Below are 104,564 nucleotides of genomic sequence, written 5' to 3' on the forward strand. Positions count from 1 at the left end.
ATCAGCCATGATGGAATAATGGAGCTGACTCGATGGGTTGAATGGCCTAATTCTGCTCCTATGTCTTATGGTTTAAAGGAATGACTTGCAAACTCCACATACAAGGCACTAGAGATTATTGCTGACTCAGGTTATTGGAGCTGTTTGGCTCAGCATCAGGGACTAAAGAAGACAAAGTTTATTGTAAAACACAGCAAGCTAGGCAGCATCTATAGGGAGAAGTGCTGTCGACGTTTCGGGCCGAGACCCTTCCTCAGGACTAACCAAAAGGAAAGATAGTAAGACATCTTTTACGGCTTACTATCTTTCCTTTCGGTTAGTCCTGACGAAGGGTCTCGGCCCGAAACGTCAACAGCGCTTCACCCTATAGATGCTGCCTAGCCTGCTGTGTTCTACCAGCATTTTGTGTGTGTTGTTGTTTGAATTTCCAGTATCTGCAGATTTCCTTGTGTTTGAAAGTTTATTGTAGTTGCTTTTGCCTTTCACTGGACAGAGCTTCCTACTAGAAAATGGGCCTTGAGGAAGGATTGATGTAATAAGAACAATGAAACATGTATTGGTCCATTGATAAATGGGAAATTTTTTGATATTGGATGACTGTGTATAATGCACTATATTAAATATAAAGCACTTCTCTTGATTTCCATTACCATAGCATTTCCTCGAAGAACAAACCAATATCACACAAGCATGCAACCTAGCAATACAGAAGATTTTTATTTAGCAGTCATGTAGAGAAGGCTGATTTTTTCCAGTCACTGTCAGGTCAGGTCAGATCAATATTTGGAAAATATTTCTGAATACTGACCTACCCATTTTGCTGAATCTCTGAACCAGGCCACTTGCATTGTAACAGGAAACAGCACCTTCTGGAGGTGGGGGAAGAAAGTGCTGAAAGAAAAAGAGACTTGGCAAAGTAACTTGAAATATCATAAATGAAAGAGGGGGAGAAAGAGATGAGAGTGATATCAAGCTGGTATGGTGCATTCCTCCTGAATGAAAAGGAAGTGAAATTGTGCTTTAATAATTAAATTAAAATAGAACATTCTAGAAGGACTCAACAATCAAAGTAATACTGTGAAAATAAAAGGAGTTAACATTTCAGATCATTCTTGGATTTCACTTCAGTTGCAAAGGAAACTGAAGCACAGCCTTCAACTTTTTCTGCTTTATTGGAGCACACACATATTATCTCCTTTTTATCTCTGCATGTTAAGATGAACATAGTTTATCTCCCTGTTTGCTCTGTGAACACTCCAAGACGTTCAGTGCCAACCTGTCACATTTTGACATATCTGCAGACAACAGGGCTAATTGGCTAAAATCTTCTTTGGATCTTTGATAACGTCTTTTTTTTCCTCCCCACCAGGAATGTGAGGCACCTTTGGAATTGCCACACTGCAAACCAAATACTTGTGAACAAATCAGCTAGGGTGTCGGGGCTGGGTAGAGATTAATGGTCACTTTTGATCTGATGAGCACTTCCAACATAGTTTTGTGCAACATCTGCATTGAACGGTAAACCAGTGGCTGTGATTTCAACAGGGTAATAATTTAAATGAATAATGGCTTAGATTGTGGCATAGAGAGTGCAAATGAACACAATTAATTTCTAAATGTCTTTTGAAGTCGAAAAGTAGATTAGAGATGGCATTAACAAAAAGCACATTCCGAATGATAACATCCAGTAATGAAAAGAGCGGAGCTAAACTACACAGGATGTGGGTGTAGGATTTCTGGCAACACCTTGCCACAGGATAACATGACAGACAAGCTAAAACAAAACTATTTGTCTGACTTTGCCACACAAGCTGAAACAATCAGTTATGTCACCAGGCATGCACCCGTGTTTCATGCATTCGGCATACAGTTCTCATACAATGCAGTGATGCAGCCAGTCAGGATGGTCTCAGTCGTGCCCCTGTAGAAACTTCTTAGAACTTGAGGGGGCCAGACCAAACTTCTTCAACCATCTGAAGTGAAAGAGCTGCTGTTGTGCCTTTTCACCACACAGCCAGTATGTAGAAACCACATGAGATCCTCCGTGATGTGTATGCTAGGAACTTAAAGCTGTTCACCCTATCAACCCCAAATCCATGGACATCTATAGGGGCTAGCCTGTCTCCATTCCTCCTGTAGTCCACAACAATTTCCTTTGATTTGCAACATTGAGGGGAAGGTTGTTTTCTTGACACCACTGTGTCAGGGTGATGACTTCCTCTCTGTAGGATGCTTCATTATTATTTGAGATTAGGCCAATCAGCATAGTGTTGTCAGCAAATTTAATTAGTAGATTGGAGCTGTGGGTGGCGACACAGTCATGGTTATACAAAGAGTAAAGGAGGAGGCTTAGTACACAGCGCTGAGGGCACTTGTGTTGAGGGTCAGAGGGGCAGAGGCGAGGGAGCCCACTCTTACCACTTGCCGGCGATCTGACAGAAAGTCCAGGATCCAGCTACACAAGACAGGGTGAAGGCCGAGGTCTCTGAGATTCTTGTTGAGCCTGGATGGAATAGTGGTGAATGCTGAGATTGTTGTAATCTAAGAACAGCAGTCTCGCATTTTTTTCCATCTTCTCCAATTGTGTAAGGATGGTGTGTAGAGCTCTGGCTATTGCGTCATCTGTCGATCGGTTGTGCCAGTAGGCGAACTGTAGGGGATCCAGTGTGGGTGGTAGCATGCTGCAGATGTAGTCCTTGACCAGCCTCTCAAACCATTTGCTTATTATTGAGACACCAGTCATGTTACCTTGGTCTTTTTAGGTACAGGGACAATGGTGGATGTTTTGAAGCAGGCGGGCACTCTACACGTTCTCTCCATGACCTCTCCATGATTTCATTTTCCAGTTGCCCCAGTTTGCAGCTCAGAGATACTGACAGATTAATTGGCTCATATATAAATTATCCCTTAATGGAAAAAGGATCAAGAGGAGTTGATGGGTGAGAGAAAATAAGGTGCAGCGGTACAACAAAATGAGAAAAGGTGCAGTGCAACCAATGGGATTTCTCCTCTGAGTACCAACATGAACCTGATGGGTTGAAGGTTTCCCTCTATGTTTTATATGTGTATCTTGCCTTCCTTAAATACATTTGTATTATTCTCTTCAAGCCCTTCCTGAGGTAGTGACTTCTACATTCTCATTGAGTCATACAGAACAAAAATGGGCTCTTCAGCTCAACATATCAGCTGTCTGTGGCAATGAATTCCACAGTTTCACCCCCATTGGGCTAGAGAAATTCCTCCTCATCTCTGTCCATAGGGATGTCCTTCTATTCTGAAGCCATGCCCTCTGACACGGTAGTGTAGTGATTAGCACAGTGCTTTACAATACTAGTGACCCAGGTTCAATTCCCACAGCTGCCTCTAAGGAGATTGTACATTCCTCCTCTTTACCGTCTGAGTTTCCTCCAGGTGCTGCGGTTTTCTCCCACAATTCAAAGATGTACCAGTCAGTAAGTTAATTAGTCATTGTGATTGTCCTGTGATTAGGCTAGGGTTGCTGGACGGTGCGGGTCGAAGGGCCTTTTCTGCACGGTATCTAAGTAAATAATATCAATGTCAATCTTTTTACCCATTTATACTATTTGCCCATATTAGGAGTGCCTCTTAAACTTAGAAATTGTATCTGACTCTGCCACTTCCTCTGGTAGAAGGTTCTAGATATCAACCACTCTGTGTAAAAAACTTATTCCTCAATCACCTTTTGAATTCCATCCTCTCATCCTCAAAGCCAAATGATCAAAGGGAAACCTATTTTCTCTCATTTTTGATATTCCTACCATGGGAAAAACATTTTGACTATCTACCCTATTTATGTTTCTCATAACAATATATGCTTCTATCAGGTCGCTTTTCAACTTCCTCGGTTTCTTTTGAACTTCTCGCTGGATTTGTTAGTGACTACCGGACAGTTTCAGACACCAACATATTTTTAGTCAGTAATTTCCTGCCTGCATTACAAGGGATGCAGTCGACCAAGGAAAAAGCCTGTTCAAAGCCAACAATGGGGACTGGCCTCTGTTGGATTTCTTCCAACTACCACCACTTCTCCCACACCACCATTCAGACATATATAATGCATTCAGACTGGTATGGGCATGTGCTGAAAGCATGTTGGTGGTACCGAGACTCTACAACCAGGTTCTACAGTGGGATCAGGAATTGGGTAGCATCATTCAACTGCAGTGAGGCTGAGAATTTTCTGGGATAATGTCAACATATGTGCATTTGGTTAGAGTGGAGGTTGGTTGAGGCCAAAGAGAGAAACTATTCACAAATTGTCAAGAAATTTAAAGTACCTCATTTGCATTTGCTGATGCAGAGCTTGGTTTGAATTTCCTTCTGGCAAAGCCATCAATGTGCTGAAGTTGTCAACCATTTACACACAGAAAAACTTAATGTGAACTGCGCTGTGCTAAATGGAGATGCGCAATGGTATTGCTTTACATCCTTGGTCAATTAGTATTCCCTCTTCGACAGAAGTCAGCAAATCTGTTTTCCCCCTATTAGCCAGTCAGGATAGTAATAAAATCCAGCTTTCCTAGTCTGCTCAATGTAAAGTACAACCACAGATGTTTCCTTACCAGATGTTTTATCAGAAGTACATTAATGAATTTTTTAAAAGAAGTAGTTCCATTAATTTATAGTAACTTTATGATCTAAGATGGTTTAAGAAGAAACATACTGAATTTAAGGGAAAAGTACTGTACTGAAGTACATTTACCTCATACAAATGGATTATGTCAGTTTGCTTTAATGCAGCAGTTCTTTTTTATTGTAATATAGCTTCAATATTCCACTATATAGTACAAAGTTTATGTCCTTGACAAACACCATCAGGTTCTATCAGGGTCATGGTGAGTGTGTAACACCTTTCGCATAGGGGTGACTTGACTGCCATCTTCCATTAAATTTAGATACACAAGTAGATGATGTAGGTTACTCATTGAGAACAGGCCATAAGGATAAATATGAAACTTGATTTAGCAAAACTGTGTGTACCTGCCCCACTGGGTACATGGCAATGGAACCTAAATCTTGTACTGAGTATCTTAGTCATCAATGTGTATCTCCCCTGGGCCCCCATCACTATTCCAAAACCCGTCAACATCTCCCACCCATAGCCATTAATCACCCTGTTATATCCATTACCCACCCAAGTTCCCACTCTCTACCACACCAAGCTAATGTACTGATATTCCACCTCCAATTTCTCATTTGTTTTTTCTAATGTGAATGCCTTCCATTAATGTCTTCTCCAAGCCTTCCCTTCCTCCAGCCTAACAGAGTCTACAAAGAAGTGGTGTATATTTACATTTACGTACATTGATTATTTACATTCTTGCATAAAGATGAAAGGATCAGTTTTCTGCATGGGTGCAGCCTGTGATTCTAGAACAACCACATTCAAGATTATCCCTGTCATCAAGGTACACACTCTCCCATTGACTAATGTAATTAGGTGGCTGTTTCAAAACATAATTCCCTTTTTTTAAAAAATGCTCCAAAAGTGTAATCAAAAGTGGTAAGAATGGGCAGTCTTGCTTTCCAGGATTGGTTGTGGGAAACAATATTCCAGAAAGAGAATGTAATAGTGCAAAACAGTTGGAGAATGGGACATCGCCCATTGCCTACACTTACCTTTTATCTATGCATTTCCTTGATAGCAACTTCAAGCACCATTAGCAGAAAGATGGAAGAAATCTCCTCAGCACGCCCAGTCCCACTGTGATAGAACTTTAGATGTGGGGCAGTGTTAAAAAACAGTAAATCTACGTAAAACTGACTAAGGAAGAATGGACAAACAAGAGAAAATCTGCAGATCCAAGGAACACACACAAAACGCTGGAGGAACGCAGCATGCCAGGCAGCCATCTATGGAAAAGAGTAGTCAACATTTTGGGCCAAAACCCTTTAGCAGGACTCAAGGAAGTATGGAGATATAAACATATAATCAATTTACTTTAACTTCCACTGCATAAAAATGCTAATCTTGGCATTAACGTCTGAAAGAGAATTTGTGTTAATTTCTCAAGGACAAAGCTTACCACCTTCTGATTAGTGGATAAAGAAATCTTTTTGAGGCTTACTGTCAAGAAGTTCTGAAGATCAGTGCACGATCATCAGAGGTGAGATAGGCTAGGCATTTGCATTCATCTTTAATTAAGCTAAACAATCAATTATTTTCATAAATAAATTATCTCAACAGAAATTGAATGGCAGTGGTAGGAAAGTGCCATAGAACAATGATATCTTAATTAAATAACTATATTGTCACATAGGTACATCCCTGGCATCTATTATCATACCAGGGACGTCACTTCTTGATAGTATTGTGTGAATTACTGCTTCGTGGATATTAGGAAACATATCAGGAAATTATTGACCAAGACAGATAAAATGGAGCCATTCCAGTCTCTTCCTAAAATCTGAATATACTATTGAGGCTAGTATATTCTCCCCATGACACGACACAATTTGTCCAGACTGCTCTTCCTAGCAACAGATACGTAGCAACCAGTCTATACTCTCCATGATCTGTGAGACAGACACAGCAGGCTACATCTGATTTCCCAGATGACAAAGTGAGTTTAGTCTGCTTTGTATGGAGCTTGTGAGATGGGCACACTCTCCTAGAAGTCTGGGATACAGACACAAAGACTTATCTGCTATCCACACTGATACAACAAGCTTTGTCTTCCGTCACTAGAATATCTGATGTGGACAATGGGGGTTGAGGCAGAAATATTCAGAGCTCTTGTCAGATTTGAAATTCCTCTGGTAATAGCTGCAAGTTCCAGTTAAACCAGGTGTTGTGGCTGGGCCGACTCCCAAAGATTTATTTCTGTATTTTTAGGCCCCTATGTGATCTGACTGTATTACAGACATCCCTGCTGGTGAGTGGTGCCTTGCACCAAAGGTTGAGCCAACTCCTATTTGCAGATGACTCTCCATAAGGTAGGCTTGGACTAGGATCTGCTTTGAGCTTGGATATTTTGTTGCTGACAATGTCATTTACCGGGGGAGTCCCTCTCTACCAAACAAAGTCTGTACATGAAGCACCTCCTCAATAAGGCAATACCCATCTAAGTTCAAAGCAAGTTTATTGTCAAGGTAGATATATGTCACCATATACAACCCTGAAATTCATTTTCGTACAGGCATACTCAATAAATCTAATAACGATTTTAGAATCAATGAAATACTGCACCAACAGGGTAGACAACCAGTGTGCAAAATACAACAAACTGTGCAAATACAAAAAAGAAAATAATAATAATAATAATAATAATAATAATAATAATAATAATAATAATAATAATAATAATAATAATAATAATAATAAATAAACAATAAATATCCAGAACATGAGATGAAGAGTACTTGAAGGTGAGTCCATAGTTTGTGGGAACTGGCCAGTGATGAGGCAAGTGATGTTATTCCTTCTGGTTTATGAGCCTGATGGTAGAGGGGTATTCTGTTCCTGAACCACCTTCTTGATGGCAGCAACCAGAAGAGATCATGACCTAGGTGGTGGAGGTCCCTGATGATGGATGCTGCTTTCCTGCGACAATGCTCCAAGTAGATGTGCTTAATGGTCAGGAAGACTACTGGTGACGGACTATGCCTTAGCCACTACTTTTTGAAGGATTTCCTGTCCATGGGCATTGACGTCATGCCAAATCTTTGCATCCGTCTTTGATTCGTTTAGTCTGGAATAGCCACTTCACCCATGAGATGGTTTTCTGGGGGTCATACCTGGCCCTCTTGTAGCTTTCTTAATTGTCAGACTTGAATGCTTGATCTGGCCCTAAGCAGACTGTGGATCTCATGGTTCATACCCAGCCTTCTGTTTGGGAAGACTCTGAATGATTTTGTAGGGACACACTCATCTATGTCTATTTTTATAAAGATCCCCACCATCTGGGCCATGCTATTTTCTCAGCTACCATTGGGCAGGAGGTACAGAAGCGTGAAGTCCCATACCACCAGGTGTAAGAACAGCTACTTCCCTTCAGCCATTTGGTTCTTAAACCAACTTACACATTCTTAATGACTATCTAATTATAGAAACACTATGGCCACTTTGCACTACAATGGACTTGGCTTTTTTTGTATTCTAATTGTGTTCTCTTGGAAATAACTTATGTTTGTTTTTTTCTGTTGTTACGAAGGATGAACAACTCTGATGGGCAGAAGGGTGCAGAGTTGCCCATGCCCCCCCCCCCTTTTGCAGAATCGCAAATCGCGACTATTTCGATGCTGTTATCAAGGAAGTAAGAGAGATAAAGGGAATCTGCCAGGGCAGTTGTTATTGATAACAGCTCATGAAAGTTAATGAGAGAGAGCCACACAGCTAAGAGTACCCAGGGTGGATCGTCTCCTAGTGACAAAAGAAGAGATTTACTGCTATTGTCTTTTGGAGAAGGATTGTTTACTTGGTACTGTTCTATTCATTGGAACCCCTCAGGGGACAACCAGAGTGGGCTGGTTTGATGGGTTACATCATCCCAACCTGATTGACACCTGAGACCCCGTGAGTGGGGATAAAAGTGAGGTCTGGGGTAACACCCCTCAGATGCACCAGGAGAAACGTTAGTGAGCATCAGAACCCCCACGAGACAGGGTGGGAGACCGGAGACCGAACGAAGGGTCGGTAAATTTTAACTCACAGTGTTTTGTAGCGAGACCGGTGGAGGCTTGTATGTGTGTCCACCCTTGCCTGGGTGACGAGTCCACCACGGAAGAACGGTCTAGCAAAAGGACGGAGGGGTCATACGTGAATGGCCACAACAACAATGCATCGACGGATCAAAATCGTAAAGGAAGGGTGGCAAGATAATAGCTGTTACTGTTCACACGTTTTCTTTCTCTCGTCTCTCTCTCTCCAACAATTGCAACACATCGACCGACAACTACCGCAGCCTGCATGAACTGAACTGAACTTTATATTCCCATCTGACAATTCATTATCCCCTAGACAACGATAGAGCTTGTTTCATTACTGATTATTATTATACCCGCACTTTTAGGTTTAGTATTGCTAATGTATATTCTCTGTATATTCGCATTGATATTATTTTGTATATTTTTGTTAATAAATATTGTTGAAAATAGTATCACCAGACTCCAACGGACACTTCTATCTTTGCTGGTAAGACACCCAGTAACGGGGTTCGTAACACCCAGTAACGGGGTTCGTAACTAAGTGATGCTGCTCTCAGTATTGCACCTGCAGATACCTGTTCTCAGATCTGGAATCAGGTTTTTTTTATCACTAATATATATTGTGAAATTTCTTGTTTTGTGGAGGTAGTGCACTGCAAGGTATAAAAATTACTATAAGTTACAAAAATAAATTGAGTAAAAGATGAATAATAAGGTAGTATTCACGGGCCATTCCAAAATCTGATGGAAGAGGTGAAAATGTTGTTCTTAAACCATTGAGTGTGGATCTTCTGGTTCCTGTGCATCCTCTCTGATGGTAATAATGAGAAGAGGGCATGGTGAGGGTCCTTAAAAATGAAATCCACCTTTTTGAGACACTACGCCTTGAAGGTGCCCTCAGTGGTAGGGAGGCTTGTGCTGTTGATGAACTGAGTCTACAACACTCCGCACCTCTTGCAATCCTGTGCATTGGAGCCTCCATACCAGGCAGTGATGCAACCAGTGAGAAAGCACTCCACTCTACGTCTGTAGCAATTTGCAAGAGTGTGATGTTTTTGCGACACAGACAGACATACTTTATTGATCCCGAGGGAAATTGAGTTTCGTTACAGTCGCACCAACCAAGAATAGTGTAGAAATATAGCAATATAAAACCATAAATAATTAAATAATGATAAATTAATCATTGCAAGTGGAAATAAGTCCAGGACCAGCCTTTTGGCTCAGGGTGTCTGACACTTAGAGGGAGGAGTTGTAAAGTTTGATGGCCACAGGTAGGAATGACTTCCTATGACACTCAGTGTTGCATCTCGGTGGAATGAGTCTCTGGCTGAATGTACTTCTGTGCCTAACCAGTACATTATGGAGTGGATGGGAGTCGTTGTCCAAGATGGCATGCAACTTGGACAGCATCCTCTTTTCAGATACCAGCGTCAGAGAGTCCAGTTCCAACCCCACAACATCGCAGGCCTTATGAATGAGTTTGTTGATTCTGTTGGTGTCTGGTACCCTCAGCCTGCTGCCCCAGCACACAACAGCAAACATGATAGCACTGGCCACCACAGACTTGTAGAACGTCCTCAGCATCGTCCGGCAGATGTTAAAGGACCTCAGTCTCCTCAGGAAGTAGAGATGGCTCTGACCCTTCTTGTAGACAGCCTCAGTGTTCCTTGACCAGTCCAGTTTATTGTCACCACTCAACTAGCTGATCTGTCTAGACATACATCTGTACATCCTGTACATCTTTTCATCACCATTTTAGATTCCACAAAACAACAATGGTGTCATCTGTGAATTTATAGATGGCATTTGAACTGTGCCTAGCCACACAGTCATGAGTGCAGAGGGAGTACAGCAGTGGGCTAAGCATGCATCCTTAACACGTCTGTGTTGATTGTCAGAAGTGAGATGTTATTACTAATCGGCACTGACTGTGGTCTCCCGATTTAAAAAAAAAGAGGATCCAGTTGCAGAGGCCCAGCTTTTGAAGCATGTTGATTAATAGTGTTGAACAGGATGCTGAATTAGAGAGACACACACAACCTGCTGGAGGAACTCAGCAGGCCAGGCAGCATCTATGGAAAAAAGCACAACTGATGTTCAGGCCGAAACCCTTCGGCAGGACTAAATTAGAGATGATGATGATATTGAATGCCAAGATGTAATCCATATTGCCTTGTCTTGTGCACTTGGCAATAAACATTGACATTGACCTTACAGTGGCCCACTAAGCTACCCATTTCAAGTTTTTGCAATGCCGGAGGAACCAGAGTACCTGGAGAAAGCCTATGCAGTCACAGGGGAAATCTGAAAACTCCTCACAGACAGCACCAGGAATTATGATCAAATCCAGGCCGATGGAGCTATCAGATCCAGGGTGATGGTACTATCAGATCCCAGCTCCAATAGCTGTGCCACTGCGCCACCCTAGTTGCATTGAGTAAGAAGAAATAGCTTAGCATTGTTTAAGAAACAATTAAATATTGCAGAGAGAAAATTTGAGAGAGAAGCTGAATAAATCAACTGAAATGACCCTAATGGCTTTCCTCACTTTGTGTGAAGAAATGATAATGCTGTTTTGTCATTCCAGTAATATTCACATATCTCAATCTGAATAAGGCACAGAATCAGCTCTGAGCTTCGACTGGTATCACTGTTATGCAGCATTCTTTTCATTGCCTAACACATCTTGAACAATTAATTTTCATTTCAGACTTCAAAGTCATTTGTGACCAGCCTGTTTTGAGAGGCTGCTTCGAAGACAGAAAAATGTCTTCAATATTCTCATCAGTAAAAACATACACATCCAGTTACCCTTCTCTAGATCTCTTAAATGCCTTAATAAGTTGGCAAAGTGCTTACACTTGAACTTAATAAACTAGGATTTTAATCAAGTTTTAAGATACTGTCCTCTTGCCTGAAGTATTTTTTCATCATTCTTGTACATGTATTTGTTTTTCTCCACAGATTTACAAACATCGAATGGGGCAGGACAATGATATTTATAAATCCTAGCTGTTTGATATTTCTAAAAACATCTTTTCTCATGAAAGCCTCTGAATAACTCTATTAAAATCATTTCCTGTTACAGATCACAGAAAACAACAAAAACTTCACCAGTCTGCATTTGGCATTCAACTGATCCCAGTCCAGCCTTTCAGGAGCTGCTCATCAGCATGGGAGTTCATACTGATTTATTAAAGTGTGTTATCAGGCTCAGCTCATAGTGTATTCCACATGAGCACCAACCCCCATCATCTAACTTAGTTTATTCCACAATGTGCTAACAGGTATTTCTGGTACAATGTAAAATTATATTCCTGCTAAGAGCAACTCATTTGTCTGAGAGTATTATAACTGATAGTTAGAGCACCCGGACTGGGAGCTTGGAACACTAGCTTCTTTGTTTTGCTATAATAACCGCACAGATAAAATCTTTCTCGAAGTTTGCCAAGCTTTTCCTTCTTAAATAACAGGTACTGTAATTTCATCTGATTGCCTTGATGTAAAAAACTGTGTTCAGTGCAGATCAAGTAAAACTGATCGGAGGTAGGCAGCAACTATTTTGTCAAATACATATTGTGTAACTGCACTGGAGGGCAGCAGTCCAGCAGAGGGAGACTGACTATTACATAAAGCAGAGCCGGTGACTGGGACAAGCACAAACCGTGATATACTTTATTGTCACCAAACAATTAATACTAGAGCGTACAATCATCACAGTGATATTTGTTTCTACGCTTCGCCGTCCCTTAAGTACATGCTTCACTGAGAAGTCCATCGCAACAGTAAAACTGTATTAATCCAATTTGTGCAGGATCTATTTCCTGATTCAAATTTGTCTTGAAGGCTACAGGATCTAGTCTGCACTTCCCTGGGTTTAGGGTCCGGGTTTTTGAGTCTAATTTGCACACCTAAGTTCAGTACGTAGATTCTGACGTTCCAGCTTGGACTAACTCCTCTTTGCGCTCGCTGGCCGCAGAGTCCGGTCTCTGACCCGGGGCAGACCTGCTTCGCCCTCGGCGCATGCGCACGACCGGAGAGGCCTTCGAAGCTCCGGTGATGGCGGTCTGCGCAGACGCCGGTGTGTTACTCAAGAGTTCTTTCCTTTTCATCGTGATACCGAAGGCGACCACTGATGGTAGGGGAGGGTTGCGTCCATTAATCTTCCTTCACAGTTCCAGTTGCCTAGTCGCTTAAGAACACGCCCTCCTGTCACTGCCTGTGAAATCTGCAGATGCTGGAAATTCAAGCAACACACACAAAATGCTGGTGGAACACAACATCTGTAGGAAGAAGTACAGTCGACGTTTCGGGCCGGGACCCTTCGTCAGGTCAAAGGTCTCTTGACTTGAAAAGTTGTGCCAGCTCTCCCTCCACAATGGCAATCTGCAGTGCTACAGGTTTCCTGACGAAGGGTCCCGGCCCGAAACATCGACTGCACTTCTTCCTATAGATGCTGCCTGGCCTGCTGTGTTCTACCAGCATTTTGTGTGTACGGTACCGCCTATGTTCCCGTGAAGGTGAACAGTTTGTGTGTCGCTCAGGACAGTGGCGCCTTCGGAATGGGAGAAGCAATGACAGCTGAATTACTGGTTGAGCTCAATGTTCTTGCCTATGATCTCAACGGGTTGGGTGTATAGGAAGCTTATTTTATACACTTGATGGGACAAAGAAAAGGCTTTTAAGGTTTTATGAGCGACCATTTATATGTGGCAGGGAGATACTTTGAATGCTGGACCTCTGGAGTGGAAACATAAAAATTACTGGAAATTTGTAGCACTTAAAGTTGCCATTGTGGAGGGAGAGTTGACATAATATTTTCAAGTCAAGAGATCTTTGACGTGATGAATGGTCATTGGTCTTTTTCTTGTTAAGTTTAATGGTGCTTGGCAAATCAATGTTAGTTGCATTTCCACCACCTACTGAGGCAGAGCAAAGAGATAGAGAATGGTCATTGACCTGACAGTATATGTATGTGGAATAGATTAAAAATCCTGCAAAAAACAAATAATATATATTAAAGTAGTGAGATAGTATTCATGGATTCAATATCCATTTAGGAATGATATGGCAGAGGGGAAGAAGCTGATCCTGAATCGCTGAGTGTGTGTCTTCAGGCTTCTGTACCTCCTACCTGATGGTGACAACGAGAAAAGGGTGTGGCCTGGGCATAAAATGAAGTGTAAAGACTCTCCACAGCTGGTCTGTTCCTGCAAGTTACATTAATGAGATCAGCTTATTTTTTTTAAAAAAACAGCATTGACCTGAAATTACTTGCTTCTATTTTGCTGAACTCTGGGACAGGGAATCAAATTTCATTTAATTTTGCAGTTTGACTGAATGGAGGAGAATGAAGTCATATGAGTGAGTACTGGCCCAGAGCTATCAGATGTTAACCCTTTCATTTCTTGGATCATTCTCATAAACCTCTTCTGGACCCACTCCAATACTTGCACATTTTTTATTGGATATAGGGCTCAAAACTACTCTCAATACTCTATAAGTCATTGAGCAGATCGCATTTGAAGTCTCAGCATTACATCCTTGCTTTTATATTCTGGTCCTCTTAAAATGAATGCTAACATTGCATTTGCCTTCCTTAATACTTACTTAACCTGCAAGTTAACCTTTAGGAAATCCCCCTGTGCAGGATTCCCTAAAGGGTCCCAAGACCCTTTGCAGCTCTTGATTTTTGGATTTGTGCCCCAATTAGAAAATAATCTACACTTCCATTCCTTCTTCCAAAATGTATGACCATTCACTTCCCTACACTTTACTTCATCTGCTATTTCTTGCCCCTTCTAGCTTAAGCAGACTACCTGCTTACTCAACACTGCCTGGCCCTCCACTTGTCTTTGTATAATCCACAAACTTGGTGACAAAGCCATGAATTTCATCAACAATATCATTAAAATGTAATGTGAAAAGGAAACCACACTGACTTTGGCCTATTTTATCATGTCCTGAAATCTCATACTTAATAATGGACTTGCCAATCAATGAAGTCATGTTAACTCCCTATAATTTCCTGACTTTTGGCTCCCTCCCTTAAAGATTGGAGTGACAATTATGAGTTCCAGTCCCCTGGAACCATTCCAAACTCTAGAAATTCACTACTAATGCCTCTACAGTTTCTTTCGCTACCTCTTTCAGGACACTAGGGTGTAATCCATCTGATCCAGTGACTCATCTACCTTAAGAACTTGCATCTTCCCAAGCTTGTTTTCTTGGTGATGGCACCTGCATTCAGTTCTGCCCTTAAATGCTCTTTAATTAACATATATTGAATTTCTTCAAATAAATCTTTTAGATCTCCATTTTTATTATCTCAGTTCCATAATTTCAAAGTCTATATGATTAAAGTTATGCTTTCATGCATTAAGGTAATATTTTGAGACCTTGTGAATAAAACAGAATCTTATATTGGACCTTTAGAGATAGAAATCTTTAAAAATAAATAGTTTAATTATCTCATTATGTAGATCTTCAAACCATGACTTAATAATTTTCTGGTCATTGTGCTCACCACAGGCTTAAATGGTACCAAAGAAGGGTTATCAGCTCAATAGCAATGTGATGTAATTTCAGATGTTTCAAGTAGATTATTATTCTGAAGGAGATAATGGTTAAGTGAGATAAAAACAGAACAAATTAGTGAAATAAAATCAATCACAAGAAAAGCCCTACCCACCATTGAGCACATCCACAAGGAATGTGCTGTCACAAGAAGGTAGCACCCATCATCAAATACCTCAGGCCAAGCTTGCTTCTTATTGCTACCATTGGAAAGGAGGTGCAAGTCCCACACTACCAGATTCAGGAACAATTATTACCCTTCAACTATCAGGCTCTTCAGAATCTCAATCAGGTTTATTATCACCAGCATGTGTTGTGAAATTTGTTAACTTAGCAGCAGTAGTTCAATGCAATACATGATAATATAAAAAGTACATAAATAACCAAGCAAATCAATTACAGTGAGTGTGTGTGTATACATATATATATATTGACACATGCTCACTGTAATTGATATATGTTTATTGAATAGATTAAAAAAGTGCAAAACTGGAAATTATATATTTAAAAAAAGAAAAAAGTGAGGTAGTGTTCTTGGGTTCAATGTCCATTTAGGAATCGTACGGCAGAGAGGAAGAAGCTGTTCCTGAATCGCTGAGTGTGTGCCTTCAGGCTTCTGTTCCTCCTTCCTGACAGTATCAATGAGAACAGGGCACACCCTGGGTGATGGGGATCCTTAGTATGGATGTCGCCTTTCTGGGGCTCTTGAACCAGAGTGATTCACTTCACTCACCTCAATATTGATTCCACAACCCACAGACTCATTTTCAAGGACTCTATAATTCATGTTCTCAATATTATTACTTACATTTTTATTGTTATTATTTGTATATCTCTTTGTATTTGCACAGTTTGTCATCTTTTGCACATTGGTTGTCTGATTTTCTTTGTATCTTGTTCTTCATTGATTCTATTTTATTCCTTTATATCTACTGTGAATACCTGGAAGAAAATGAATCTCAGGAAGATAAATACTTTGGTAGTAAATTAACTTTGATATTCTGGAAAAACCTGACTGGTCAGGCAGAAATGGTGGAAGGAGAATCAGGGGAATGTTTCAGTTTGCAGTGTTAGAACTGGGAATACGTGAAGACATTAACATGTTAGGGGCTGCAAGGAGGATGGGGAAGTGATGACTTTCCAAAATTTTCTGGTTTTATATCAGATTTCCAACATTTGCTTTTTTTGTTTGGATTTTCAGGTAGTCTAAAGAGCCAGCACAAAGCTAAACTGACCGCTGTGGGCCAGTTGAATTGTAAGTTGCTTGCACTTTGGCTTTGAAATCTGGAAGATTTCTATGCATAACCACTTATGAGCTTTGACTGTGTTGGACCATGGAATAAGGAAGAAAATGTGTATTAAATGGTAACTTTTGCATAACTGGATAGAGTAACATTACTTTGGGTGGTATGTAGAGTTTAATTTTCATTATGATAGTGCTGCAAAATAATTATCATTGTGTTACTTTTCCAAGCAATAGAATGGGATTTGTTGGGAGTGTTTTTCATTAACTATTGCCGTATATTTAAGTGAGCATTAAAAATTCAATGACTCATTTCACTCCAAATTTAAAGCCTACTTAAATGCCCCTATCTGTTGTCGATTCATCTCCCTGTACATTTTGTCTAATGTTGTTACAAATTCACATGGTAATTATAATGCGTGGGTTGGTTCCAAGTTTAAAGCTGTTTAAATTTAGACAAAAGCTTAGTCATACTTGAAAAAATACTTGTATGATTTGTTTTAGAACCATTTTCCATCTTTCTGCAAGCTATAACCTGAAAGCTAGGTACCATGCAGCTGGTTCTAGTGTTTAATTTTCTTTTTCCCTGATCTTTTGTTTTAATATTTTGATGCTGTGTGAATGCTGTTATCTGATATCAAACTTATTTAGAGAATTTTATTAAATATAGTTCAAAGTTACAACCATCCAATTATAACATACCTCACAGGATTCATCCTTGATTTATCCAGTTTATTTCTGGATTTCTCTGTCCTCTCAAATAGAGTTTCCGGTGATTTCTATACCAAGCCTATTAATTCCTACAATTATCTAGTGAATAATTCATTTCCTTAATTTGTTCAGATGATGCCACATTTTATACATTATATTCTTTTCCTCAGCTGGGGATTCTCCTGTGCATGATTCAACCTATTTCCCAAGCTCCGAGCTCCTGCCCATCAATTGCTTGTTCTCATATTTCACTTTCAACAGATTGCATTCCACCATTTTTAACATGACCCCAACACCAAAACCTCCGTCTCCTAAAGAGACAGTTTTTCCTGATTGACTCTTCTATTTCACCAATGCATCTTCCAGCAAAATGTTATATTTTATAGCTTTATATATTGTGTCTTTCTCTGACTTCATGAGACAAAATGGAGATCGCTTTGCCAAACCCGTGTCTTCTAATGTGAACATTGGTTCACTATCTCAATTTCACCAAATGCTCAGTGACTTCTTTGTATTAAGCCCTTGACTGTTCCAATGAAATTTTTCTGTACTTAATATATCAGTTTTTGTGGGCAACATATCTGAGAAAGCTTCTGATATGTTAATTTAGGCAGTTACTTGCAAAATGAGGCTTGGTTTTAAGCTGGAAAAGAGTTCAAGGAGCTTCAGGAAAGTTGCAAGCCTTCGACCTTAATGATTATATATAGAAAAACAAAATCTGCTCGTATTACAGTTACTGTATGAACTTCAAGTGAGAGACAAAAAGCTGCTTGTAAAAGTAGATGCAAAGACCAAAGCCCAACTAGATGAATGGAAAGCCAAAAAGAAAAGCACCGATGGAGATACAAAAATAGAGGATTTGTTGGATGGTGTTGGGAATGCAGAAACCAAGAGGAGAAATCAGATCATAAAGGGAGCAGTAGAAGGATTAATAAGAGAATACTGCAGTGAACCAAATGCATCTTCCCAAGATCAAGATACACAATCTAGAAAGAAGAAAGAGATGACATAAATGCTATGAAAATACAAGAGGATAAATGAGACCTAATTTCTTGAGAAATTAGGAAATTCGGAGATACTCACAAGCAACTAGAAGAAAAAGGAAGGCGAGAAAGAGAAAGGTATGAAAGAGAGTGTGAGTGGGATCAAGACAGTGATAGGGATCAAGGATAAGGAAAGAGAGTGAGTCCGAGAAAGGGATTGAGAGCTGGATAATGAGAGAGAAAGAAGCTAGGACCAGGAGTGAAGCGAGGATCGAAGTAGATCCAGAAAGAAAAGGAGAAGAAAGGTGTCCAGAGCCGTCAGAACCTCTTCCTGCAGTCTCAGAGTCAACTCTTAGAACCACAGTGGAGGCCCCAGCACCAGGCAATTGTTTTCACAGCTACAACTCTCACCTGTCAAAGGTAAATACCTTTAAACAACTCACAGAGTTTATAAGCTGGAAAACTACCCAACCTTGGATCAGAACTGAAGAAGCCTCTCGGATGAGTGATGAAACATCTTATAGACAACTCAGCAAGTCCAGTTGCCTTGCTTTACTACTGCTTGATATACAATGACCTGGATGACTGAGAACCTTCATAGACATACCACAGATTAATAAGAGACAGTATGTCAACTCTGGCCCAAATGGTAGCACTTGTTCTTTTCATACAGAAGGTTTTTGAATCAAATCCCATTCTAGGCACTTGAGCACAACAGCCTAAGCTGGCAGTTCAATGTGTCACTATGCATCTGCTGCATATTTAGGACAAACAGCTACAACTATGTCTTATCCTCTAGTGCATATAAAAGGTTCTGAGGCATTATTTTAAAGAACATTGATTTAATCCCAGTTCCCCAGACATTTCTATCCATAAACATTGCAAACTCAAATAGAAATGGGAGCCTGGACTGTACACATTAGCAGCTGTGTTCCTGAGATTTTTTAAAAAATGCATACACAACAAAATATCTTCATTTAGTTGTTATTGAGGTAATGAGAAAGCACCGTATAAATAATGCAGGTGGGTCTTTCTCTTGCATTCTAGAGCTTTTACTCTTTATAATCTAGTTCATTAGAGGGAGCTCTAACATGCCTAATGTAAGTAAGATTTGTAAAGCATACTGTAATGAGAGGCAGCCCCCATGCTCTCAGATATGTTAGTAACAATCTTTAAATATTACCAATTTTTAAATATTATTGTAAATACAAGGTTGGTGAAGTTACTGATTGTTACCTTTAAGTAATCTTTTTAATTTAGGAAATTGTTTGAAAGCACTTTAACCTGTAAAGACATTTTACAGAGGCAGAAATGAACACCAAGGCAAAGAACATAGTGATGCAGCTAGTAGAGTAACTGCTTCTCAGCTCCAGTTATCCAGGTTCACTCCGGACCTCCGATGCTATCTCTGCTTTCTCCCTGTAATCACATGGAATTACTTCGGGTGCTAGAGTTTTCACAAACATCCTAAAGTTATGCAGGTTGTTAATTGGCCACTGTAGTGTATGGGTGAACAGTAAAATCTGGGATGAGTAGATAGAAATGTAGAGAGAATAGTATGAATGTTGTTTGTGTAGGATTGGTGTAGATGAGTACTTGATGATCAGTGTGGACTCAGTGGACTGAAGTTCCTGTTTCTGCCTTGTGTAATTCTATAGTAAACTATTAGAAAGAGTTTTAAAGTGGGAAGTAAAGAGACAGAGAGGTACAGATCTCGTGAATTCAGTGGAAAGGAGTAGAAGACAGGAGGACCACCGAAGATCAGAGGAATGAAGATCTGGCACATGGGACTGAGACTAAAGAAAGCTACAAAGTAAGGGAGGGACAGGCCTTGAAGGGAATTACATAAGAAGGTGATCATTTTAAATTACAAACTGAGTAAATAAGCAGGAATGGCATCACATGGTGGAAGTAGTTTCTGATATAAAGAAGATTTGGGGTTAGAAGTCAGGAATAATGGGCTGTGATGAGCCTACTTCAACCTGTCAATGGGCAGACAAGGGATTGCATCAGTGGTGAGGATTTGTATTCTGGCCTCTTACTTCAAAATGTTATTGCTTATCTCTGTAATCTAGCCCCCAAGTGGGGTGACATCCCCTCCATAAGCCACCCAGCTTCTTTTATTCTTTCCCTCCCCTTCTTTATTATCTACCTCTCTGACAAAAATTTAGGTCACCTCCCTAATAAGTTTTTACATAGTTTAATGTCAAATTTTGTTTGATAGTGACACATGCAAAATTGTAAGTGACATTCCACCATGTCAAATAAGCTGTATAAGCATACTGTACACTCAGAGACTACTTCATTAGGTACACCTATTTGTTAATACAAGTATCTAATCAGACAGTCATGTGACAGCAATTCAATGCATAAAAGTATGCAGGCGTTGTCAAGACATTCATTTGTTGTTCAGACCAAACATCAGAATGGGGACAAAATATGATGTAAGTAACTTTGTCCATGGAATGATTGCTGGTGCTGGTCAGGGTGGATTGATTATCTCAAAAACTGCTGATCTCCTGGGCTTTTCATGCACAACAGAGTTTATAGTCTGAAAAACAAAAAAAACTTTCCAGTGAGCAGCAGTTCCATGAGCAAAAACACTTTGTTAATAAGAGATATTAGAGAAGGTGGCCAGACTGGTCCAAGCTGACAGGAGTGCGACAGTAACTCAAATAACCACATGTTACATAGTGGTATACAGAAGAGCCTCTCTCAATGTGAAGCACATGAAACCTTGAGTGGATGGGCTATAACAGCAGAAGACCATGCTGGGTTCCAATCCTGTACCTAATAAAGTGGCCACAGCATATAGTTATTGCTTGTAGCTAAGATAGAAGACAGTAGGTTCTCTTTTGGTAGTTGGAATTCATCCAAAACTGGATTTCAAACAGGCTTTGAGCACGGGAGCAGGAAAGAGGCAGTGAAGCTGGTGGAGAAATGATGCTGAATGTTGCCGGAATTTATATGGGTATTGATTCTTTCCTTACCCATGTTATTTCCATAAGGTTACACATAGATAAGAAAGGAGTGACCATATATGAATCCTGGAGAAACTTGATAAAACATTATAAAATACGCGAACACATTCATTGATTTTTAATTATTAATTTTCTCTTATGTAGAATAGCTGCCGTGTTCATGATGATTCAGGAATGTAGTGAGTCCTTGTACTCAGAAGTAGCTAAAAATTTTCCATTCATTAATAATGCATTGAACTAAAATTCCAAGTATAATTTTTTGAACTAAAGAGTAGGATGTTTTATCCTTGTTTCCTCTCTCTAACATTGCTGTATTGTGAACAGTTTTTCCATTGTCATATGATATTTATCATATTGTCAAAGGGCCAAAGTTGCCTCTACTTCCCGAGGAGACTGAAGTCTTTTGGAGTACGCAGGCCTCTCCTTCACACGTTCTACCAGTCTGTTGACGCCAGCACAGTCTTTTATGTGCTGGGGCAATGGCATCAACACGGGTGATGCTAATGAGCTCATAAACTGATTAGAAAGGCTGGCTCTGTTATAGGAGTCAAACTGGACACACTGGAGGCTGTGTTAAAACAAAAGACCCTACGGAAAATCCTGGCAACTCTGGACGATATTTCTCACCCTCTGTTTGCCATCTTGGCTGAACAGAAGAATACTTTTAGTAATATACTAAGACAACTTCGCTGCTCCAAAGAGCGCTATATGAGGTCATTCCTACCCTTGGTCATTAGGCTCTATAATGAATCAACCTATAGCTGGGAAGTGATGACCCCCCCCCCCCACCTCCTGATAGACTGTTTGAAGTAACTTTTATTCTTTCTTATTTTTCTTCTAATATTTGTAAATCTGTGCACTTGTAATGCTACTGTGACACTGAAATTTCCTTTGGGTTCAATAAAGCAACTATCTATTTCCACACACTCACCACCCTCTTGTATTTCTCAAAGAGTGGTGGCATTTATACTTCACCTCGTAATATTTTGAAACAGGTAACATCACAAGCTTAACTGCATTTAATGACTCACAATGAAGAAGCCACTTTTCACATTAAAAAAAAGAATTACACTTTTTTACTGATTAATGAAACTCTTCAAATTGTCTTAATAGAATTGACTCAGCACTTAAGGAACCACATCCTGCCAACCTTTGTCCACCATGAGTTATTTGCAAAGTGCTCAGGGGTCCTACAATTGTTTTAACAATTTGTGTTCCTTTCTGTTTCCTTTTGATGCACTGTCCTCATTTTCCTTAAACCACTCTTAAAGTTGGCCTAAGATACTGGAAGTTTTACAGTGAGTTGCAGTGTATGCTGTATTTGGTGTATGTAAGAAAAGCAGTTTGTGGTAAAGGAGGGCGATATAGTGATTGGTCGTTCTCCACAAACTATGAATAGTTTTCTCAGAGCTTGCCAGAAATGCGCCCCTCACCGTGAGGTTTGAGATGCAAGCGTCATACTCGCAGTTAGTGCTGCTATTCCATGGAGATGAATTGCAGTCTTGACACATTATGCAAAAAGGGAACAATTGTAACAATGGAGTTTCAGTTTTATTGCTCAAAGTTTCATATTTTTCCCTTCCTGTCTATGTTCTCAACTCTTTACCTAATATTTCTTTTGTCATCATTCACTCAAAGGTAATATACTTGGTACATCATTTTGCTCTCACATATTTCTGTTTTCAGCAATCTGTACCATGAAAATGAGGATGGGGAAAAATTTCTACCTGTGCCTGTTTTTGGGCCAATCATTCTTTTTTAGTTCTCTTTGGTCCTTTCATTTGTCAATGTTTCGTACATCTGATGGAAAAGAAGTCAGGAGATTAGGAGTGCTGCATTTATTTTGTGCGTTCACATAATAAATTCCCCAACCCAATGTTTCTTAATGTATGCAATAAATGTAAGAAATAAAAATATAAGAAATAACCAGATGTCATACAATCATATATTGAATTTATACCTATATAAATAATAATGTCTACCTATTTGATATTTGACAGCAAAATGAATAACCTGAAGGAAGTGACCAATAGAACTCACCAGATTGAGAAACTTATTTCAGGAAACAATATCCAAGACATCAAATACCTTTTGAATGAGTTTGAGGGTATTTCAGTCACCCCTAAAATTCTACAGGAGACTGATCTTGTGAAAGCTGTATATCGAGTTCTAAAGACTTGCCCAGATGCTGGTGTCAGGGGGAAGGCACGGAGCCTGCTCTCTGCATGGAAGAAGTTATACAAAAGCTCTACTTTCCAGGAAAAATGTCAGGAAGACAAAGCTGGTATGGAGAAGATGGAGCTGTCAAATGAAATTTGTCAAGAAAAAGTAAAATTTGAACGTGAGATTAATCAAACTGATTTTGCAGAGGTTACCACTACACAACTAACAGAAGATACTCAAATAACCACAGGAGCTGATGTCATCCACAAACTCCTCACAGATGAAAAAGCACACAACGAAAAGGAATTTTCAGTAGGAAGTTCCAAGGGGTTGGACCTGGATTCAGCTGCTAAAAAAGCATCTGAATTAAATACTGAAACTGTCCGGTCCAAGTGTGTAGAACTACTTTTCCAAGCTTTAACTGGCTCTGAGACAGTTGATGAGACAAGGATTGAAGTGTGGCAGAGAATTGCCAAAGAAATTGAGCAATCCATATATGCTATTCATCTTAAAAATATTAAGAAGTACAAAACTTGTGTTCGAAGTAAGATTTCAAATTTAAAGAACCCTAAGAATCCCCATTTAAGACAGAAAATACTGTTGGGACAAATAACTCCACAAACGTTTGCTGAGATGTCAGTAATGGACATGGCAAGTGAGGAGTTGAAACATCTAAGAACATTGTACACCACCTCTGGGCTTAAGGACCATCAGCTACCTCATAATCCGGAAGGTATCACGACAAACAAAATCAGATGTAAACGTTGTGAAAAATTTAACTGCACAGTGACAGCAATTACCAGAGGCACACTCTTTATTCCAGGTTGGGTGCGAAATGGAAATCCTGATGAACAGATGATGACTTTTGTCATTTGCAATGAATGTGGAGAAAAATGGTATAACAGTGGCTGGATTTCTGTTTAGATTTAATAAAGGAACACGTAGGTTTAATTCATTAGTTTTCTACATCACAAGGGGTGGCACAGCCGCATAGCAGTTAGTGTAATGCTATTACAGCACCAGCAATCCAGGTTCAATTCTGCTACTGTCTGTATGGAGTTTGTATACTCTCCCTATGACCACACGAGTTTCCTCTGAATGCTCTGGTTTCCTCCCACATCCCAAAGACGTACAAGTTAGGGTTAGTGAGTTGCATGCTATGTTGGTGCATGGGGACACTTGCGGGCTGCCATGAGCATATCTTCAGACTGTTGGTTGTTCGTGCTGAAGTCCCACACCACCAAGTTCAAGAACAACTCCCTCCCTTCAACCATTCTTAAGCCAACTAACACAAAGAGGGATGAATATCTTTAGCCAGAAGGTAGTGTATCTGTGGAATTCATTGCCACAGACAGCTGTGGAGGCCAAGTCATTAGGGTATATTTAAAGCGGAGGTTCATAGGTTCCTAATTAGTAAGTGTGTCAAAGGTTACAGGGAAGGTAGGAGCTGGTTGAGAAGGATGATAAATCAGTCATGATGAACTGGTAGACCGGACTGAATGGGCCAAGTGGCCTAAGTCTGCTCCTATGTCTTTTGGTCTTATGGATAAAACACAGTTCTATGGAAACACCTGCCATTTACATTTAGATGATTGGTTCACTATTGAAAAATGATTGAACCATAGTTGAGAACATCTGTTGTCTAGGTGTCACTGTCAAGTGAGCACTGTTGTGCTCTTAATCCTGACACCCTTGTTAAGCGTTACAATGACAACCATCAGTTTCAATAACCATAACTACATGATTGCCATCCCTTCTTGACTATCAGCCTAGCTTGCTAAAGACTGTCGCAGAAAAGGGTGACACAGGATGAGGAATACAGTACTTCATAATTAATATTTGTCTACCTGGGATTCTTCGCTGCATGGCACTGCTCTCTTTCAGGGTAACAACTTATGGCAGGCTGCCTGGCATTCCCTCACTCCTGCACTCCATTGGATATTGGAGATACCACTAACTTGCCAAACACCAGCAAACTGGCATGGAATATAGGTCATTTATGTCCCACGAGCATTTAATGTAGAGATAAGAGTACCAAATCCATTATCCTGCCCTTCAGCTGGCTCTTAGGAGGTCATATGAGTCAACAAATGAGGCAGATTTGACATCCAGGGCAAGCAAAGTACAAAGAAAGGGTAGATTCATTGTATATGATTGGCAGGCACTGCAATAAGTAACTGGTGCACAGATGTGGTACTTCTTTATTCTACATTTTCAGGTTATCCAGGACTTCTCGTTTGTGCACTCATATAATGACTGGCATGCATTCTGAAGTTAAAAAGAATTGCCTCATTGACACATTATTAGAATATCTGGTAATTTCCTGGATGGCCTCTTTATTACTATAAAAACATAAGAAATAGAAGCACTGAATGGTCATTAATACACCAAAAACTGCTCTGGCAATCATTAAGTTCCTGGCTGATCTTTTACCTCAAGCAACACTTTGTAGCACAAGCCTCATTTCCTTTATCCCATTAATATCTAAACATTCATTGATTTCTGTCTTTAATATATCAGGAAATAATCCTCCATTACTCTTTTGGATAAAGAATTACTAAGATTTGTTACTTCTGAATAAAGAAATTTATCTTGATCTCTGTTCTAAATGCCAATACTTTCTTTTGAGTTTGTGATCCCTGGTTCTAGACACCCCATCTCAAGAAACATCCTTGTCAATGTATTTATTTATTGAGGCTCAACACAGTATAGGCCCTTCCAGTCTTTTGAGCCAGGCTGCCCACCGATTTAATCCTGGCCTAATCACTGGGCGATTTACAATGACCAATTAATCTACCAACCAGAATATCTTTGGACTGTGGGAGGAAACCAGAGCACCTGGAGGAAAACTGCATGGTCATGGGGAGAATGTACAAACTCCTTACAGTCAGGGTGGGAATGGAACCCAGGTCTCCTGTATTGTAATGTGTGTGCTAACCACTACACTACTGAGCAATGAAAATTATTAATAAGGGATTGGGGAGGTGCGAAGAAGAAAGGTAAGCTCTCCCTTTTTAGTGATGAGAGGTACATGATGCTTTCTGCAGTAAGTGTTGGCTCAGTCTCCTGAGCTTCATTGTGTGGCTATCCTGACCATTTGTGGCAGCAGTGCACATAATGCCGTATTTGTGATTAGTAGAGAATAATCTGCCAGTATTTTTACCTTTTGTGATACAATCAAAAGTGAATACATAATGTTTATTGGCAATCAGGAAGAGAAACCTTTGGACATGTTTTCTATCATCAGAAGTTGTTAATTGTTATAAAAATTCTGAAGGAGAAGGGGAGATTGTTCATCAGGCTGGCACTGTCATCATAAAGACCACTATTTATGTCAGCCTTCTGAAAAGGTTCTTGGATATATTTTGCAGAACTGGGGGTTAAAATGTTGGAAAATGATCGATCTCCTGCTTATTAGAGAACGTGAAAGATTGTAGTACATTAAACAAAAAGCTCATTGCTAAAAAGAATAGCAAGCCTAAGGTTGGGTGGGTTTTAGAATTTGCAGAGGATGAAACTTCCTTTGCAGCTGTACTAAACTGTAGAAGTTGTAGCAAGGCAGGGGTTAAAATAATGTCCAAGCAAGGCAGGTTTACAGATATTGTGCAGCCAGCTGGGGCAAGAAAGATCTTTTGAAAAGAAGTCTTTGAAGGTCAGAGTTTCCCTTTCCATAACATGGCTCTGGAGCCATTTGGCATAAGAATACAAATGAAGGCTTTGAGGGTGACACTTACTTTACTAATTCTGAAGTTGGGCTTTAACATGTAGATTCTATTGGCTGAAGTTGGGCTTTAACATGTAGATTCTATTGGCTGAAGTTGGGCTTTAACGTGTAGATTCTATTGGCTGAAGTTGGGCTTTAACGTGTAGATTCTATTGGCTGAAGTTGGGCTTTAACGTGTAGATTCTATTGGCTGTTAGTACTGGTATTTTCATATTGTGATTGATGATTGATCATGCAAATATGGAGTTTGAACAACACAAGTTTAGCAAATGGTCAGCAATTGTGGAACAGATTGGGCCAAATCGCCGAATTCTGCTCCTTAATCTTTTGGTCTTATGTCGGTATCTCTATCCAACTAGTCAATTCTGTATAAAAGTAGCATTTCTCTGTTCAAACTTCAGAACTGTGGATGACAGGGGCCATGCTATTGACCTTGTGCACAAATAAAACAAGTGTTATTGATGAACAAGTGTGAGGTTTCAGAGTCTAGTTCATTGGTGACAACAATACAAATACTTTAATTAGGACTACAGCAATTCACAAGGGAAAATTTTGCCAGTGGCGCCCTTATAATGAAAGTGACATTACAGGAGCAAGAAAAAAATTGACAATAAAAGATAAAAACAGAATATTAGAATAGATGTTGAAATGGATTGTATAGGGTGAGAAAGATGAATGATAAGCTGAAAAAAAGAGTGTGGAAAGTAAGGGTTTTGATTTATGGAGCACTGCCTCAAGATATGGGGAAAAGGTGCTATTTCATTATAGATTTTGCATGAACCAGACTGGGAGCAGTTTTGTGGTAAGTTAAGAAGCTCAGGTAGTGTAGAGGGCTTTAAACCAATAAAGGAGTCTGGGAGGATATATGGAAAGAGTGAATTTAAAAGCAGAGATGTTAATTCTTTAGAGAAAGGCAGAAAAAACAGGGAAGCAGGAAAGCTGAGAAAACAAAGTCCATAAGGCATTCAGGTCTAGACTTAACAGAGAAAGATAGAAATGCATGACACATTTACAATCAAAATAGCTGTATCTATTTCCATTTTTAAACTAATAGCCAGTATGGAAATGTGATTGCAAACTGATCAGTGTTAGGGAGTTAGATGCTTCATAATATTCAAATTTAAGAAACAGGCAGCATGGAAATTGTAAAGTACAACACATTTTAAGTGGTTTTAATTCTTTAGGATCTGCTAGAATTTATAATGAATTTTTGTAGATTGAAAGATAACAATATTAGTCCCACTAAAGATCGAGGGGGGAAAAAGAATCAGGAACTATTGACTGGTTTGTCCATCAAGAACCAAAGAATGCTATTTTTAAAACAGTTGGTTACATTGGAGAACCACTGTACTAGGAATCTGAAAAACAGTTTAAAAAGCAGCACACAAAAGCCTCCCCAATATCAAGTCTCAGAGACTGGGATAATATATTAACTGTAATGATTATTAAATAGACAAAACTGTATTTTAGGACCTGCAGTTTGGAATGAGTACAACAAATTCTTAAAATTGCACCTCAACTATTTGAGGTAGGTACTCTAAATGTGTGGAAGTTAGTGTATTAATGTTTATTGATAATATAAAGTAGGGTGTAAACCTACTCTGAAACAACATCAAACAAGCTGCAAAAACCTGTAAGTAGCTTAAGTGAGAAGGAAAAACATGATAGATGAAATAATGTATAAAGAAATGTGTGGATACCCACTTTATTAGGAAAAATTACAAAGCAAGTTTTTTTTATTGTATGATAGAATTTATTTCCTAAATATTTGCATGAAGCCAATAATCACAATGAGGGTTGAGTAGTAAAACACTTCAGATGATGTACTAATCCTTAAAATTGCTATTTGATTTCCCAAAGATTTAATTCCCTCACATTTCCTGTTTCATAATTTGTCATTTAATATATTACTTTCTCCTGTTTTTAAATGGCATTCAAAAATATACTAATATGAACATTGGACCTGGGACCTATTATGTTCAGATGATTGCAAATAGTTCTTCTAAATTACAGTATTCAGGGGTAAACAAGTAGTTACCATGACAAATAAGGTCAGCTTGGTTTTGTAAATTGCTTATCACAGAGTCATAGAACTCTACAGCACAGGAGCAGATCCTCCAGCCTATCTACTCCATGCCAGCCTTGTCCTCAGTCTAGACCCATCTAACTGTACCTGAACTGTAGTACTTCCTAATTCTCTCATACATGTATCTATCCAAACTTCTCAAATGTTACAATTGAACTCATATTTAGCTTGTGTGCTGGGAACTCATTCCACCCTCACACCACCCTCTGAGTAAATAAGTTACTCCTTAGATTCCCCTTAAATATTTCACTTTCACACTAAACCTATGACCTCTAGTTCTAGTTCACCTACCCTCAACAGAAAAACTTGCGTGCCTTCATCCTGTCTGTATCCCTCATAATTCTGTATTCCTCGATATCATTTTCCCCCATTCTTCCACATTCCAGTGGATACAGTCCTAACCTGTTCAACCTTTTCCTATAACTCAGGTCCTCGAATCCCAGCAACATCCTTGTAAATATTTTCTGCACTCTCTCAGTCTTATTGATATCTTTCTTTTAGTTAGGTGACCAGAACAGCATGCAATAGCTCAAATTCGGCCTCACCAAAGTTTTATACACTTCAACATAACATCCTATTTCCTGTACTCAGTGCCTTGATTTATGAAGGCCAATGTGCCAAAATCTTTACAACCCTGTCTTCCTTTGATGCCTCTTTCAAGGAAATATGGATCTGTATTCCTGGCTCCTTTTGTTCTACCACGCACCTTAGTGTCCTCAGAATGTCTTGTAAAGGAAGTTGAGGGCAATTTAAACCAGAATGTTATATTGTGCCTTCCAATAATCAGTTCAAAACTGAAATTCATGCTGCAAATCATTTATATTTCTAAAATAAACAAACTGCACATATGTGGATAATATCCTTTAACTTCTGGATGATAAAGATAGTCAAAATTTAGGTACCCATGAAGCAAATTTGACTAGGACTGTGTTAGAATAAAAAGCATCAAGACTAGTCGGGTTAAATGTCTATGCCACACTAGGATGTCTTGCTCTGAAATCAGGATTAGAGTGAGAATGATATTCATCAATCTACTTGAATGGAGCATAAGGTGGAACCAGCTGAAAATAGGTTCAGCTAAAATAATGGGATGGGCATTTAAGTACAGATATCAGGGCTGTAGCTAACATTGGAGTAACGTGATGGCCTCCGTCAGAGTTGACTATGGTTATTGTGTCCTAGTTGTCTAAATATATAAGCCTGGGCAGTATGGTATGAAGAGCAAGCTATTGCCGATGTAGCAAGCTCCCCCTCACCATGAGTCTGTTGAACCCAAAGGAGCAGCAGAGACCGATACAGTTTAGCTACTAGCTGCATCGCAGGAGTTACCAGTCAGCACTGAACATAATGTAGGACTGCCTTAGGGACTCCAGCTCCAGATTTTTCCCTTGGGGTGTACTCCCAAAACCTTCCACATGAGTGGGGATAGCCACAAGGCAGTGGAGGTTTACTTTTCTTTCTAGATGAACTGCTAACCACGGCTGATGAGCCCCCTCTGCCCAAAATGACTGGTTTTAAGGCACCAGTAAACCACCTTTGCCCCTTCTCCTGTCAGTAGAAACGGTTCTGCCAGGCTTAGTAGCTAAGCCACGTGTAAAGGCCAGGAGCTGGACTTGGTTGTCAGAGGCTATTTGAGGCACACCTTCATTCGGAGCATTTAATAGTTAGTAGTAGCTTGTCCCCATTACCATCCCCAGTTATAACAACCTTAAGGAACCAACACTGGAGTGTCAGCCAATTAGAATGGTAAACAGTAGTACACCCTTTTATTTTTGACTTAATCTCAACTTCCATCAGCAGGTTTCCCCAGAGACCCTCACAAATCTGCCCTGCCTAATCCTGAATTAACCAGTACAGAAGCAGCAAGAAGCTGAAGGACAAGGCTAGTCATCTGGCTTCACGGTAGAAGCCAGAGACTGGTAGTAAGTTTGCCAAACCATTATTCTGCCTGTTACTCTGACTGGAGGTTTGACTCGTGGTGTGTCACAAAGGATTAGTGCTGGGTCTTCTGTTGTTTGTCACCCATATCAATCTATATCAAACTGGATTAGCAAATCTGTGGACAAGACTATCAAAGCTTGCAGTGGTATCTGGACCAGCTGGGAAAATCGGTTGAAAAATGGCAGATGGAATTTAATACAGACAAGTGTGAGGTGTTGCACTTTGGAAGGAAAAACTTACGCTGTGAACAGTAGGGCACTGAAGAATGTGGTAGAATAGAGAGATCTGAGAATAGATCCATAATTCCTTGAAAGTGACATCAGAAGTAGGTATTGTTGTAAAGAGATTGTTTAGCACATTAGTCTTCATAAATCAAAGTATCAAGTACAGGAGTTGGTATGGTGAAGTCGTATAAGATGTTGGTGAGGCCTAATTTGGAGTGTTGTGTGCAGTTTTGGCCAGTACCTACATGAAAGATTGAAAGAGTGCAGAAATAATTTACAAGGATGTTGCCAGGACTTGAGGACCTGAGTTATAAGGAAAGGTTGAATAGGTTAGGACTTAATTTCCTGGAGTCTAGGAGGATAAGGGTGATAGAGGTGTACAAAATTATGGGGATAGGCTGGCAGGCATTTTCCACTGAGGTTGGGAGAGACTAGAACTAAAGGTCATTGGTTAGGGGGGGAAAGTGAAATATTTAAAGGGAATCTACATGGGAACTTCTTCACTAAAGTTGGTGAGAATATGGAGCAAGCTGCCAGTGGAACTGGTGGATGCGGACTCAATTTCAACAAGAAAAGTTTGGGAAGTACATGGATGGGAAGGATATAGAGGAGTGCAAGTGCAGGTCAATGGGACTAGGCAGAATAGTTTGGCATAGACTAGATAGTTTGAATGGCCTGTTTCTGTGCTGTAGTGCTCTATGACTCTACAAAGGAAACAAGAATGTTTGGCAGAGCAAGCTACGCAGATGGTTTTATTTATCAGATAGAAACTTCTATAAGTAAATCTTTTTCCTACAGGTTCATAACAGTTCCCTTCATGTGATACCAAATAAATATTGTTCTTGCATGGACCATCGGCATTCATGAATGCATCCTCATTTGAATCCAAAACCTAACTCAGCCCTTTATCAAAACAAATATCAATGCACTCTCTATTACTAGTTAATTCTTGTTCCAGAAAAAGCCACTGTGATCAACTGTTGCCTTGCTACATACCCTCAGTTAAAACATGCATTGTATTTGCTCCTCCTCCACATTGTGATCAATGTATTTGAAACCTTATGATTTTACTGTCTAAATCCAATTCGTCTGCAACAGATCAAGTTCAAGGTTTCCATTAGTCAATCGAGATACACAGATACAGTTATGCAGATACACAGGGGATTTTTGAGGAGGATAAGAGTTTTGGTGGTTGATGTACCTGTTTCTTGTTTGTTCTTTTTTGTACACGGAGGGGACATTTGGGTTTGATGACTGTGCTGCATCTCATTTCTTACCTGGTTTCATGGCTGTCCAGAATAGAAGAATTTCAGATTTGTATACTTCGATAATAAATGAACCTTTTAACTTAAATGAAAGGTTGATGTGTGCTGACATTGAATGTTTACATGTAGTTTCTGCACTCTCTAAATTCCTGGGCATGCCACTGAAGGAGGACAAGGAGCTTTAAAAAGCCGGAAGTTTTTCGACGGGAGTTGTTGATTGGAGTATTGCACAGATTCAGCAGAAGTGTTCCCGTGCAGGTCAGGGGAAACATAACTTTAAAAACATAGTCTTTTTAAAAAAGGGGTATCGCCTAGCGGGGCGGTTGTTGCCTGAGTAGTGTGAGTCAGAGTAGTAAGGCTTTGACTCATCAGGGCTTTGGCGAGTACAGGCGGAAGCAAGGTAAGTAGATAAGTTCATTCCTTATTTCTTATTGCTTTTTCTTATTTTACTCTTGTGAGAATAGGGGTACGTCTACAGAGCCAAATATTCTGTTCTGGATGTCGGATGCGGGATTTCCAGGAGACTTCCAGCCTTCCTGATGGCCACAGCTACACCAGGTGCATTGAGATGCAGCTCCTTCGAGACCGTGTTAGGGGACTGGAGCTGCAGCTCAATGACCTTCAGCTTGTTAGGGAAAATGAAGCAGTTATAGACTGGAGCTACATGGAGGTGATCATCCCAAAGCGACAGCAGATAGATAAATGGGTGACTCTGAGGAGAGAGGAAGGAAGAACATCAGATAGTGGAGAACACCCCTGTGGCCATCCCCGTCAATGAGTACTCCATTTTGAGTACTGCAGGGGAGGGACAACCTACCTTGGGGAAGCAACAGCAGCCATGCCTCTAGCACTGAGTCTGGCCCTGTGGCTCAGAAGGGTAAAGAACTGGAGAGGATGGCAGCAGTAATAGGGAACTCTATAGGGGGACAGATAGGCGATTTTGTGGATGTGAAAAGGAAACACAGATGGTAGTTTGCCTCCCAGGTGTAGGGTCAGCAATGTTTCTGAACACATCCACAATATCCTGAACAGCCAGAAGTCGTGGTACATATTGGTAGCAACGACATAGGTAGAAAAAAGGATGAGGTCCTGGGAAAAAAGAATAGAGGGAGTTAGGAAGGAAGCTGAGAAGCAGGACCTCATGGATAGTAATCAGTGGGGATAGGGATAGAACGAGGTGGCAGATAAATGCGTGGCTGAACAATTGGAGCAGGGATTCAGATTTCTTTGTAATTGTGACCTGTACAAAAGGGACAGGTTGCTCTTGAATCCGAGGCGGGTAATATTCTTGCAGGCAGGTTTACAAGAGCTGTTGGGAGTGGTTTAAACTAATATGGCAGGGGGTTGGGAACCAGTATGATAGAGCTGAGGATGAGCCAGCTGGTTGACAAGCAGATGATGGATGTAACATGAATGTAAGGAAAAACAAGCCAATGATTGGGTACCAGTGCAGACAGAGCAAAGAGGTAGATTGTTCCACAGAGTCTAAATTCAGAAGGTCAAAAAATGGAAGACTGAAGGTGCTGTATTTAAATACATGTATCTTTTGGAATAAAGTGGATGAACTCGTGGCGTAGCTACTGATCAGTTGGCATAATGTCATGACTGAAAGAAGGCCATAGTTGGGTGCCTAACATCAAAGGATGTTCTTTGGATCAAAAGGACAGGCAGGAAGGCATAGGTGGTGGTGTGGCTCTGTTGGTAAGAGATGGAATTACATCTTTATAAAGAGGAGGTCAGAAAATGTTGAATCTTTGTGGCTGGAGTTAAGAAAGCCATTATGGGAATTACATATAGGCCTCCAAATAGCAGCCAGGATGTGGGGTTGAGATTGCAAGGGGAGCTGGAAAAGGCATGTAATAAGGGTAATGATACAATTGTAATGGGGGACTTCAATATGCGAGGGGATTGGGAAAATCAGGTTGGTGTCAGATCGCAAGAGAGGGACTTTGTTGTATACCTATGAGATGGGTTTTTAGAGCAGCTTGTGCTTCAGCCTACTTGAGGAAAGGCTATCTTAGATCAGGTGTTGTGTAATAGCCCAAATTTTATTAGGGAGCTTAATGTAAAAGAATTCTTTGGAGGCACTGATCATAATGATTGAATTCATACTGCAATTTGAGGGAGAAGCATAAGTCACATTTATCAGTATCACTATGAAATAAAGGGCATTACAGAGGCATGAGAGAGGAGTTTGTTGAGATAGATTGGAGGAGGATATTGGTGGGAGGACGGCAGAGCAGAGAGGGCTGAAGTTTCTGGGAATAGTTCACAAGGTGCAGGATAGATATGTCCCACAGAAGAAGATGTTCTCAAATGACAGGGGTAGCTAACCGTGGCTGACAAGGGAAGTTAAGAGCTGTGTAAATGCCAAGAAAAGGGCCATACAAGGTGGCAAAAGTGAGTGGGAAGTTGGACGATTGGGAAGCTTTTAAGATCCAACAAAAGGCAACTAAAAAGCTATCAGAAAGGAAAAGGTGAAATGTAAGGGCAAACTAGCCAATAATATTTTACTATGGTGGGGATATCCAGAACTAGAGCTACAGCCTCAAAATTGAACGGTGATCTTTTAGAACAGAGATAAGGAGGAATTTTTTAAGCCAGAGAGTAGTAAATCTGTGGAATCTTCCGCCACAGACAGCAGTGAAGGCCAAGTCCGTGGGTATATTTAAAGTGAAAGTTGATCGTTTCCTGATCAATCAGGGCCTCAAAGGATATGGCGAAAAGGCAGGTGTATGGGTTTGAGTGGGATCTGGGATCAGCCATGATGAAATGGCAGAACAGACTTGATGGGCTGAATGGCCTAATTCTCTTACTTTGTCTTATGGTCTAAAAGTTGTTCATTTGATTATGTTCATCAAGCGCAGTTTTTTTTCTCCTTTATTCTCAGTGCTTTTCTCCACGCTCAACACTACAGCTAATAATTGTACAAACTGGGGAAATCCAGATCTTGTAGATATAAGTGGTGCAGATAGAGTGAACTGCTAGGTTGACGCGCTGGGTTCAGCTGCACTGAATCAAACATCATTTCTCAGGCGAGCTTCTGTTACAGTCTTTGTTTACAGTAACATACCTTGATTCTGCCACCATAATAAGGATTCAGAATTTGGCCTTTAAGAGCTGGCTCTCAGACACCTCTCGGCTACAATCAAAAATTAAATATTAACAGCAGGAGTGAATATTATGCTATCTCTTAGACCACTTATTTTGTGACCTTTATATGCAGTAGTTTAACTCAAAGCATTGAGGAAAAAAGTGAGACAAAAACAGCCTAATGTTTTTACACAACCTACTGTAAAATATCTTCTTGATTTGCACAGCATAGTCTTAATCAGCACAACTTATCAGTTATAATAAACATAATTGCAGCTAATGTGGCATCCAGTGCTGCTGTAGGATATCCTTTGAGGTCACTTTATCAGGAATGTTTCCCTGTGGCCTTGATGTTTGGATGTGGTCAAATTATCATAATGGTAATTTCCATTTCTGTAGTAATTTCAAAATTGCTAAGTCCAAGGCACATCACAAATGTTATCAAACAAAGCTTGACACTAACAGACTAAGGAAGCATTGGGACAGATACCCCAAAAAATTTAAAAGTTGTAGGGATAAAGTCTTGGGAATGATTTAGAAACGGAATTCAAGGGTACCAATTTATGCCAGCGCAAAGCATTGCTGTAACTGATGGAAGAAGAACAGATGTCTTGACAGTCAGAGGGCTTAAAGAGATTACAGACACAGACAATATTGAGTCTGCATGACTTGAAAATGATAGGAACATTGTTGCTTTTCTGGATGCTGATTTGGACTGCGAGGACAAGTGCACATGAGTAAATCTAGTGCAAGTTAGGAAGGGCAGCTGCTTTCTCCAAGGTCTAACAGAAATACAAATCACAACAGGTGCCTGCTCTTACACCCTCAACTGAGGAGCTGCCATCCATACCTCTTTCAATACATAAAAATAACAGAGGAGAGCAGCGGGGAAAAATATTTGCTTGTTAAGCTTCAGATGATTCTTACAAAAGAAAAGAGCAAGGTATTATCAGAGTTGAATTTTTTTGACGGTCTCCCTTTTCTCTTTCTTTCCTGGTACACGATGATAAATGATGACTTCACAAGCACAGCCACCATGGTAGAGAAAGGGAATTGTAAATGAGCTCCAGCTTTTCTTCATTAACTCTGATATGTTCACAGTTGAACAGGGAGCTGAGGAAGAAACCTTGGTTTGTTTTCCTTTGAGCTGAAGAGGCTGAGGGGGAACTGATAGAAATGCACAAAATTATGAAGAGGATCGATAGTAAGAAACTTTAGCCCCTGAAGGAGGAGTCTAGGACCAGAGCCTATAGGTTTAAGGTGTGTAAAAGGTTTGAAGGGGTCCTTAGATGGACAGCTGCAGCTACGTGTTAATTATTCTCTGTTTTTCATGCAAATGGACACTCATTGAGCAGCATTCTGAATTTTTCCTCTAGTTTAACAACATCCTATCTTGTTTATTCCTCTTACCATGGTGGATCATCTCACAGTTCTCCACTCTCTATACCAGATTTTGTAAGCTCACTTATGCTTATCTTTGCAGACACTATGGCTTTTCAGCTTGCTTTTCTACCTATTCTTGTTGGAAAATTTGACAGCAATACATGTGGTTCTTTCAACTAATTTGAGTAAATGAGATTGGTGCAGTAGGAGAGCATAGTGGGCCAAAGAGCTTGTTCCACTGCTGTACGACTTTTGATTCCAAATCATTAATGAATATTGTAAATAGTTGAGGCTCCAGCCCTGATTATTGTGTTGTGACAGCCACTTATACCTTGCAAGCTTGTAACTGATCCGTTTATCTCAACTCCTTATTAGTTAGCAAATCCTCTGTCCTTGCCACTATATTATCCATTGCCCCATAAGTGCTTCTAATGAGAGGTATCTCTTAATTAGCACCCTGTTAAATGTCTTCTGGAAATTCAAATGCACTATATCAGGGGGTTCTCAACCTTTTTTATGAAATGGACCAATACCATTAAGCAAGGGGTCTGTGGACCCCAAATTGAGAACCCTTGCACTACATTGCCATACAGCACGAAACAGGCCCTTCAGCCCAACATGCTGAAGCCAAATATCCAAGTATCTATCCATATTATTCCCATTTATTAACACTTGGTTTTACATAGCTTACTATACCTTAGTGATTCAAGTGACCATGGTTCTATAGTTCCACTCCATCCACTCTACTAGTTACATCTTCAAAGAACTCTAGTGACCTTTGAATGGATGATTTCATGTTGACTATCTGATTGAATTATGATTGCATTGTCCATCTCCAACTTGTAAAGTATTACAATTTTGGTTACATATTAAGCTTTTATTATTATCAATTAATGCGCATAGATAGAAATATTAAACAGGAAAGCCTTAATCTAGAAATAAGTTGAGGCATCTTTTCAGAACAAAATGAATATTTGTTGTTTAGTGGACTCTCAGCAAATGCACGTGTCTGTTTGCTTGTGTTAATTTGTATAAAGTTATCTTGAGGATCACAACCACCATAGATCATTACTAAAATTAGCACTTCAGAAATCAGCAAATCATTGCAACATACCAGCAGATGAAAATTTCTTACCAATTAAGTTAGAGTTCCACTAATTAGTAGCTGCAACTATTTGACCAGTATGTTGGAACAAAAAATTAGGAAAATTTCAACTTGATTTTGTCAATTAATTCTTTTACCAGATTACCTTGTGGCCTAGCGCTGAGCAATGTGCCAAAGTGCACTTTTGTATTTGATGAGAAAAGTAACACTCATTTGAATGTTCTGTAGCTAGATGGTCATTCCATTTCTGAATTTATGCAGCTCTTTCTGAGTGAATGTGTTTGAGCTTTTCCTCATTGAAATTGTAGCACCATCAATCCGTCCCTGACTGTGCAACCAGAGCAAGCTTCCAATCCATCTCGTCTCATTTTCCTCTCCCTCCCTACTTCCAATTCCAACACCTTCTGCTTTCATTGTGGGTGTTCTTAATACAACCTCTTGCAAGTATCTTCTTGTTGGTTAATGGCTGCATCCTCATACCTGCAATAAGGCAAGAAAGGAGTCGGTTAAGCACTGACAAGTATTGATGACCGAAATGCTGACTCTTCTGCACCAAGTGCTAAGCTAGGTAGTATGAATGGTTTTCAAAATATTCGCTTGTGTTATATACACAAAATTGAAATTAAAATGGCACCATAAAAGCCCGAGGAACTGTTGTTATGTGGCTCTATTTCACAACCAGCAAACATGTTAACTCCTAATCAATTCCTGCTAAAGATACATGTATGTAGATAGAATTGGCTATGTTCTGATTAAATAGCACATAAGACCTGCCCGTTTGGGAAAAGTACTCCTGAGTAACCATTGGTTATGAAATCAATAACTGGTTATAGAAACAGAGTAAATACCACATGGAAGTGAGCCCTATGTCCCAAATCATCCATGCCAATCTAAGATGTTCCCATTTGCTCATGTTTGGCTTGTATTCCTCTAAACCTTTCCTATCCATCTGAATGTCTAGGTGTCTTAAATGTTATTACTGTTCCTGCTTCAGTAACAGGACCTCCAGGTTAAGCAATCTCTGGATTGCTGCCTGTGCCATGTGCCGGTAATGGTAAGAATAGAATGATTTGGCAGGTGAATGCATAGCTGAGGAACTGGTGCAGGGGGCAGGAGTTCAGATTTATGGATTATTAAATGTCTTCTTGGGAAGGTATGACCTCCACAAAAGGGAGGAATGTCTTGTAAATGACATCCTAATACTGTGTGTGTGTGATTCTGTTGCAGGGTTAAAAACAACTAACTTTCAGAAAACAAGCAGTGTCACACTGATAAAGTGCAATGTGATATATCATGATTAATAATTAGACAAGTTACTCATCCGCAATCAGTGCAGCTTGTGCAGGAAGTGAAGATTTGAATGAAAATGAGCTCCAGCAGGGTTGATCACTGGTTGAAAGCTACCCCCTCCCAGGTGAGCAACCACTGTCTGTAACAGCAGACTCCGCAGAGAGTGAACCCCATAAAGTGGCCAGGTCAGACAAGATCCCAGGCTGATTACTCAGGAGGTGAGCATACCAGCTCACTGACATCTTCACAGATAACTTCATCACTCACTCATCCAGGCTGCTGTTTTCACATGCTTCAAATCAGCCACTATCATCCTGGTACTAAAGAATTCTTTCTGTCTGAACTCCTCTGTAGCTGGCCCTGACACACCTAGAAAATATGTACACTTATGTCAGAATGCTGCTTCTGGATTTCAGTTCGGCATTCAACACTATTGCCCACAGACCTTAGTGAACAAACCTCTGCTCCTGCATCTAAATTCACCAGGAATATAGTCCTACCCTATTCAATCTTTCCTTATAACTCAGATTCTTAAATCGAGGCAATATTTTTGTAAATTTTCTCTGCATTATTTCAAGCTTATAAATATCTTGACTTTAAGTAGGTGACTAGATCTGCACGCAGTACTCCAAATTTGGCCTCACTGATATCTTATATAACTTCAACATGACATCCCAACTCCTGTACTCAATGATTTGATTTATGAAGTCCAATGTGCTTAAAGCCTAAAGCCCAGGGAATTTATCTACCCTAATTTGTCCCAAGGCAGCAAGCACCTCCCCTTCTGTAATCCAGATACAGTCCATGACATGACTACTCTTTTGCCTCAGTTCTTTTTTTTTGTAATTTATTTTTTATTGAAGTTCATCATCAAACAAACATTTCTATAGGTTGTGTCATCTCTTATGGATACATGCATAGATGGCCTCTCTGATTTTCAAGGGGACCGATTTTGTTCTTTGCTATCCTTTTTTTTCTTAATATAGCTTTAGAAGCCTTTGGGATTCTCTTTCACCTTCCCTGCCAGAGCAACTTCAGGTTCCCCTTTAGCCCTTCTGACTTCTCTCTAAGGTGTTCTCTTGCATTTCTTATATTTCTCAAGTACCTCATTTGATCCCAACTGCCTCTCCCTTGATATGTGCCACCTTATTGTTCTTTACCAGAACTTTAATATCCCTCAATAACCAAGCTTTCCTAAACCTATTAGCCTTGTCTTTTATTCTATCAAGACCATACAGATTCTGTACTCTCAATATTTCACCCTTGAAGGACTCCCACTTGCTGAAAAACAGCCTACCTGTATGTCAATGCACACCTGCCAGATCCTTTCTGATGCCATAAAAACTATCGTTACTCTACCTCAGGATCTCAAATTGAGGACAAGTCCTAGCCTTCTCCATCTTTATCTTGAAACTATTGAAATTGCAATCACTAGATTCTAAGTATTCCCCTATACAGTCTCCTGTCACCCGCCCTGTCTCATACCATAAGAGGAGATCCAGTATCGCACCTTCCCTACTTGGCAGCTCTAAATATCGATTAAGGAAACCTTCCTGAATGCATTTGACAAGCTCAATAATAATCTCTATCTATTCTCTATCTCTCTCCATCATAAAGTCCATAGGAGTACCACTCAAAATGTGGAAAGTACAATTCCTGCTATCTCTTCATAAATTCGATCCTCTAAATCTCTCTGATTATTGGGATGTCTATAATATAATCCCATTAATATGTTCATCCCTTCCTTATTCCTCATTTCCACCCATCTAACCTCAGTAGACGAGTCCTTCAGTCTGCCCTGTCTGAGCAATGCAGTGAAATTTTCCCTGATGAGTAATGCCACCTCTTCCCCCCACCCAATACCTCCCACTCTTATGTCTGAAAAACGGAACCCCAGAACACTGAGCTGCCACTCTTGCTTCCTGCAACAAAGGTCTCACTAGTGGCTGCAATGTCCTATTTCCACATGCTGATCCATGCCCATCTGCCTTCCAACAATTCTCCTTGCATTGAAATAGATGCATCTCAGAACATTGGCCCTACCAAGTTCAGCCTTTTAGTTTCCATCTGAGCTTGTAGTCCTAACATATTCTTTCCCCATAACCACTCCACTCTGGTTCCCAACTACCTGCGGCTTTAATTTAACCCTCCACCCCAATCAGCACTAACAAACCTCCCCACAAGGATATTAGTGCCACTCCAATTCAGGTGTAAACTGCAAACTGTCCTGTTTGTTCAGGGTCTACTTGCCCTGGAAGAGAGCCCAATGATCCAAAAATCTGAAGCCATGTGTTGAACTGCATGATCTTCCTGTATCTGGCCTCATTAGCAGATGGCACAGGTAATAATCCAGAGATTACATGAGATAACTTAGCAGCTAACTCCCTGAACTCACTTTGCAGGACCTCACCACCCTTCCTGCCCATGTCATTGGTACTGATGTGGATTGTATCCATTGGCTGTTCATCCCCCCTTCAAATGCTGTGGAATCAGTCTGAGACATATCTAACCCTCCCACTTGGGAGGCAACTTGCCATCCAGGGGACTCATTCTCATCTACAGAATGTCCTGTCTGTTCCCTTAACCAATGAGTCCACTATCACTAACCTCTTCAACCTCCCCACCCCACCTTTCCCTTAATAACTACAGAGCCAGAGACCTGACTGACGTGGTTTTTCTCTGCTAGGTCATTCCTCCCAAAACCATCTGAAGTGATATTATTGAGGGAACAACCACACGGCTATCCTGCACTGACTGTCTATTCCCTTTCCCTCTCCTGACAGTTACCCAGTTACCTATGTCCTGCAGCATAGGTGTAACTGCCTCCCTACTACCCTTGTCAATTAATTCCTCAATCTCACAACTGATTTGGGGCAGCTCCAGTTCCCTAATATATTTTTAAAGAGCTGTAGCCAGGTGCACTTCTTGCAGATATTTTCATCAGGAATGCTGGTGTACTCCCTGACTTCCTGCAACTTGTAAGTGGAGCATACCATTTCCCTAGCTGGCATTCCCAGTGCTGTAACTGAAATAGGAAAGAAAGAAAGAAAAGAAACTACCAAGACCTCACTCTAACCTCCACTGACTTCCTCTGCATCTTTTCACTAAAGCCTCAACTAACACTGACTGTTCATATAATGATTCTTCCTCATCTTCGTCTTTTTCTGACTCTTAATGGTGGTTGGCGGTTCAACTTAAAGGTGCATTACCACCACCAACTGGACTGGAGTGTGGAAATAAAACCCCCACTAGTTTTTTTTTAATCAAATAAAAACCAAAAGCCCTATGAGTTGTAAATAATGAAAGACAATAATGTGAATTAAATTTAAGTCGCTTCCATAACTTATTAAAGTTTTCAAATGAAAATTATCAACCCCCAAAGACAGTATTTACTTTCTTTCAACCTTATATGCTTCACATTGTAAAAGAATGTGGTCAACTGTTTCATAATGATGACAACAGCTACACACCCCTGAGTGATATCTTCCAACTAGATATAGGAATAATTAAGCTTAGCATGTCCAATTCTAAGTCGAGTCAATATAATTCCTTCCCTTCTTGTTTTAACCTGTTCTCCCATCAATCCAACAGTTTTATGTATTCTGTAAAGGGGACTCCCCTTATTCCCATTATTCTACAAGTCTTGCCATAATCCCCTAATTCTTAGCCCCAACAACCCCTTAGCTTCTGATTTGCTGAGTGGAAGATCTATATCCACAGTAGTACATCTAGCAGTTTTTTTTGGGGGGGGCAAGCAATCAACCTGCTCATTCCCTTAAACGCCTCTATATGCAGGGACCCATAAGAAGAAGACATGTAAACCAATACTTTGAATATGAAATAAGGGTTGAAAGAGCTTCCAGCAGTAAATCTGACCCACGACTAAAATGGTCTGTTTTAAGACTAGTCAAAACTGAAAAAAGAATCTGAGCAAATTACAACTTTGCATGGACAGATTTCCTCCACCCACTGCAAGCCCATAACAATGGCAACCAATTCTGTGTATATAATGATAGATTATTAATAAGACACTTTTATTTGTTAGCTGTAACTCAGGCACAAAAATAGCCACTCCAACATTCCCAGTTAAATTATTTTTTGGTCCATTAGTAAAACTGGTTGGCACATCACAATAATTTTCCTTAACATATTGATGTACTAACTGATTCTCAGGTATATCAGGATCCTAGGACTTCATTAAATCGTGCAACCTAAAATCAACTAAAGTCATTGGAAAAAAATAAATTGGGGTTACCGAAAAAGCTACAGTGGGATATATTGCATAATCCAGCAAACCCATATTCCTAGCATGGTAAGAAGCCAACCAGCCAACACTTAAAACACTCTTCTTGTGATGTTCCCAACAGACTTCAAACACACTTTTAACAGGGTGACCATTTCTCTGCCCCCTCATATTACTCCAGTATGTTAACATCAATTTCAACCTCCATATTTCGACCAGTAAAACCGAAACAGGAGATGACCTTTCTGCACCACAACCCCGTTTTAAAGTCTGCGTTTGTTTCACATCCAAACATTTTAAATTTGAAGATGAAGCTGATCCATAAGCCAGACAGCCATAATCAAGAACAGATCTAATTAAACAGATATAAATGGTCAACAGAGATTTTCATGTAGCACCCCAAGAATACCCACATAAATACCTGAGGATATTTAATGCCCCTTTACGTTTATAAATTATTTTACTGATATGCTACTTCCATGTCAGCTTATCATTCAGCCACATGCTGAGAAATCTTACCGCTGACACTTCTTCAAGAGTTTGACCACATGATTTCAAATCAAGTGCAGGTCTATTGATCCTCTTTGTAAAACACATAACTTGTTTTAGCTACTAAAAGCTTAAAACCCCACCTATATGCCCACTGTTCAACCTTATTAATTACTAATTGCATCCTATATACAGTTAAATTTAAATTTCTACCTCTGATCTATGAAGCTCCATCATCTGCAAAGAGTACCCACCCGTTATCTCAGAGAAAGTATCATTAATCATAAAATTAAATAATAAAGGGCTACAAATACTGCCTTGTGGGGTCGCATTCTCTATCTTATTGAAGCTCGAATACATCTTACCTACTCTTACCTGCATTGACCATCCAAATAAAAAAGCTCAGAGGAAAATTATATGGCCTTCCTCCCTCTCTTAATTTCCATAATTTAGTCAAAAGATCTTCCCTCCATAACGTATCATATGTTTTTTCAATATCAAAAATATTGCTATTACAAATTCTTTACTTGTGCTTTCCTAATATCATCTTCCAAACATAAAACTGAATCTAATGTTATTCTAGCCTTCTGAAATCTGCTCTGATAAAACGTTATATCATCTCTTTTTTCCAAAGTATAATTCAACCCCTCTGTTACATAAGTTCCATTAGTTTACACAAATGGGATGTTAATGATATTGGTCTGTAACTAGAAGAATCCAACACGGGTTCCCAGGTTTCAGAATAAGCACTACCCAGTTTCCATGAGAAGGAAAAATGGCCTAAACTCCAAATAGGATTCAAGAATTTGAATATTATCTCAGGAGAGTTGTCAGCCATATGTTTAAAGGTACAATTAATATATCATCCTTTCCTGGAGACGTCTAACCTGGACTATTAATAGTTTTCTGAAATTCACACAAAGAAAACTCTCCATCACTAATACTATCCTTGCTGCAGCTGACTTCCAGCAGATCAGGGTATTCACTTAGAGCCTCTTCACTGAAATTATCTTGATTATGAATTGCAGCAAATCACCAAGCCAGTAAGTCAACCTTCTCTATTTCAGAAACAATCGTATTACATTCTTTAATCAGTACTGGAATGTTATTAGCCCTATGAATCCCCTCTCCCCCCCCCCCCCATTTTCTTAATCATTCCCTAAACAAGTTTAATATCCCTTCCAATACTAGCACAATATGACCTCCAGTAAACCTTTTTCGCAACCTTCACCACTTTCCTTAACGTTGTCTATGCTCTTTAATACTTAATGAGGTCACTCGCAGAGTGATACTTCTTAACTTTCCTAAATGCCTTAATTCTTCCCATAATTGCCTCTGCATACTCCTCAGTCCACCATAGTATAGCCTTTCTCCTATTAATGCCCTTTTCAATGGGAATCACTTCCACTGCAGCCTGATGAATAACGTGACATTACCTTTCATTGCAGAAATCCACATCATTCTCATCATTCAGCACTGACAGACATTCATCATATAAAACCTTAAACTCCTTCCATCTTGTTTTACCAAAATTCCACCTCCTAAAAGTGGCCTCCTGTCTCCTATATAAATCCAAAGGTCAGGGATTCGTTGCCACTGTTTCCAAATTGCTTGCCCACTGAGAGATCTGACACCTGACCTGGTTCATTGCCTAGCACCAGAACTAGTATGGCCTCTCCTATAGTTGGCCTGTCTGCATATTGTGTCAGGAATCCTTTCTGGACACACCTAACAAATTCCAACCCATCTAGATCTTTTGTACCAAGAAGGTGCTGATCAATATTAGGAAAGTTGAAGTCACCTATAATAACAATCATGTTGTTTTTGCACATTTCTAAAATCTGCTTCCCAATCTGTTCCTTGGTATCTCTGTTGCTATAGGGTGGTAGGGGGTACGGTTCAACAGATTACTCCCAATAGAGTGATTTCCCCCTTCCTCTTTCTGACTTCCATCCACATTGACCCAGTAGGTGATCTCTTCATGACTTCTCCCTTTTTCCTTCTTTAAGGCCTCTTTCTGCTTTATTTATTTACCAAATGCCCATTTGTAACTGAATCGTGGTTACACGTCCAAATATATCTGACTCTGGCTTGGCATCCATGTATTTGCATGATTGTAATCCATGATTTTTTTTCTGTCTACTAAAGGCAAGTTATGTAAATATAAATTGTTTTTCAGCCAGTGAACATAGTACTGACAAGGAGTGACTGGCAATCTAATTTACCACTCAGTGCACAGGATTACTTGCTATCTCTATATTGTCACATTTACCATCTGATGGTGAATCACTAGTGCGTATTTGTGGACTCTGGTTGAAATGTTTGCTTTCCAAATTAGTATTCTTGTCAAGCCCATTGGTAACAAACAAAGATACCCCTGTAAAATGGCCAAATCTTAGCTTTCATTTCTGAAAAAGGTACTGCAGCTTAAAAGAAGCTTTGACGGGAACATGTTAAATTTTTAGATTATGTTTCTGGAACAAGTAATTCTAAAAATCTCACAATGTATGTTGTAGCTGGCATGATCTCTGCTGCCCAGTACAACTAACTAAACTATTTTAGAAGTTTATTTAGGTCAGGCCTGAATGCAGCATTGTCCTGTTTTAAGAATTTTAACACATACTGTCTGAAGAAGGAGCTTATGTATAATTATGCAAGCCATGTTTAACCTAGGTTGGAGTTTGCATCTCAGCCATTCCTCATTATTGGCCCCTTTACTCATCAGAATCAGGTTTATTATCACTGACACCTGTCGTGAGATATATTGTTTTGCAACAGAAATGCAGGGCAATACAAAAAAAATTACTATAAAAATTACAAAATGTAAGTAAGTAGTGCTAAAAGATACCAAAATAGTGAGGTACTGTTGATAAAAAAGGATCTAGTGCTTTCCTGGCATGTATTACAAATAAACTCTTCTCAAGCTTCCACTTGGGAGCAGGTATCGATTATAACCGATGTTTCAATGACAAACTCTGCAATCTTGTTCAAGGATATTGCCTGGGTACATTTAGTCCAGTAGTATTTATACCTCCATAGTCCGTCCCTCCTGATTGGTTAATTAGGTTTCTGCTCTCCCACCTTGTTTTTCAATCGAATTCCAGTTTTTACTTAGAGTGAAAACTTTGTCTTTGTTAAAATTCTGTTCCTCCAGTTTTATTTCAATGGCTTCCTTTACCAGGAAGCCCCAAAAGCCATTGGTGCAGCCCAGTAGCTTTGTGCAATTGAAGTCAATCCCAAGGCATTACAAATGCAGTGTTCTGCTACCGCCGATTTCTCCGGGTAATCCAAATGGATACATCTCCTGAGCACCTTGATGCAGGTTTCCACTATGTGTTCTATCTGCCCGATATAGGCTTCTCCGCATTACCCAGACAAATTGGCGGTAGCAGTACACTCCATTTTCAGTGGCCATAATTTTGACTTTGAAGACGCAAAACTATTGTGCCATGCCAATGGCTTTTGGGACAGCCTGGTGAAGGAAGCCATTGAAATAAAAGTAGAGGGAAAGAATTTTAAAGAAGATGAAGGTCTTGCTCTAAGTAAGAATTGGAATTCGATTGTAAACAAGGTGAGACAGTTGAAACCTGATTGAATGAGGACTAACGAATCAGGAGGGACAGACAGCAAAGGTAAGATATAAATACCACTGGACTAGACTTACCAAGGCATCATCCCTGAAGAAGATGGCAGAGTTCGTCATTGAAACATTGGTTATAATCAATACCTGTACTTGACTTGAAGCCTGAGAAAAATTTATTTGTAATGTTGATTGTTTCCTGGACTCTCAGGTACAGTATATGATAGCAGAGATGAAGAAGCTGTTCCTAAAACATTGAGTATGTATCTTCAGGCTCCTGTACCTGCATATAAGTTTCTCAATTGGTCAATGCATATATAGAACTGACAATTCCAAGAAGAATCCATCAGAGTAGTTTGGTGACTGCTGTCCTTGTGCGCAATCTTTTAAAGTTTGTTTGGGAAATGAATCCTAGTTGTTAGGGTCCGGCTGATCACCAACAACAGTTAAGGGAAGAGTCATGATCTTATCAAATGGTAGAGCAAGAGCCATATGACCCACCTCTGCTCATATTTCTTCTATCCTAATGTCTTCTAGCTCTGCCCTTCAATATCTTCCACCTTCTTTTCATTCCATTGGTCATATAAGTTTCAGATTACCGGTATCCTGCTGTGTGGACATCCCTTTCTAAAACTTTCTTTAATTCTATTTGTTTTTCTAGAAATCCTTCTCCAAACCTATTTTTTCATCCTTTAAAGACGTTACTTACAGTGCTAAGTACCGAATAATACAGAGATGTACAGAGATGTGTTTCTTCTTTTTGCTAATGTTAAAAACGATGATCTATGATATTGACCACCACAGTTTCAGTTACAATAAAGTCTTTGGGAAAAAAAATTACTCGCTGACAATTTCAGATGGGACTATAGTTAAATGAAAATTGTGCCAGCTGATGCACAGGATCATAAAAAACTGCAAAGGGTTGTAAACTCAGCCAGCTCCTTCATGGGTAGTAGAGTCCCCACCAACAAGGAGATCTTCTGAAATTGATGCCTTAAAATGGCACATCCATCATTGACGATCCCACCACCCAAGACATGACCTCTTTACTAGCATTGAGGAAGAGGTACAGGAGCCTGAAGACCACCTAACATTTTAAAAGCAGCTTCTTCCCCATCACCATCAGATTTCTGAATGGTTCATGAACACTACCTCACTAATTTGCTTTCTTTGTGCACTACCTATTTGTTTTTTATGTTTTCTATTATAACCTATGGTATTTTCTATGTATTGCACTATACTGCTGCTGCAAAACAATGTATTTCATGATGGATGTCAGTGATAATAATTCTGATTTGATACACCAGTGACCTTTTCCCTCGCTTCCTGAAATAACCTGGGGTATACCTTGTCTGGCTCTGGTGATTTATCTATTCTAACATTTTTCAGAAGTGCCAACATGGCTTCTTTCTTAACCTACAATAGCCTACTCTATGCTTACCTCACATTCATCAAGATTCCTCTTCTTATCCCATGGCTCCAGGCACATAGTTCCCCGGATATCCTTGAGTGGTCTTACACTCACTCTAGTCATCGTCCTGTTTTTCATGTATGTCTGGAACACCATGAGTTTTCCTTACTTATTTTGATATGAAAAACTTTGTTAATTTGGTGTAGCAAAGCTGCTGCTTAAACTGCAAACACTAATCATGAAGAAATGTGTGCTCATAGAAGTCACCAGCACTTGCATGCTGGAATTCTTGGTGTCTAATCTCAGCATAAAATCACATATGTATATGGTGCTGGACTGCTGTATGCAGACCTTTTGACAGAGTTCCCAATGAGAAAAACAGACATATCAGTCCTCCTTTGTGACCTGTCCCATCAAGGTGCTCTCCTTATAACTCTCAAGAGCCCTGTCTGATCTTGCTTCCTGAATGTTAAGTCCTTCAGCTTGACTATATCTTTCACCTCTCTCAACGACCACGGCTCTTTCTCTCTACCATCCATTCCCCATCTCAGTGGGACTAACATATCAAGAATCCCATGCAAGTGCTCCCTAAACAACCTCCACATTTCTTCCATGCATTTCCTTGAAAATATCTATTACCAATTTACACTCCCAAGTTCCTGCCTAATACCACTGTAATTAGCCCTCCCAATTAAATATTTTACCACATCTCCTCCTATCTTTGTCCATGGCTATGGTAAAGGCCAAGGAGTTGTGGTCATTATCTTTGAAATGCACAAAGACATCTATCACCTGACAAGGTTCATTGCTTAGTGCCTGATCTAGTTGGCCTGTCCACATACTGTGTCAGGACTCCTCTCTAGACATACCTAATTAATTCTGCACTATTTAAACCTTTTGCACGTAAGGAGGTAATAATACAATGTTAGAAAGGTTGAAGTTATTCATGACTACCCTTATTTTTGCACCTTTTCAAAATCTGCCTCCTGATATGCACCTTAGGGTCCCAGTAGCTATTGGGGGCCTATTGAATACTCCCATCAGTGATTGCTCTCTCCTGTTTCTGAATTTTACCCACATGGATTCACACACAACATCCTCTCTTTCTGCGGTTGTGACACTATTTCTGGTTAGCAATACCATTCCTCCACCACCTCATTCCCAATGATCCACAAATCTGAAACCATAGCCCCTGCACCAATTCTTCAGCCATGAGTTAATCTGCCACATCCTATTCCTATACTCACTGATTCATGGCACAGGCAGTAATCTAGTGGTTACTACCTTTGAGGTCCTATTGCTTACCTTTTCCTTCCAACTCCCTATATTTCCTCTTCAGGACCTCATTGCTTATCCTATTCATGTCATAGGTACCAATATGTATCATGACTTCTGGCTGCTGATCTCCTCAAGATTGCTGTGGACCCAATCCAAGACATTTCTGACTTAGTAGCTAGGAGACAACCTGACTGTCTCGCTCACCAAGGAATCCCCTATCACCACTGATCTCCTCTTCTCCCTCTTTACTTTCAGTGCCACAGAAACAGGCTCCATGTCAGGGACCTGACCATTGTGGAATTCCTCTGTTAGGTTGTATCCTCTGAAACTATCCAAAAATTATATACTTATTATTGAGGGCAACAACAACAGGAGTACCCTGCATTGACTGCCTGTTCCATTTCCCTTTCCTGACAGTCACCCAGTTACTTACATCCTGCAACTTAGGTGTAGTTGCCTCCACGTAACTCTTGTCTTTCATACAGCTCCAGTTCTATAACAAGCCCGTAAGGAGCTGCAGCCAAACACACTTCATACAGGTGTAATTATCAAGGACACCTGAGGTCTCCTTGACTTTTCACATCCTACACGAGGAGTATCCCACTGGCCTGACTCTCATTCCACTGTTCTACCTGTACAATGCAAAAAAGAGACTTCACCTGAAACCTCACTTTAGCCTCCACTCACCAAAACCTCCTGAACCAAAACTGAATCAATGATAACACAAAATAAAATAAAACCTTATCTGCCCTCTGAAGCTTTTCCCCTAAAGAGCTGTTCTCCACCCTTCATCCTTGGGCCACTTATTCTGTCTCTTCACACTGAAGCCTCTCGAGCTAAAGCCTCAGCTCTCCACTCCAACACTGGCCTCTCCAAAATGAGCTCAATAGGAGAAACATGGAAATGAAATTTATTGGTTTAATTAAACACAACCTTGAGACTTTTAGATTACTGTAAGACCCCAGTCAATTTACTGATGCTTTTTAGTGAAGGAAACTTGCCATCTCAGCCTGTCTGGACTTCATACTAATGACTGTTAACTGCCCTTAAATGTGCTAGAGAAAGTTACCCAGTTTAGGGATGGGCAGTAAATAAACTCCTTCAGCAAGGTTTGCATTCTAATCCTCAATACCCACTACAATTAATTGTAGTGGAGGAGACTTGGCGTTTCTGTGCTCCATCAATCTGATTAACAGTTTGACAACTTTCCGGAATTTCCAAAGAATTCCATTTTAAAACAGAAGTGTACACATCAGTAGAGGACAGATTGTTGTTGAATATACATCCACCCATATTCAGGTCATTAATATAGATTTAAACAACCAGTTGTTCTGCTATCTCCACGGTGCAGTTTGCTTCTGTCTGAAAAACAGACGCACTACTTTGCTCTTCTTTGTATAACTCAGCTAAATTTTCTTTGCATACTGCTATAGAACCTTTTATTCCAACAGCTTCAGTCTTGATGATGATCCCCTTTTCTAACACCTTATAAAATACCCCATCAACAGCATTTCTCTCATTGATCCATTCAATTCCCACTTTAAAAATATTTATTGAGCTGGTTAGACAATCTTTGTCTTCAAAGAAACCATGCTGGCCTTTTCTAAAAGTGTTTTTTCTAAAACCACGGCCACCCAGTTTTATTTTATTGAATCTGATAAAATTCCCAGTGTGAAAAGGCAGAATAAATAAAGGCACTATGAATTAAATTAAATTAAGGTTTTACCTATTTCAGTTCATGCTTGGTACATGGGTTTATTTGCTGATGAATCAGAATCAGGTTTATTATCATTGTCATATGTCATGAGATTTGGTGCTTTGTGGCAGAAGTACAGTGCAAAATATAAAAAGCTGAGTTACAATTTAAAAATAAACTACATAGTGCAAAAGGGAAATTGTGAAATCATTCACGGAATATCCATAAGCAATCTGATGGTGGAGGGGGAGAAGATGTTCTTAAAGCATCTAGTTTACCTCTCCCTGATGGTAGTAATAGGAAGAGAGCATGTCCTGAATAGTGATGCCACCTTCGTCAGGCACTGCCTTTTGAAGATGTGGGGATGCTAGTGTCCTTAATGGAGCTGCCTGAGTCTACAGCCTTCTGCAGCTCTTTTTGATTCTGGACATTGCAGCCTCTATAAGAAGGCAGTAATGCTTCAGCTAACTTAAAAAAAAAAATGCTAACTGCCTATTCCATCCACTGATTCATATACATGCCCCTCACTTGCACTGAGTCACTATCCATTTAAAGGGAGGAAGAGCAGACTCGTGTTTAAGCTTGGAGAAAATTAGAAGTTGGACGTTTGATACACCTTTTAAATTTGAACAAACCTGGCAACCTTTCATTCAATATTTTCATATGATTTAAATTTTCTTTTTAAATTTTTTTTAGGTAATCTGTTTTCTTCTTCTCCGTGACGTTTCAGATTTGACCAGAAGGTTTTTTCCCTTTTTTTAGGAATTATATCTTCAAATGGACTGCTCAGTCTTTTTTTTTGTTTTAGGTTAGTTTAATGGGTTTTTTCCTTCTCAACAATAGAAAATTTTAGTCTTTTTTTGTGAATTGTTAAGAGGAGTTGTGGTTCCTTTTATATATTAGCTCAATATTATACATGATTTTGACAGTGTATATTCTTTGTACTTTTATTGAAATATGTACTTGATACAACTTCCCTGATATGTATTTATTCTTATATTTCTTTTTAAATCAATAAAAGAAGATTGAAAATGAAAGAGCAGACTCATATTTTACTGTATTGAAGGAGACTGTTAGGTCCATTTCTGTGCTAAAGTGGAAGAGTTACACCCTTTATACCAATTCTTTCCTAATCTAAAAGAACTTCCTCTTTTAGATTTACATATATTTCTCTTATAAGAATGTACTTATACCAGAGTGGATATTTCAACAATGCCCTTTTTATAATTTTTCCATTATTATAGATAGAAAATAGAGAGACTCCAGAAGAACTTAGACAGATTAGGAGAATGGGCAAAGAAATTACAGATGGAATACGGTGTTGGAAAGTCATGCATTTTGGTGGAAGAAATGAAAGGGTTGACTATCTTCTAAATGGAGACAAAATACAAAAAACTGAGGTGCAAAGATTGCACAGATTGCAAAGATTGAGGTGCATAGGGAATCCCTATGTAGTTGGAAGGCAAATGTAATGTTACTTTTCATTTCAAGAAGACTAGAATATAAAGGCAAGGATGGAATGTTGAGACTTTATAAGCTACGTAAAAAACTGCGAAAGGAATCGGGACATTAGTGGCTGGGGCTGATTCAACCATTACAGAGGAAGATGTGGGAGATGCTGGGAGTGGGGCTGTCCTGGCTGAAGGCTACTGCTACTGAATTGCAGCAGCGAGAGAGGTAATGGCTGCCACCTGGTTCTGGCTGTCTGTGGTGAGTTGCGGAAATGTCGCTAACAGTGCTGATACCTATTCTTCCTGTTCAGACTGGGCTTGCCACTCTGAAAGCAATTGTTACATTGTAATTCTCCACCTTCTCCTTAGCCCATTTCCCTCCAGCCTATCACTTCCTAGCTCTTTACTTTAGCCCTCCCCCCACTTCTTATCCCCCCTTGACCATCCCATGTTACTTCACTCCTGATGAAGGGTTTTGGCCCGGAACGTTGTCACTACCTCCTCCCATAGATGCTGTCTGGCCTGCTGAGTTCTGCCAGCATTTTGTGTTTTTATTTATTTCCAGCATCTGCAGATTCACTCGTGTTGCCGTTGCATTGTGTGGGCCATTTCTGTCAAACATGACTGAATTGACTTCAACTTCTCCATCTGACCAGTGAACTTTTGTTTGGACTGGACTTGCTAATCTGTGAGTAGTTGTCACACATCGTGAGCCACATTGGCCAACCCGACGTCAATTTCTCTCCTACCTACCACATGAAATTCAGGGCTCAGATCAACTGTGCTCTCTCCATGGGGTCCATTTTGGTGGGTGAAAGTTACTGATAGAAGTGTGCGGTTATGCCCCAAGTATAGAGGGAGAGACACTGAAGCAGGTGAACATTTAACTGACTTTTAATAAGAATTGTGCAGAATTAAAGGGGGAAATGCTTGGCCAATAGGGTTGTTAGGGTTTTTGGCTGCAAGATATTGGCGATGAATTACCAATGGATTGCAAGCAGGCTTGGAATTTCTTTTTCATACATGCCACTAAACCAGCATGGCGATCTGTCATATACGGTGTTCCATCTGCTGCACAAGAAATCATGTTCGTGATTGGAATACTTTTATCCTCAATGTACATTTTGAGCTTGTTGTAGATTGATTCTCCTTTGATAGTTGTTCTTCACTTTTTTCATAAACATTTTCATTTTTGATGAACCAAACATATGCCATTAGCACCTGCCACGTTCTCTCGCACAGTTGACTCATCCAGTTGTACCCCAAATTCTGTTTTTTGTAGCTCTGTGCATAATTGATACTCAATATCTTCACTCATTTCATGATTACAATGAGCTACAAAGTTAGTACTCAAAGGAATTGATTTTAAAATACTGGTATACATTTTGAGAACAGTGGTGAACACTTCTGATGCAGCAGGCATTATTAATCTTTCACCAATTGGATGGGATTTTCCACACTTTGCCATCATTTTGGAAATGCCATAAGAAGTAATGAGACTACTATTAAGGTCATTTTTAGCTTTCTTGGTAAATCACTCGAGTGTAATGCTTATCAAATGCTTCTTTTATCTTCCGGAACTGAGTAATACCATAAGTAGCCTTTTCGGAGTGTCTTTTACGGAAGTGTTCCTGCAATCTTAATGGTTTCATGGCATCATTATACAGTACAGTATCTCAAATAAGACACATGGCATCGCTGATCTGATGGGAACGGAGTAAAACCATAGTCCAGGTATGCAACTTTGATTTGACACACTTTCTGTAATTTCTGTTTCTTAGCAGGATTAGAATTCAAGGCTTCACCGCCTTCAGACTCATAGGGATCATGCTGAATGTCTTTATCCACCATTAATGGGGCTAAATTAAAATAAAAAAATAACACAACCTGGGAACGCCTATCAGATGTTGACAATAGCAAGGATTTGACATGGTTGCTCAGGTCTCATGCTTCAAGTTAGGGTTCCACTTACCGCGCCCCTCCCAAAAAATATTGAACACCCCCCTTGACGACTTCTATTTCCCCTAATGCCCCCTTAGGACACATAACAACCGTCTTTGAGGGGACAAAACCGCCCCCATTGAATTACTGGAATATGTGGCCATTAAATGGCATTGTCTATGCCTTCAGGCATTGCATGAGGTTCTCTCGCCAGCATACCTGTTCAAGTCTTCAGATCCTTTTTGATTGCAAACATAGGGGTGAAAATCATCCCTCTTTTCTCATCAGTACAGTAAAATGTTCGCACCGGCCTGAGTACCTCCATCCGGAAGACTTGCAAGTGAGGCATCACTGAAGACAATGAGCCTCAGTGATCAATCTTTTCCAGACTGTTGAAACTTCAGGACTTTTTCAGGTTGAATTTTGTGCACTGTCTTGTTTGCCTCATGTAAAGTTTGTACTGTGGCATTTTTTGCGCTGGATGCCAAGTTTTAGGCATCAAACATGATGTCAGGTCTGCTCTGCCTCGCCACCCATAGAATCTGATTAATCTTTGACCTGAGTTGCTCAGTTTCAGCTTCACTGAGGGGTGCGTCCCGCTGTGTTGCATGTGAGAATTTCATATGGATTGTGTAAAGATTCCTTGTGGAGGAATTTTACTGTTCTGTCAACAGCAAGGTTGTTTATCCCTACAGAACAGAACTTGTCATGTTCCTCACGTCCAATCTGAAAGGCTGGCTTTAGCTGAGCGATAACTGTAATGGCAAAGTTTTATGAACCTTCCCATATGGAGCCCTCTACATGACACTCAAGTACTCCAATCACATGACATTCAGTCTTGCCATTGAAAAGCAGCTATATCCATTTGTGACATCGGTCCACCTGTTTTCAACATTATTTCCTTGACTATTTTTATATACCAGTAGAGTGATGCATTTTTTAGACCATACACACACTTTTTGAGTTTCCACAGTGTTCCTTCACTTTTGGCTTCAGGTGGGGATTGAATATGAATGTCACATGACAGCTCCATTCTCTGTAATAATGCAGATTTTATGTCCACATAATGGGGTTGCCAATGCTTTCGACATATCACTGCAGGAAGTAGTCGGAGAGACTCAGATGCACATGTTGGTGAGTTTTTTTGGAGTTTTTTTACATTCATTTCCTCAAAGCCTCTAGCCAGGCATGCTTTTTGTGTAATTCCTGTCAGGATTTCTTTTGGGGTGCACGTCCATCTTGTAGATACTGTCTTTTTGCCAATGTCTTGCACTTCGCCAAGCACTCCATTATTTCTCCAACTACTGATTTCATCCTGTTTTGCAGATTCCAACAACACTTACTTAGTTACTAAAGCATCTTCATCTTGACATTTCTCATCTAGTCCAGCCTGATCTACACTTGCTTCAATATGACGTCTGTCTACATGTGACATGTCGACTGACCCTGCAGTGCCTGCGATCATGGCTGGTTCTAGGTAATTCAAGCTGTACCAACTCCTGGTTCTCCCAGTGGCTTTGCCTGCTTGTCCTAAGAGTTCAGCATTGTATGAGATAGCAGTGCCTTGGTCTACAAATCTCGCAGTTTGTCCTATTTTAAGACTGCAACTTGTCTTTGCGCTTGTGATGATTTCCATTCAGGCAAGTCTGTTGAGTCCCCAGCCGCACTCTCTTCCGCACTGTCTGTGCCACTGTTGAGCAACTCTGTTGGGTCCTTGGCTGCACTCGCTTCAACCGTTTGTGCAAAGTGACAGTGTGCCAGGTAAAAATGATTTTCATATTGTGTATCATTCTCCATGGAGTTCTGATGGTCTTCAGTTTGTGCTTTATGTAGTTTGGAATGATGCATTCTCACATATGTACCTTCATGTCTCATGAATACCACAATTCCATCCTGACCAATAATAATCCAGGACCTTTCCATTCTGCGTAGTCTGCTCTTCTGTAATACATTTTGCCCCTGTCTCATATTTCTGATCTGCAGGGTGGACCAGTGCCCTCAGGGCTCTTCGAATTCTCTCTGAATGCTGTGCTTCAGTGAAAGTCTTCCTTGATGCATGCAGTGCTGAAATATGTTTCCCAACCCATTAACTCCTTTTAGTGCCCTCCAGAGCAGGTGGTCTGTCAACCAGTACAGAGGGAGGATTAGGATTCCTGCCAAACACCAATTAATATGCTCTATAAACCATGTATGTTGTGCATGATATTCTTCGCCATAAGGGCCCTGGTCCAGGGCTGTGTTCCAATCACAGCTATTGCTTTTCCTTACCTTCAGCATTGTTTCAGTAAGTGTTTGATTGTGTTGCTCCAGAAGTCTGTATGCCACTGCTGTCTTTGTTTCAATGTTTAAAGTTCTCTGCCATGTCTCTGAATTTATCATTATTAAATTCCCCACAATTATCACTGAATACTTTCTGAGGTGGGCCATGCATACTTTCGCAGGAATGGATGAAGTGTTTTACTATCTCTGAGGGTCTCCATGTATTTACAATGCTACCAGCACTGAAACATGTGAACTCATCAATGATGTGGAAATACAGTACCACTCTCCTTGCTCCAGTTCACGTACGTCTGTGGCTACTCGTTCACTGTATTCACTTGCCATTGTATTCAATCGCAGGCTTGGGTTTGAGCTTTCCAAACTTCTGACATGTTTCACAGCTGTCGATTATTTGCTTTAGAATGGAAAAATAATCTCCATCTTTGTTTCCTGAACTCCTGAGCAGTTTCTGAAGTCTATCAATCAAAGCATGTTCAAACTGTTCGTGAAGTTTGAGCAAAGCATTGTATTTCTCATCTGAAGTCATGTTTCATGTGACAGTTAGTTTTTCATTCTCACTTTGATTCCTTGCAATGTCGTTTCATAGAATGTCCAGAACTGGTGAGCTCAAGTGACACTGGCTGTTGAAATATCATTGCTTGACCATTCTCCATATCCAGTACTGTCCTGAAGAAGAAGAAGAAGAAGAAGAAGAAGAAGAAGAAGAAGAAGAAGAAGAAGAAGAAGAAGAAGAAGAAGAAGAGGAAGAGGAAGAGGAAGAAGAAGAAGAAGAAGAAGAAGAAGAAGAAGAAGAAGAAGAAGAAGAAGAAGAAGAAGAAGAAGAAGAAGAAGAAAGCCTTTAACTCCGGGACGCCATTGTGATGGTGTTTTCTTGTAGCAGGCTTTCTTGTTTTTACGAGGCCAAGTTGCTAGCTCGACACTCACCCCAGCACAGATGGAAAGCGTGCAAGGGAGCCTTCACTCCGAAGTCTGGTGCTGATGCCACGACGCCACCAGCCGGCTAGTACCACCCTTGTTTTAATGAAACGTTCACTGGTACCACCTCCATTTCAATGTAATGTTTTGTCTGCCCTATTTTTGCAGGAATTTTCATTCTTTTGGTAGAACGTATAATCTTTCCATCTCCAAACTTGAATGCTTTGTTACTAGGTGTGTCTGTGTTCACCAGTATCTGCGTCTCATTCTGCTTTATTTCACTTAGCTTTCAAGCCATTTTCTCCACACACTGAGCGTGTGCACGCTGAATCAATAACAGCAAATCCTAGAGACTCTATCATCAAAATCCTCAGGTGTCTCTGCAATATTGAGTGATTCCTTTGCAAAAATGTGATATGGCAGTTATCATCTGCAGTTTTGTTGTTTTCTTCAGTTAACCTAACTTGTTAGGTTCTGTGCAGACAGTTTCTTGCCCAGTGGTAAATACCACACATTTCAATCTGCCACACTTGTTTATTGGGTTTGTACCAGGTAGTGGTGCCCTTGTCTGGTTCGTCTGGGATCTTCGCTTTCTATACACTCATTTCTGCTCAGCGAAGTATGCCATTTCCTGACTCAAACTAATTCTGACTGTTGTCTTAGCAGCCTTTTCTCCAAAAATCCTCTTCAGTGCCAATTTCATAGATACAAATGTAAGTTCTGTACAATGCAGCTAATGCTAGCTGTCTGTCTTTTATACACCCAGTATCCAACAATTTAAATGCCAGTACTCTGCCAGGAAGTTCCATTTTGTATTAACGCATGTGACTACTTTTTGTTCAAAGTCAATAATGTAATCAACCATATTTTTAGAATGGTGTCTGTAAATTTTGTGAAAGTCTGAATATGCCTCATAAATCCGATTGTTTCCTTCCTTCGGAAAGGAAAAAACGGAATTCATAGGAGTTCTGTGGATGAGGGTGAGATTCCTGGATGGTATGTTGCCTCCCAGATGTCAGGGGCAGAAACATCTTGGATCGAGTCCACAGCATTCTTAAGTTGAATGGGGAGAAAGTTAAGAGTAATTTTGATTGGTACATGGATGGGAGTGTATGGAGGACTATGGTCCGGGTGCAGGTAGATGGAACTAGGCAAATTAATTGTTCACAATGGACTAGATGGGCCAAAGAGCCTGTTTCTGTGCTGTGGTGTGCTATCAATCTAGGGTATCAGTTTGAAACACCAACATTGTTTCACTATGCTTTTGTACTCTTACACATGTTTTATACCTTGATCAGTTGAAAGAAGAAACTGATCAGTTTCTTCAGCCATGGAAATCCCAGGATCCACACAGCATCGCTTTTACTCCCTTCAAAGTCAATATCAGTCATCACAGCAACTCAAGAAAAATAGAATAGTCATGGGATGGCAATGAAAATACCTATTGCAATATTTAATATATGATAGTACTATCGATGGTACTCAGAGAGTAATAACTTGTGTAATGCGCTGTAAGGATTCACTGCTAATGAGATGGCTTCTCTGTAATGTTCACTGCTGAGGTAATGGTTTCTCTGTAGCAGCAATGTTTGGGTTATGGCTGGAGATAACAGGACAGTGGTATGATTGTTAGCCAATCAGGATTTTGTTGCTCTGTCTTGTGAATCTGGAAGGAGATTTTTTGCGGGCTTTTGGAGGAGAGAAGACACAAATGGAGTGATTTGGTAGATCGCCGGACGGGGTGGACTTGAAGCGAGGGTCCAAAGGGCAGCGACGATCAGAGGAGGTCGATGGTGGCGATCCACTTATCAGTGAACTCCAACTTTGCGCAACAGACTGTTTAATAAGATTGGGCCCTTTTTTCTTTTTTTTCATTTCTTTACTAACTATATAGTCAAAATAAGAATTATAAAACTTAATCGTTTAATCGCATATTGTGTACTGTTTGTTTTTTCAGGATAATGATTTGTAACAGGACACATTGCGCAGCAACCACCCAAACAAGATTTCTTAAGTTTGGCCGGGCCAGGGGTTATCACCCCCTATATTAAGCTGCTAGCCAAAGCAAGAGTTACACTTGTTACAGATAAAATTAAAAAGGAGGAAGTCTTTGGACTGTGGGACAAACACAGAACATAGCTGAAGAAGAGTGAAGTCACCAAACATTCCCATGAGAAATAGAGCTTTGGGTAATTTAAACCATCCCCACACAGGCTGCCTTGAAGCTAATACTATGATTAAAGCACATTTTATAAATTCAACTTAGCCTTTTTTCTAGATCGGTGTCAAAGTTCAAAGTAAACTTATTGTTTAAGTACATATATGTCACCATATATAACCCTCAGATTCATTTTCTTCGGGGCATCAGGATAGCCGCTGGGAGGCTCTGCATAATGGTTACTTATGTTAAACATGGGCTTGTTGTATAGGACAGAAATGCCAGTAGTACATAGCTACTTCAGGCTCAATACGCTGAAAAAAGTTAAGAAATGCACAGCAGTTAAGTGAAATACAAACAGACAACAAAACTAATCTCCCAACAACATTGCAAACTTGCTTTAGTAGTAGAGTCCCATAAAGACCAGCATGGAAGCCACAAAGTCATCCGTTTTCTTGGGTGCTCAGTTACCCAGGAATTGGACTGCAGGAACTCATAGATAATAACTAGGCCAATTTAAATAGTTCTGTCAGATCTAATGAGGTGAATGAAAAAATGCAGACTGCCTTAAGAATTTCTTCACATTCAATACTCCGCACTGTCCTGGAACCGTATGTTCTACATTGTGATGTTCCTCAGCTGTGACTTGGGCATATTGAACCTTCAACTCCCATCTGAGGCATCAATCTGCAAGTTGTGTTTTACTTGTACCATGATCAAATAACTGGATTTATAGCTCATATCTGATGGTACCGTGGTATTTGAGGCAGTATTGTCTCAATTAGGATGGGGGTGATTAGATTATGATTCTGCTTAAAGACACAGTGATGAAGTTAATTGCTTCTAACATGTTATTAATTTCCTAGATATGCATGTTTCTGTATTTTGCAGTTTTGCAAGCAGTTTTGGGCTCCTTAGAAAGGATGTGCCTAAACAGAAGAGGGTTTAATGATTCCTGGATTGAACGGCTGATCATATGAAGAGTGTTTGATGGCTCTGGTCCTGTATTCACTGGAATTGAGAAGAATGAGGAGTGACCTAATTGAAACCTATTGAATGATGAAAGGCCTTGATAGAGTGGATGGTGAGGGGATGTTTCCTATAGTGGGGGTGTCTAAAACTCGAGGACACAGCTTCAGAATAGAGGGGCATCCTTTTAGAATGGAGATGAGCAGAAATTTCTTCAGGAGCCTAATTCAACTCCTGTATCTTGTGGTCTTATGATCTTCTAGGCACACTTGCCTAATGATCAACAATTGACATCATAAAATGGAAAATTTACAAAATGTAAAGAATAAATCAGAAAATGATGAAATAAACAGCAAATTAGTCAGTATCTGGAGAAAGAAGTTATGGATCATGATATTTTCTGTACGTGCCTTGCCGTGGGAACTCAGCATTTTTTACAGAGTTACAATTCCTCAGAAAGGAACTGGAGTGTCCTTGATTTGATTCTGACTTAAGTCCACAGGGATTTGTGGACCGATAGCATTGGTTAGGATGAAAGGAAATATGAGAACACAGACCAGTTCAAAGGTTCAATGTTTCAATTTAATCTCAGATAATGTATACAATATGCAGCCTAGAATCTTCACTCTCCGCAGACATCCGTGAAACAGAAGAAAAACCCCAAAGAATGAATGACAGAAAAATAACTTAAGAACCTCAAACCCCTCTCCCCCTCCCATGCATAAGCAGCAGCAAGCTGAATCTATGTATGTCACAGTCTAATCTGTTCATCTCTGCAATTTCATTTTGGAGCAGTGAGATGAAATATCATGGAGTTCAGCATCTATATAATGAAAGGTACCAGAAAATATTTTTTTCTTAAATTAATTTATTTCAAAATGAAATTTAAATTCAGAGACTGTGCCAAAAATAGTTTTGCCGGATAGAGAGTTTAAGTATTTACAATATGTTGGCCATTGTACTTCCTGTGAGTTCATCAAAAGTACAAAAGTGGATTCTTAACTAAGATATGTATCCTAGTCACGTGAAAGTAAATACAAGCAGTTCCCAGATTAAGCAAAGCTCTGTTCTGGAGAAATGTTTGTAGCCCATTTTGTTTTGTTACATGAACAAAATCAGTTTTGGGGAGAGGATCACAGATCCTGTGACAGAAGCATGAGCAGGCGTGGGAACAGTAATGGCCAGCTGGTCTCACTGACTTAGTAGTGAGTGAGTATGCTTGGCACTCCCAGTTATACTCGGTTTGATGCAGCCCTTGATTGTTGTGGATTGCTGGGGGGTGTGAGGAAGAGAGGAGTGGGGGGATGCTGCAGAGTGTGGTGGAATGACGTGGTGGTGAGAAGAAAATAAACATAGAAAGGTGGAAAATCCCTGTGCACCCCTGGCAAAAATGCCTGAAAACCCACGGCAGCTGGAAAATCCATCCCACAAGTCTCCCAAATATTCATCCATATGCTCAGGATGTCCATCAGTTGGGCATTTGTAAACCAGGAAGACCATGTAAAATGTTTTGCAGCCACTACTGTTGACTTATTTGCTATTTTGGACAATTTCTCTGTTTTAGATATCAAGCACCCTCAAAGTTTTGCTATATATTAGGTTGGATTTGATAGTGATTAAGGCCTCTGTATAAAATCAGAATTTGGATCATTAATAGGAAATGTTGGGAGGGAAACTTAATCACTGAAAGATTTCCACTTGTAGAAATTGAGTACAATGCTTTCTATTGATGAGCTCAATGCCTTCAGTGCTCACTTTGACCATCAAAACATGGAGGAACCATCACAAACTCCCACGACCCCTGATGATCCTGTCATTTCAGTCTCTGAGGATGACATGTGAACAGCCATCAGGAGGGTGAACCCACAAAAAGCATCCGGCCCAGACGGGGTACCTGGCCATGTACCTAAACAACTGTGCTGATCAACTGGCTGGAGTGTTCACTGAGATCTTTAACCACTTGCTTCAGCAATCTGAGGTACCCATCTGCTTCAAGCAGTCTTCAGTTATACCAGTACCTAAGAAGAACTTGGTAACCTTCCTCAATGACTAACAAACAGTAGCACTTACATTTACAGGGATGAAGTGACTTTGAGAAGCTGGTGATGAAACATATCAACTCCTGCTTGAGAAGTGACTTAGATCCACTCCAATTTGCCTACCAGAGCAACTGGTCCACAGCAGATGCCATCTCACTGGCTCTTTACTCAACCCTGGAATGTCTAGGCAGCAAAGATGTATGCACTTTATTGACTATATTTCAGCATTCAGTACCATCATTCCCTCAAAAGTCTTCAATAAGTTTCAAGACCTTGGTCTCAATACCTCCTTGTGCAATTGGATCCTCAATTTACTCACTTGCTGACCCCAGTCAGTTCGGATTGGCAATACCCCCAACAGCACAGTTGCACCACAAGACTGTGTGCTTAGCCCCCTACTCTTCTCATTTTAAACTTATGACTGTGAGGCTAAGCACAGCTCCAATGCCATATTTAAGCTTGCTGGCGATACTACTGTCACTGGCCTTAGTGGTGATGAATCAGCATATAAGAGGCAGATTGAAAATCAGGCTGAGTCGTGCCACAACAGCAGCCTCTTACTCAATGTCAACAAGACCAAGGAGCTGATTATTGACTTCAGGAGGAGAAAACCAAAGGTCTAGGAACCAGTCCACATCAGGGGAACTGGAGGTGGGGAGGTTCAGCAACTTTAAATTCCTCGGTGTTATTACTTCAGAGGAGCTGTCCTGGGCCCAGCACACAAGTGCAGTTGTGATGAAAGCATTGCAGTGCCTCTACTTCCTTAGAAGTTTGCGAAGATTTGGCATAACATTTAAAACTGACAAATTTCTATAGATGTGTGATGTAGACTATATTGACTGGCTGCAACACAGCTTGGCATGGAAATACCAATGCTCTTGAATGGACAATCCTATGGATACGGCCCAGTCCATCAAAGCCTTCCCCACCATTGAGCACATCTACACAAAATGTTGTGGCAAGAAAGCAGCATCCATCACCAGGGGCCTCCACCACCCATGTCATGCTCTTATCTTGCAGCTACCATAAGGAAGGAAGTACAGGAGCCTCAGGACTCACACTACGAGGTTCAGGAACAGTTACTGCCCCTCAGCCATAAGGTACTTGAACCAAAGGATGTAACCTCACTGAATCTCTCTTCATCATTGAAATGTTCCTACAACCTATGGACTCACTTTCAGAACTCTTCATCTCATGTTCTTGATATCTACTGCTTATTTATTTATTATTATTTCTTTAGTTTAGCATTTGCACAGTTTGTGTCTTCCGCACACTGGTTGAATGCCCATTTTGGTGCAGTCTTTCATTGATTCTATTATGGTTATTATTCTATTTTGGATTTATTTATTATGCCTGCAAGAAAATGAATCTTAGGGTTGTGTTTGCTGGCATATATGTACTTCGCTAATAAATTTACTTTGAACTTTGAGTAGATTGGTCTAGTTAGCAAGCATGTAACAGACTAAAGGGGATTGGGAAGTATTCTGTCAGAGGTATTTAAAATCATGGTGGGTACGGACAGAATAAATGTGAATAGATGGTGGGTGGCACAGTGGTGCACCTTGTAGAGATGCTGCCTCACGGTTCCAGTGACCAGGATTCGATCCTGATCTCTGATACTGTCTGTGTGGTGTTTGCATGTTCTTCCTGTGACCATGTGGAGTTGTTCTTGGTGCTCCAGTTGCCTCCCACATCCCAAAGATATCTGGTAGTGTGGAGAAAATAAAAATGGTATAAAAATGCTGTAAAAATTAGTATCTGATGGTCAGTGAGGATTTAGTATGCCAAAGAGACTGTTTCTGTGGTGTACCTCTATAAGAGAAATTGTTCCCATTGGTAGAGAGCTCAAGGACCAGGAAATATAGAATAGAAAGTAATACACACAATATGCTGGAGGAACTCAGCAGGTTTGGTAGCATCAATGGAAATAGACAGTTGACGTTTCAGACCAAGACCCTTCTTCAGGACAGAGAAGGAAAGGTGAAGGTGCCAAAATAAAATGGTGGGGGTAGGGGTAGGAGACTAGCTGGAAGGTGATAGGTGAAGCCAGGTGGGTGAGAAAGGTTAATGGCTGGAGAAGGAATCTGATAGGAGAGGACAGTGGACCATGGGAGAAAGGGAAGGAGAAGAGGACCCAGAGAGAAGTGATGGGCAGATAAGAAGTGGTAAAAAGTGAGAGTAGGGAATTAGAGGAAGAGGAAAGGGGGAATTTTCTTTTAACTGAAAGGAGAAATTGATATTCATGCCATCAGGTTGGAGTACAACCAGGTGGACTATAAGGTGTTGTTCCTCCACCTATATAGAATAGAAAATGATTGACAGGAATCAAGAAGTGACATTCAGAAATTTCATTTGCCTAGTGAATGGTTAGGATCAAGAGTGCCATCAAGGGCAGTTCTAATACTCAGAAAGAAGATGGAGATGTAGCTGAAAGTAAAAACGGATTTTGGACTAAAACAGCTGAAGAAGACTTGTTTTTACACTGAGCCAGTTCATATTTGTTTGGTCAAATGCCCAAGATCTTAAGGCACAAACTAACGGAGATGGGAGTAGACTCTCACATGGTGGATTGGATAGTGGACTACTTGACAGATAGACCTCAGTATGTGCGGTTGGGAGACTGTAGGTCTGACACGGTGGTCAGCAGCACGGGAGCGCCACAGGGGACCGTGCTCTCTCCGGTCCTGTTCACCCTGTACACATCAGACTTCCAATATAACTCGGAGTCCTGCCATGTGCAGAAGTTCGCTGATGACACGGCCATAGTGGGGTGTGTCAGGAATGGACAGGAGGAAGAGTATAGGAAACTGATACAGGACTTTGTGATATGGTGCAACTCAAACTACCTGCGTCTCAATATCACCAAGACCAAGGAGATGGTGGTGGATTTTAGGAGATCTAGGCCTCATATGGAGCCAGTGATCATTAATGGAGAATGTGTGGAGCAGGTTAAGACCTACAAGTATCTGGGAGTACAGTTAGACAAGAAGCTAGACTGGACTGCCAACACAGATGCCTTGTGCAGGAAGGCACAGAGTCGACTGTACTTCCTTAGAAGGTTGGCGTCATTCAATGTCTGTAGTGAGATGCTGAAGATGTTCTATAGGTCAGTTGTGGAGAGCGCCCTCTTCTTTGTGGTGGCGTGTTGGGGAGGCAGCATTAAGAAGAGGGACGCCTCACGTCTTAATAAGCTGGTGAGGAAGGCGGGCTCTGTCGTGGGCAAAGTACTGGAGAGTATAACATCGGTAGCAGAGCGAAGGGTGCTGAGTAGGCTACGGTCTATTATAGAAAACCCTGAACATCCTCTACATAGCACCATCCAGAGACAGAGAAGCAGTTTCAGCGACAGGTTGCTATCGATGCAATGCTCCTCAGACAGGATGAAGAGATCAATACTCCCCAATGCCATTCGGCTTTACAATTCAACCGCCAGGAGTAAGATATGTTAAAGTGCCGGGGTTAGGACTCAATGTATTTAAGTAAACTACTTAAGAACTTTTTAAAAGCTATTATTAATGCTTTTTGAGAGGGTGATTTTAGATGCATATCATATTTTTACTGAGTTAAGTATTGTATGTAATTAGTTTTGCTACAATAAGTGTATGGGACATTGGAAAAAATGTTGAATTTCCCCATGGGGATGAATAAAGTATCTATCTATCTATCTATTCTATGTTGTAGAGAACCTCTGGCTGTCAACAGTTAGTCATGGACAACCTTGGTCTGACACAAACTAGTACTCAGTTATTGGTACATGTGACCTTCCACTCTGCCAATGGACTTGCTATGAGCCCATCAGTGAAGGGCTAATGTTTTGCTCCTAAATACAATTTTTCTGTCAGAGCTTGGTAAGTGTCTCCGGCATTGAAAAGCTGCAGGAAGCCCGGGTGGACAACTAGCTTTCATACACTGGACACAGACTACAAAAGGTATCTGGACTAAACCAAGAGGCATGGGAAATGCAAAACTGGCCAATAGAGACTAGAGTTGTCACTTCCAGTCAAGTTGGACAGACAAGACAGACATACTTTATTGATCCCGAGGGAAATTGGGTTTTGTTACAGTCGCACTAACCAAGAATAGTGTAGAAATATAAAACCATAACTAATTAAATAATAATAAGTAAATAATGCCAAGTGGAAATTAGTCCAGAACCAGCCTATTGGCTCAGGGTGTCTGACACTCCGAGGGAGGAGTTGTAAAGTTTGATGGCCACAGGTAGGAATGACTTACTATGACGCTCAGTGTTGCATCTCGGTGGAATGAGTTTCTGGCTGAACGTACTCCTGTGCCTAACCAGTACATTATGGAGTGGATGGGAGACATTGTCCAAGATGGCATGCAACTTGGACAGCATCCTCCTTTCAGACACCACCATCAGAGAGTCCAGTTCCACCCCCACAACATCACTGGCCTTACGAATGAGTTTGTTGATTCTGTTGATGTCTGCTACCATCAGCCTGCTGCCCCAGCACACAACAGCGAACATGATAGCACTGGCCACCACAGACTCGTAGAACATCCTCAGCGTCATCCAGCAGAAGAGGTGACCTGCTTTTATAGTATACCATTAGTGTACACTTTTAGTATATCAATGTCCAGATCACTACCTGTCCCAAAGACATAAAAGATACTGTAGATGTTTGGAAAGCTGTTAATCAGTTCTAACGAAGGGTCTTGGCCAGAAATGTTGACTGTTTATTTCCCTCCGGCATTTTGTGTGCATTGCACCCTGAGGGGGCTAGCAGGCCATTTCTGCTGTACCCAATCTGGAACACTGGTCCGCAAGAGCTTCCTGAACTGTCAGGAGAATTCGGCGTTCTCAAATTTTACCCACGGCTTCCAGCATCTGCAGTATTTTAGCGGTGCCCCCCACACATGGCGGTCGGGCGCTTTCCACGTGACTCGCCGGATCCCCTTCAGCGCGTGACCATCAGCTGAAAGGCATCTGATAGTGGGACGCCCTACCCGCTTCGCCGCAGTCACGTCACATCCGGTGCCTGGGCCGGCGCACTGGCTGGATGCGTCGCTGGGCGAGTGGGTGTCTGGAGCGGAGGGGCGGTCGGGCGGTAAGTGCGGCGAGAGGCCGAGGCCTCCTCTCTGGCAGCGGGGGCAGGGGAGACAAGTCTCGGCCCGTGCAAAGCTGGCCGGCTAGCAGAAGGAGCGGCTGTTGATCTCCGGCGCACGGTATACCCAGTGGTTCCCATGTCAGCAGCCTGCCACCACTCCCTAGTGCACTGACACTCCGGCTCTGCAGTGATGTTCCCCACCCGAGCGTATGTGCCGGCGCTCTTGCTTTTCGCTGTCTTGTTGCATTCAGCTCTGCAGCTGTTAAGTAACGCTGAACCTCTCACCCCGCTCCCCAGCGATTAGTGACATCGGCGGTAGTGGTTCAACAAGCGCTAAAAGTGAGGTAAAAAAGCAGATGACGCTACAAAATGCTGCGGGGGTTCGAAATAATTTGGATAGTGTCTGTGGGAGAAGTCAGATCTGACTCCATTCTTCAAAAAAGTTAAAATCTGTAGGTTGAAGTAGTTGTCAAAAGGAACCTAGACTTCAACCATTCTCTGGAAAGAGGGACTTGTCAGTGATTGAAGATAAGGTATAGTTTGGAATTTGGGGTGGAAAGAAGAAAAAAGTCAGCACAGAGCTGTGGGCTTAATGCAATCCCAAGGTGATAGTGAGAAACTTTGTGAGGCTTGTTGAGTGGTAGGCTGGTGGAGTGACAGACAACGATGTTAAAGAGTTGGGAAGTGCTTAAGAGGCTATCAATAGCAAAGGGGGAGCAGTGTGTGATGTGTACTGGTGAGGATATTCTGCAGAATTGGTGGTTTGAACCATTAAGCTGATGAGTTGCTTACCGCCATAAATCAAATTTCAAGTTATAGACAGGATATCACTGGAATGAATTGTGGCCTTGATACTTCAAATCATTGTCTCTCGATTGCTGATGAAACCAGAATGATCACAGTGAAATATTTTAAGTGGTTAAAATATCTTATGACACTAACTTTTTAAAAAGGAGATTTTTAAGTTGCCTGCAAGTTGATAGGAATCACAGGTATTTGGAGAAAAATTGTATTACTTGTCTTGAGAGTGCAGGTTCCGTCAAAGATTGTTGGGTGCAGGTAAAGTAGTGCGGGGAGCAAGAGTCAAAATGGAGATAGAAAATTCTGCAGATGCTGAAAATGTTGAGCAACATACAAAAAACTGGAGGAGCTCAACAGGTCTAACGGCATCTATGGAAAGAAATAAGCAGTTGAAGTTTCGGGCTGAGACCCATCAGGATTAGTACCTGTTGAGTTCCTCCAGCTTCTTGGTGTGTAGTGGCAAAAGTCACAACTCAGGCTCGAGAGGCGAAATGAATTTCATGTTGGTTTAACAGACAATTTGGTAAATTTGTGGAGGAATTCAGCATTAAAATGTGTTTAGGAAGGCAGGAAGTTGTGAAGTTGAGATACTGAGGTCACTAGTTCAACCAGCCTTCCTAGCTTAGTTTTGGTGGCCAGTTATAGTAAAAAAAAACTTTTGACACTTCCAAGTGTTCATTGCACCCACCATTCCTTAAGACACTTGTCTTCTGCCACGTTTTCCTGCCACTCACAGGCTTGACTAGCTTTCTCAAATATCGGCCTTGGACTGTATAAAACAGCCCCACGATATGACTGATTTCAGAATTAACTATAGCTTTCTTTTCCTGACTTCATTTTTTTCACTGTCCTTCTCTATTAATTTCTCTACAAAAACTTGAGTCTTTTCTCTATCTACTTAACTCTTCCTTTCTCTAACATTAAAGCTCTCGTTGATGATGTAATTTCTGCAGTTTTTTTTTAAGAACTGCTTATGAGGCAACTGATCAGTCCTGACTTAAACCTTAAAATAACTGCAAATACACCATCTGACTAATTCTACTTGCCTCTTTTTTGGATGATATTATCAGTTAGAAATAAGTATTTTTCAGTGCATATTGGTAATTTTAAGCTGAATTCTTAGACCTGATTTTAGAGCATTCCTTCCTGTTAAAATTATATGGAAATTTGATCTAAATCCCTTTGGGTGGGAAGGAATCAAATTTAAACATTTCCTTTTTGCTTTCTGTTCGGGTAAATTTCTTAACTTTGGTTAAAATAATGTATTGGAAATGAGGATTAGCTGAGACCAGGTGTTAAAAAAAATTCTCCTATCTATCATTTCACATTTCCCCCTCCCCCCACTACTTTCAAATCTCTTAGTATCTCTCCTTTCAGTTAGTCCTGACGAAGGGTCTCGGCCTGAAACGTCAACAGTGCTTCTCCCTATAGATGCTTTCTGGCCTGCTGTGTTCCACCAGCATTTTGTGTGTGTTGTTTGAATTTCCAGCATCTGCAGATTTCCTCATGTTTGCTGTTAAAAAAAATTGTTTTCATTTTAGTATCATGCATTCTGTCCTTAAACCTCAATTATAGTATGGTATTTTTAATTAATTTGAAAGGATTCATTTAAGTAGTTTTGCGCTATAAATTGAGGGGTCAGGGAAAGGAAGGAATGAAAGGTTTCTTTTAAATAGTATTTTTAAATAACATTAAAGTGATCCATTAACTCAGTAGATCACATTTTTATTTAAAATCGGGGTAACATTTGTGACGGAGACAAAAATAGTAGATGTAAATAAGCAATTGATCTGAAGAATCAAAGCAGAAAGTGTTGAAGTTGAGACAGTGCAACAGTAATGTGATTAAAAGACCAGTTGTCACAAAATGCCAGAATGGGAATTTTAAACTTAAGGTAGACATTGACAGTAAGATGGATTTAAAGATGCTTGCAGTCAAAAGATTTGTGTGCATAGTTTCTATTTTGTGATTGCGACATTCACTCCTGGTAACGTGATCATGGATAATTGCATGAAATGAGTTGGAATGGTTTGTTTGATTTAATTCCTCTTCCTGTATGATAATACCTCGTGCTCGAAGGCTCTCTGTTTCTTGCCTTTGTGTTCTAAAGATGCACTATTATGTAGCTGTGTTTCATGTGATTATGTCAAGCTTATTCCTTGTCAGGTAGATTGTTTCTCATTTTCCCACTCTTTGGCTGAGAATATGAATGTTGCATCATTTGTTTTGTATTCAAGAGTATTAGGTTGCTTGGGCGCATCTAGCATTTTAAAATGAGACTTGGGAAAATTCGAGGTACAATGCAGAGCACTTATAACCAAGATCAAATGAACATTCTTAGCCTAAATAAATGTGAGTTAAGTACAAAAGGCATACACTCAAAGTGGCAACTTTAAATGGTACACCTGTACGTTAATGAAAATGTCTGATCTGCTAATCATGTGGCAGCAACTCAGTGCATAAAAGTATGCAGACATGGTCAAATGATTCTGTTGATCAGAGCAAACAGAAGTGGGTGGGGGGAATGTGATCTAAATGATTTGGTCCATGGAATGATTGATGGTGCCAGATAGGGTAGTTTGAGTATCTCAGAAACTGCTGATCTTCTGGGATTTTCAACACAACATACTCTAGAGTTCACAGAGGACCATGCAAAAAAAATCCAGTGTGTGGCAGAATGCCTTGTTAATGAGGGGTTATAGGAAAATGGCCAGACTGGTTCAAACTGACAGGAAGGTGACAGTAGTTCAAATAACTACACATTGTAACAGTGGTGTACAGAAGAGCAGCTTGGAATGAGCAGCATGTTGAACCTTGAAGTCAAAGGCTACAGTAGACAACACTGGGTACCACTCCTGTACCTAAAAGTGGCTACTGAGTGTACACGGAGAAAACATGAAAAAACTCCTGTAAGAGAGTTTTACTGAAATGAATATGTTGAAAATAATACATGCAAATACAGAGATCTGAAGAGTGACAAGACCTGTGGACTGAGATGGTTCTTAAAGAAAGTCTAAAAGGGCATCCAGATATAGTTAAAACTAAAGGGAAAATGAAAATTTTGTAAAGTAAGGCAATTATAAGAAAATATTCTGATCACTTCAAATTATTGATGAGGAAAAACTAATGTATCCTGCTAAAGGTAAAGTAAGATTGATAATGGGATTAAAACAAACAGGAATTGTATTTGATTGCTGAAATGTATAGGGAAGAGTTTGAGAAGTTGTAGGATCTGTTAAGAGGAAGACAAAGGGTGTTATGTTAATTGAACAGGCAAATTTGGTGCTTAGATTCAAAGTCTCAGAAAAATGTGATATTTTAATAATTAACATCGGCTATAGAAACACAAAAGCTACAGCACAATACAGCCCCTTCTGCCCACAATGCTGTGCCAAACATGTACTTTAGAAATTACCTAGGGTTACCCAAAGCCCTCTATTTTCTAAGCTCCATGTACCTATCCAGGAGTCTCTTAAAAGACCATATCGTATCCACCTCCACCACTGTCACTGGCAGTCCATTCCATCACTCACCACTCTGTGTCAAAAAAACCCAACACAAACACACTTACCCCAACATCTCCTCTGTACCTACTTCCAGGACCTTAAAACTGTGCCCTCTCGTGATAACCATTTCAGCCCTGGGGGGAAAGCCTCTGACTATCCACACGATAAATTCCTCTCATTATCTTGTACACCTCTATCAAGTTACCTCTCATTCTCCATTGCTCCAAGGAGAAAAGGCCAAGTTCGCTCAACCTATTCTCGTAAGGCATGCTCCCCAATCCAGGCAGCATCCTTGTAAATCTCCTCTGCACCCTTACTGTGGTTTCTACATCCTGAACTGAGGCAACCAGAACTGAGCACAGTACTCCAAGTGGGGTCTGACCAGGGTTCTATATAGAGCAACATTACCTCTTGGCTCTCAAACTCAATCCCATGCTTGATGAAGGCCAATGCACCATATGCCTTCTTAAATACAGAGTCGACCTACACAGCAGCTTTGAATGTCTTATGGACTCTGACCCAAGGTCTCTGATCATCCACACTGCCAAGAGACTTACCATTAGTACTATATTCTGCCATCATGTTTGACCTACCAAAATGAACCACCTCATGCTGATCTGGGTTGAACTCCATTTGCCACTTCTCAGCCAAGTTTTGCATCTTCTCGATGTCCTGCTGTAACTTCTGACAGCCCTCCACACTATCCACAACACCTCCAACCCTTGTGTCATCAGCAAATTGACTAACCCATCCCACCACTTCCTCATCCAGGTCATTTATTAAAATCACAAAGAGAAGGGGTCCCAGAACAGATCCCTGAGGCACACCACTGATCACCAACTTCCATGCAGAATATGACCTGTCTACAACTGCTCTTTGCCTTCTGTAGGCAAGCTATTTCTGGATTCAGAAAGTAAGGTCCCCTTGGTTCCCATGCCTCATTTTTCAATAAACCTTGCATGGGGTACCTTATCAAATGTCTTGCTGAAATCCATACACAGTATGAAATCCATACTGCTTTACCTTCATCAATGTGTAAAATTACATCCTCAAAAAATTCAATTAATCTCGTAAGGCATGACCTGCCTTTAACAAAGCCATGCTGACTATTCTTAATTATATTATGTCTCTCCAAATGTTCATAAATCCTGCCTCTCAGGATCTTTGCCATCAACTTAGCAGCCACTGAAGTAAGACTCACTGGTCGAAAATTTCCAAGGCTATCTCTACTCCCTTTCTTGAATAAGGGAACAACATCAGCTATGAAGGACAGACTTGAGAGTCTGTATCAATAGAAAGTCATAGAGTAATGCAAACCTGACTAAGCAGCTGATGTAGACTAAGAATATACCAAGACTATTGTGTAAATTATCAAAAGTTGCAAAAGGTATTTGACTACAGTCTGCATGAAAGGCTTGGTTGAAATGCAATTTAAGTGTATTTAAAGTGAATCCTGGGAATGAACAAGAATCTGGTTTAGTAGCAGAAAATTAGTACTCATTCAAGACTAGGTTTGAAATAAACACCTTAAGATATAGAGCAGAATTAGGCCTTTTGGCCCATTAAGTCTGCTCTGCCATTTCATCGTGGCTGATTCAATTTTCCCCTCAGCCCCAATCTCCTGCCTTCTCCCTGTATCCCTTTGTGCCCCAACCAATCAAGAACCTATCAACCACTGCTTTAAATATACATAAAGATTTGGCCTCCACAGATTCCCCACTCTCTGGCTAAAGAAATTCCTCATCTCCATTCTAAAAGGATGCCCCTCTATTCTGAAGCTGTGTCCTCTGGTCTTAGAGACTTCCATCATAGGAATCATCCTCTCCATGTCCACTCTGAAACCTATCGAATGGTAAAAGGCCTTGACAATGAGGTCAGCCTCCATTCTTCTAAATTCGAGTGAATACAGGCCCAGAGCCACCAAACACTCTTCATATGACGAACCATTCAATCCTGGAATAATTTTCATGAGCCTCCTTTGAACTCTCTCCATTTATAGCACATCCTTTCTAAGATAAGGAGCCCAAAACTACTCCCAATACTCTCCAAGTGAGGCCTCACCAGTGGTTTATAAATTATCAATATTACATCCTCGCTTTTATATTCTAGTCGTTTTGAAATGAATGCCAGCATCACATTTCTTTTCCTCACTACTGACTCAACCTGCAAATTAACCTTTAGGCAATCCTGCACAAACAAGGACTCCCAAGAACTTATGCACCTCTGTTTTTTTTTTTGAATTTTCCCTCCATTTAGACTTCCTGACATTGTATTCCATTTGCCAGTACTTTGTCCATTTTCCTAATCTGTCTTAAGTCCTTTTCTAGCCTCTCTACTTCCTCAAAGCTACCTGCCCTTCTGTTTATCTTCATATCATCCGCAAACTTCGCAACAAAGCCATCAATTCCATCATCCAAATAACATAAAAAGAATCTGGCCCAACACAGAACCCTGTGGAGCACCACGAGTCACCAGCAGCCAACTAGAAGAGGTTCCCTTTATTCGCACTCTTTGCCTCCTGCCAAACAGCCACAGCTTTTTTCCATTCTAGAATCTTTCCTGTAATACCATGGGCTCGTAGCTTGTTAAGCAGCCTCATGTGGCACCTTGTCAATGGCCTTCTGAAAATTCAAGTACACAACATCAACCAATGCTTTGTCTATTCTGCTTGTTATTTCTTAAATGAATTCTAACAAAATGTGCCTATTCTTACCGTACTGGCACGTGGCACAAGCAACAATCCAGTGATTACTACCTTTCTACTGAGCTCCCTAAAATCTCTCTTCAGTAGTTTAGGGAGAAATCACCCAGAAGCCAACATTAGACAAGAGTATGTGGCTAAATTAATGGCATGCAGTGCCAAGATTTTGTCCATTGTAAGAATGGTGAAGCAAAGTCTCAGTGCACTCAGAGTTGTTGATGTAAAGATGGATGTTGAAGGAAACAGATTAAAGTTCTTGATGTTTAATGCATTCGAGCCAATACTGGAATGAGGAGATTAAAATGCTGCAAGGCAGGGCCATGTGCTCCAGGGCTTTATGTTTGACTTCTACTTATCTGAATTTTTCCCTCACTTGTTTACAAGGTAAAAGCTAAAGTACTGGAGGCAATGCACTTATGAGCCTGGGGCTGTGCATTTTGAACAACAAATTTTGTAAAATATTGATCTTTTCTCCTGTATATGAGCAGTGATGAAATGCACGGGCAAGATAAAATCAGAATATTAAATGTTAAAATTGAGATCATGATGAAGGGGTAGAGATTATGAAGGAGGGGAAAACTCAAAAGAAATTAAAATATAATTTTGCACTGGAAAGCTTCTTACGAACCTGTTTTTGGTATGATGTATACATAGACTTTAATAAAGCTTTTCATACCGTCCTTCATGATTGATTGATCCAGTAGACATGGGCACATGACATCCATGGTGACACAGTAGATTGTTTTCAAAATTGGCAGAGTGATTAGAGTGTAGTAGAAGCCTGTGATCAGAGGTGTTCACAAAAATCAGTTGCCGGGGCCTCTGTTCATATATAAATGACATGGGTAAAAATGTCAATGGGCCTCAATGATTAGCAAGTTTGCAGACGATGCAAGAATTGGTAATGGTATGTATAGTGAGGCATGTAGTCAGAGGATACAGTAGGGTATTGACTGGTTGGAAATATGGGCAGAGAAATGGTAGTTTGAAGTATCCTAACAAGTGTGAGGTGTTGCACTTTAGGAGGTCAAGGGTAAAAAACATACAACAAATGGCAGGGACCTTATGAACATTGACTTATGAAGGGGTCTTGGGTGCAAGTCCATGGCTGCTTGTAAACAAGCAGTTAGGGTGGTAAAGGGGAATGGCACACCTGCCTTCACTGATCAGGGTATTGAAAATAAAAGTTCAAAAGTCATGTTGCAGCTGTACAAAACTGTGGTTTAGCAACATTTGGATCGTGTGCTGTTTTGGTCACTGCATTATAATGGAGGCTTTGGAAAGTGTGCAGAAGAGCGTTGCCTAGTTTGAAAAGAACTGGCAAGAAGGAGAGGTTCTCCAGAGTTTTCAAGGCTGAGTGGTGACCTGATAAAAGTATACGAAATTATAAGAGGTGTAGATGGTCTTTTTCATGGTGGAAATGTCAAATATTAGTCTTTACAACTTTGAAGAGTAAAGTTTAAAAATTTACAAGGTATTTTTTGTACAGTGGTGGGTGACAGAGAAATGGTGAAAGTACATATGAAAGAATGTTTAAAAGGCATTTAGACATGCACCTGACAAGGCAGGGAATTGAGGGATATCGACCATGTGTAGTTTAAATTACCATTGCGGTTGACACAGGCATCATCGGACAAAAGGCCTGTTCCTGTATTGTACTGTTCCATGTTCTGGACAGATGAAGGAGTTAAGATTGTTAAATGGCATCCATCTGTAAATATCTTGTCTGGGAACACTATCTGCAATACAAATTCAGATGTTTCCCAGTTGCTGCAAGACAAGCTGTGTGCTGACTGAATTGTCTGAACATTTATTAAAATGTACAACGTTTCCCTTCATGGTTCCTTTGTGGGAATTTGGCTGTGAAGATAGGAAAGATTGCATTTTAGATAGTAGATTTCTTTCATTTTTGCTATCTAGCCTTCAAGTCTATGCTTTAAAATAATCACTTAATACCTTTTGTTCAGATTCAATAGGAAAATCAGTTTTCTTTTTGGAGGGAAGTGGAATCATTTGTGGATTGTTGGCAGTTGAAGATGTTTTGAAATGCTTTCATTACACCTTCAGCTGCACTTGTTCCATATTTCTGTTCACCACAAAATAACAGAATCCGTAAGATCAAGCTTCACAGTAATCTGGGATCTGAAGTAAAGTTGCAGAGGATGAGGTAATTGAACACTTTGAAAAGAAGTTCAAGTTTGTCGTTCATCTGTATATATGTGTACTGCCAAATGAAACAATGTTTCTCTGGATCAAGGTGCACAACACAGTACAGTGTTGGGGAGGAAGCATTAAGAAGAGGGACGCCTCACGTCTTAATAAGCTGGTAAGGAAGGCGAGCTCTGTCGTGGGCAAAGTACTGGAGAGTTTAACATCGGTAGCTGAGCGAAGGGCGCTGAGTAGGCTACGGTCAATTATGGAAAACTCTGAACATCCTCTACATAGCACCATCCAGAGACAGAGAAGCAGTTTCAGCGACAGGTTACTATCGATGCAATGCTCCTCAGACAGGATGAAGAGGTCAATACTCCCCAATGCCATTAGGCTTTACAATTCTACCGCCAGGACTTAAGAACTTTTTAAAAGCTATTATTAATGCTTTTTGAGATAGTGATTTAGATGCATATCATATTTTTTACTGAGTTAAGTATTGTATGTAATTAGTTTTGCTACAACAAGTGTATGGGACATTGGAAAAAAAGTTGAATTTCCCCATGGGGATGAATAAAGTATCTATCTATCTATCTATCTATATAACTCGCACACAACACAAAGTAACATTGCCAGAAACAAATTAAATAAAATAGATTCCAGCAGATTGTTATTTAGCATAAGGTTCGTTTAGGATGCAAGCTACAAGTTGCACTTGGTACGTGATGAGACCAGGATGATGACGGAGAGCCTGGGGGGAGAAAAGCTGTTTCTCATCCTTACAGTCCTTTTCCTAATGCCGCGGTACCTCCTGCCAGATGGTGGTGGGAGGTGGGGGGGGGGGGGGGGGGTCGGAGGGAAGAGATTGTTGGATGGTTGGGAAGGATCCTTGACAATGCTAAAAGCTCAGCGTACACAACGCTCCTGATAAGTATCTCAGATGGTTCGTCGAGAGACCTCGCTGATCCTCTCAGCAGTCCTTGTGATTCTTTGTAGGGTCTTGGGTCAGAGGCCGTACAATTTCTGTACCAGATAGTAATGCAACTGGTCATGACACGCTCGATGGTACTTATCTAAAAATTGATTAGAACGGGGGATGGGGGGTGGTCCCTCACTCACCTCAATCTCCTCAAGAAAGATGTGGCTTCCTGACTAAAAAGGAACCATGTTATGTGCACTCCCAGAAACCTGGTGCTCCTAACTCTATATAAGAGGAGCTGTTTATGTGCAGTGAGGAGTAGCCAGGCTGCACTTTGCTGAAGTCTACAATCATCTCTTTGTTCTTGTTCACATTGAGACTCAAGTTTTTGTGCTCACTCCATTCTGCAAGCTGCCCTACTCCTTCTCTGAATGCTTTCATCATCATTGATTAGACAACTACTGTTGTGTCATCTGCAAACTTGATTCAGTTTGAGCTGAATCTAGCCCTACAGTTACAGCTTCAGTGTCTGGCTGATGCATTCTGGCTAAAATTAAGTAATTCAGTTGGGTTTAATTTCAAAAATGAATATGACGTAAGTGCATTTGAAATGTTTTATGCCTTTTAATAGGAGCACACAGTCCATTTCCACATTCAGCAAGAAAATTGTTTATTCTAAACAACATATTTCCCTGGATGCTTCAATGCGCACGATAATAGATCTGTCTTGGAATTAAATGCAGGATGCTTTTAGTCCTATACATTTTGAAAGTTGTCAAATTGTCAATGTGCAACTGAACTCAATTCCCACCCTGTAATCCTCAAATGTTTGAAAAGGTAGAACCATTACTACAGTTGTCTGCCACACTATTTCACTCTCGAGTCTTTTGTGCTCTTGTGTTGAAACATAACACTGACCTCTTCCTTACTTTATTAAAGTACCTTGATCTACTGGAAACTGGATTTAATTGGTTCTGCCAGCGTGAACACTGCAGTTTAAGAATTTCATTGAATGTTTGAATGAATGTTTCTCTATGGTAGTACCTCGTATTGATATTTTAGTACTGACAATTTCTATATGACTGTCTGTACAGCTATCTGCAATAAGATTTTTTTTAAACTGAAAATTGATGTTTCCACCAGAAAACTAAAGTTTTCTGCCTTTTGCAGCCGGATCCTGGACTTCCTGTCAGATTGCCGGCAGGTTATCCCTCACCTCTGTCCCTCTGACCCTCAACACAGATGCTCCTCAGGGCTATGGCTTAAGCCCCTTCCTTTACTTTCTGTTTACCCATGATTTCTGTTGCCAACCACAGCTCCAATCTGCTAATTAAGTTTACTGATGATACTACATTGATTGGCCTTGTCTCAAATAATAACAACGCAGTCTACAGAGAAGAAGTCATCACCCTGACAGTGGTGTCAAAAAACCTCTCCTTCAATGCAGCAAGAACAAAGGAGCCGTTTGTGGACTACAGGAGGAATGGAGACAGGCTGACCTCTATTCACATCAATGGATCTGGGGTTGAGAGGGTGAACAACTTTAAGTTCCTTGGTGTAAATGTCACCGAGGATCTTGTGGTTTGTACATACCAGCTGTGTGGTTTTTAATAAAAAGCATACAGTGCCTCTTTCACCTCAGACGGTTGAAAAAGTTTGGTATGAGTCCCCAAATCCTAGGGACTTTCTACAGAGGCACAGTTGAGAGCATCTTGACTGGCTGCATCACTGCCTGGTATGGGAACTGTGCTTCCCTTAATCGGAGGAATCTGCAGAGAGTGGTGTGGACAGCCCAGCACATCTGTAGATGTGAACTTCCCACTATTCAGAGCATTTACAAAGACAGATGTGTAATAAGGGCCCGAAGGATCATTGGGGACCTGAGTCACCCCAACCACAAAACTTTCCAGCTGCTACCATCCAGGAAACTACCGCAGCATGAAAGCCATGACCAACAGGCTCCGGGACAGCTTCTTCCACCGGGGCCATCAGACTGACTAATTCACTCTTACAATTATATTTCTGTGCTATATTGACTGTTCTGTTTATTATTTATTACAAATTACTATAAATTCCACATTTAGATGGAGACATAATGTAAAGATTTTTACTTCCCGTGTATGTGAAGGATGTAAGAAATAAAGTCAATTCAATTAAGTATGTAAGCTATAGAATGACAATATTTTTAATACATTTAAGATGTAGATTGAATGGGCAGAACCTAGTTTCCATTTACCTTCAACCCCTGCAATTCCACATAAGTAATCATGATGGCAGACATTTTGGATTTGTGTATTCTCAGCACTTTACCATGGAAAAGTTTGAAGTTACCTGTGCATATTCTGAACAAGCACTAAATAATTACAGATGCGGGAGTTCATTTTGAAATTTTAATTCAATCATCTAGAAGCATTTACAATCACAAAAGTTGTATTTAATTATTATAATATTTTCCCTTCTTCTGCACTGGGGACTCCTGTGGAGTTGATCACCAATTTCATAATCCATTTTACCTTTTTAATTAGTGCTGTATCTATCTCCTTGTTCAAACCTCAATTTTAAGAGTAAATATTTTAATTTTCTTTTCTCAGAATTACATGTGCTGTCGTTTTGATTAAAATGCTTACCTCTGATCTGTTCAATACTTAATTGCCAAAATCAGTTTTGTGTGTTTTTTTTCCCCTGAAACTTCTTCCCAACAGCTTGTTATCAGTATGTTACTACTGTGATTTGTTTTCACATTCTTTGAAAAGCCAAAATCATTAAACCTGAGGTCTGGGCTCACTGTTCACCATTTTCTCCTTTCCTTGTTCCAAGGGAGATCTAATGTGAACTAGTTTTCTGCTCCTTGGCCAGAATCTTGATCATTCTCAGTGTTTACCATAATTAGCTCGAACTGAGATTTACATGGTATTTATTCAGAATTGTAAAAAACAGTTATCTTTCTCGCAATGTACTCTTTTGTTTCCTAAAATGGTTCAGCATTTGATCAGAAATTACATTTCTTCTGAAATTTATGTTGGCTATTTTCTACTATTGTAGAGACATTGAAGTCTTATGAAAGTAGATGTAAATAATTAATGTCATATTGAAGCATCTCTTTGCTTTATTGCCCTTTTCTAAGCACCAAATTGGCCAAGTTCCCATCTGCTAGTACACTTGGGTGTCTCTATCATAATGGATCCCAGTATCTCTCAATCTTTTTAATATTCATCTAAATATATAGTCCCTTTTTGATCTCTGAGCTTCGATCACAGTGAATTTTCATACTGTTGCTACTTTTTTTGTTTTGGAATATTTTCCATTTTGTATCCTACTTTAAATTTGCAATATATTTTGGTATGCTTCACTTCTAACCACCATCTTCAATGACCATCTTTTTACTCTTGTTGGCTTTTAGTCAGCCGTTTTGTTTCTTCAGTGCTCCTACTAGCTTTTCAGGGCTGCAATATCTCAGCCGTAAAGCAGTGAAATACTGTATGCCAGTGATAATAACCTGATTCTGATTCATTGTATTGATTCCAATGTAGTTGTTTTGGTGAACTTTTCCATTATAAGAAAACTGTTCTGTTTCCCCTATAGCATCTATTTAACTATTTGTTTAGTCTGAAGTTGTTTGTTCTTTCTCCTCCATGCTAATCATTATATCTTTAGAAAGTTTCAATTTGATCCTTGTTATACTTGTCTTTTATCAAAGTATTGAACACTCTCAGACTATCCAACATAATTAAAGATTTTGCTCTTTCCCTTCAGTAGTTTTCCCAGCTAGCATTCAAAGATCTGTGTAACAGGGAGGAGAAGGAAATAATTGAATTAACATTGACAAACATTAAAATAAAGCCTCATAAAACAGTACCATGACAACATTTAGAGCAGCAGTTGACAAAAACAATGGAGAACAAGGTTTCAATCTTGACCATGGTTCTTTTGGAGCAGTGGACATTTCCCTAAAGAAATGGGAGATGCCCAAGTCACTCAACTGTTCCATAGACTTACTAGTGCTTACCTTTTTAGGGACTGGTTTTACACACTGCAATAAAAAAAAACCTTAACCTTCTGCAGAATAGTTTTATTCATACAACTGCTGACTTCACTACATGAAGTTGGTGACTTGTCAATTCAGTCAGTCCATTTAAACGTATCATTTTTCAAGGTCTTGATTTAAAATTAAACATGTTAGATTAATAATTATGTATTGAATTGCAAGTAATTCCGAAATGAAACAATGTAAGTGGACACTGGCCAGAAACGTTGACTGTTTACCCTTTTCCATTGATGCTGCCTGGCCTATTGAATTCCTCCAGCAATTTGTGTTGCAAAGTAAATTTAGGTTCTTTTCTCTACCACCTTGTATAATTAAAGCACAACCTTAAAATAACAAAGGTGTGTGGGGACAAGTTTCACAACTGTAGGATAAGTGACATTGACACCTACTTCTGTGTTTCAAAACAGGCAAATTGAACAAAGTCCACCTCCCTCCTCCCCACTGATTCACTGTATCCCACATCTAAAATTTGTAGAATAGGGTCCCAGCAGTGAATTTCTTACTTTCCAGGCCCTGTTGTTTTCTCCTCACTACTGCGCTTATCAGAGGGGATTTTGTATTGTCTTCTGGGAATATCACTGCCCTACTGTGACTATGCGGCTAAAAAGAATAACATCACAGAGGGCATGGCATGTCACACAAAGTATCTGGAACTGCATCGTAGTCAGCGCTATACTGATGTACACTAAAAATGTTGCATATAATGTGGAGATCTTGGAAAGTGATTAATTGCAGCTTTTTTCCATTTTGTTTTTACACAGAAATCTAATGATGCAGTAATTTGAAAAGGTATGGAAAATTGACTTTTTTGAAATTCTATTACAAATTGAAGGTTGAAAATGTACGCAAGAGGAGCTACTAAACTAGTTTTGAGTGATTGTGATAATGCTTTAGGGAAGCTGCATGGTAACCGGTCCTTCCAGCCCAATGAGCCCACACTGCCATGTTACCAATCAACTTCCTAACATCTTTGGAATGTGGGAGGAAACAAGCGCATCAAGAGAAAACCCATGCAGTCAAGCGAGGCACGTATAAACGCAGTGAATTGAACCCTGGTTGCTGGCACTGTAATAACATTATGCTACCATGCCAGCTGCTTCTATTTTTTTTAAGGGCTATAGCACAGTTTGCACCACCTAATTACATACGTGTGGCATCCTGATGAAACCTTTACGGACAATGGTGGAATTGAACCCAAATTGCTGGCACTGTAATAGTGTTATGCTAAACACTATGCTACCAGCTAGCTGCCGGTAGGGTAACACTCATGATGATTTTAGACTCAAAACTTGGGTTCACAAAGTTACCTATATAAAGTTAGCAAACAATTTTTTATGAAATTGTAATCTTGAAGTTGCCACTTTGGGTAAAGATTTTGTATTTCTTAACTGTGATATTTGTATGTTAGAGAAAGTGTTTGAGTGAAAAATAAGTGGTATTGGCAATACCAAGTGTTTGGAATGACAAGACACTTTCTGATCAAGCATTGTGGTGTAAAGCCAGCTAAATGGAAGGATTTTAAATTTTACTGACCCTCATCCTTCTGGTGGCTCACACTATCACCCCTTAACCCTCACCTGATTCCCTCCCTGCCCCTTATCCCTTTTCCTTGCTTCTCTTCCATCCTTTTTGCTTTACCTTGATTCCGTTGGGGGGGGGGGGGGAACCCTGATAAATCAAGAGCATGTACTCTAAGAAACCCAACTGCATTATAACGGAAATCTGTAAATGCAGTTTTGTAAATTGAGGAAACCCATAGTGGATTCTGGATACGCTGAAACTATAGTGTTCTTCACTCAGCTATAACCTGTACTTTAACACTAATTGAACACGTGTAATACAAGCATCCTTGAGCATGAGCAGTCAAACTGCCCACAGCTTATCCAATTAAAATTCATTTTTAGCAGTTTTGATTTTTGGTAATCTTACTATTTATTTCCATGAATTAGTATTTTAAAATGTCCCTCAAAAACACAAACGTTCAAATCAATTCATTGAATTGGTAGTGTATTTCACATTTGTTTGCTTCTTGCCCCTGTGCCAGTGTTGTACTGACTGCATAGTTTCCCTGGTGGAACACAGCAGGCCAAGCAGCATCTATAGGGAGAAGCACTGTCGACATTTCGGGCCGAGACCCTTCGACAGTGCTTCTCCCTATAGATGCTGCCTGGCCTGCTGCGTTCCACCAGCATTTTGTGTGTGTTGCTTGAATTTCCAACATCTGCAGATTTCCTCGTGTTTGCATAGTTTTCCTGTCCATTTTTAATCTCACTGCATAGATGATTATCGCATTTGATATTTATCATGCACCCTCCAAATAAGTGCTTTACCTCTGTTCAACCACCTCACCTCTGGACCCTCTTTTCCTACTTTTGCTTCTGACTTCACTGTAGGCTTCTGATGGATTTTGATCACTTTTGATTATCCTTAGTCTTTGTACATGGTATATTTTCATGAAATAGATAACGAATTCCTGTTTTTTATATTTTTTTACAGGTTGTTTTGATTTCATCAATTAGACGTTTGAGGTTACCATGGCTGGAAAATCAACATTGTTGAAGGTTATTCTGCTTGGAGATGGCGGAGTGGGGAAAAGTTCACTCATGAATAGATACGTTACCAATAAGTTTGACATACACCTGTTCCATACAATAGGGGTTGAGTTTCTAAACAAAGATTTGGAAGTAGATGGACATTATGTGACAATGCAGATATGGGACACTGCTGGTCAAGAGAGATTTAGGAGCCTTCGGACACCATTCTATCGAGGCTCTGATTGTTGCCTGCTTACTTTTAGTGTGGATGATTACCAAAGCTTCCAAAATTTGAGCAATTGGAAAAAGGAATTTATCTATTATGCAGATGTGAAGGATCCAGAGTGTTTTCCATTTGTGGTTCTAGGTAATAAAATTGATGTCAGTGAGCGGCAGGTTTCGGCAGAAGAGGCACAGGCTTGGTGCAAAGACAACGGCAATCATCCTTACTTTGAAACCAGTGCAAAAGATGCCACCAATGTCGCAGTGGCATTTGAAGAGGCTGTTCGGCGAGTTCTTGCTACGGAGGATAGAGCTGACAGTTTCATGCAAACAGACACGGTGAATTTAAACAGAGGAAAGAAGCAAAGCTCTTCCTGCTGCTGACTGATGGGCTGGATGCAATGAGCTGTCCACTATGTGCCATTGATTTACTGATGTTGATTGGGATAGTGCAAATCTACTGGGACTGTTTTGAGGAAACTGGTGTCTGTCAGCTGAATGAAACTATGTTCCAGTGGTTGGGAAAATATGTGGATATATGTGCACATATTACAATGCCATTGTTGTGGGTTATCCCCTGATAACTGACATATCCATAGTTCAGATGATGGCATTTGACAAAACGGTTTTAAGTTTAAGATTGACCAAATAATGTTAAGTTACACACACATTAAAAAGAACAAGAATTTGGGATTGGTACAGTAGTGCTAACTAAAATGAAAACTATGGATGCAAACCATACTGTAGATTGAAATGTTGGTTGTAAGCTCAGAATTAATTTTTTTCATCTCTCTAACAACCACAGGTTTTGTGTTTTGGTGCTTCTGACCCCAAATATGCTGTATTGCACTGTAAATGACTTTTTTCCTTTATTAAAAAATAACAATGAAGTATTTACAGGTATTGAATAGAAACCTGCCTACTTTCATTCCCTAATTTTAACTGTAACTGAACAGTCTTAAGAATGAACATATTGTTCTGCTGAACAGGGTACTTTAATTGGTACGAAAATGTCTTCTACATGGTGAGATTGGATTGTTGCAAAGTCACATAATCACAAGGTACTGATTCATGTTTGGGGAAAAAGATAGTAGCTTGCTTGGTGGTGCTGACAGGACTATTTGCTTGTGTTGATGCACAATAAATCAACAAAAACTTTGAGATTATAGAAAATGTTGTAAAATGCAGTGTATTTTGAATTGATTTGTCATGACCTGAAATCTTCAATTCCTTATAAATTAACTTGCCTTCAGTACCATTCTGCAAGGTGTCATTGCATTAATTTATTTCCCCCTCAGGGTTAAATGTAACCTGTATGCAAATTATGCTTGTAAATGCTATTATTTGGGGGAATGTAATGGTGTCATATGTATCAGATTACATAAATGCTATCTCTATGAGATTGTCTTGGTTTTTTAATTCCTGCACTAAATTTAAGTTGCATATGCGTACTTTGCATGGCAGAATTCTTCTAAGTCTTGGGAAACCACTGGCTAATGGCTTAGTTCTAGACTTTAGATTTATTTGCTGCACTATGCTCCATTATATACAAAATCAGGTTTTTTATGCATAACCACTAAAAATATTTATTTTTCTATCACTTTTACCTGTGGATTTTCCTTCCTTAGTCATGAGTAATAGTTCCAAATGTGCTTTGAGACCTTGTTTTGGTACAGCTGAGTGTGTTCAATGCAGCCTGGTTGTTCATTTATCCTCTGTTGTATCTGACCACTGTAGCGTTAGTAGAGATCAGTATTTGCATGTAGGGATCATTGAGGCAATTAATATTTAAGACTCTGGTACAGTCAGAGGATCTTGAATTTGTATTATTCTCAGTGTGCCATTTATAAGCACAAAGAGCGAATTATTACAGTGTGGCCGGATGAGGCTTCATTTGGCAAAACAATGGATTCAGTTAGTGAAGGGCAGAGTAAAATTTAAAAATAAAACTGCTTTATTCTTGAGCTTTGCTGCAATAAACATTTGTCTTACTAGCTGAATTATCTCATTAACCACATTAAAATTTGTCCTTGACTGATGTAGTACTGCTGAATTATACAATGAAAAGTAGTTGGAAATAAAAGAATCATCTTGCTGTGATATTTTTTTTAAAAATCAATGCTGAAAGTTTAGGCACTCTTATGTGTTTAGTCTGCCACCATGCTTTTTGATCACTGCTTTTATTCACTATATAAAATTCTTTAATTGATTCATTTTGGTGTCTTTCTTTAGTAATTAACTTTTTTGTGCAGTATGTTTCAATAAGTTATACTTTGCAGTTACTTCACTTTATAGTCACTGGAAATACTTACTTCAAACTACAAGCCTGTACCAAAAGCATGAGCTTGTTTGAAGTATGTTGTACAGCTTCAACCTTTGTTCAATAATTGTTTACTACTGGGGCAGAGACTTGAGCACATTTGTGACTTACTGCACTCAGGAATTTCTCTACTTTTTTTTATATAGAGAAACGTTACTGAAAATATTCAGTGGGTCAGGTAGCATTTGTGGAGAGAGAAATTGAGTAACATCTCAGGTCAGTAACCCTTCAACCCCCCACCCCACCCCCTTTTTCTTATCAAGATTATTTTGTGAGAAGGATACGAATTCCCTGGTGCACCAGCCATTCTGTCAACTGCCATCAGTAAAAACAGTTAAAACAAAATAATAGCAAAAGAAACTATGCTGGCAATACTTGGGGCAGACACCACGGGAAGAGGAAAACAGTTCATGGCAGAAGTTGCTACAGATGGGGAGAGAAAGAGATACAGTGCAAGGCAGTGACATAACAGGGGGTGCCTCATTTGTGAAGTGGTTTAGAGTGATGCAGTTCAGTGCATTCTGGAGTTCAGAGTTCATTTCCCGCACCATTCTGTGAAGAGTCTTGTACGTCCTCCCCGTGGAATGTGTGGATTTCCCCCCAGTGCTCTGGTTTCCTCCCACAGTCCAAAGATGTACTAGGTGGGTTAATTGGTCATTGTAAATTGCCCTGTGACTAGCTTGGGGTTAATCAGGTGTTTTTTGAGGGTTGCTAGGACAGAAGGTCCTACTCCGTGCTCTATTGCAAAACTTAAGAAAAGAAAAGCACTAAAGAGAAATTGGTGAAGACAGAGCTACTTTAAATAGTATGAACAACTCTTGATTTTTACAAAACAGCAAAGATTCTGAAGTTAAATCAAAGAATTGATTAGATAAAGTGCTTTAAGAGATGAAGTGTTCAAGTTTTGGGTGAACTTCATTGGAATAGGGATGGAGAATTAAAGTGATGTAACTGGAAGCTGCTGGCTGAAAACTGTTCAAAGCTGTGGGGTAAGAACCTAATGGAAAGTTTCATTTATCTAGAGAAGACCTCATTCTAAACAAATTAGAGCATCCATGGCCTTTTCAGTTTGGAGATCATAATGAGATAGCTTTGAAAGTAGAGTCCATGATAGAATAGATGGGGTCTTGATTATGCTGGGTGCTTTACCATATTGTTGAGAAGTGTAGACAGTCTGTAGTGGGGAGACTGGTTTTCATGATATGCTCAGTTGTGTCCACAATTCTGTAGTTTATTATGGCCACAGGCAGGGCAGTTAACATAGGATGCTTTTTGTGGTCAACAATTTAAAAATAAAAACTGGTGTGGGTTGATGTGGAAATGCTAAATTTTTTAACATCCTGAACAATTAGAGGCATAGGTGAGATTTCTTGGCCATGGAGTTATTGTGGTCGGTGGAACTGTTTACTTCTACGAACATAAAGCTCTCAACTGCAACACCATTTATTAGGAGCATTTGTACTGCCACCCCCTTCTCTTCCCCCCCCCCCACCCCCACCATCCTGACGTCAATGATCAGCTCTTTGTTTTGCTGACATAGGAAACATTGTTGTCATGGCACCACGTCACTAGGCTGTCTATCTCCTTACTGTACTCTGACCCATTGTTACTTGAGATAAGTATCATCTGCAAACTTGCAGTTGAAGCAGAATCTGGCCATGTGGTCAAGAGTTCCAATACCTTGTCCAGATGCCTGGTTGCTGCATGACTGTTGTAAACATTGGATTAATATTTCTAACCTTTACATACAACATATGAAATGGCAGTGAGTTTGACTGTGTGGAGCTTTCAGACTGTACAGTTTCAAAAATATCGATGTATATAAGATTGATTCCAACGTTAGTGTTGGTTAATGCGAAAGGTGGCATTCTGTCATAATTATAACCTGACAATAAATGCCTTGTTTCTTTAGAAAAGGAGTTCGGCTGTGTAAACTTGAATTTTATAAACTTTATTTTCATAATTCTAAATTTTAGTCTGCCAGTTAAGTCTCTGGGATCGTTTTTGGTGCTAGATTTCCTGGTATTTTGTAAGGTAGGCTCAATGTGTTGAAATTCATGATCCCCCTTTTAAGCAAAATGAAATGAAGACCAACCTTTATTACAACATGCAAGCACATTAGCTTTATTGTGTAGCTTGATGCATGGATGCACAAATATATCACTTCAGTCCATACCCTTTTTAATTGGAATAGCTTAACAATACAGTTCTACCATTGGACTTCACAGTACTTCACTCTTTGTTCTTGAGGAATTTAATCTACACAGTGAGATCACAACGTGTTTCAGGATGATGGCACTTTTATTACCAGCTATGCTTACAAATCTCAGTAAATACTTGAAGTATGATCTTACGGTCTTATAGAAGTTGGAGACACCAAAAGCTGACTGAATGTCTGCTTTGCATGTTTTCATGTCGATTCTCCATTCCACTCCCGTTGTAACCTGTCTGCCTGTGTCTCCTGCACTGTTGAGGCTGAGCAGAGGTGCTGTTTTTCAAGCCGTGTCTCCCCTATGGGTATATTGCAATCTTCTGAACTATATATAAAGTTCAACAATTTCAGGTAGTTTACTTTGGATCAGAGCTGCAAGTCATCCATTTGCAACCTCAACTCTTTTTTAACCAACATTTCCTGACTGGTCATTTCCTATTGCTCTGCAATGCACACAATTTGCATATTTCTTAGCTTGTCCTCCCTCTCTCATTGACCTATTAACCAGATGGCTTCATCAACAACTTTTACCCAGCAACTCTTGTCCTTTGCATTCTTTCCCCACTGCAGGGTGAAAAGTTAAAACTGTTTGCTCTCATTCTCAGTTCTGACAGAGGGACTCTCTTCCTTCCCACTGAGTATATCAGAAATTTCTCTCCAGATTCCTGGATCTGCAGTTTCTTTGGTGTTGGTAGTAGTCATTATAGACAGATCATTTTCACAAGATAGCTTACTGAGGGGCTCATGCACTTGATTCTGCATGGTCATTAAATTCATGTCTGAGGTTTTTTATGCTTTGTAATTGCAATTGCTGTCATGAGATTGAGGCTGGAATTAGATTTGTATTTCAAGGAATATGACCATTTTTCTGGAATCCACAAAACAAATTTACTAATAATTTATAGAGAAAGTTGATATTTTTCTCATAAATGTCTGTTGGTTTTCACATTTCTGTGTAATTTAACTGTTCTAGAATTTCACCCTCCCACCATCATTGATAAGTGCGTCCCACAAACAGAATGCATGTAAAGTCTTGCTAATATTAAAAACAAAACACAAAGATATATCACACATGGTTTTATTATAAATGTAAGGCAAAACAGCTGCAAGTTGTAAAAGTACTGTATATGGTTCTGGAGCATCTGAGGTTATTAATAGTACTTTTGTTTAAAATAATAATTGTTACCTGAAGGCAGCTTCTGTGGTGACCAAATGCAATGTGCACTTTCCAATAAATAGTGCAGCTTCAAATTGATTTTTTAAAATCAAGGTTAAGTAATTTTTTCAGTGTGTTGAATGGGTTTTGTGTATCTGAATAAGGACAAATTACTGCTGTTCCTCAGTAACGATCAATCACACAAACACGAAACAAGTAATTTTTGTCTCTTGTCCTTTAAATTTTGGTGTAACATTTTTAATGAAGATATTTTAATTAATGGACTTAAGACTTTGAAAATTGCAAAACCAATGATCAACATTAAGGATACAATTCTTAAAAATCAAATTTAAAATATGCAGAGAATGGTGGCCAGTGCTATCATGTTTGCTGTTATGTGCTGGGGCAGCAGACTGAGGGTAGCAGACACCAACAGAATCAACAAACTCATTCATAAGGCCAGTGATGTTGTGGGGGTGGAACTGGACTCTCTGACGGTGGTGTCTGAAAAGAGGATGCTGTCCAAGTTGCATGCCATCTTGGACAATGACTCCCATCCACTCCATAATGTACTGGTTAGGCACAGGAGTACATTCAGCCAGAGACTCATTCCACTGAGATGTAACACTGAGCGTCATAGGAAGTCATTCCTACCTGTGGCCATCAAACTTTACAACTCCTCCCTTGGAGTGTTAGACACCCTGAGCCAATAGGCTGGTCCTGGACTTGTTTCCACTTGACATGATTAACTTATTATTATTTAATTATTTATGGTTTTATATTGCTATATTTCTACACTATTCTTGGTTGGTGCGGCTGTAAGGAAACCCAATTTCCCTCGGGATCAATAAAATATGTCTGTCTGTCTCTGCCTGTTTGCTCAGCAGGTCGGGCAGTATCCGTGGAAGCGAACAATCAACGTTTTGGGCCGAGACCCCTCGCCAGGACTGACGAGGTCTGCTGAGTTCCTCCAGTGTTGTACGTGTTTCTTTGACACCCAACATCTACAGTGTGATTTCTTTTTGCCTGTTGCTGATTTGTACTGTTTGCAGATCTGTCATCTTCATGCTCATTGCTGAGGTTTTACTAAGCTGAGGCTTGGGTTTCTGTTTGCAGTGGTGCATGATCACAGGAATTTTCCCCATCTGACTTCATGCTGTAAGGTTCTTGCATTCCTGCTGAGAACCCCCAAAGTGCTAAAGCAGAGAACTCCACCTATTACAGTTGGAAAAACTAAGTAACAGGGAATTTCCACAGGTATTCTGATGTAGCAGAAGGTTAGGTAGTTTGGGCAAAGCATTTCCCTGGAGTTTTTGATCTGCTAAATTTAGTGGAAAGTTTGCTCTGAGTTGCTGCAAAACAAATGCCTTTATTTATGAAATTCTGAGATTAAAGAATGGATTTTAGGAAGTCATGAGATTTTCATGTAATCAAGGACTTTCACATACATTCTTTGGCCACTTTATTAGGTACAGGAGGTACCTATTACCTAATAATAAAATGGCCACAATGTGTTTCTGCGTGTTCATACTCTTGTGTTGCTGTAGCCCATCCATTTCAACATTCGACATCAACACGTACAAAAGCTGGATGAACTCAGCAGGTTGAGCAGCATCTGTTGAAATGAGCAGTCAACGTTTCAGGCCAAGACCCTTCGTCAGAACTGAACTTTCGACATGTTGTGCATTCAGAAATGCTTTTCTGTACACCACTGTTGTGACGCATGTTTATTTGAGTTGATGATGTCTTCCTGTCAGCTTGAACCAGTCTAGCTATTCTCCTCATTATTTAACCCACGTAACTGCCATTCACCAGAAAGGTGCTCAAACCACCCTGCCTGACATCAGCAATATTTCCATGGTCAAAGTTACTTAAATCACATTTCTTTCCCATCCTAATGTTTGACTTGAAAAATAACTGAACCTCTTGACCAGGTCTTTTATGCATTGAGTTTCTGCCACGTGATTGGCCTGTTAGATACTTGTATTAACAAGCAGGTGTACAGGCATACATAATAAAATGGCCACTGAGTGTATCTCCACTAATACAAAATATTACAGCAAATGAAGTAAAATAGTGCCACTTCTTGCTCCACACAAGTGAGCCGGTGAGATATCTATACATAGCCAATTCTAAATGATATTGAAGTATAGGAAACATGAGCTCAACAATAAGCTCTTTTCCAGAAATTTTCATACCTTAATTGTAATTTACTATGAAATCATGTAAGCCTATTAGTAGTATTTCCAAAATATTCAGAAAATTTTAAAACAATACTACAATTCAGTTTTCTAAAAAAATTTTTGAAACAACTCATTATAGCTTAAGGTCCACAGAATGGATAGGATGTAGTAATTATAATTGCTATAATATATCTTAGACCTTCCTCCCCACACCCCCCCCCCCCAGCTCCCTCTGTACATTGAGATTGTGAAGGATCCTCCCACTAACTATACTTGCTATAATGCCGATTCTGTTTGTGGATTAATTTACAAGACCGTAAGACATAGGAGCAGAATTAGGCCATCTGGTCCATCGAATCTACACCACCATTCAATCATGGCTGATCCTTTTCTTTTATCTCCTCCTCAACCCCAGTTCCTGGCCTTCTCCCCTTAACCTTTGCCATGCCCAATCAAGAACTTATCAATCTCTGTCTTAAATATGCCCAACGACCTGGCCTCCACAGCTGCATGTGGCAACAAATTCCACAAATTCACCACCCTTTGTCTAAAGAAATTTCTCCACAGCTATTTTGAAAGGACACCCCTCTACCCTGTGGCTATGCCTTCTTGTCCTAGACTCTCCCACCATATAACAATTACAGCACGGAAACAGGCCATCAATGCCCTTCTAGTTGGTGCCAAACACTTTCAGCTAGTCCCACCTACCTGCACTCAGCCCACAGCCCTCCATTCCTTTCCTGTCCATATACCTATCCAATTTTTTTTAAATGACAAAGTCGAACCTGCCTCTACCACTTCTACCGGAAGCTCGTTCCACGCAGACCATGTGAATCATTCCACCATGGGGAAACATCCTTTCCATGTCTACTGTCCAGGCCTTTCAACATTCGAAAGTTTTCAATGAGATTCCCTCCACCCCTCATCCTTCTGAATTCCAGCAAGTACAGGCCCAAAGCCATCAAACATTCCTTGTATGATAATCCTTTCATTCTGGGAATCATCCTTGTGAACCTCCTCTGGACCTCTCCAATGCCTGCATATCTTTTCTCAGATGAGGGACCCAAACGGTTCACAATAAAAGGTGAGGTCTCCCTAGTGCCTTTTAAAGCCTCAGCATCACCTCTTTGCTCTAGACATCTTGAAATGAATGCTAACATGGCATTTGCCTTCCTCACCACCGACTCAACCTGCAAGTTAACCTTCAGAATGTTCCACACAAGGACTCCCAAGTCCCTCTGCATTCAGATTCCTGGATTTTCTCCCAGTTTAGAAAATACTCCACACATTTATTTCTACTACCAAACTTCATGACCATGCACTTTCCAACATTCTGTTTAATTTGCCACTCTCTTACCTATTCTCCTACTCTGTCAAAGTCCTTCTGTATTCCTACCTATTCCCTCAACACTACCTGCCCCTCTACCAATCTTCATATCACCTGCAAACTTGACAACAAAGCCATCTATTCCATCATCTAAACCACTTATATACAGCATAAAAATAAATGGTCCCAACACCGACCCCTGCAGAACACCACTGGTCACAGGCAGCCAACCAAAAAAGGATTCTTTTCTTCCCACTCATTGCCTCCTACCGGTCAATGCTCTGTGTTATAACTTTCCTATAATAGTATGGGCTCTTAACTTGGTAGACAGCTTCATGTGTGGCACCTTGTTCTGAAAGTCCAGATATACAACATTCACTACATCTCCTTTATCTATCCTACTTGTAATCTCAAAGAATTCCAACAGGTTCGTCAGGCAGGATTTTCTCTGAAGGAAACCATGCTGGCTTTCTACTATTTTGTCCTGTGACATCAAGTATTCCATCACCTCATCCTTAACAATCGACTCCAACATCTTCCCAAGCACTGAGGTCAGGCTAAACCAGTCTATAATTTCCTTTCTGCTGCCTTTCCCCTTTCTTAAAGAATGGAATAACATTTGCTATTTTCCAGTCCTCTGGCACCATGCCAGAGTCCAATGATTTTGAAAGATCATTTCTAATTTCATCACAATCTTTAATGCTACGTCTTTCAGAACCCTGGGATGCAGTTCCTCTGGTCTGGGTAACTTATGTACCTTTAGGTCTTTCAGCTTTTTGAGCACCTTCTCTCTTGTAACAGTAACTGTACCCACTTCTCTTCCTTCACACACTACAACATCAGGCATACTACTAGTGTCTTCCACAGTGAAAACTGACACAAAATACTCATTTAGTTCATCAGCCATCTCCTTGTCCCCCATTATTATTTCTCCTGCCTTGTTTTCTACCAGTCCTATATCCAATTTCATTTCTTTTATTTTTAACATAACTTGTAAAAACTTTTATTATCCCTTTGCTATTATAGTATTTGCAAGCTTGCTTTCATATTTCATTTTTTCCTTCTAATGATTTCTTTAGTTGCTCTCTGTAAGTTTTTAAATGCTTCTCAATCCTCTATCTTCCCACTAATTTTTGCTTTGTTGTATGCCCTTTTGCTTTTACAGTAGCTTTGGTTTCCCTTGTCAGCCATGGTTGTACTATTTTACCATTTGAGTATTTCTTCATTTTTTGGAATACACATGTCCTGCACCTTCCTTATTTTTTAGCAGAAGTGCACATGATTGCTACTCTGCTGACATCCCTGCCGGCCGCTTCTTCCAATTTACTTTGACCATCTCCTCTCTCATACACTGTAATTTCCCTTACTCCACTGAAATACTGATACATCAGACTTTATTTTCTCCCTATCAAATTTCAAATTGAACACAATCATATTGTGATCACTGGTTCCTAAGGGTTCTTTTACCTTAAGCTCCCTAATTGCCTCCGGTTCATTACATAACACCCAATCCAGTAAAGATGATCTCCTAGCAGGCAGAATGACAAGATCATCCACCTTATTTCTTGTACTACTCATATTTAGATACAACACATTGTGTTCTGTACTTGCTGTCCTTTCTGACTCTGCATCCCTAATGATTTGATACTCAGCCTGTTGGCTGCAACTAAGTCCCATTATCTGCCTGCCCTTCCTGACAATCTGATTGCAGCCTATCCTTACTTTTTTTTTAACCATCTGTCCTTTCCAGATCTCCTTCATTCCAGTTCCCACCCCCCTGCCAAGTTAGGTTAAACCCTCCCCAACAGCTCTAACAAAACTGCCTGTGAGAATATTGGTCCCCCTCGGATTCAGGTGCAACCCATAACTTTTGAACAGGTCATACCTCCCCCAGAAGTGATCCCAATTATCCAAGAACCTGAAGCCCTGCTCCCTGTACTAGCTTCTCAGCCATGTATTTATCTGCTAAATCATCCTGTTTCTACCCTCACTGCTGCGTGGCACAGGCAGCAATCCAGAAATCACTACCTGGGAGGTCCTGCTTCTCAGCTTTCTACCTAGCTCTCTAAATTCTCTTTTCAGGATCTCTTTGCTTTTCCTTCCTATGTCATTGGTACCAATATGTACCAAGACATCTGACTGCTCCCCCTCCCTCTCCAAGATGTCGTGGATGCGATCTGAGACGTGCCTGACCCTGGCACCTGGGAGGCAACATACCATCTGCGTGTCCCGTTGACGTCCACAGAATCTCCTGTCTGTTGCCCTCACTATCGAGTCCCCTATCACTACCGCTCCCTTCTTCTCTCTCTTTCCCTTCTGTACCACCCACCCATGCTCAGTGCCTGTAACCCAGTCGCTGTGACATTCCCCCGGGAGGTCATCCCCCTCAAAAGTATCCAAAGCGGTATACTTGTTCTTGAGGGGAATGGACACAGGGTGCTCTGCTCTAACTGCCTATTTCCATTTCTCCTACCAGCCACCCAGCTACTTGCCTCCTTCAACTTCAGGTAACTACTTCCCTGTAACTTTGAACAGTTATCTCCTCACACTCCCATACAAGCCGAAAGTCACCCAATTGCTGCTGTCCGTCCCTAATGCGGCCTCCAAGGAGCTGCAGCCGGATGCACTTCATGCAGATGTAGTTCCCCGGGGAGACTCTGGGTCTCCAAGTTCTCCAACATCCGGCACGAAGAGCACACCACAGCCAGTTAAATGGTACAGTAAGAGAGGGGGAGAAAAAAATAAAAAGGACACCTTAACAGACGCTTTACACAGAGCCAACGCCTCTTCTGAGCTGAAGCTTGGTTTGAGCCAAAGCCTGTCGCTTCTACTCTCGCCACTGGCCTACTCCAAACAATGGCGACTCCGCTTATCACTTCTGTACTTTTATTTAGTTTGTAGAGCTCTGTTGACCCTGCTGATAGGCCACGTACAATGGACGAACAATCTTGAAGCTCCCTTTTTAAATAACCACCGCCAACCTGCGAGAAATCCCTCTTGGTAGAGCTCTGTTGATGCTGCTGATAGGTCATGTGCTGTTCATTTTTAATCTTAAAAGATGACTGGATGTGGAACAATATAGCACAGGAACAGTTCCTTCAGCATGATGCTAAATTAATCTGTTCTACTTGCATATGACCAGTGGCGTATCTAAAATATGGCAGGTATGGCACGTGCCCTGGGCACCACTTGAAGGGGTGGGGGCACCACTGAGCAGTTTCTATTAAAGTCAGACAAGCCATCCTCGGATAGTGAAAGAAGAATTTTATTCAGATGTATGATCTGTCTTTGATTATCATGGCTGAGAAGCACTAGGATGGCTTTATTTCAGAGCATTGTGTAAGAAGACCATGAAATGTTTCTTCACAAAGAAGAAGGAAAGTGGAGCTGAAGGACGGAAGAGACAAATGTTGGAGGCGGAGGAAGCCAAGAAGTCGAGCAAGTTCTTCATGCCATTTTTGGAAAGCCCAGAACAAGTAGTTCAACACGTTCCAAGGAGTCGCCTGCACCTGCTGCGTTTGTTAGAATCTGAAGGTGGATCAAGTACAAATGCGTCACAAGCTGAGGAGGAAGTCACGTCAGATAAATCCGAGTATGACAAGAGTGAGGCTGGCACAGAGAATGTGGACATGACAGGAGGGGAAGATGACGACGATGGTGGTGGTGATGATGTTGAGTTTATTGACGAGATTTTACCTGACGAGATTGAACCTGACGACATTGAACCTTGTGAATTGGATGGTGTCAAAGAGCCTGGAACTGTCATACCAGAAGTGATTGAACTGTATGACATTGGACTTCTGAAGTTCGACAGGAAACTGGAAATGCAATTCCGCCAGACAAGTTGAGAACAGAAATAATAAAGCTGGCTTCGGAGTATTTCCAGAACAGTGAGGGGCTTTCTTAGCAACAAATAACAATTCAATGAACAAAACTTAGTTCAAGAGGAAATTGGTAAATGGTCGTGGTGAGGCAGTGACTCGCTTATGGTTGGTCTATTTCCCTTCTAAAAAGTCTGTATTTTGTATCAACAGAGGAGTTATTGACGTGGTATTTCAGTCACAGATTGAGAAGGAAAAGCAGAAGTGGCATGATATCTTGACGAGAATCCTTCACTGCATAAAATTCCTTGCGACTCAGAACCTGGCTTTGTGAGGACACGGAGTCACTTCAGCTGGACGATGACTCCAATGTGGGCAAATTCCTTGGATTACTGAAACTACTGGCCATCTTTGACCCTGTGATAAAAGAACACCTCACTCATTTGGAAAGTCATCCTGGATCCATGTCTTATCCTTCACCGGGTGTCCAGAATGAATTCATCCACATGATGGCATTCACTGTTCGCCAGAGTTTACTGAGAAGCATTTGTAAAGCCAAGTACTATGGTCTCATGTTTGACTCGACTCCTGATCAGGCACACCTTGAGCAGATGTCAGAAGTAGTGAGGTATGTGGAAGCTGATTTTGAGAGGAAAACAGTCTGTGTTAGAGAGTCCTTCCTTGGTTTTATCCAGATTAGCCAGAAGGATGCTGAGAGATTGGTTGAAGACATCTTGAAACAGCTAGAGAAAGACAAAATGGAGCTACAAGATTGTCGGTGTCAGTGCTATGACAACGCTGCTGTGATGGCTGGACACAGAAGTGGTGCTCATCAAAGAATAAATGAGAAAAACAACCTGGCAGTGTTTGTGAATTGCGACAGCCACTCACTCAACTTGGTGGGTGTACGTGCAGCCAAGTAGAATACAATAATGGTCACGATTTTGGAACCATCAAAGCTCTCTACATGTTTTTATCTCATTCAACACAGTGCTGGGAAAAACTCAAAACCGCCATACCTGTGGTTGTTAAGTCAGAGTCCGAAACCAGGTGGAGTGCAAGGACAGAAGCAGTGAAGCCCGTCAACAAGTACCTTGAGATACTTCAAGTTCTCTAGGACACAATGGACAATGAAAACGAGACCAGTGAAACAAGAAGTGACACAAGGCAGCTGTACAACCGCTTGTTGAGTTACGATTTTCTGATTTTGCTGGGATTTTGGAACAAAGTACTCATTCGCAATGACTGTACTCAAAAGAGGCTGCAGGATCCTAGCATGAACTTCCACGATGATGCCCTGGATTTGAAAGCCCTCCGAGATAATTTTTATGATGAAAGAGAAGTGTTGGTCAGTGAGTCACTCAAAGGAGGAGTCGTTCTCTGCCAAGAATGGAATATTGAAGTTGAAAGACGTCAGAGACGAAAGAAGCGAATGACTGATGAGAACTTGAGAGACACTGGGTTAAATGGAAAGAGTCATGAAGGGAACACTCAACCGTCTTCACAGAGAAATGGATGTAAGTTTCACTCATTTGCACGACACTGACGCCAAGTTTGGGTTCCTTCTCAATGTCGAGGGACTGTGTTACAGCGCTGACAGTAACGACCTAAAGAAGTGTGAAAATTTGGGCAAATTGTACAGCTCTGATGTTGATGGACAGCAGCTATATGAAGAAATTTTGGATTGCAGAATGTTGTTATCAAGGCGGGTCAACATGAAAATATCAAGACCTGAAGAGCTTCTTGAATTTATTGTTCGGTATAGAGATGAGAGCGTCTTCCCCAATCTTCCCATTGCTATTCACATAATGCTAACCATCGCAGTTTCCATCACCAGCTGTGAGAGATCATTCAGCAAGTTAAAACTAATACTTTTGTATTTGAGAGCCTCCATGGGTCAAGGCAGAGTCTGTGATCTTGCTCTGCTGAGCATTGAAGGAGAAGAAACTGAAAAAATTGACTTTGATCACATCATAGACTAATTTGCATCAGTGAAAGCAAGGAAGGTGCAGTTATAATTTTCATGTAGTGCCATAATTTGTTAATTAAATGATTAATGAGCTTGACTTGTATTTTTGATCTGATATTATGGTAAAGTTAGCTAAAAGATGGGTGTCAGATGTCCCTAATTAGCACAGGTTCTTCCAAATGGGAGTAAATCCTATCCCTGAGAATCCTCTCTAATAGATTTCCTACCTCCACATGAGGTCCATTGGCCTATAATTTCCTAGATTATCACAATTTACCTTCTTGAACAAAAGAACAACATTATTTATTCTCTAGCCCTGTGGATAGAGAAGATAGAAAGATTTTAATCAAAGCCTTAGCCATGTCCCTTGCCTCCTTCAATAACCTATGACAGATTCTATCAAACCCTGGAGAATAGAAGAGTTATAGAAGATGCAACATTGTCTGTTCATCTATCATAATGTAAAAGCCTCCTCTTGTGCATCCAGTGTTGGTCTTATATTTTTTTAATTCTTTTTTTTCTTTAATTGGACTCTTTAGGGTTTTTTGCTTTATGGCTACCTGTGAGCAAGCAAATCTGAAGATTGTATAATATATACATTCTTAGATAATAAATGAACCTTGAATATAATAATCAACCAATTTGTAAGCAATTTCAGCATGGAAAACCAATTGTTAATCATGGTATGAAAATCTGAGTCCTAACTTTTCTCTTTATTAATTTCCAGCATGGATTTATTTTGTAATTGTTCATGCAACACACTTATATCTACTTTAATCATGGATCTGTTATTTATGAACTAAGTAATGCCTGCAGAATGGGAGATCACTGAGTGAGTAGGAGACAGATCCGTGTAGACTTTATGTGCCAGTTTTAAAAGGCAAGCTGGGTCTGTCAGAGCTTGTCTGTGGACTGTGTGAGATTAGGTTATTAGTAATTTAGCAAGGGCCAATAAAAAGAAAGCAGGTGTAAGCAGAACGGCCATTGATACACAAAACTGCACAAAGAAAGCTACATCCGAAATTCAGACCAATCCACATGTGCCACGCAGCGGGACGCACCCCTCAGTGAAGCTGAAACTGAGCAACTCAGGTCAAAGATGGGTCAGATTCTCTGGGTGGCGAGGCAGAGCAGACCTGACATCATGTTCGATGCCTACAACTTGGCATCCAGCGCAAAAAAAAGTGCCACAGTGCAAAGTACATGAGACAAACAAGGTAGTGTGTGGAATTCAATCAGAAAAAGTAGTCTTGAAGTTTCAACACTTGGGAGGTGATGGCTCAATGAGGCTCATTGTCTTCAGTGATGCCTCAGTTGGAAATCTCCCCAAAGGAGGTACTCAAGGGGAACATTTTATTTTACTGATGGGAGGAGAAGGAAGATTTTCACCTCTCTGTTGGCAATCAAAAAGGATCCAGAGAGTTGTACTTAGCACGCTGGCAGGAGAAACTCCTGCAATGTCTGAATGTATTGTCAGCGCCATTTATCTGGCCACACCCTATTCTGAGCATGCCCATGGTAACTCAATGAAGAGCGCTCTACAAATAACTTGTGTCACAACTACTCTCTGGTTGATGCCATCAAATCCACCAAGTCAGTTACAAAGAAGAGGCTTTGTCTAGAGATGGACAGCAACAAGCACAGAAAATTCATCATGTGCTGTGGTCAACTACAAAGGAACAACTAGCTGACTGTCTCACAAGGAAGGAAGTGTCAGCTCTTGTGCTGCTGAAGGCGCTTAGTGAAGGCATTTGTTACCTTACGAATTGTATCAACATCAAGGGTTAGAACTAATCCCCATATCCTAAAGGACATTTGAGTTGATGTAGTTTTTTTACTTTTTAGTACCCTGAAGGCACAAAATGAGGGTATAGGGTATCTTAGGAAATTTATTAGGTGTAACAACTGGAGGTAAAAGTAATACATCTAAATCAATAGACATTTTTTTATATACATAAACAGGATGGGAGATTGTTGAGTTCTGTGCATTTGGGCATTTGCACTTTCCCTGTTATGGGAAGTGCATGAGGGGAGGTTGGGGGAGGAAAGATGGATAAGAAAATGGCAGTCTAGTGTACTAAATATGAAGGGAGAAAGTGAAGTTATTAAAACAAAAGAAAACCTTGTCATTGTTGTTTGAATGTTAACTAGTACCCCTCAGCCATCAGGCTTCTGAAACAGAAATGATAAAATCGCTCAACTTCACTTGTCCACTCACTGAGATACTCCCAGAGTCTATGGACTCATTTTCAAGGACTCTTCATCTCATGTCTTTATTATTTATTGCTTATTTATCTATTATTATTTGTAGTAGTATTTCTTTTTTTAATTTCTTTTTGTATTTGCACAGTCTATTTTCTTCTGCACTCTGGTTGTCTGCCCTGTTTGTGTAGTCTTTCATTGATTTTATTATGGTCATTGAATTTATTGAATATGCCTGCAAGAAAATTGAATCTCAGGGTTGTGTATGATGACATATAGGTACTTTGATAATAAATTTACTTTGAACTTTATACAAAGTTCATGACTATATACTTCCCCACTCAATATACTAACTACCACTTCTTTGCCCATTCTCACAATCTGTCCAAATCATCAGGAATCTTTGCTTCCTCAACATTACCTGTCCCTCCACCTATCCTCATATTGTCTGCAAACCTATCCACAAAGCCATCAATCCTGTCATCTAAATCATTGACATATAACATGAAACGAAGCAGTTCCAATATCAACCCGTGTGGAACACCACGAGTCACTGGCAGAATAGAATCAGAATAGGTTCCACTTATTCTGATTCTGTGCTTCCTCCAAGTCAGCCAATCTTCTATCCATGCTAGGAACTTTCCTGTAATACCATGGGCTCTTATCTTGTTAGGCAGCCTCATGTGCGGCACCTTATCAAAGGCCTTCTGAAAATCCAAACAGACAACATCTACTGATTCTAATTTGTCTATCCTGCCTGTTATTCCCTCAAAGAATTCCAACAAGGTAAGATTTCCCCTTGAGGAAACCATGCTGACTTTGGACTACTTTATCATGTGCCTCCAAGTATCTCATAAACTTAATCATAAACTCCAACATCTTCCCAACCACTGAAATCAAGCTAACTGGCCTATAATTTCCTTTCTTCTGCCTCGCTCACTTCTTAAAGAGTGGAGTGACATTTGCAATTTTCCAGACCTTTGGAACCACTCTAAAGATCATTACTAATGCCTCCATATCTCTTCAGCTTCCTCTTTCAGAACCCTGGGATGTAGTCCATCTGGTCCAGGTGATTTATCTACCTTCAGACCTTTGAGTTTCCCAAGCTCCCTCTCTTTAGTAATAACAACTACACTCACTTCTGCCCCTAACACTCTCGAATTTCTGGCATACACAATGAAGACTGATGCAAAATACTTAATATGTTCATCAGCCATTTCTTTGTCCTCCATTACTGCCTGCAGCTGGTCCAGGAGCATATTAGTAGCAGGCCACAGCCTAAGTTCAGTGCAGAGACGAATAAACCTTGGCAAAGATTGAGCTGAACATTGCCTTGTCCCTCACCTGCAGCCCCAACACCATGATATGTTCAATCTGGCTCAGAGCTTAGGTCGACCAAACATTGGCTTGTTCCTCTCTCTCTGACCTGGGCCCTGCCGCTTCGATACACTTTTGGGCCGGGGCCCATGATTTAGCCTGTACAATCTGGCCTGGTGCTTAAATCGGACAAATATGGGCTTGGAACTCGATCCATCTTG

At 40.3% G+C, this 104,564-nt stretch overlaps 2 protein-coding genes across 9 annotated transcripts; both read left to right on the forward strand.

The window, feature by feature from the left end:
* Positions 1 to 12,704: 12,704 nt before the first annotated feature.
* On the forward strand, positions 12,705 to 25,923 carry LOC140727880 (transcription elongation factor A N-terminal and central domain-containing protein). Of its 4 annotated transcripts, none has more exons than XM_073045782.1 (3): positions 12,731 to 12,808; positions 16,448 to 16,501; positions 23,165 to 25,923. In XM_073045782.1, the coding sequence occupies exon 3, from the start codon at positions 23,169 to 23,171 to the stop codon at positions 24,249 to 24,251; it is 1,083 nt and encodes a 360-aa protein (XP_072901883.1). In that variant the 5' UTR covers positions 12,731 to 12,808; positions 16,448 to 16,501; positions 23,165 to 23,168; the 3' UTR covers positions 24,252 to 25,923. The 4 variants fall into 4 exon arrangements, with proteins under 4 accessions (XP_072901886.1, XP_072901883.1, XP_072901885.1 ...); XM_073045784.1 differs by lacking the exon at positions 12,731 to 12,808 and adding an exon at positions 13,063 to 13,641; XM_073045783.1 differs by lacking the exon at positions 12,731 to 12,808 and adding an exon at positions 14,016 to 14,034.
* rab9a (RAB9A, member RAS oncogene family) lies at positions 12,723 to 88,045 on the forward strand. 5 transcript variants are annotated; one of them, XM_073045788.1, is made up of 4 exons: positions 12,723 to 12,808; positions 16,448 to 16,501; positions 83,842 to 83,869; positions 85,577 to 88,045. In XM_073045788.1, exon 4 carries the CDS (start codon positions 85,615 to 85,617, stop codon positions 86,218 to 86,220), a length of 606 nt encoding a protein of 201 aa, XP_072901889.1. In that variant the 5' UTR covers positions 12,723 to 12,808; positions 16,448 to 16,501; positions 83,842 to 83,869; positions 85,577 to 85,614; the 3' UTR covers positions 86,221 to 88,045. The 5 variants fall into 5 exon arrangements, with proteins under 5 accessions (XP_072901889.1, XP_072901887.1, XP_072901890.1 ...); XM_073045786.1 differs by lacking the exons at positions 12,723 to 12,808; positions 16,448 to 16,501 and adding an exon at positions 68,839 to 68,957; XM_073045787.1 differs by lacking the exons at positions 12,723 to 12,808; positions 16,448 to 16,501 and adding an exon at positions 68,987 to 69,075.
* Positions 88,046 to 104,564: the final 16,519 nt, after the last annotated feature.

This window comes from Hemitrygon akajei, chromosome 5 (assembly GCF_048418815.1).
Source record: "Hemitrygon akajei chromosome 5, sHemAka1.3, whole genome shotgun sequence".
Taxonomy (NCBI): domain Eukaryota; kingdom Metazoa; phylum Chordata; class Chondrichthyes; order Myliobatiformes; family Dasyatidae; genus Hemitrygon; species Hemitrygon akajei.

Excerpts from the sequence above, each read along its gene's own strand:
- LOC140727880 (XM_073045785.1), top strand. The coding sequence starts at position 23,169 with ATGAATAACCTGAAGGAAGTGACCAATAGAACTCACCAGATTGAGAAA.
- rab9a (XM_073045788.1), top strand. The coding sequence starts at position 85,615 with ATGGCTGGAAAATCAACATTGTTGAAGGTTATTCTGCTTGGAGATGGC.